Here is a 140140-nt window from a genome sequence, read left to right as displayed (position 1 = left end):
TATTGCTCTAAATAAAATACATCATGCCCAGTTTAATGCTCTCTGTACTCTTTATATTTGTGTTAGTTGAATAAAATTCAATGGCGTACTGGTACAATAATCACAAAGAAATTGGAGCCAAGCTTGCATTTATGTTTAACTCAGAAATTGTCTCACCTTGATGGTATCACCTGGCTAGATGTGAAGCATTAAGTTATGTGTGGATTTCAAATGTTATGGAGAATCAGTGTCCTTGAAAACTGCTTATTTTGTTACATTTGGAACAATAGTCAACTTCCACCCATCTTTCCCTGTGTTAATTCAGATTGATTTATTTTCTGCTGTTCGTTATTGTTTTGAAGAGGATTCTGTAAGATTGAGAAGTCTGTTGTTCAGTCTGCACCACTCACAGGTGGTGGTCAGTTGACAGCAGAACAAAGCTCACAAGAGCATCTGTTGGTGGAGGCTGCCAACTACTCTTAGGGATTGGGGTGGGTTTTGTGTATTTGTTTGGTTTTGTTTTCTGATGCTAGGTATGGAGCGGAAGACATTACTCATGAGCTCTACCACTGAGCTCCAGCTCCAGATCCTGTTAGGAATTACTGACCCATCCCAGGATGAAGCTTCTGAAAATGAATTCCTGTGCTGCCTGCTCAAGCCCCTGCTTGGTACCCGAAAGCCTCTTTTTCCCAGAGACAAACTAGGGCAGGGAGATGCTTGCTGGAGCCCTAAGCAAGGAGGGTTGATCTGCAGGTGGACTCAGGGAATTTGGGCCTTCACTTTCATCTACACAGATAATGTTTCCGATGTGTTGGGGTATTTAAGATGACAAATTTCTTGTGGAAGGAAAGCTTGACATTCATTTACTATCAATGTTTTTTAATTTTTAAAATTTAATTTTAATTTTATTTATTTATTTTTGGTTCGAGGGATTGAACCCAGAGCCTCACACATGCTATTGTACACGCTACAACTGAGTTTTACCCACAAGCCTATTTTTAAAGTTAAATTAAATTCTTAACTGACACATAAAAACATGAAAAAGCATACATATTAGTGGGCTAACAGAATGTTTCTGCACCCGTATACATGGATTGATATTGATATCAGGTTAAATATATCCATCTCTCAAATATTTGTCATTTCTATGTAGTGAATACTTTTCGAATCTTTAAAAAATCATTTCTTATAACTTTTTGAAGTATACAGGACATTATTGCTATTTATAGTGACCCCACTGAGCAAGAGCACACTGGAACTTCTTGCTTTTAACTGTGGCATAGTTTTCATTGTTCAGTCTTTTCCTGTCCCTCTCCTGCCTGCTCTCTCCTGCCTTTCACTGTCCTACTTTCAACTTCTGTGAGATCGCTTTTGCAGATTCCACTTGGGACATCAGGTGGGACTTATCTTTCTTGCCCATATTTCACTTAACATAATGATCTCCAGTTCCATCCATGTTGTAAATGACAGGATTTCATTCTTTTTATGGTTGCATAGTATTTCATTGTTCATGTGTGCCACCTGTTCTTTATTCATTCATATCCAGGCAGGAGAAATTTTCTCTTACTCAGGGGAGGGTCAACCATTTGTTCTAGTCAGGGCTTCAACTTATGTAGGGCAATTTGCTTCACTCAGTCTATCAGTTCAAATACACACACACACACACACACACACACACACACACACACACACACACTTTTTTTTTTTAATGGTGCTGGGATTGAACCCAGGGATGCTCACATGCTAGGCAAATACTCTACCACTGAACTATAGACCCAATCCCCCAATTTATTTATTTATTTATTTATTTATTTATTTTTTTTTGAGAGAGAGAGAGAAAGAGAATTTTAATATTTATTTATTTATTTTTTAGTTTTCAGCAGACACAACATCTTTGTTTGTATGTGGTGCAGAGGATTGAACCCGGGCCGCGCGCATGCTAGGCAAGCGCGCTACCGCTTGAGCCACATCCCCAGTCCCCAATCCCCCAATTTAAATACTAATCTCATCCTGAACATCCTCCAAGAAATACTTAGAATAATGTTTGCTCCAATCTGGGTACACTGTGGCCCAGTCAAATTAACACATGAAACTGACCATCCCAGTGATACATGCTATAATGAGTATAAAACTTCAAAATTTTATGCTAAGAGAAAGAAAACCACACATATCATAAAGGACCACCTGTATGTGAATCCATTTATATGGAATATTCAAAGTAAGCAAATATATAGGGCAGAAAGGTTAGTGGCTGCCTAGGGTTGAGGGGATGGTAGGATTTTGAAGTGATGATTGGCGGATGGCCAAGGTTTCTTTTTGGGGTGAAAACTGTTCTAAATTTTTTTTTAAAGAGAGAGTGAGAGGAGAGAGAGAGAGAGAGAGAGAGAGAGAGAGAGAGAGAGAGAGAGAGAATTTTTTAATATTTATTTTTTTTAGTTTTCGGCGGACACAACATCTTTGTTTGTATGTGGTGCTGAGGATTGAACCCAGGCTGCACGCATGCCAGGTGAGCGCGCTACCGCTTGAGCCACATCCCCAGCCCCCAAAAAACTGTTCTAAATTTGACATGGTTCTATGGTTTGTCTCCCAGAGGATATGCAGGTGTTCAATACCCAAAGTCATATGTCAAGAGAGTAGAAATTTAATTCAACGATGGCATTTAGAGGTGGGGCCTGTGAAATGTGATTAGGATTCAGTAAGATCATTACAGTGGAGTCCCTGTGAACACAGACTTGTCCTCTTTCACAAGATATAGTGTCTGATTGACTAATCACATCACACACTTTTTGGATGGGCATCTTCTTTCCACATCTTGAGTTTCTCTTTGATAGGGAGATATAAAACAAAAAAGAATTATTATAAGGGAAATTGCATCTTCTTAGTTGGTCTAACAAGGTAGACTTTGTTATGGATGGGTACATTTTTTTTCCCAGTACTGGCATTGAACCCAGGTATCTGTGCATTCTAGGCAAGCATTCATTCACAGAGCCATATTTCCAGCCAAAAACCTTTATTCTGATGATATTCTTCATACTTGAGAGAGAGAGAAAGAGAGAGAGAGAGAGAGAGAGAGAGAGAGAGAGAGAGAGAGAGAGAAAAGAACCACAGTTGTTGCACAGCTGAATAGCTTCAGGCACAAACAGAATCAATTGTGAAGATGTTTGACAGTCCAGAAACTGCAAGGCAAATGCAGTCAGCCAGGGATGGTCAGATATTATTGGACTACCTGCCAGACAAGCATGGATTTAGGCAGGAAGATTTAGATACAATCTGCTGGTATGCAGAATTCCAATATGAATGTGGAAATTACACAGGAGCAGCAGAATATCTTTACTTTATTAGAGCTTTGGTCCCAACAACAGATAGAAATGCTTTGAATTCTCTCTGGGGAAAAGTGGCTTCTGAATTCTTAATGCAGAATTGGAATGCAGCCATGAAAGACACTTACATATTTAAAAGAGAAATGACATAGGTATTTATTCTGTGAGTTCTCCACTCCAGTCTCTTCAGCAGTGACCATGGCTCATTTATGGTCTCTTGTTTTCTTCAACCACTCCAAAGATTGTGATAATATGATTGATTTCTTCCTTTACCAGCCACAGTATCTTAAGGCAGCTCAGGCAGTGTGTTCACATATTTTCTGCCACATGACTCCTGCAGTCATAATGAACAAAGATGTTTGACAATGATGGAAATGCTAAAGAATCTAGTAAAAGTTATGCAGTCAGAGTCTCACACATCCAAAGACCCAATTACAGAATTTGTTGAATGCCTGTATGTTAACTTTGACTTTAATAGGGCTCAGAAGATGCTGAGGGGATGTGCATCAGTGCTGTGGATGACTTGGTAGCTTGTCATGAGAATTTCATTGAAAATGCCCCATCTCTTCCATATTTGAGACTTTTGGTTATATCCACCAGTGTATCAGTATTAATATGTTGGTAGATTAAACTGAACATAACTCCAGAAGAGGTTGAGAAGTGGATTGTGAATTTGATTAGAAATGAAAGACTGGATCCCAGATTTATTCTAAATGAGGTTGTGTGATTATGAGTAACAGTGCAGTCTCACTTTATCGGCAAGTAATTGAAAAGACCCAAAGCCTTTCTTTTAGAAGCCATATGTTGGTCATGAATATTGAAAAGAAACTTATTCAGAATAGTAGGTAAGAGGCTCCTAATTGGACAACCCTAGATTCTGGGTCTACTAAAAAACAGTAAAAAATAGATGAAAAAAAAGAAAGATGAAATAATAAAGCCATTATGTAAAGGGTGACCTACATTTTAAAAGCAATTAACATATTCCATATAAATTCAGAGCATTTGAATAAAATTGGCCCTGATCCATTAAAAAAGAAGAAGAAGAAGAAGAAGAAGAAGAAGAGGTTCTTCTGAGGGACAGAAACCAAACTGGGTGCAATGGTGCATGCCTGTAATCCTAGTGGCTTGGGAGGCTGAGGCAGGAGGATCTCAAATTCAAAGCCAGCCTCAGCAAAGTTGAGGTGCTGAGCAACTCATTGAGACCCTGTCTCTAAATAAAATACAAAATAGGGCTGGGGATATGACTCAGTGGTCAAGTGTCTCTGAGTTCAGTGTACCTCCACCCACAAAAGAGAGTCATAAACCAGACACATGAACATGCTCCCACCATGATGCATTACAGCCAAGGGGAAGTCTCGGTAAGAATCTGTGAGCTGTGTATGCAGTGGTGCATACCTGTAATCCCAGAAATTTTGGAGTTTAAGGCAGGAGTATTACAAGTTTGAGGCCAGCCTTGGCAACTTAGTGAGATCCTGTGTCAAAAAAATGAAAAAGGACTGGGGTTGTAGCTCACTGGCCAAGCATCCCTGGGTTCAATCCCCAAATTTAAAACAGCAACAACCAAAAAAGAAGCTGTGTCATGCTGTCTGGTCAGCTTCCCATAAGGCAAAAACTCTTTTCTTTATAAAGTGGTCTTCTTCGGGTATTTTATTATAATATTGAAAAATAGACTAACAGGCGTCATGATGGTTATGCAACTCTGGATTTACTAAAAGTCACTGAATTGTGCTCTTTAAATGGAAGAATTGTGTGATACATGAATTATCTCTCAAGAAAGCTCTTAAAAATAGCAATTACTCATTTTAGCCAAGAGAGAGGTATATTTGGTATTTTACAGATAACATGGTAATTGATTTTGTCTACCCTTAGACAAAATTATGAAGTGGTCTTGTTTGTCTCATTTTATCATAGCCCCAGAGTAACCTTATCTGAGGTTGGTATTCTAGGAGACTATTTGCATCCAAAAGGAGAGCAAAATGACCTGACTGTGTCAGACCTGTTAGTGACAACATCGAGGTCTAGCTGGGAATGTCAAATCACTTGTCAGGGGCTGCTTTTTTTTTTCCTCCTTCTTTCTTTCTCAGCTGACACTTAGGAATGTCTCAGCTGACGTTCCCTTGGGGACACATAGGAATGTGAGTAAACACACTTGGAAAGTCCACAGCTCTGGTCCCAGCCTCCTGCTGGTGTGAGCCTGGCCCCTGTGGCTGGGACCTTGGGAGTTGTGGGGATCAAGGGTGTGCTGGGAGAGCACACATGCTATCTACATGGTAGGGATTTTCTGCGCTTCTTTTGTTGGTTGCTATTTCAAAATATTTAAAAGCAGAAGTTTCCCTGCCTGCTCTGCCAGGGAAGCTCCGTCATACCCCAGCGACCTGCAATCTTCTTCCCCCTCTGTTGATCCCCAAGGATTCCCCCAGTAGTCCGGGGAGGGTTTGTGGGATGGAGGTGAAAGGGAAAGGACAGGGGCTGCTGTCTTTTCAGGCCCTGGCAAAATAGAAATTTTGCCTGCCTTTCCTCTTTGTTGTAGAAATCAAGGCTGATAGACCCTTATGTCTGCATAGACACTGAGGGGCACCAGAGGATGCCAGGACCGCACATTGGGTAGGGCAAAGTGCTTCACTCAGCCCTGCTTTTGATCCAGCGGAGACAATATATATATATATATATATATATATATATATATATATATATATATATATATATAAATATATATATATATTTATATAAAATGCCAGTGGCGCCAACAGCAGGAAGCAGTATTTCTCCCATCAGACTCTGCAGCTGGACAGTGTCATAACCACCCCTTCTTTGAGTTACTAGTACTTTCTTACTGAGAAATGTGTTTTGTTTTTTTCCCCCTGAAATCATAAGGCATCAAAAGCTTTTCTGGTTCAAAATTACATCAGTAAGAAGGATGTATCCCACCCACTCTTGTCTGGAGGGTCCAAGTCACTTTGATACAGAGGCAACCTCAATTCCTAGCCCAGTGGGGAGTTTCAGATAAGGGTTTTCTGAACACAACATTCCATATTTATCTAGTTTCCAAGGAAAATAATTAGACATTTATCTAGTTTAAATTAAAATTAAACATTTATCTAGTTTCCAAGGAAAATAGAACATTGGGCCCGTTGCACACATCACTGTTGTGCGTAGTCTCTTTAAATTTTTATTTTTTTTAAATTTATTTATTTATTTCAGTTTTCGGCGGACACAACATCTTTGTTTGTATGTGGTGCTGAGGATTGAACCCGGGCCGCACGCATTCCAGGCGAGCGCGCTACCACTTGAGCCACATCCCCAGCCCTAAATTTTTTTTTTTTAATTTAAATGTCATCTAAACTTTACCCTTCCCCCTAAACCTATAGTGACTGTCTTCCTCTGGTGAAAGGCTCTGGTGGGTGTTCCTCCTGACTTGGTTGACTACAGGTCAAGTCAAGGTGATTAGGCCAGGACAGTCCATTTTTTGGGGTGGGTACTAGGGATTAAACTCAGGGGCACTCAACCACTGAGTCACATCCCCAGCCCTATTTTGTATTTTATTTAGACAGGGTCTCACTGAGTTGCTTAGCACCTTGCTTTTGCTGAGGCTGGCTTTGAACTTACAATCCTCCTGCCTCAGCCTCCCAAGCCGCTTGGATTATAGGCGGCGCCACCACTTCTGACCAAACCACAATCCTGGAGTAAGTGCTGTCTACTCCATTTTCAACCTGGGGACACTGAAGTTGAGGAACATGAAGTCTTGTCTCTGTGTTGTTCTTGACACTTGAGCTCAGAACAATGTTGCCCCCAAAGCTCACTCCAGCCTTCTGTCTCATACTCTTGTCCAATACCCCTGACCTCAATCCATACTGGGTTTCTGTTTGGGGTGACCGTTGGAGCTTTCCCTGGGCAGTCAGCATGGCGGTGCAGGCCTCTGCTCCCTGTGTTTCTGCTCCAACTCTGAAATGCGTCTAGCAGAACTGTATCCAAATCTTGCAAATACCCACCCTGTCACTAACATCCAACTCCCAGGTCTTGGGGGTGTGGAAATACCATGTCACACGCTCTGATTCCACAGACAACATAGGGGTTAGACTCATGTATCATGGGCCACAGAGACCCAACCATCCTCTCCTTGAATTAGGATAAGAGCCCTGTTATGGTTTGGATGTAATTTTTCCTCTGAAGGTTCATGTGTTGGAGGCTTGGTACCCAGTATGGTGATATGGGAAGCAATGGGCCCTTTGAGAGATGGAACCTAGTGAGAGGTTCTTAGGTCAATGGGGACTGTTCTAATGCTCTTGGAAAGGATTATGGGACTCAGAGTCTCCTGCATTGAGATGTAATCTCTTGCTATGGTATGTACTCCCATCATTGCCATCTGCCATGATATGAAAGCCAAGAAGCCCCTTATCTGAACTGAGCCAGTGCATGTGCCATGCCCTTGAACTTTCAAAATTTTGACCTAGATAAATATATATTTTTTAATGTTAATATTTATTTTTTAGTTTCTGCCGGACACAACATCTTTGTTGGTATGTGGTCCTGAGGATCGAACCTGAGCGGCACGCATGTCAGGCGAGCGCACTATCACTTGAGCCACATCCCCAGCCCCAATCTTTTTTTTCTTTATAGCTTGCCTCAGGTGTTTCATTATGACAAAAACAAACAAACAAACAAACAAAAACAGACTAATTCAGGCCTTTCTGGCAATACCAGGTTCCTGAGACCCAAATCAAGCTGGACACGGAAAGGGCCTAAATCTCAGCTCTTGGACTTCCCCCAACTTTCCCTATATACAGAGTACCTAGGAAGTGCCTATTGTTTTCACCTCTCAGGATTGTTCAGCAGACCAGGCCCTGACTTGGTCTGAGGTCACACAGCTACATATAGTGGCCCTCTGAGTAGTTTCTAGGGATTTGGGCTAGGCCTGATATTTTCTTTTGTTTTTTTTTTTTTTTTGATACTGGAGATTGAACCCAAAGACAGTTAACCACTGAGCTACATTCCAATTGTTTTTGTTTTTTATTTTGAAATAGGTTCTTGCTAAATTGTTGAGGCTAGCCTGGAACTTGTAATTCTCCTGCCTTAGTCTCTCTGAGATTATTCACTGAGTTTACAGGCATGAACCACCCTTCCTAATCCTGATGTTGTTTTAAATTTAATTTATTTCTGTCCAGTAGTAATGTCCAGGCAGCATTTGGGGTAAAAAGTGTTCAAAAGGATTGGATTTTTAAAATGTTTGTTTTTCCTGTACTTAATATTTTACTTATTTCTCACTTGCTTAGTTTATTTTATAGTTTATGTATTTTATATCATGTTAAAGAAATATTTCCCAAACATAACCATGTGTGATGGTATACACCAACATTCCCAGCCACTCAGGAGGCTGAGACAAGAGGATGCAAATTCAAGGCCAGCCTCAGCAACTTAGTGAGACTGTCTCAAAATAGAATTAAAAGGGCTGGGGCTGCATGGCGTGGTGGCATATACCTGTAATCCCAGCAGTTTAGGAGGCTGAGGCTGGAGGATCCTGAGTTCAAAGCTAGCCTCAGCAAAAGTGATAAAGGTGATAAACAACACAATGTCTCTAAATAAAATATAGAATAGGGCTGGGGATGTGGCTCAGTGGTAGAGTGCCCCTGAGTTCAATCCCTGGTACCAAAAAAAGGACTGTGGCCAGGCATGTTGGCACACACCTATAATCCTAATGATTCAGGAGGCTGAGGCAGGGGGATCATGAGTTCAAAGCCAGACTCAGCAATTTAGTGAGGCTTTAAGCAACATAGCGAGACCCTATCTCCAAATTAAAAAAAATAACAAAGTCTGCTGGGGCGTGGGGGCTGTGGTTATAGCTCGATGGTAAAGCACTTGCCTAGCATGTGTGAGACACTGGGTTTGAGCCTTAGTACCACTTAAAAATAAATAATAAAATACAGGTATTTTGTCCATCTATAGCTAAAAAAATAAAAAAGCTGTTCGGGATGTAGCTCCATGGTAGAGTGCTTGCTGAATTTTGCAGAAAACCCTGGTTTTAATCTCCAATATTGAAAAAACAAAAGAAAACTTTCCCAAGACTGGGGTTGTGGCTCAGCAGTAGAGCGCTCGCCTAGCATGTGCAAGGCTCTGGGTTCGATCCTCAGCACCACATAAAAATAAATAAAATAAAGGTATTGTGTCCAGCTGCAACTAAAATAAAAAATAAATAAATAAAACCTTCCTAAACTACCACTCCCATTTTCTTCTTCAGCTTTATAGTTTTACATTTTACTTTTAGGTCCAAGATCCATTTACAATTATTTTTTCCATATAGTATAGCCTTGTGATTGAGGATTTTTTTCATGTGGAAATTTTGTTGAAGGGGATTATTCTTTTTTATTTATTTATTTTTTAAAAAAATTTTAAAATAATTTTTTGAGAGAGAGAATTTTTAATATTTATTTTTCAGCTCTCAGCGGACACAACATCTTTGTTTGTATGTGGTGCTGAGGATCGAACCCGGGCCGCACGCATGCCAGGCAAGTGCGCTACCGCTTGAGCCACATCCCCAGCCCTGAAGGGGATTATTCTTTCACCATTGAATTGCCTTGATATATTTGTCAAAAATCAATCATATTAAATTTAAGTCTATTTCTAGATTCTCTATTCTGTTTTCATATATCTATTATTAATTAATTCCAAGTGTGACCACAAGAACTGGGAAACATCTCCAATAATATCAGCAAATGCAAATCCATCATGTCTAATATATCCTTTATTTTATTTTATTTTATTTTTTTTGAGTACTGGGGATTCAATCTAGGGGCACTCTTATGGCTAAACTACATCCTTGTTCCTTTTATTTTAAATTTTGTTTTGTGATAGAGGCTCACTAAATTGCTGATCCAAACTTGGAATCCCCCTGTCTCAGCCTCCTGAGACTGGGATTACAGGTGTGCATCACCTCACCCAGTTTGCTGACTTCATCCTCTGCTCAAACTTAAGTCACTGTAGTCACAGGGATCGTCTTGTTCTCTCAATGTGACAGGCACATTCTGGCCTTCTGGTCTTTCCTTGATACTCCCTCTACCCTAGATCTTCTTATGTCTTTCTCTTTCATTTCTTTCTTTCTTTCTTTTTTCTTTTTTTATACCCAGGAGTGTTTAACCACTGATCCACATCCTCAGCCCTTTTTATTTTTTATTTTGAGGCAGGTTCTCACTGAGTTGTTTAGGGCCTTGCTAAATTGCTGAGGCTGGCTTTGAACTTGGCAATCAACCCTCCTGCTTAAAGCTTCTGAGTCTCTGGGATTATAAGAGTGCACCACCATGCTGTTCACCATTGTGTTCTTGTAGCAGGCGATCTTGAAGTGCTTACCCATGCACTTCATGCATACCACCACCACGTTGGTCCAGGGGATCTGGTTGGTGAGGGTGAAGATGGACATGGTGGCTGCTCACAGACTTTGGTGGGAGAACGAGGGCTTCTTTGCCTTGGGGCCACTGGCTCCAGGCTCCACCAGCCCTGGGCATGCTCAACCATCTTGTTTTGATTTTTTTTGATGGGGGGAGGGACAGGGGTCTTATATGTTGCCCAAGCTGATCTTGAATTCCTAGTGATTCTCCCAAAGTAGCTGAGACTATAGGTGCATATCATTGTGCCAGGCTGTCTGTTGAGGTTATTGTCTTTCATTACAGGAGTTCATGAAAAAGTTAATGACCTTTGGCTATTTCTGTGCATGTTTAGGAGAAAGACATTAAAAGTCTACTCAGAAATTCCCACATAAGGGGCTGCGCCCCAAGGAAACAAGATCAGAAATTAGACTAGTAGGTCTTGGTGTCTGGGGCTACCCTCCTTCTTCAAGGGGCCTTTCTGCCTGTTCTGAGCTCACAAAAGGGGCAGAAGAAGAAATGGTATGTTAATTTTATGTCACTATAATAAATAATATAATCAACTTATAAGGAGAATTTTGGAGGTTTCAGCCCATGATTAATTGGCCTGTTTCCTGTGGGGAGGCAGTGCCTCATATTAGAGTATGTGGTAGAGCGAACCACTCACCTCACAGCAGGGAATTGAAAGAGAGAAGGAGGAAGAGACTGAGGTTCCATAATCTTGAGGGCATGGCTGTGGTGACATGAAGACCTCCCTCCAGGCCCAGCTCTCAAAGTTTCCACCACGTCCCAAGAGCACCATGCTGGGGATCAAGCCTTTAACACATCGGCCTGGGGGACATCCCAGATACAAACTGTAATAGATGAGGATCCCTGGACCCATACATGGAGATGCTATTTTCTCTACTGTCCAGTGTGATGTTCCCCAACGTAGCCCCAGGTTATCCTGATTATGAAATTCTTTTGGTGCACATGGACACCCAGTCATTGAATTTGTGAGGACCTTGCCACCCTGGGCTTCAGGAAAACCCTCTCTTGGTGGCTCCTGGTTTTCTCCCCTTCTTTCCAAATATGTCAAGCATGCTCTTTATCAGGCCTGCTTGACATATTTGGATTCACATTCTTCTCCAACAATAGCTTGTCCCAGCTGTGGATCAACAACTGCAATAAGAAGATGAAGCCACACTTTGTAGCTCACTGCCTGAGGACCCGGCAGGTGTGAGGGCAGCCACATCCTAATGTCTACATTTCTTCCAGGTCCCCTCTTCCCCAGAGTATTCCCAGCAGTCTCCTTTCCTCATCGAGTGCTTTTCACATCCTTGTCATGACTGACAAGCTAGCCAAAGGGTAACATGTCAGTTCTCAGTCCATACAATCTCCTTTTGATCCCCTATGGGATTCTGTTCTTAAGAGCTTGGAGTTTGTTAACTACCATGATGGCCAGAGAAGTTTGGATTCTCATTAATGTTGGATAAATTGGAGAACAGGGACAGGGAGAAGGGCATTGGAGTGAGATGAACATCAGAAGTTGATTATAGGGCTTTCTCTAGGACCTTGGTGAATATCCCATGTCCTTTCTGTCCCTTCTTGCCCCATCTGCCTAATTGGTTTGCTAATAACCACTTTGTCTACCTTAGAGAATCACTATGATGCTATTGTTTTCTGACTGTAATTTCAAATCCATTGTCACAGAGTTCATGGTGTGGGGCCCATGAGGAAGGCTAGGCCTCCCCCCCTGTGGTTGATTGTCCACTGTTGTCCCACAGAGGAGTATCCCCTGTTTGGGCCAAGCAGCACCACCTGCCTCAGACATTTATCCAGACTATACCAGCATACACTCTCGATAAAGATGGGGGCAGGCTTCAAGGGTCAAGCAACATGATTCAGCACAGTAAGGATCTTCATTCTGGGAAGGCTTCATCAATTCTTGGCCTACTACCTGCTCTTACCCCATTATGTAAACTGGGCCCAGCCATGGCACCATGGGACTCTGCACCCTAGGTCTAGCCAGAATGCTTTTTGCATTTTGATTTGCAGCTGCCTAGAGGTTGTAAGCACTGGACTGAGGTCCCTGAACACTTTTCTTCAGACCAGGACATGACATTTTTTTTGCATCTTCCAAATGAGTGCTGGCCACAGGCTCCCCTCCTCTGGATGTACTCTCAAAATCCTTTTGCCTATAATCAGGCTTTCTCCTGGCCTGCTCAGAGCCTTGGATGACCCTAAGGGTGAACCCGTGGTTGCCTGAGATGAGCCAGGGCATGACCCTGGGCACCAGCATGGTCATCTGACTTCCCCTTCTAGTGTCCTATGGGCCTCTTTTCCAATTTGCTGTATCCAGGAGCTGTATCTAGCATCTTTAATGCTCTCCAACATCTCTCCCATCACCATAATACTTACCACACTAGAAACTGTGTCATTTACTCTTTCTAGGGCAAGATTCCAGACCCAAAGTTGCAGCACCCTTCACTGGGGACATCTCATCTCTTTGCCTGCTTGGCTTTGGAGGAGAGGGAAGGGGTTTTAGTTATCTGTGGAAGGAAGCTGGTTGGGTACATCAAGAGAGGAGGGAGAGGCATCTTCACTGCTGCCATGTGTATGCGGGAATTCCAGGGAATGACTCTAGGCCCTGTCCACCCCACAGGTAGCAATGCTTGCCAGGTTTGGAGGCTGGAAGGAAGGCTTGAGTTCCTGGAAAGTACATGGACCTTCCTCTGGGCTTAGTCTCCCACAAAAGTCATAGGACAGGTCTAGAGCCGGCAGTGAGGTATCTATAGTGTGAAAACGCCTACAGGCTCCAGGATAGAGCACAGAAATGGAGTTCTGTTCTCTCTTCTAAAATCCTTGGCCTGGGGACAGGTCTTGGACTTCCCGGGCCCTTCTCCAGGGAAGCTTCCACCTCCCAGGCCATTTCTGTTTAAGCTTGCTGAGGCAATCGATAATCCTGTGTATTAGCAGCCTGTGTGGAGGCGACTTGGAGCCCTCCAGGTTGAGATTGCTGCCTCAGGCTGGGAAGTCAAACCAGCAGTGGGGGAGGGCGGCGGCTCTGTTCCCAAACCGATGGGCCCAGAATGCTTCAGCACTGCGGGCTGGACAGCGCCTTAGGGGCAGGCGCTCGGTGCCATCTTTGCACGATCGACTGTCTATACCTCAGCCAGAATTTCTTACTGAGAGGACGAGGCAGAGGTGGTAGGGCTGGCCCTGAGCCTGGGGGAGATGGCTGGTCGGGTACCTTGCCTGGGAGCTGGCGGGACCAAGAGGGGGAGACTTTGATGACAGCAGTGCCACTCAGGGAGGGCTAGCGCACGTGGCCCAGGAACGCTTAACAGGTTGGGGCTGCTTTCGGGATCGGGAAGGAGCCCAGGGCTCGGGCTAGAGGTCAGGTGCATCCTGCCTGCCCAGACTCATTCCGGGCGGGTCCACGCCCCAAGGCTCTCCTGGACTTGCTCTGCTTGACTGGGAGTTCCTCGATCTGCGCTACTGTCCTTTGGTGCAGAGGCCCTGCTCAGTGTTTCCACTCCCACTGCGCGGCCCCGGGGCCTGCTCAGGGCTGGGCACACAGTAAAAGGAGATCCATGGTTATCTGTCTGAGGACGAGTCTCAAATTTCTTTCCTCAATGATGACTTGAGTAGAAAGCAGGGCGGAAGGGCGGGTACTTGAGCAAAGCAAGGCCTGCTTCACAGCGAAGCCCAAATCCTTATCCGTGGTTTGTAAATGCAGCACGCGGGTAGTGCAGCTTGGTGTTAAGCAAATGACGTGGGCGGGGAGATCCCCACTCGGCCCAGAGGCCACACCCCGACTATAGACCCAGCCTTTCTTCCCTAGCAATACGGTAGAGGGGGCCGCAGACCCAGAGTGGCGCTGTGAGTTGCCCCACGCTGCCCAGCGAAATAGGGGAGGGTCCGCGCGAGATGGGGCCTGAAGCTTTGGGGAAAACCTCAAGGAAACATGGGCGAAACCGCACATCAGCTTCCCTGAGTGCATGGCCTCAGATTGTCCTCCCGCTACTGTCATATGGACCCTAAATCAGTGGTCTCTCTCCCCTTCCTGCCTTTGGTCACAAGAACCTCCAAACAAACAAACTCTCTCTCTCTCTCTCTCTCTCTCTCTCTCTCTCTCTCTCTCTCTCTCTCTCCCTCCCTCCCTCCCTCCCTCCCTCCCTCTCCCTCTCCCTCTCCCTCTCCCTCCCCCCCCTTCTCTCTATATTTTTTTGTTATTGGGGATTGAAGGCAGGGGCACTCCAGCCTTTTTGTTTATTTTATTGGTTGTTTATTTATTTATTTTATTTAGAGACAGGGTCTCCTTGAGTTGCTCAGGGCATCGCTAAATTGCTGAGGCTGGCTTTGAACTTGAGATCTTCTTGCCTCAGCCTCCAGAGCCACTGGGATTACAGGCTGTGCCACCTTGCCCACTCCAAACAAACTCTTAAGGTTGTAAAACAAAAACAAACCCAAATCACCACAAACTTAGAGATCTAATTGACTTTTATTAGCGATTCATAAAGTGGGTAGAACCTCATCTAAAGATTTAGAGAAGATGTTCAGATTAGTTGAACAGAGGAGATTGGCTTTATAGATAGGAAAGGGCAGAAGCAGAAATAAGGAACAAAAGGCAGATTTTCAAAGTTACTTGCCTTAAAGGATTATAACAGGATTTCCTTATCATGCCAAACTGAGTGGTTACTATGAATCTCTTTTTTTCCCCCCTGGGGGTTCAGGGAGGATGTCGAGGACAGGGTAGGAACTAGTCCTTTTCAAAGTTCATTTTGAATATATGGCAGTTAGCAAGAGTTTGGTCTCATTTCCTCTGGAATGATGAAACCTACTTCAGGGGCTCAGACCAAAACAGTGGCTTCCCAAAATTTGCTTTTTCTTTTTTTCTGAGGGGAGAGGGGTACCAGGGATTGAACTCAGTCAGCACTCAGCCACTGAGCCACATCCCCACGCCTATTTTGTATTTTATTTAGAGACAGGGTATCATGAGTTGTTTAGTGCCTCACTTTTTGCTGAGTTTGGCTTTGAACTTGGGATCCTTCTGTCTCAGCCTCCCGAGCTGCTGGGATTACAGGTGTCTGCCACTGTGGCCGGCTTCCCCAAATTTTCTATCTGTGGTTGTTTGGATCCATGGATGTAGAATCCATAGATATGTAGGAATAACTTTATTTCTCTAAGCTCTGAATTGTTGGAGGATTGTTCTTAAACATAATTTCTCTCTTTTATGCTGACTGTAGAATTTGTTTAACATTGAGAAAGCATAGACTATTTCAAGCCTTTTCAAGTTATTGATTCCTTTAGTAACACTTTTATTTTCCTCCTTTTTCTGTTTGAGACTGAAATGATTAGAACTAATTCCCAGTTAACTTGGAAACATACCTAGGGGTTTTCAGGAGACCACCACCTTGACAGAGGAGAGTATGGGACTGTTGGGCTAGAGGAGGCGGAGAGGGCAGCGAGAGACTGGTACCAGCAGACCTGGGTCAAAGTGCTAGCTCCACCACTGCTAGCTGGGTCACTTTAGGTAACTCATTCAACTTCTCTGAGTCAGACACTACCAATAGTGTAGTGTCTTCTTTTCAGTTCTCCTCTATTAGTTAACTTCAGGTCCTGAGGCTTCTAGGACTCGGACTTAGTGTGGTGTGTTAGCCATTAACATAGACCAAACACATTTGTGCCTTTCCACAATATCAGAATTTACTGAATAACAATCAATTCACAAGCTACACCACTGTCAGTAGGAGCTGTTCACTGAATACTTGTAGGTCACCTGATACTAATAAGCCGGGCAATCATTATTCCATTCCAATTTTAATTTCTAATGTCTGTGACATAGCATACATCCCACAATGATTGTGTGTGTGTGTGTGTGTGTGTGCGTGCGCGCATATATATAGTTCACAGAAAGATTAAAAAAGGGTTAAGGTGGCAGTAGTATTATAGGATGCTATGCCAAGAGCACAAGCAGAGAGAAATGAATGCAAAGAGTCAAGAGTCACTGTAGGTGGTCATATAAGGTCATATAGGGATTTTTTAATATATATTTTTTAATTTTTTAGTTGGACATAATACCTTTATTTTGTTTATTTATTTATTTATTTTTTAATATTTATTTTTTAGTTTTCGGTAGACACAACATCTTTGTATGTGGTGCTGAGGATCGAACCCAGGCCGCACACATGCCAGGTGAGCGCGCTACCGCTTGAGCCACATCCCCAGCCCTGTTTATTTATTTTTTATGTGGTGTTGCGGATTGAACCCAGGGCCTCACACGTGCTAGGCAAGCGCTCTACCACTGAGCCACAACCCAGCCCATATAGGGATTTTAATGAGCCAGCTTCATAAAGTTGTTAAGGCAGAGGGTCTGGACAGACTGCAGTTTCTGTTTTAGAGAAGTGTCAGCTTGGAATGGACTTTGTGTTCTCATTACAGGCTAGAGGAATTATGCTGTGCTGAATCCCCAAGGGATAGGAATGGAGTTTTGCCACTGTGGAGATTTTTCTGGGCAAGCCTCATGAGGAATGACCAGGTGATGGGGTCAGGGTGCTGCTGTGTCCAATCTTGGGGTGCTCTGCCGCAGTCTGGCTGGGCACAAAATCACAAGCCACCACAGCCTTGTAGATTCAAACAGCAATTCTTTATTCCCGAACTCACACCAGCACTCTACACGCACGTTCTGGGAGAATCCACACTTCCACTGGGCTCTGCATCCCAAAATACTCTCTGAATCCCGTGAGAACTCAACGGGAACTCAAGGAGCGGGTGCCTGGAGGCAGCAGGATATGCCCTATTCCCAGCAGGATACACCTTAAACCTGGAACGGCCCTAAACCCAAGGAGCGCCCTAAACCCAAGGAGCGCCCTAAACCCAAGGAGTGCCCTAAACCCTGATCCGCCCTGGTCCTTGAGCAAGGTCACCTTTCATGCAATGTCACTGCAAATGACCTGGGTCATGCCATGCGTCATTCTTACTTAGCTATGGCTCTCAGCAGTGCTCTTCCTTTTATGGGCCTCTGGTGAGCGGGTAGCTTCATTTGATGGTCTGGTGTGTTGGATAAGCTCATGGGCCTGGTTTTTCCAATATCAGTTTGATACGCCCAAGCATCCATGTGCTTCTGATTAATTTGTTAAGTTTACAGGTTGTCATTTTTACTAGCATAATTAATCTATTTATCAGTTTGTTCCTTATGGTTGGACTAGGCTGATGGTGGTTGTTTACTTGTACAAAGTTTAGAGTCACTCTGCCTCAGCACTTAGACTCAAAATGGAGTAACTCATGGCAAACTACTGCTTCGTAAAATGGAGTAACTCAGGGTTCGGACAACCTGAAAACTACTATTCTCTACCTCGTGGAGCAGGGCACAGTGTGCTTACCACACTTAGGCTGCATCCTTTTCTTCCTGGGCCTCTGTCTACAGAGCTCTGATTGAATCATCCCAAAATCTGAGGCCTAAAGTGTGAATAGACTTAATCCAGAGTAAGAAACACAGGCCCATTCAATGGCGATGGTGCTTCCTAGTCAAAGACTTTTTATGGGAACTTTTTCCTCCCCGGCAGTGATGGCAATCTAACATAGCCTTGTGAACTCTAGGCATGCCCTGCCACTGAGCTACACATGGGGACATTTTAAAGTTTCAGACAAATTGGAGGATAGTTAACATTTTATAGTATGCATGACTCTTGTTCCATAACTCTTTAAAGTTTTTCAATTATTATATAATTTCCTTGACAAAATTTTGGAATAGTATTTCTAGATTCCCCCTCAGGAGTACTTTGGAAGGGAAGTGTGTAGCCTCTTGGACAAAGCCAGAATGAATGGGAGAGGAAGTAGAGATTAGGCATATTGTTACCTTTTTTTTTAAAGAGGTACCAGGGATTGGACCCAGGACCTGGCTCATACTAGATAAATGTTCTACCACTGAGCCATATCCCCAGAGCTCCCCAACTTTGCTTTATAAAAAATTTTATTTTGAAGCCAGGTGCAGTGGTGCACACCTGTAATCCCAGTGGCTTGGGAAGCTGAGGCAGGAGGATCACGAGTTTAGTGACAGCAACACTGAGGCCCTAACAATGAGACCCTGTCTTTGAATAAAACACAAAATAGGGCTGGGATGTGGCTCAGTGTTTGAGTGCCCTGAGTCCAATCCCTGGTACCCCCCAAAAAATTTATTTTGAGACAAGGTTTCACTAAATTGTCCAGGCTGGCCTCAAACTTGCGATCCTCCTGCATCAGCCTCCCTAGTAGCTGGGATTGCAGGTGGGCACCTCCATTTCCATGTAGTTACTTTGGAAGCAGAACCAAACCTTAGTATTTTATAAATAAAAGTTTGCCAAGTGATATAATCTTTTATGATATTTATCTTAATCCTATCTAAAAATCAAACATTTTTAAATGGTCACTTGACAATAAATGCATGTCAAGTTTTTCTTCCACGAGGTATTTGTCACTGTGAGTACCCAATGCATCGGAGACCTTATCTATGCAGAGAGAGTGAATGCCTGAATTCCCTGAGCCAGCCTGTCTACACCTCTGCAAAGCAGTCCACCTTGCTTAGGGCTCTAATAAGCCTCTCCTGGCATACCTGGGCCCTGGGAAAAAGAGGCATTCAGGTGGCAGGAGTCAAGCAGAGGCTGAGCAGGCCTCAGGAATTCATTTTCAGAAGCCTCATCCTGGGGTGAGTCAACACTCATCAATGCAGCCTGCAGGTGCAGGGTCCGGGCTCCTGATGGTGTGCTCTCATGAACTTTGTTCTGTTCTCACCTGACCAAGGCTGATCATCTCCTGTCACCATGCAGATTGAGCAGTAAACTTCTCAATCTTGTAGATTCCTCTTAAAAACAATTAACAGCAGACAATAAACTGATCTGAATCAACACAGGAACAGGGAGAGCTAGGTGATAGGTCACTATTTTATCACCTGTAAACAGTTTTCAAGAATGTTATGGCCCCTGAACATTTTTAATGCACCCTTCACCTACTGCTTCAGTCAACAACAGGCAGTGGCTGCCTGAGGCAATTTTCATGTTAAATGCAGTTCCAGGCCCGGATTCTGTTCTTCTCTTTTCTTTCTTTCTCTCTTTCTTTCTTCTTCTTTTTTTTTTCCAGCACTGGGGTTTGAGCTTAGGAGTGTGCTACCACTGAGCTACATCTTTGGTCTTTTTTTATTTTGTTTTGAGATAGGATTTGGCTAAGTTGCCAGGACTGGTCTTGAACTTGTGATCCTCCTGCTTCAACCTCCCAAATAACTGGGATTACCAGCGTGCAGATCCTATTCTTCATGTTATTCTAATTATTGTGCCATTGAAGCTGAGGATAACTATTTAATGTATTCATCCCTTATAATTATCCTGAGAATAGCCAGCTATGGTAGATGGTAGTACATGCAAGTGGGGAGGCTGAGGCAGGAGTATTACAAATTCGAGAATTCAAGGCCAGCCTCAGCATCTTAGTGAGATCCTGTCTCAAAAATAAAAGGGGGGGCTGGAGATTTGGCTAAAGCGGTAGCGCGCTCGCCTGGCATGCGTGCGGCCCGGGTTCGATCCTCAGCACCACATACAAACAAAGATGTTGTGTCTGCCAAAAACTAAAAAATAAATATTAAAAAAATTCTCTCTCTCTCTCTCTCTCTCTCTCTCTCTCTCTCTCTCTCTCTCTTTTAAAAAAAAATAAAAGGGGTGGTAGTGCTGGAGAGGTAGCTAGTGTAGAGTGATCATGTGTTCAATCCCCAATACTGTGAAAATAGATAGATAAATAAACTCAGAATGAAAAGCATTTGATTTTTTGCATGCTGTATTTCCTTTCTTTATATAATAAATTAAAGTCCTCTGTGCTGAGGACAATAGTATCCTAAGTGGTATAAACAGTAATCTGGCTGGGCAGATATATGTGGTATATGCCTATAATATAGTGGTAAATGCCTATAATCCCAGCAAATGGGGAGGCTGAGGCAAGAGTATTGCAAGTTTGAAGCCAGCCTCAGCGACTTAGCAAAGCCTTAAGTAACTTATCAAGACCCTACTTCAAAATAAAAAAACAAATAAATAAAAAGGGCTGGAGATGTGGCTCAGGTAGAGTGCCTCTGGGTTCAATCCCTAGTATAAAAAATAGTAATCAAGCTTCAGGCAGAACTAGTAGCAATGAACTAATAGTAATATTTGTAACTGCTTCATAGTTTATAAAAATGTTCACACTATTTCCTATGTGTCTCAAACTAAAAATATCTTCTGCTCATCTCCATCCTCAGTCTTTTAATAGCCACTAACAGGACCTGGGGCAAAGCTCCATGGTTCAGCCTGTCTCAAAGCAAATACTGTGTTTACCAATCTCAGCTGATAGCCAATTGAGATGAGCACTGGGGATGTGGGAATAGATGAAGGTCTCTTCCCTATAGCTACTGGGGGAGATAGATACAAGTTACTATGAATTGTAGGGAGTTGTGAAATAGTAATAAGCATGCAGAATCCAGAAAATGTGCCTAATTTTGCCCGAGAGGAAAAATTATAGGATGTTTCCCTGAAGACATGAAGCTTGTACTAAGACTTAAGGAGGAGCAGGAATTTTTCAACCCAACAAGGAAATAAGAGAATTCCAGGAAGAGGGAATAGAGTATAGGGAGGTAAAAGGATTGTAGAAGATTGGCATGTAAAAAAAAGGGTTTGACTGGAGAGAAGGGCAGCCCAGGATGGCCGCTGTGTGACATGCCAAGGTATTTGAGACCTTTAAAAACTCATAGTCTAGGGCTGGCAATGTGGCTCAGTGACAGAGTGCTTGCCTGGCATGTGTGAGGCCCTGGTTTTGATCCCTAGTACTGAGGGGGCGGGAAGAAAAGCTTAGCTTAGGATAAAAAATTGTAATGCATCTAGACAATGATATATTGTTCAGCACTAAAAAGAAATGAGCCATTAAGCCATAAAGAAGACAGGCTTGGTGGCAGGTACTTGTAATCTCACTTATTTGAGAGGCTAAGGCTGGAGGATTACAAGTTTAAAGCCAGTGTGGGCAACATAGTGAGACCCTGCCTCAAAATAAAAACTAGAAGGGGCTGGGGATGTGGCTCAGTGTACAGCACCCCTAGGTTCAATCCCTGGTACTGCCAAAATTTTTTTTTCCTCATGAAGAACTGTGGAGGAAACTTCAACACCCCCGGACCACAGCCATGACCTTTCTCCCCTCTGCCTCCTGCCCCCATGTTTTCTCCCCTGCAGGAAGTGTCAGGCTGAACCCTCAACACCACCCTTGGTGATTCATGCCTTACTCCTCAGGGTTGAGGGGGCTGCTGCTCCCTAACAAGCCTTCTCCACTCCCTACCCAGCCAGCCTGTGTCCTTTCTTCTTTCCATTCCTTTTATTCTTTTTGAACCACTCCTCTTCAGGTTTGTGACTTTTGTCTTCAAAGTCTTTGTCTCTTCTTTCTTTCTCCCCCCTCCCCAATGTACTGGGTTTGAACCCATGGGCTTGTGCATGCTAGGCAAGTGCTCTACCACTGAGCTACATCCCCAGCCCTTCTTATTTTATTTTGAAGCAGAATCTTGCCACGTTGCCCAGCTGACCTCAAATTGCAGTCCTTCTGCCTTAGTCTCCTGAGTTTCTGGGATTACAGGCATGTACACTTCTTTTTTTTAATATATATATTTTTAGTTGTAGATGGACACGATACCTTTGTTTCATTTGTATGTGGTGCTGAGGATCGAACCTAGCACTTTCCACATGCGAAGCCAGCGCTCTACCACTGAGCCACAACCCCAGCCCAACATGTGCACTTCTTTGTCTTCATTTATAAAAGAAGTGGAAAGGAAGCTTAGGCTGTCGGTTCCACTTTCTTAGCAAAATTTCTGTGGATCTCCACCATGTGGAGGTAGAGCTGTGTTAAATTTTCAGGAAAGCCTGGGGCTCCACTCCCAATCCACCTGGGACTTTTTGGAGATGTGTTGGGACATTCCTGATTCCTTTGACCCCTATGTGGCCTAGGGAATGTAGGTGAGAGATCTATATAAATTTGTAAGACAGATAAAGTGTGAAAATTTCAGGAACCAATGGTGACCTCTATTGTCTCTGGAGTGGTAGAGAATGCAATTATTCTCCATTTCTTTCATCTTTTGGAAATTCCCTCTCAAGTCTAACTGTAGGTTATGCTGTCATTGTCTAGAGCTGGAGGATGGCTATAACTTCATGATTATGAAAAAACACACAAGGAGTTGGAAATCAATTACTTGAGTCCACCTTACCAGAAGTTCAGGTCCCTCAACAACATCCTTACTCACTTTAATCTCTCTTATTTACCAGATGAGAACATGTCAGCAGTCACTAAGAACCCATCACAGACACTTCTAGTGCTGATCCTGGGCTCCCCCATATCCTGGGAGAGATTGAGGTGTTGTAACTGCAGAAAGGAACTGAAATTTAATAGGGCTCAACCTTATCAATCCCTGGCCTCCAATCAGGGCAACACTTGTGACATATGTAGGGAGATTAGAACCATCTGCTCTCCCCGTCAGGGCGACAGTGAAGGTACCAGTCACTGAGTGACTGTGCCCTAGTTATTAACCCAAAGGCTCCTGAAGTACATTCAACTGTTATTAGGCTAATGTGGGGGGCCAGTTTCCAGTTGAACCTCTGCCCTCCTGGGACTGTACGGTAACTCAAGGTGATAGGGTGGGGCACCATGGGAACCTGCTCCTGGACAGCCATTTGCTTTGGGAGCCTTAGGCTGGGGCACTGCCTGCTTTCTCTCAGGAGGCATCCCTGCCCATCAGGTCACCAGCATTGCCCTCATACTCTCAGTGCTCTTTCTCACCACCTCGTGATGTTCGAGGTGCCAGCCAGCACCCACAGTTGCGGATCAGACAACCTAGTCACCTGCACAAGGGGGTGTGTCACCCGGGCTACATTCCAGCAGTCTCTCTACCAGAGCCAGTTGACCTGCAGTGCCCTCTGGTGGTGCTGGGAATGGGTCTGGGACCCATGGCCATTTCCAGGAATTAGTATTGGCTCTGGGTTTGGCTCCCTAGAATCCTCTGTTGGCTAGGCCAGGGAGCTCTGAAAAACCTCATCTCTCTTCAGATGCCATATTACATCTCAGGTTGATGCCAAGGACTACCTAGGCAGCCGGTAATTGCTGGGCCTAGAGTCATACTTGTCTTTCTTTTCTGAACTGGTTGTCACCCAGGGGAGTTGTACTGGGCTTCTTGGCATCCCCCAACCTCAAAGCCATCACAGCTGAGCCTACCTCCTCTTCTGGACATTGGAGGAATAGGAGGTATACAGAGGTCAATGCAAACTGGGGACACCCAGAGTAGAGGGAGGGATATCTTCACAGTAGGGGATAAGTATGGGAGGAATTCCAGGAATTTTCTCTTTTTGTGCACCATCTGTAGACTGACACATAGAGGAGTCATGATTTGTATGTGGGTTGGGGGTGTGGTCAAGCCTTTGAAAATCATGGAGATTCTCCCTGGCCTCAGTCTTTGCACATAAATCATAGGAAAAATCTGAAGGCATCAATAAGAAGAAGCAATATCTTCTTAGCAGGCAAATTTCAACAAGTGCCTACAGGACACAGGATTCAAGTGTGGCCCTGGATAAGAAACTGGGCTTCTCTAACCCAGATAAACTTGGATCTTCTGGGATGCTGCAGGTTCAAACCAGCAGTTGTTCAACTGTTGAGGGACATGAGGAACTGTGAGTTATTGGGTCAGCGTGGAAGCATCTTGGATTCCCAATGGTTCTTGGGTGGGGGTTGGAGTCAGGGAACCCTGGGCTGCCAGAGGGGTCATGCTACTTCAGCACTGAAGATTGGACAGCGTCCACAGCAAGTCCATGATACTGAAGATCATCACTCCCCACTCGAAAGGACTACAGAGGTAGAAGGCAGATTGGAGCTTCAGGACCTGGGCTGTGAGTGACTTGGGCCCTGTCACCTGTGCTCATAGGGTTTGGTCTGGAGATCCAGGGGAGTTAGACTCTTTCCAGGTATCACATAAATAACATTTTAGAGTTCTTCAAATTACTTTTTACACACGATCTCTTTACCTTACATAGTTCAAGAAAGTAAGCCTGAACATCCTCTTTAATAGAAGAGGGAGCACAGAGGGAATAACCAATCCATCTAAGTCACACAGCCAAGGACAAGTTTGAACCAAGAAAACTTCAGCACCTGCTGAAGTTGTACCAGATCCATCCCCAAACATGGAAACTATGGTGAGAATTCCTTATTAAGGGGGGCACCAGAAGCTAAACAGCCAACATAGAAGAGAAGTCCCTTGGTGGGGATGAGTGTGACTTAAAGCCCTAGGAGGGCCAATCTGAAATTAAGGTGAGAGCCATGGTTAGGCTGGGGCTCACACTGGCTTTGAGGAAGAGGACCCAGGCTCTTAAAACAAAAGAACCCCATGACTGTCTCTACCTGAAGTCTGTGATGGCATTCAAGACCCATCATAGTCCATCCATCCAGACTATACTTCCCAGCATCCACTCCTTTGGGCCAGAGGTCATCTGCTTTCTGGTCAATCTACACTGGGACTGGGGTGAGGCAAGAGAGGAGTCTAGGGGCAAATTTCAGAAACACTAATTCTCAGGTTCGTGCAAATGCAGATCAGAAGAGGCATGAACCCAAGAATGAGTGTCTTCTCTCCTTCCCCCAGTTTTGCCTTCATTATAGGCCTTAAGCTCCTAGGGAACAGAGACCGTCTTCTAACCTCTGAAGGTCCCCAGTGCCTCCGCAGAGAAGGTCTCACAGTTAGAGCCCTAATAAGCATTTTTCCGGGCCAAGCCTCAAGAAATGTCTTTTATTCCTTTAGGAAGAGTGGCCTAGGATGGGAAGGGCAGTTTCCTGTGTGCTACATGAACCAGTCGATTCCGGTTTGATTGCCAGAGATGAGATGGACAGGAGAACCCAATGTTTGTGGAGGAGGTTTAGTTCTATTTCTTTTTATACGCGTGCAACAGTCCTATAGAGTGGTGGTGACTTGATCCAAGCCACACAGCCTCGTAAAGATAGGGATAGGGCTAGATAACAAGTTCTTTGACGACGAGACCTAATCAAGACAAGACCTGGTGATAGCTACTTGATGCACATCGAGTATATCGACGCTCTACTAATGAGGACTGGACGAGGGAGCAAGATCCATCCATTGCTGTTGACTGCCAATAAGTGCCGAACGCTGATTGGCTCTGGTTTAGAAAACGAGCGGAAGGGCGTGCGCTAGGAGCTGCTGCTTGAGAAGGGCGTGAGCCAGTTGGTCTGGCGCCATGGCGTCGTTCAAATGCAGCACCGTTTTGTGCGTGATCTGCTCCGAGAAGCCCAAGTACCGCTGCCCCGCCTGCTGCGTGCCCTAGTGAGTGGGGAATTCGTGGGGGTCGGGGAGCGCGAGTGTCCGGCCGGGTCTGGGCTGGGCTCTGCGGGAGAGGCCGTCGCCTTCTGGGCTGACTTGGGCTGTGGTCTCTGTCGTTGCAGCTGCTCGGTGACCTGCTTCCAGAAGCACAAAGGTAAGGCCCAGGTGTCCCCGCTTTAGCACCTGGCCTCCTCGTGTGTGGCACCCCCCCCCCAGTGCCTTCAGGGGACGTGGGCCTCAGGCTGCGCCTCCTCCAGGCCTTGCAGCAGCGCCGGATCCGCCCGGAGCTCCTCAGACCTCCCAAGCAATTCTGTCTCACTCGGGTCACCATTTGTTCTGTGAGAGCCTTGCGTCCTCAGTCTGTCTCTAGTGTCCTGTACCTCTCCTTGTGTGGGGGGACCCCTGTAAATGCTTTCTCGGTTTTTAACAGTCAACCTACTTCTATCCTGGCTTTATTCCTACGTGCCTCTGTCGTTTTCTTTTTAAAAAAGAGTTGACTGCTTTAAATCTCCAAAATTGTGATCTAAATAAACCTTTTCTAAGTAAAAATCAAACAAAACCCCTAGACTGCTTTCGTAGCAAAATCCTCCATAGCTGTTCTTAGCATGCTAGCGTGGCCTCTCACCTTTTGGCAGAAGCTTCTCTGCTGAGGTTAACTAGAATGTTTCACTCTCGCTCTTTTTTTGTGGTTCCGGGGAGGCATGCATGCAAGGCAAGCACTCTTCCAACTGAGCTTTATTCCCAGTCCCAGTTTCTCTCTTTTAAATAGTATCTTATTAGAAACAATGATGTAGACCTATTTACAATAAAAGGAGCAAAGTCCTTGATAGTGTTTGCACTTAACAATCTGTACTGTATCATTAAGATCTGTAAGGTATCTTGAAACTGACATGCGTGTAGAAAATTTAATTGCCACTCTAGTTTGTTTAAATTTGTGGAATTTTCCACGTTTTATATTAGTTACACCTGGGGAGGAAACTCAGCAGTGGAGTGCTTGCCTAGCATGCTCTAGGCCTGGGTTCTATCTATCTCCACACATACATATACACACACACACACACACACATATATATATATACAAGCATATTTATATGTGTGTATATATATGCACGTGCACACACATATACATGTTTTATGAAGATAAAATACCTTTCTGCTTTTTTTTTTTTTTTTTCCCGTACTGGGGATTGAACTCAGGGGCAATTAACCACTGAGCCACATCCTCAGCCCCTTTTTTATTTTTGAGACAGGGTCTCACTAAGTTGCTGGCCTCGGACTTGTGATCCTCCTGCCCCCACCTTCTCAGTTGCTGGGATTACAAGAATGTGCCACTGCGCCTGGCTGCATTTTTTTTTTTTTTTTTTAAGACAAGGGATTTTAGCCAGGCATGGTGGTAAATGCCTGTAATCCCAGCAGCTCCGGATACTGAGGCAGGAGGATCTCGAGTTCAAAGCCTGTCTTAGAAGTGGCCAGGTACTAAGCAACTCAGTGAGACCCTGTCTCTAAATAAAATACAAATTAGGACTGGCTTTATACTGCCAAGTGGCTCAGTGGTTGAGTGCCCCTGAGTTCAATCCCTGGTACCAAAAAAATAAAAGACCAGGTATTTTAGAAAGTAAACTCATTAGTTCTACTACCCAATAAAATTGTGGCTAAAAGCTTAATATAGATTCTTTCAGATTATTTCCATTCTTGTGCCATTACATAAGGCTTTTTTCTTTAACTTATTATTTTTCTTTATATATATGTATTTACTTGTTCTAATTAGTTATACACAACAGTGAATGCATTTCGACACATCACACATAAATGGAGTGTAAGTTCTTTGTGTGGTTGTACATGAGTTACACAGGTCACGTAATTATTTATACACATAGGGTAATAATGTCCAATTCATTCTATTATCATTCCTACCCACTCTCTCTTCTCCCTTCACTCCCCTCTGTCTAGTCCAAATCACCTCTATTCTCCCACCGCCTTATTGTGAACTAACATCCATGAATCAGAGAAAACATTAGGCCTTTGGTTCTTTGAGATTGGTTTATTTTTACTTAGCATAATATTCTCCAGTTCCTTCCATTTACTGGCAAATGCCATAATTTTATTCTTTTTAAGCTGAGTAATATTCCATTGTATATATATATACCACAATTTCTTTATCCATTTATTTGTTGAAGGGCACCTAGGTTGGTTCAGTAGTTTAGCTATTATGAATTGAGCTGGTATAAAACATTGATGGGGCTGCATCACTGTAGTATGCTGATTGTAAAGGACTTTTTTTTTAATCCCTCAGAATTTCAGCTATAAGCTGGGAGTGGTAATCCCAGCAGCTCAGGAGGCTGAGACAGGAGGATCATGAGTTCAAAGCCAGCCTCAGCAACTTAGTGAGGTACCTAGCAACTCAGTGAGATGCTGTCTCTAAATAAATGTGGCTTAGTGGTTAAACACTCCTGGGTTCAATCTCCAGTACCAACCCCCCCAAAAAAAAAAACCAAAAAAGAATTTCAGCAATGAGATTAGACTACCTAAACACATCCTTATTTGATTTTATAGCATATTTTGGGCACTTTAAAAGAATCAGGATATAGAGTTTTAGTTCATTGATTTAAAGGACGTATTAGATGGCTGATATAACCACTGTTTAACCAGACCCCTACTGGTGGATATTTGAGTTGTTTTGCTATTCCTGATACAGGCATTGTTAAAGTATGATATCTAAAATATTTAATAAAGGAATCATTTCTGGGCTGGCAGTGTAACTCAGTGGTAGAGCACTTGCCTTGCATTTGAAAGGCCCTGGGTTTGATCCTTAGTATACACACAAAGTTTTCTAACAGGAATTTCTTTTTATTTCTCACTACTAGGGATTGAACCTAGGGGCACTCTACCTACATCCCACTCATTTTTATATTTTATTTTGAGATGGGGGTCTTACTGCATTGCTGAAGCTGGCCTGAAACTTGTGATCCTCCTGCCTCAACCTCCTGAATCACTGGGATTACAGGCACGTGCCACCATATCCAGCTCTTCTTAGAGTTTCTACACATTTGTTGGACACTGTTCATTTGTTGTCTTGGTTTCTGTGAATATCTCTTGTGCTTGACTTCTCCCTTCCTGAGAGTAGTGTACCTCACTACTCTCTGGGGCTCTTGCCTCCCTTTCTTTTTATTGTATTTTTGTGTTACTGTGGATTGAACCTAGTGGTGCTCAACCACTAAGATATATCCCCTGACTTTTTTTGTGGGGGTGGGTACTGGGGATTGAACCCAGGGATGCTTAACCACTGGAGCCACATCCCCAGACCTTTTTATTTAATTAATTTATTTATTTTGAGGCAGGGTCTAAGTTGCTTAGGGCTTTACTAAGTTGCCAAGACTGGCCTCAAACTTGTTTTTTTTTTTTTTTTTTTTTTTTAAGAGAGAGAGAGTTTAGAATTTTAATATTTTATTTTTTAGTTATCGGCAGACACAACATCTTTATATGTGGTGCTGAGGATCGAACCTGGGCCGCACGCATGCCAAGAGAGCGCGCTACCGCTTGAGCCACATCCCCAGCCCCATATTAATTCTTTTTTTTTTTTTGGATGGTGCTGGGGATTGAACCCAGGGACTTGTGCATGCGCAGCAGACACTCTACCAACTGAGCTATATCCCCAGAACTTCAAACTTGTGATCCTCCTGAGTTGCTGGGATTACAGGCATGCACCACTGTACTCAGCTTAAACATTTTTTTTCTGGATAAGACCTCACTAAGTTTCCCAGGCTGCCCTTGAACTTGTGACTCTTCTGCTCAGCTTCCCTTGTAACTTGAGATGGTATGGTAGGCATGTTCCACTCAACCCAGCCCTCTCTTCCCTTTTTGAATGTTGTTTCTCAGTTACTTCCCTTTGCTTTCCCATGAAACTTGGGATTCTGTCTTTGACCTTCTCTTTTTTTTGGGGGGGTGGGTACTGGGGATTGAATTTAGGGGCACTCAATCACTGATCCACATCCCTAGCCCTATTTTGTATTTTATTTGGAGACGGGATCTCACTGTGTTGCTTAGTGCCTTGCTTTTGCTGAGGCTGGCTTTGAACTTGAGATCCTCCTGCCTCAGCCTTCTGAACCCTTGGGATTGTAGGTATACACCACCATGCCCAGCTTATATCTTTCTTTTCTCCTTTTCTTTCCTTCCCCCTTTCCTTTTTCCTTTCCTTCTTAACACCCAAATATATAGCTCCATTTACTTTTTGGGGCCCTAGAAACCAACGGCTAACTCCAAAATCTACCCCTCCTTTCATTCCCTCCTGAGGTGTAGCACAGCCTTAAAGTTAGACCTAGATTCAAATTCTGCCTCTGCCACTTAACTCTGGACCTTGGGATAAGTTTCTTTATTATAGGAAAACCTAATTGTGTCTTGAATGCTCTGAAAGGGTCCATTGAGACACTTTATCTGACAGGGCACTTGCTGATTAGTCACTGACACTGGCAGCTATTGTAACAACCCCCTTTCTGATTAGATGCTTGCTCCTTTTCACAGCATATTGTTTACTAATCTTGTTTCTTTAATCTGCCCCCATAACCCTTTCCTATTACCATGTGCTCTGTTGACTCTTAAAGTTCTTCATTGGTTGTTTTGCCTTTAGTTTTATCCCCTGAGTCTCTGGTTTACCAGCAGTACCACCTCCCCCATTTCCTAATATCTCTGGAACATTTTCAAAGAAACCAGGCAGCTCAAGATAGGAAAGAAGTGAAACTATAGCACTGGAAGCAGGGTTGGGAGTCTGAGGTCCTCAATGCTTGTCCTGCATCCATGTGGCAATCAGAAGCTTATCACCCTGTGACCTTGTTGGTGCTGGGGCGATATTTCTGGAAATGCAAATTTTACTCTCCTATGCTAAGAACTCTGGCTTTCTAGTATGGAAGGCAGTGTTCTCTAAGGAGACACATTGTCATGGTGTCACTGTTATCAACTTGGTTGAGCAGAGATTGGTGATACTATGGAGAATTGGTTCTGGGGCTCAAATGTAGATAGTGCAATGTAAGAGACCATTCTGCACCACTAGAGAACTTTTCACCCTAAAGGCCAGTGGTGCTTTTGCTGAGACATTGGTGGGGAAAGACATACTTCCTGTGGGGGCCATTCTTTTGCTCTGGCTTCCTCTTGTGCTCCAAGTACCTGCCAGGCTGCCCTATCAGCTGGCAATTGCTTATCACTATCTCCTAATTCCTGACTCTACTCCTTTTCTGCCTAGGCATAGACCTTTTCCTCTGCCAATAATGCTCTTCTTTCTACCTAACGCTCCTCTAAGAGTCATCTTGGTGATGTCTCCTGGTTTTCTCAGGTGGACTTAGACCAGATCCTTCTTCTGTGTGTCTAGCTATCTCCCATGAGTAAAGCCTTCAAAGGTGGGAGTGGTGACTTTCATCTGTGTATTCTCAGTGGCACTGGTACATATAAATTTAACATCTGAAATTGCAGAGAAAATCATGATGCTTATTGAAGACACTGTGTGTACTTATCATGGTGGAAATCCTGTAGATTAGGGAAGGAGAATGAGAACAGGTTCTTGAAATGTGTGAACATAGCGTCCTTAAGCCCTTCTGTTAGGCTTAGGGTTTTTCTCATCCTGTCCCTCTGATGTCTCCCTTCTTCCACATCCATCTCCACCCAGTACACATGCTTCTCCCTTGGCTTGGTGAGGAGGTGCAGCCTTATCACTGAAATGGAAGGTGTGTATGTCTGAGATTTGTCTTTTTCAGAGCAGTGCAACCCTGAAACTCGTCCCATTAAGAATAAAAGATCAGCTGCTCCTGTGAAAACTACACAGCCTGAGGAAAACAAAGGTGTGTTGTTTGGATGATTGATTTCAAACAAACCTAGGGGAGTTTTCAAAGACAACTAATGGAAAGAAATGAATCTAAGACATGGGCTGCAGAATGGCTTTGTTAGGGAGCAGCAGTCTTCTCATCCCTGACCCCAAGAGTGGGTCATGAGTTGTCATGGGTGGTGAGAGAGCAGCCTGACACTTCCTTCATGGGAGGAAACCCAGGAGCAGGAAGCAGTGGGGAGAAAGGCCATGACTGTGGTATAGGAATGTGAGGTGGGTTCTGCTGGTAGAGGCCTTTTCTGGTCACAGCTGTGGGTTTCCCTGCCTGAGGCTGACTAGCTATCAGTTAACCTGAGCTAGGCTGAGGCAGGAGGTTTCCTTTGTTTTGGGTCACTTCACTGCTGCTGGGGACTCCTTCTGCTGGGGTAATGGGCTGTCATTCCATCTATCCTATCCATCCATGTAGAATTTCTTTCGTATGTCCTGGGTTATGTGTTATTCCAGGCCTCTGGTTCCACTAAAGAGGTATTGAAGATCATAGCATAGGGATGGGCCATCTCTGCCCTTTGGGAAACTTCTAGTTGGGTTTAGGAAGGGCCAGTAATTTCTGCCTACGTGGAAGCTCAGGGACTTATGTTTGGCATGTTTTTACACATCAGCTAGTTCACTGGCCCATGGAGGTGGGGTGTTAAGAATTAAAATACCATGTTCCAAGCTCAAAGACCAGAGGGAAACATACTTTAAGTGCTAGGATGCATTTAAGTAAAACCACCATTTTTTCTTTCACCTGCTTTTCCTTTTTTATATAAGAGTAGTATAATTGTGAATTCCAGAGATATTTTTATTTTTAACTACTTGTATACCCCATCACTGTTGGGTGTGCACTTTTTTTTTTTTTTTCCTTCGGGAGTACGTGTTAACATCTGATGCACTGGCTTTGACTGTTAAACAGATTATGCTGTGTGTTTCTTAGATGATGACTCCTCTATAGCCGATTTTCTTGATAGTGATGAGGAAGAAGACAGAGTTTCTTTACAGAATTTGAAGAATTTAGGTAAGTCTGTTCTGTATTTATTTCCTTGTTAACCATTGAGATAATTTTATTGTTTAGAATTTGTTTTTGGTGGTGCTGGGGATCAAGTCCAGGGCTTGTACATGCAAGGCAAGCACCCTCCCAACTGAGCTGTATCCCTAACCATCTACCCACCTTTTTAAAAACACATTGGAGATCAAACTCAGGGACTCACTCATGCAGATAGGCACTCTATCACTGTGCTATACCTCCTGCCCTAATTTCCTTATTATTTTTTGAAATATGACTTAAGCTATTAAAAATGGTGTGGCATACAGGGCCTTTCCTTTCCAGCTGTACAGTTTTGTAAACCTGAATGATTTCACATCTCCTGGCCTGGCCACAATGCCCATTGTTTCTTTTGTCTAGAATCTGGATATTGCAGGTTGGCAAAATTCTGTCCTTCCTTCAAAGTACAGTTTAAGTTTTCTTGGCTCAACTAAGCTTTTCTTGACCCATGTCTCTCAGAATTAGGCACTTGTCTTTGCATATTGCCTTGAACTTATCAGTTAATGTACCACTCATATTTTATGGTATTTTGTCTTATACATCAATTTGTAGGGTAGGGACCAGTATTTCCCTTATCTCCTGTGCTGGATTTATAGTCCATTCCTTAGTGCAGGCTAGTATCACAAGATTAAAATTTTCAGGGGGGAAACAGATGTTAATAATGTACATTTTTGGGGGCTGGAGATACAGCTCAGCAGTAGAACACTTGTCTAGCATGTGTGAGGCCCTGTGTTGATCAGGACTATACACACGCAAGAAGTGTGTAAAAATAGCACATTTTTTTTGTAGTACTTCTTAGTCTACTATTTGTATGAGTTCTATGTATAATTAATTTCATTCTTTCCAGTCAGTCAGGCTAATGGGTTGGTCTTAGCACTTGATACCACTGTAGTGATGAGACAGTTGTAGGGCAGGGTTTGGTTCCAGCAGAAATCATCTCTAGGATACTAATACAATGTAAATGCTGGGTAAACAGTTGTTATGCCGAATTATGTATAGGCAAAATTTTGTAACTGAAAAATTTTAACATTTTCAACCTGATTAATTATATCCATGGTTGAGAGACCCATGGAGCTGGGGGTATGACATAATGGTTTACAGGGATGCAAGAGTTTATTACATTTAAAACATTTAGCTTTTAGCCATCTGTACATGTTCCTACTTGAACTTAGGCTTTTTTTGTTGTTCTTTTTTAAAGGGGAATCTGCAACATTAAAAAACTTATTGCTCAATCCACACCTTAGACAGTTGATGATCAACCTCGATCAGGGTGACAACAAAGCAAAGCTCATGAGAGCCTATATGCAGGAGCCCTTGTTTGTGGAGTTTGCGGACTGCTGTTTAAGGATCGTGGAACCACCACAGAATGAGGATTCTTAAAATGCATTATTGTGCTCTTTGGTCAAGCACATGCCTGACTCCCAGAACTATCTAGTCTTTGCAGTGGGGTGGGTCAGGAAGCAGCTAACGTTGTTGGCCTCCAAACATGGAAGGTGGCTTCCCAGATGCAAGCTGACTGCTGAGGTTGTGCAGGTATCTGTTTCTTGACAGGTGTGTATGTTTCAGGCCATGGGGAGTACTCAGTGTAGCAAATCCTTTATGAAGAGAGCTTGACATTCATAGGGTTGTTTTCAAATGTTTTATTTTTGGTACATAACTTATTTGTCATGTTTCATACTTATTTCAGTTGAAAACTGATCAGTGTTACTAAGTAAAATCAAGATATAGTGGTTCTCTTGTACATTGCATTGTTCATTGTCCTTGGTCCCCGATTTGATTGTTTGAAATTAAATAAGTCAACAACTTATTAAATAAGGTTTTTGTTCCTTTGAGGAACTAAATGCAGTTTTTCCCAGCCAAAGTTCTAAAGCCCATGTTTGCCTGTTTTCTAAAGTGCTTGTGGGTGAATGGGTGCCCCACTGTAGTGACAGATCAAACTCTAAAAAACAGCCTCATCTGCTACCGAGTTTGATCCATGAAGTAGTGAGTGAAATGGTAAGTTCTCTGTGGCCTGAATCCTGGCTTAATCACTAGCAACCCTCACACCTCTCAGTGCTTGGGCTACAGGCCTGGGCCTTGCAGCCTGGAGTTGTTTCACGTGCATACATTTATAGTTGCTGTGGGATAGTTTGGCAGTTGTGTGATTAAATGTCTTTGGCAAGGCATCTGGCAGGAAAAGGCCTCATGGAAACAAAGGCACTACAGATCACTCAGCCAGGTAACACCAGAGGGTAAGAAGAGGTCACACATGGATTGGCCTGTGTTTTTCTAGCAGAATCTGATTAAAGCCAGTAACACTAGAGGGTGAAGGTTCAGGGCAGGTGTCGGCGTAGCGCAGTGGAGACTTTCTGCAGTGAAACCTTATCGAGCCCTGGGGAGAAAGAGATTTAGCTTAGCCCCAGCTCCCAGGAGTGCCAGGTCTTAAAGGTACCTCACAGAGCCAATGTTAGAAATGTGAGGTGTGGACAATTACTGGTCTGAGGGCCATACCAGTGGCAGGACTTTGTTAATGTATTTTTTTAGAATTCTGAAATAGAATCCAATATCATATTTCACATCCATTCAGTATGAGACAGATGAGGAAACCCTAGGAAGGGGTAGAAGTTACCACTTGTCACATTCCTATGACTGCTTCCAGCTGGAAGATCAAAACATTTACACTTCTGTTTACATTTATGCTTGCCTGTGAGTTTTCATGGGAGTGAGACTCAGGCACTCAACCAGTGAGCCAGCCCTTTGTTGTATTTTATTTAGAGATGGAGTCTCACTGATTTATTTAGTGCCTCTCTTGCTGAGGCTGGCCTCCCGAGCCACTGGGATTATAGGCATGTGCCACTATGCCCAACTTGAAGGGAGATTTTATTCAGATTATGGCCTATAGTAATTCCTCTGGTTTGGAAATTGACAAAGCAGAAGGAAGGAAACAATTTTGTTTGCTCCTTGTTGTGGTCCATGCAACACACCGAGTGTTAGCCATTTATAGATGAAGAAATGGAGGCTCTCAGCTTCACCCAGGTCATCTAGTGAAAGGGACACAGCCAAGACCCAGATCCTGAGGTTCTGCTTCTGAGCGCTAACACACCTATCAACTTTCCTCAGCTGATTTATGAGGATAGGCTTTCTAGGGTGAACTAAAAAGCTGTGTGTGACATGGGCTTCCTGAATGCTGGCTCACTCTCTTCTCTAGCTGCTCATATTATAAAAGCAGAGGACTTGGACCATTGATACCTGTTTCTCATGTTTGTCCTCAGCTGGAAAAGGAGAGATGAACCAAGTAATGAGGAAAACATGCTGCCAAATCCAGTGTTTTGTGAAGTGACAAGTCAGTCCCACTTGGGATTAAGTAAAAGGACATTCAAGCTCTGTATGGTGGCACATGCCTATAGTCCCAATGACTTGGGAAGTTGAGGCAGGAGAATCAAAATTTCAAGGCTAACCTGGGCAACTTAGTAAGACCCTGTCTCAAAAACTAAAAAAGGCTGGGGGTATGTAGCTTAGTGGTAGAGGACTTGGCCTAGCAGTAGCAAGGTCCTGAATTCAATTTCTAGTACCATAAGGGGTGGGGACTAGAAGATTCTGGAAGATAGAGTCCCAGTTTCAATAATGGAAATAATCAGAACTTGCAGCTGGTTGGGAAGCTCAGGCTTCGGGTTTACCCAGTAGGGTTAGGGAAGGGTCTCCTCCCAGCCTTAGTCTCCCTGCATTCCCTAGACAGGTGTGAGGAGCTGGACCTGTGGTAGGTTAGGACTGCTATCCCATCACACATCTTACCTGAGGTAGTGCTCGGATGGACCTGACACCAGCCTGGTCTTGTTGTGCTGTCTGGACACTGGAGCTCCTGGAGCTGCTTGAGGGAAGCTGGAGGCAGGCATGGACTACCAGTTTTCTCTGAAAGCCGCGTATACCCACAGCTGCATTGGCCAGGACTAGTCCTAGAGGCCAAAGCCGGATTATTGCCCCTAGGAGCCTGGTCTGCATTGGGGGCAGTGGAGAGTTCGGGGAACCATGAGCTTGGGAAAAGTGTTTTTCTTCCAAACCATCCAGTTCTTTAGAAGCAAGGAAGGCCATTCTGATCTTAAAAAGAAAAAAAAAAATTTTTTAAACTTTAGATTTCTCTAGTCCTTTTTTTTTTTTTTTTTTGGAGGGGGGGGGGTTCCAAGGATTAAACCCAGGGGTGCTTAACCACTGACCCTAGCCCTCTTTATACTTTATTTTGAGACAGGGTCTTGCTAAGTTGCTGAGGCTGGCTTTGAACTTGGGATCCTCCTGCCTCAGCCTACTGAGCCACCGGGATTATAGGCGTGCACCACTATGGCTGGCTTTCTAGTTCTTTTAATGGAAAATACAAACCAAACTATTTTTAATAAATCAGTTTAACAAGATGAATTGAAGGTACCTGATGTGAACAGCTGGATGCCAAGAAATAGAAGAGTCCATGTGGCAGAAAATAAGGCAGTTGCATAAGCAACAGCCTTTCTGATAGGCCATAGAAGTTATGCATTTAAAGTATACAAATCCATGGTTTAGTATGTTCCAGGAGTTAAACTCATGCCACTGTTTATTATCACTCACTACCACCATGGGAGGAGCTGCCTCTGCCTGTCTTGCACAGGAGGAACACAAGGCTGAGAAGCTGAACATCCTGCCTGACACTGCCCCCCACCCCCATTCCCACCCACTTGGGTCTGTCTGGTGCCAGAATCTCTGTGAGCTGCCCACCCTGACTTCTCAAGTCGTACTCACTCTCCACTTCTGCCATGCGTGCTTGATGACTGTGGCTGCTATGTGCAGCCTCTGGATGTGTTTCCGAGTTAACCAGGAACGAACGGCTAAGAGGTTTGCCCAGAAAGAGCAAAGAGATAACAATGGTCATTAGAGCACTTGGCAACCTGGCTGTGCCAAAACATCAGAAATGTGTTTTATCTAAAGTATTGGTTACCATGTACTATTATATAAAGTTCTAAAGTCAACACATGAAGCAAAATGGGGCTTGTTTTTCCCTGCTAGTACTGGGAATTAAACTCAGGGGTACTTTACTACTGAGCTGTATCCCCAGCCCCATTTTATTTTTATTAAAAAAATTTTTTTGTAGTTGTTGATGGACAGAATGCCTTTTTTACTTTTATGCGGTGGTGAGGATCAAACCCAGTGCCTCACATTTGCTAGGCAAGTGCTCTGCCACTGAGCTATAGCCCCAGCCCTCAGCCCTCAGCTCCCAGCCCAATTTTAAATGTTGAGACATGATCTTGCTAAATTGCCCAGCTGGTTTAGAGTTTCAATCCTCATGTGTGGCTAGGATTATAGGCACATGCCATTGCACCTGGCTCAGGATGGGTTTTTAAAAACATTTCACACAATGGTGGAATGAGATGGACAAATATCATTACTTAGACTGCACATATGGTGTGATACTACATCATGTACAACCAGTGAAATGAAAAGCTGTGCTGCAGTCGTGTACAATGAATCAAAATACATTCTGCTGTCATATATACCTAATTAAAATAAATTAATTTGAATTAAAAAAAAAAAAAACACTTTACACTCAGAGCCTACACACTGAGTGATACCTGGGAGGCTTTGACTGGCCAGGCCCAGAAGGATCACCTCCATCTCATACTCAATCCCTGGCAATGTCAGGAATGAGAGGGTTTTGGATCATTTGTACTTCCCTGGGTTCCATCCCTGGTGCTGCAAACAGGAAAAAAAAGTCTCAAAAAAAAAAAAAAAAGAATGGTACTACATGCCTGTAATCCCAGTGATTTGGGAGGTTGAGGCAGAAATGTGTGAGGCCAGCCTTGGCAATTTAGACTGTCTCAAAACAAAAAAATAAAAATGGATGGGGATGTAGCTCAGTAATAAACTGCCCCAGGTTCAATCAATATTTACTTATTTATACTAAATAAATGGATAAATAAAATAAAGTCCTCAAATTTTCTTGCTTGCTTTGAGTGTATGATACAACATCATCATATGCCCAAATGCTGATAAAATTAATTACTGGCTGGTGGGAATTTCTATTTCCTCCTCTTAAGGTTTCAGCATATTCTAATTTCTTTTGGTATGATTATATAGAGAACAAAGGATACTCAATTAAATAGCATTAAAAAACTTTAAAGACAAATACAAAAACCACCTGTTATCTCCCCAATCCAGAGAGTTGTACAGTATTTATTTACCTTTACAGTTCTTTTTATGCCTCTACACATAAACACACCTTACAAGGGTGGGATCATCCTTAATCTATAGTTTAATATCCAGGAAGTGGTGTTCCAGTAAGTGTATAATAGTCCTCAAAAATATTTAACTGTGTCATAGGGATGATCCATAATTTAGCCATGATTACACCCCTGTTAGCCATTTGGGCTATTTCTACCATTTTTTCAAAATAAGACTGGTATGAATCTTTTCCTTTGATGAATCAAATGCTGTCACTTTTACCTTCTTCCAAGCCCTGCAGCCTAGCAGGTATTGATTTATGAAAAAGGAATGAAAAAGACAGTGGCATAAACAGCTATGTTGGTCTGAGAAAAGGGAACTGAAGGCAAACATTTAGCCTAGGTAGGAACGATTTGGTTTCCATTAACCTGCGGACTCTGGGCGAGGTGCACAGGGGGTTCAAATCCTAGGGCACCCAGGGTTTGCCATCCACCTACCTGCCTGAATGAGGGTGGCAGCTCGCCTCTGCCTCTTCTGCTTTCTACGCTGGTGTTGTCTCCAGCCACACTGGATGCAGCGGGCACACTGCTCCAGCACCTGCGTACGTCTGTTTTCCAGAAGCTCTAGCTGGAAGGAGTTACGTCCACTGAGGTCCTCAGCCTCTCCTCCCACTGTCCCCAGGAGGGCCCAGACTGTCCTGCTGTGGACAGCCCGAAGCGAAGCTGGCAGGCATAATCTCATCCCTCAGCCAGCTTACCATGAAGTCAGTCATGAACACCTTGGTCCTGCCACACTGCAGTGGAGCTGGTGTGCACTCAGCTGAATCAACAGGTGTGGCTGCTGTCCCAGTTAGTGCTGGCAGAATGTGGAGAATGTCCTGGAGGAGAGTCTGCAGTGTGGCCGCCTCACCCTGTGGTGGCTGTTCTGGGGGATGGAATAGAGACTCCATCAGTGCATGGTCCTCTCCGCATGCTTTGGTAGTCCTAAAAAACTGGCTTTGGTCTCTTCAGCATCTTCCAAGCCTCTTTCCTGCTCTTCTTACCTCCAGCCTTTCCTCCCTCCTCCCATTTTTTGGGGGAGACCAGAAGCAGTGGCTCTGTTGTCTCAGGGACCTGCTATTCTGAGGAGTCTTGGAGTCCCCACTGTGGCTATGCCCTAGAGTATCCTGCAGCCTCCATGGCCTCAGGTCTCTTTGGACAGGCTAGCAAAGGGGGTGATGCCACTAGAGCAACTCCTTCCAACCTGGCACCCCAGGCCACTCAGCCTGCATTTATTTACATGGTCCCAACATCCTGAGAGGCAGAAAGGGCAGCTGGGCCACTACTGCAGCTCCTGACCCCTTACTGCTTGCCATTTATGGAAAAAGAACAAATTCCAGTTCCACGAAGGCCCAACAGGTCCCACTGTTGCCCTCCCATGTCTTATGGGGCTAACTCCTGTGCAGGAGGATTTACCTGAGGGCTCTGAACACCTTTAGCTGCTCAGGGCCTCCCTGGAGACACAGGCTACCAAAGCAGATGCCAGCGATCAGAGACAGCCGCAAAATCAAACGGCCCACAGGGGCTTGGGCAAGAAACATGAAACAGGAAAGCTAACCAGACAGAGGAGTAAGAAATGAGTGAAAAGAAAGTGATGAAACTGCCCAAGAGGGGAGAAAAACAAAGCAGAAATGTCTTATGAAGTCCCATGGGCACTAGGGTAGTGCTTGGGTGGGTGGGGGAGTAGCCGTGGCTGGGGATCTTGTGTCCCATTCCTGGCCTCCTTATTCCTGCAGCCTTGGTTCTGTCTACATGCCAGCTACCTACAATCAGCCATGGGCCAGACTTCCCCTGAGGTTAAAGCTTGCCCAAGTGCCTTCTGACAACTCCTGGGACCTGGAGCTCGTCAGTCTTGGAGGGCTTTTGAGCTTCCCCAGACCTCTCTGGCTTTTCCTGTCTGTGTACTGGTCAACCCCTACCAAGGCTGACCAGTTTCTTCCACACATCTCTCACCTCTCTGGCTTCTCTCCCCTTGGCAGCTTTGCAGCCTCACTCCCGAAACCTCCACAAGGCCCCCCGGCTGATGGAGCTGCTGGCTTTCTTCCCTGCAGTGCCACCTCTTCTGTCCAGAGAATAAAGTCTAGGTTCCCTGAGTAGATCACCTGTCACCACTGTCCTGATGAGCCAGCAAAACTGCAATGGCCTGGAGTTCCTCACAACCACACTGCTGTCTCACGCCTCTGTTCAGATTAGCCGATTCACCTGGCTACCCAACTTACCCTCACCTACCACCTGCTTTAGGAAGCTTTCCCCAGTCCACACCTGCCCAGCACTTCCCCCAGCATCCTGCTCACAGCTCTGCCTTCCAGCATTCCATAGCTGTCTTTGAGTTTGTTCCCTGTATTGAATGAGGAGCCATAAGGGCAGGGCTATGTTGTATTCAGTGACCTGTGTTTGAACAAAGGGCCCCCACTCACCAGAGTGCTCTTTGGCAGAATATGGGTTATGGAAACTTGAGGATGCTTGAGGACAGAGCCTTCTCAGTAACTCATATCGTTCCATAAAGTTCTGGTGAGAGACCCTGCAAGCCAGAGCAGGTGAAAGAGAATGAGTTCATCCGTGAGCCAGGAACATCACTCAGGGCTCAGTTCCTTCAGCATCTCTCAATTCCTGACCCTTCACTTCTCATAGGCCTGAGCTGCATAGAAGGGCCCTTTCCCATTGGGTTATCTAATTAGCATTTTTCTGTTTCTTTCCTAGCACCAGTTGCACTTATTTTTCCTGACTCTATAGAAATGTATACCCCAAGAGGGAGAGACTCACCTTCCTTATTCACTGATACATTACCAAAAACAATGCTGGTAATTTTTATTGTTCAAAACTGTGTACAGTAAATGAATGGATAAATTAACAAGTGCTGCCCCTTGAGTTCCAGGTGGACTTCTATAGACCTGCCTCTTTTTCTTCATCTCTACCTCCAGCTCTGTCTTGGGCAGGCTCCTGTCTGGGCCAAGTCCTGTAATTCACCCCAGCAATGCCCTGTTCCCTGTGGTGGTATGACTCACTCACCGAATGGGGAAGCCAGCAGCACTGATATGAATGGTCTCTACAAGGCCACAGGCCTCCAGTTGGCTCAGGACCTATAGGGTGGGAAGATAGGGTAGGCACTTGTGGGACCCGAAATGCCATTCCTTCTGGCTTTTTCTTGGGCCCTAGCCTGTGTGGTGCTGGAGGCTCTCCTGAGCCTTGGCTGACGAGGGGTATCTCCTTGGGGTGGCAAATCAAGGAACCCTGAAAAAATTTCCTCTGTAGAAAGAGGGCCCTGGTAGTTCCAAGTCTCCCCAGATGCCCGAGTTTTGATACAGTTGAGGGCTTTGATGGTCCTGGCTGTATCTCATCCCTTCTTTTGGGGAAGACTCACTATCTTAGAATGCAGCCCAATCAGATTTCTAGTTCTGATTGTTTTTGCAGGTAGCAGAGTGGTTCACAGCTGAGGGGCTGGGAGGTCATACTGTAAAGATTCTCCCACAGTCTGAATTCCAGTCTTTACCACACAGCCAAGTAGTCCTGGCTACCAACTCCAAGGCCACATCTACCAGATGACCCTGTGCTCCTTTTTAACACTGTCCAGCACTCACACCTCATCCATAGCCCTCAGAGCCTGGTACCCTGAACAAAAAGGGTAGCTGCTGGCCAAAGTATTTTGCGTAGATTAGATAAAAAAAAGTGACACTCCAGTCAGAAATGGCTACATTGTACATGGACTAAAATGACACAGAGTTTCAACTAGTCACAAAAGACACCTATCAGTCCTTCAATCCCTCCTCAAGGCACCTAACTTGATGAGCAGAGAGCAAGAGACACTGGAGTCCCTACTTGCCTCCTCGCCTAAGCTACTGCACAGTACATGCCACACAGCCACAATTGCACATGACTGCCCTGCCCCAGCAGAGAAGAGCAGCCCTCCCTAATGTCAGGACCAGTCTGAGACTCCCAGAGACTCTGTTTGGAGACGTCTTGCCCTGCATCCTCCCAGGGCTTGCCAGATGGGGATCAGTGCAAAGCAGCTTTGGTCCAGTGTTTTTACCTCCTCTTGGAGGAAGCTCTGTGGCTGGCCCTGGCTGTTGGGCTTAATACAGCGAATGTAGTGGGGTGTGGTGTTCTGCAGGATCCGCAGGAGCTGCTCCAGGGAAGCCTGAAGATGGGAGAGTACATGGGTTAAACAGGGACTGGGGCTGCTCAGGGCCATAAGCCAAGCCCTGGTTAGTAACTGTAGCCAATGGCTCCAGCAGCCTTCTCAGCCTTGAGACCAAGATCCTCATGTGCCCTGGTGACAACTACCGGAGGATTTTACCGAAGGGGGAAGACAGCAGCACTGATATGAATGGTCTCTACAAGGCCATTCCCAAAGCACACCCCCTTCGTACCTACTATTGCTCCTCACCCTTGTCTCTAAGTAACTTTTGGAACTATGACCTTCATCTGATCAGTTTGCCTGCATCTGATCTCAGCTTCCTCTCTTGCCCCATCTCCCCAGAGCAATCATCTGGAAGAGAACAGTTTCAACCCCTCCCCCACCCCCACCCCCTCCACTGCCATTCTTTCAGGCAACAGTTGCCATTATTAAGCTTGCCCTGTGTGATGGAGGCTTGCAGGGACCAGGACCTAGGCAGTCTGCTGCTGTCTCAGAGCTTAGTCTCAGGGGCCACACACATATAGGACACCCTCTGTGGTGTCTGAAGCTGGGGTAGAAAAATGCTAATCTAACTGGGTACTACAGGGTGCCTCCTCAAGGAGGAGCTCTCTCCTCAATGACAGAGCAGAGGTTTGATGGATGAGTAGAAAGAAACTAAGAAAATTTGTGTGGGAGCTGAAGGGCAGTGGTCAAGAGATCCCAGGTGTCAGGTGTGGTGGCGTATGCCTATAATCCCAGCAACTTGGGAAGTTGAGGCAGGCGGATTGTAAGCTCAAAGCCAGTCTCAGCAATTTAATGAGGCCCTAAACAACTTAGCAAGATCCCATCTCAAAATAGAAAGTAAAAAGGCTGGGATGTGGGTCAGCACCTTTGGGTTCAATCCCCGATACAAAAAAAAAAAAAAAAAAAAAAAAAAAAATCCCAGGAAGGTACATGCAAGGGCAATAGTAGAAAACTGACAATACTGAGAAAAATGACAAGCCTGTGCCTGCTGAGGACAGGTTTGAGCAGGACCCACTCAGAGAGGTCCATTACTGTTCTCCTGTGAGCATCCTATCATCAGTGAGCAAGAGTCCTTCCACTCCCCCAAGATGTCACATCATTACATCTGATGGCCTGTGTGTCCCGTCTTTGTTTCTACCCTGAAGTTAAAGCCCATGGGAACAGAGACCACATCTGCTTGACATATAACAAATCACTGCACCACTGCTCCAAGCAGATAGCTCCAGTCTTGGGACGGGCTCAATAAACATTTGAGATTGTCATGTCAGAACCACCAGACCCACCTTGAACTTGGACACCACAGTCAATGCAGGGGTCCTGTTCTGGCCAGAGGGTTTTTCCTGGGTCTTCTCTTTGGGGTCAGTAGGAAACAGCACAGTGAGTAAGGAGTGCTGGGATTGCTGCAAGAGCCCAGTCAGTTCAGGAGGGACGGGGTCCTATAGAAAAAGGGCAAGGGTTGCAGGTGAGAACAGGTGGACTGCTTCCTAGAGCTGTCCATATGCCCCCCTGGATGCCCAAGCCAAGGCAGGGCTTCCGGGAGGGCAGGGCCTGAGTCCAGGCCAACCAAAGACCCAGACCCAGGCCAACAGGTCATTTCCAGGCAGGTCAGGCTGGATTTGCAGAGACCCAGATAGTGATCCTGGATTCTGGGTGGACATTTGAGAGAAAAAGGATGCCTAATGGGAAACCACATGCATGAAGCACAGTGTCCTGCTTCATGCACCATCTCTTCCAGACTCTGGTCCAGGCTGAGCTCACCTTGTTCTTCTCCACCAGGCCTGCTGTGTGGTACCGCACAGGCCCTGCAAAATGCACCACCACAAAACTGGGCTCCCGGCTGAGCTTATTGTGGCCTAAGCAGGGGCTACCTGCCAAGGCACTCTCAATGCGTGTCTGGAGCTGGGCTGCACTGCTTGGCCGATTTAGGCGGCACTCCTGTGGGGTTGGGAGTGGGCAGTCAGTCACAAAAACAAGAGGGTTTCATAACCCTCATAGTCCCCACTGTCCGGCTTCCATGGCAGCAGGGTCGTCACACAGGAATTATAGTGACCCCAAGAGGGAGAATAGAGGAATCAGCAAACCCATTTGGCAGATGGAGAGAGAGAGGCAGAAAGAGAGCGCAGAACAGTTAAAACCACAGAAAAGCCCAAAGACCAATTCTGGTGCTCAGTTCTAGTGGACCCTCTCCACCTCGTTTATGAGGGAGCAGATGCTGATAGGGCTTCCCTCGATGAGATCCAAGCAGGTCTGGTTGTCCTGGTAATTGACAAATGACCACTCCAGGCCTTCCACTGCGTATTCCTCCTAGGGGACAGACGGGGAGTAGGATAGAAGAAGGCCTCCCACAGCTGGCCTTGGTACCTCAGCATGTTTCAAAATAGCACCAAAGAAGGAACATGAGTCTATCAAAACATTACATTGGTCTGGGAGTGTAGTTCAGTGCTATAGCACTTGCCTAACACGCATAAGCTCCTGGGTTCCAAAAACAAAACCCACCACATCGTACATCATATATATAACTATTACTTGTCAAAAACAAAATGAGGAATAAAAGGCTCCCAGTCAGAGCTGGGCTGGGTTGAAGGACCAGGTGAAGTGAAGGACCCAGAAGAAGTACCGCCCACCCTGCCCTGCCGCACCTGCTGAGCCCTGAGGTAGTGAGCCACAAAGTGTTGCTGTAGCTTCTCATTGGCATAGTTGATGCACAACTGTTCCAGACTGTTGTCAGGAAATGACTCAAATCCATACACATCCAGCAGACCTGGGAGGAGGGAACTCATGCGGTCACTGCAGGAGTAGTGGGATTCCAAGACCCCAAGGTGATTGGGTCCTTGATAAGGTCTCATACTTGGTAGCCTGGGGATGAGGTAAGTGAGCCTGACACCTTCTTGGTGAGTTGAGAACACCACTTTTATTCTCTGCACCCCTCCCAGGGTGGTCCCAGCTCTACTCCATGTGCTCTCAGAGCAGGCAGAAGAGCCAAGTGAAATATGAGGGGCAGTAGAGGGCATCAGGCCCATTTTTGAGTCTGAATCCTCTGGTTCTGAAAGGCACCTTCTGTGAGGAAACCAGGTACCAGGGAACATTTTCAGTGTCGAATCTAATTCAGAAGGCCTCAGTCTCACCAACCTAGTTGGTGCCTAGAACACCACTATTCCACGAGCAAACTGCACTGGCACCTCTAGGCATTACTTCCTCCATTCCCTGACTATCCATCCAGTGTTAGAATGATGTTGACCTGTCAGGTCCCCTGGTCTAGCTTTCATCCATCCCCCACTTCTCTTCTGGGATTAGAGCTGGGTGTCTGGAAGAAAAGGGGCCTGTACAGCCAAGACACCAACCAAGTCTGTCTGGAAAGACACAAATGGTTAGATGTGAGCATCAGTAAGTACAGATCTCACCCAAACGCTGGATGAATGGAAGAAGAGATGGGGGTACGGAGAAGGGATGGGCTGCTCAGAGCCTCACAGGGGACCCAAGCCTCTCTGTTCACGGCTCTACTGCTTTTTTCTGGAGGGTTCCTGACAGGGTAAGCTGCTGCTACCTATGAAAGTGGTCCATGAGTCGGGGTCTGCATAGATGCTACTGTTGATCACCAACACCAGCCAGTCAAACAGCCTGTAGGGGAGAAGAGTTGGACTGTGATGAGGGGCTGAGGCTGAGCCTGGGGATGACAAAATTGCTCTTCCAGCCAGGGAGGCAACCCTCAGGGAAGGGCCTTGTATTCTGAGCCCAGTAGACCAAAGGCTAAAAATCATCTTCCTGCATATCCTGTCTTGACCTACTATAGAGACTCTGGACATGCATGTTCCCAGGTGCACACAGACCTGGCCTGTCTTTCCAGTAGACAGAGCACAGGACAAGCTAGGTTCCAGGACAGATAGGGCACAAGTCTGCATCAGTCACATGTCTTGACACCAGTTGGTGTCATGACTAGAAGGGGCCATTGGGCAGGCTAAGGTGGGCTTCCTTAAGAACTGAGTTCATAGAATTCCAAGTCTACCTGCAGAGCTAAGAGCTCAACACCCTGCCACATCCTTCAGCTCAGTCCTGCACAAGCAGACCCTGAGCCACTTAAGGCCAACAATGGCATCCTCCTTCTGGAACCATCACCAACCTAGAGAAGGTGAGGTTACTGTAGGAGGTGGTGGCATGTACAACACTGTTCAGGGTTTCTTCTTTACAGTTTTTCTTAAAAGTTGCTCTGCAACTTTTTTCCCCAATTCAGTAAACAGCTCCTCTTTTTACAACAGGGCTTTAAACACCCATTTGAGCTGCTAAAAATGAATGACCTAGTGTTGCAATGACTGATGGTTTCTATGTGTAAAATGTTCTATGGTTAGGAGCTCACTTTGTGACCTTCACATTTTAACTGCTCATTTTGCAGTAAAGCAAAGGCTTTCAAAATCACTGACCTGAAATTCTCTTAGAGGCAGTGGTATCTGAGTCTCTTGTTGAAATGATTTTAGTCTAGGCCCAGCTACTGGGGACCATTTTCAATTCAGAGGATCTTTTCCCTCAGTAGTGCTTCTCAGGCTCTTGACTCTTTGAGAAGTTCATGGAAAGCACAGGGACCCTCTCTCCAGAAGGCTGCCTGAGGTCCCAAATGCATGTGTGCACATATAAATATATATGTTCATTCCATAATCTCGGAGGATTCTGGGTCCCTGGAAGAACTTATAAGGCACCCTGAAGCTTCTCAGAGCCTAAGGTGAGACCATCCTTGACCACATGGCCAGAGACTGGAGATGCTCATGTAACACACTGGGAAAGGCCAGGAGCCCACCTTCCCCACTGTGCTGCCCACACCTGTGGGCTGAGCCTCTGGCTCTACCACCATCTATCAAGCTCCCCAGATAAGTAACACAAGGTCTTAAGTGTCAGGGTCCAAGAAGAGAGTGGAACCTATCAACCCAACATTCTAAACCTAGAACTGTGAAGATGCCAGTTCACCTCTGGGGCCCGCTTTGCCAGCAGACAGCTAAGCAGGCTTTCCTTGCCTGTTGCCCATGACAAAGCAGGCTCCTGTAGCTGAATTGAGGTCAGGAATATGGCAAACTCTCCTTCCACACTCAGAAACAGAAGTCAAAGGCATAGTTCAAGAAAAAACATGGGAGGCATTCCCTGCTAAGAAACCAGTCTGCTTTATCTGACACCCCCAACCCTGTGCCTGCATCTACTGCCTGATCACCAGTGTCTGGTCCAACATTTGTAACTGCTCACCGTGCATAGACCAGTTTGGCCAGACAGTCTCTGCGGGTGTCACACTCAGCTCGGGAGCAGGCCTTCCGGAACACCTGCTGCTGCCTGCCCGCCCTGATGGTTCTAATCCGCAATGTCTCCAGCAGCATGTTCTCTGGGAGCTGCAGTAACGAGGCTGATGTCCTGACAGAGCCTGGGAGAGGCAAATCCTCCTTAGGCAAACCACTCTTCAAACTACGAAGCACTGTGAAGTCCTCACAGTGGAACCATGACTCACCCAACTGGACAGAGGAGACCTAGGCTTTGACAGGCAAAGAGACTTGCCAAAGGCCTCCATAAGTGGCAGAGACAGGACATGAACCCAGGACTTCTATATCCCCACCCACAATGCCATCTGTGGAACAATGACTTTATTAGACCCTTTTACTCTCATTTTCTCATCTGTAAGATGGATATGATAATGTCCACCTCCCCAGAGATCGGGTGAGGAGTAGATTATAGCAGACAGTTTCCATCCTCTAGTTTCCCTCCTAACCCCCAATGTTGTAGTTTCTAGCCAGGGCCCACCCTACTCTCCTGTTCCCTCGCCCCTCACACTTGGCCTCTTCCGTCAGTTGGCAGGGCTGGGCTTCATCCTCTGAGTCTGCAAATTGGACATTGCCAAGGTGTAGCAGTCCAGCTAGGACCTGAGGGGGCAAAAAGGTATGGTCAGAAACAGGAGAGGACTGAAGTGAGCCCTCCTTCTGAATATAATCAGGACAAGACTGAAGAATAGTTCTCGACTACATCCAACCATGAGCTGTACAAGGTATATGCATCACCTCCATTTTTCCAGTCCCCTAGAAGGCACATGCTATGATGATGCATGTGCTGGAGATGGGAGAGGTAGACTGGGAGAGGCTGACTCCTAAGCCCGGGGATACTCTCTGAGGGAGAAAGGCAAGATTAGAACCCCCGGGGGGGGGGGGGGTCTGTCTTCAGATGCCTCACAGAGCAGCCAGTGGGCCCCCATGTGTACCAACCACCTGTCCCTCTGTCCTCCACTCTCTAGACCACACTGTGTGGGAAAACTGATCTTGTCAGTTATAGGCCAGGGTTACTTCTGTGTCTGCTGGGGGCTTGGCTCTGGCTTCCTGGGGCCCTTTCTCAGCCCTGTTGGGTTTAGGATTCCCATCCAGGAAAGCAGCTGAGATCTCGGTCTCCATACAGTGTGTGCCACTCTTCTGCCTTTGAACACAAATGCATGGACAAACCCACAGGAGCTATGGAAAGGAAAAACCCCTCCAGGCCCAGCAACTTTAAAACCCTTGGACTAGAAGAAAAGGGCCCTTTCTGCCGTTCCCAGGCAAGTTACCTCCTTTCACTACTGGCCTTCTGGCCACAACTACCCAGGTGAGAACTGTTATGCCCAGTGGGCAATATGGCTGTGGTAGAGGGTGATATGATACACCCCCAAACCAGCAGCACTCCTGCCTGGACTCCTAGTGTTGTCCACTCCTGGTCTTGTCCCCATATGATATCCTTCTCTCCAGCCTCTTACCTGGCAGTGTCCATACTGGGTATAATACCTTCCCTGTCTGAGCAGCCCCCATCTGAAGGTAGTCAATTTCCATTGCACTGTCATCTCCCTGAAGTATCTTTTCTGTTCCTGCTGTCCCCCTATCCTATTTAGCCTGTCCTCTTGCTTTGGGGGCTGAGGATGTGAGGGGGAAGGAGGCAGTCAGTCTTGTCAGCAAAGGTGAAGGTAGGAGGAAGCCACTGTGGGGATACACACATGACCAAGAGGGAGGGGCAGCAGATGGGAGTGGAGAGAGGAGAGGAAAAGAAAGGCTGGACTTTGGAATTACTATGTCTGATAAATTTATGACAGGTAGGGCATGCCTATAATCCCAGTAGCTCAGAAGGCTGAGGCAGGAAGATCGCAAGTTCATAACCAGCCTCAGCAAAAGCGCAGTGCTAAGCAACTAGGTGAGACCCTGTCTCTAAATAAAATACAAAATAGGACTGGGGATGTGGCTCAGTGGTCGAGTGCCCCCCGAGTTCAATCCCCAGTACAAAAAACAACAAAAAAACAAATTTACTCTATTACAGAGTGATATTAACTTTAGGTACGTCATTTTACCTCTCTGGTTTTCTTAAGAGTAAAATGAAAATAATCTCCACACACAAGGCACTGTTGAAAAAAAACAAGTGAGCTAAGAGGTATGATTATGATTTTTAAGTTTTAAATTGTTAAGACAAATATGTGGTAGGATTATTTCTCTATTCTCATAACTGCAGTAATAACTGACCCAAGCCATCTTAGGTCACATAGGTCACTGTACTATGTTCTGTACTCTAGCACTATGTACTATATCCTGTCCTCTATGGCCATCTAGCCCCACTACTCATCTCCACGGAGAGGTGACCAACTGGCTCCTTGGAGACTGTGTGGTAGGGCCCAAGGCCCTAGATGTTCAGGGAAAGGCAAGAGTTTCAAGTCCAGGGAAGGATGTTACAGAAGGGGCTGCCTGGCACCTTTGCCAATATGAGCAGGATGGCTCTCTTCTGACCTTAAAGATGTTGTTCTGGGTGGGGGTATCGATGCCCAAATGGAGCATGGCCTCTCTGGTCACCTCAAAACAATCCTCTGAAAAAAAAAACCCAGTGGTGAGCAGGAGCAGCAGGAGGGCAAGGGAAGCAGACCCTGTGCAGAGTGGGCATGTGCTGTTGGGCTAATCCAGGATGTGGAGTGAAGCTCCACTTACCTTCCAAAGTTCTCTCTGGGTTGGGCAGCCAGGAGAAGGTGGATCCCTTGGGGAGGTGCCACTGGACCCTCTCCTCCTCACTGGCTCCTTTGCATATCTGTGGAAGGGTGGGTAGGTGAACTGGGAGTGCAAGGGTAGCCCAGGCTCCACAGGCCTGGGGTTGGGATGATAGGAGAAATGGATATAATGTCACAAAACTGAGAGAGCCCAGGGTAGGAATGGGAACAAAAGAAGAAGCAAATGCCATCCTGGGTATCTCCCATCTGATGCACACACAAAAAAAAATCCTGCTCTGGGAAAGTCTTTAGTCCAGTGAAGAACTACAGCTCCTGTCTGGTGAACCCCTATCTTGATTGGAGTGGTACTTCTCTACCTAAGGATGCTCCCTTTCTTAAAACAAAGAGACTTCCAATCCATACCTTGGGGATGCCCAGTCTAGTAAAGGGGCACAAGTCTAGGGAAGCCTCATTCTAGTAAAGGACACAGTTCCCTAAAAACAGAATACCAGCCTCGAAGTCTTCTAGTCTGGCAAAGAGGCAGAACATACTCTTCAGCCAAAACTGTGCTGGAAGCCCAGGTCTCGTATGAAGCAGAAGTGTTCCATATTAGTTTATGGGAATAAGCTGGGCACAGTAGCACTTGCTTATAATCTTAGCTACTCAGGAGGATTGTAAGTTTGAGGCCAGCTTCAGCAACTAAGCAACACTGTCTCAAAAAAAAAAAAAAAAGGGGGTGGGCATGTAGTTCAGTATTAGGGTACCCCTGAGTTTAATCCCTAGTACATTAAAAAAAAAAAAAAAAAAAAAAAAAAGGAAAGAAAAAGAAAAAGTTGAGGAATAAGCAGCACTACTAAAATCAGATGAAGGAGCCAGGCATGGAAGACCTGGAGACAGACCCAGCCCTGCCCTGTAGGTGGGCACTGTAGGTCCCTCTTGGCACAGACCTGATAGAAAATGTGGAAGTTCCTCTCACTGGAAGCCTGGCAGGCCACACGAGTTTTCTCTAGGAGGTAGGTCTGGACTGCAGCTCCTGTCATCTGCTGGGCCCTGGCACAAAAAGGTAGGAGCCCATTAGTTGTGTATTTATTCAATAGCCATCTATTTAGCACTTACCGTGTACCAGACTGCCACCTAGCAACTCCCTGCCAACCTATTCTTCTTAGTAGGCTGTGAACCACTCAGAATGTCCTTAGGTATTCTGGGAACTTCCCCTGCATCTAGCTTAGGTGGGCAGGGCCATGGCCTCTGTATATGGCTTTTGTCCCATCCCAAGGCATGAGCAGAAGCTGTAGCTTAAAGCTCAGAGTTATGGCCCAAAGAGGTAGCAATTTATTTAGAAGTCCCTGAGCGGGGCTGGGGATGTGGCTCAAGTGGTAGCGCGCTCGCCTGGCATGCGTGCGGCCTGGGTTCGATCCTCAGCACCACATACCAACAAAGATGTTGTGTCTGCCGAGAACTAAGAAATAAATATTAAAAATTCTCTCTCTCTCTCTCTCTCTCTCCCCTTTAAAAAAAAAAAAAAAAAAAGAAGTCCCTGAGCAAGGGTACAAGCTGAGGAATACAAAGGCCATGTCAAGAACACTACTCCAGTTCCTAAGGTGAGAGCAGCTATGATTCTCAAGGTTCAAAGATCACTATAGAGTTCATTGATCCTAAATATTCTCATACACATACATGACAAATTCTGCCCAGAGAGGTGGCCAAGGCTGGTGACAGCCCCAGCAGTTTCCAAACCCTGGCCAGTCCTCTCACCCCCCACCACCAGGGCCAAGGAGACAGCAGTAATTACCTGTTCAGCTGGAGCTGGATGAACTTCCCAAAGCGACTGCTGTTGTCATTCCTCAGCGTACATGCATTCCCTATAAATAACACCTATGTTTGCATAACTTCCCTAGGTTTTAGAGTTCCCAAAGGGACAAAAGGATGGGCACAGCTGCCCATCCTCAAGTCACCTAAAAGCCCTTTAGTTGGTTTCTATATCATGGGGGACAGGACTAGGGAATGGGCACTCAGGCCTTGGCAAGCAAAATGCAGAAGAGTTAGAACTTCCTGGCAAGGAGGTGGAATGAGCAAGCCTACGCCATCAGGAACTTTTTTTGTTTGAAGGGAGGTCAAAAACAACACACTGTCATTATTGGCTTCAGACAGCAAGATATATCATCTGGGCTTCAGTCTCATCAAGGACACCAATAGCTATGCTTCCTTAGACAAATCTCCTTTAAACCATCTGGAAACTGAATGGAAAGATAGGATTTGGACTAGATGAGTCACCAGGTCCTCTTCAACACTGTTACATGTGTCTAGGATGAAGGCAAGATGACCAAATGATATCCCCTTTATTGGAAGGAGGTTGGGGGGAACTGGGAGAAGGCTGGGGGTCCAAGGCAGTGTTCCTCTTCATGCCAGGTGGCAAACCCTGGAGAGGAAATGGGACTGAAGCATAATACAGAGGTTGCTGAACTCACCAAAAGCTTCCATGACAGGGTTGGAATTCAGGATCCGCTGTTCGATCCTCTCGGCAATCTTATGGTTCTCCCAGGAAGTGGGTGAGGTAGCTACGACAGCATAGAATTTCATCAGGCAGCGGGACGTCCATGTCTGCAGGAAAAAACAGCCTCATGGGAGCTGTGTCCATGTTCTTTCCTATTACCAAGCCTGCCTGAGGAAGTGGTGTCCACCAGAATGCTCTTCTAAGAACCACCATGTGTGTTGCTGACCAAATGAATGACTACTGAATTTAGCTCTGGCCTTGGCAATGCACTATTATAATTTGAAATGGGAGGATGCATCTCAGTTCCAGAGAATGCACTAAAAATGAGGGGACCTGGGCAGTGTCTCTGAGGCTTCACAGCTAATACTGATAACTCCATGGAGGCCCTGAACTACAGAGGTTTTCTTCGCATTTTCTTACAAACCCTAAAGAGGCAGATATAATTATGCACATATTTTCAAAATGATAAAACTGCGGAATTAAAAAAAATTAATTTATTAAAGATCAGTAAACGACAGAGCTCTGATTAAATGCAAGCAGCCCAAGTATAAAAATTCTTTAGTTTCAATCAGTTGAATGAGGTAAATTTTCACTTTAAATTTCCAATTATTTGTTGCTAGGACATAGAAATATAATTGATTTTTATATATTGACCTCATGTCCTATCATTTCACTAAACTCTCTATAATTTTTTAGCTGTAGTAGTGATTTTTGTTTTTTTGTAAATTCTTTATATCTTTCTATGAGGCTGGAGATGTTCCCTCTTTTCTATTTTCTGAAAGACTTTGGGTAGATTTAGTAACATTTCTTCCTTAGATGTTTGGTGAACACAAGTAAAGTTGCCTGGGCCTGAAGCTTTCTTTGTAGAAAGGTTTTTTTTTTTTTTTAACTGTGACTAAATTTCTTTTAAAGATATGTGCTATTCAGGTTACATTATTTCTTCTATGTGAGCTTTAGTAGTCAGGTGGGGGGTCTTCAAGTAAATTTCTCCATTTTATCTTAAGTTGCATAATTTATTGGCATAAAACCAGTCATATTTTCTCTTATCAATCTAGGATCTATAGTGACAGAAAGAAAGAGAAGCTTTCTTTTTGGTACTGGGGATTAAACCCAGGGACACTGAGTCACATCCCCAGCCCTTTTTAGTGAGACAGGGTCTCATTAAATTGCTTAGGGCCTTGCTAAATGGCTGAGGCTGGCCTCAAACTTGTGATCCTCTTGCCTCAGTCTCCCAAATAGCTAGAATTATAGGCATGTACCACCATGCCTGGCTTAAAGCCCCCCCTACCTTTTTGTTTGATATTGGAGACTTAATGTAGGGTACTTTATCACTAAGCTACACCCTTGCCCTTTTTATATTTTGAGGCAGGATCTCACTAAGTTGCTCAGGGCCTTGCTAAATTGCTGAGAAGACTGGCTTTGAACTTGCTATCCTCCTGCCTCAGCCTCCCAAATTGCTAGGATTACAGGCAAGCGCCGGCATGCCAGTTTGGCTTAAGTACCTTTCTGATGTTCCCTTAACCATTATACTGGAATTCCCATCAGCTTACTTTATTTTCAGTGCTGGCACAGAACTTCAAGAAGGAGGGGAAAGTATTTTACCCCAGGTGACAGCAGAGCTAGTTGGAGAGCCTGCATTGGAGAACCTGTCTCTGGAATTCTGGCCCAATACTTACCCACTATGGTATACTGACTCTCTGTGTTGGCCAGCCTATCTGTGTAGACAAGGCAGCAAATGACTCCACAAGGAAAGACCACTGCCTCTCTACAGTTATGAGTTGACAAGGTAGAAAAGTGGTCCTCCTACCTTTCCAGCACCACTCTCTCCACTGACCACAATAGACTGGTTAACTGGCTCAATCAGGCTCTTGACATTCCTGTAGGTCTGTTCACCCACAGTGAAGATGTGGGGTTTCAGTTTCTGAAACATCAAAAAGGGAATGGTCATGTGAGAAAATTTCTGTTTTCAAGAAGTAGTTGAGCCAATGATGGCTGAGATGGGGAGGCTGCCAACAGAAATGCCAGGATACTTTCTCCAGAAAAACTTCCTGGATTTAACAGTGTCAAGTCCAACTGTGGAACTTCAGTCAGTAACATTGATACTTTATGTTCCCATCTTATTATTATTTTTTTTTGGGGGGTGGGTGGGTATTAGAGATTGAATTCAGGGACACTTGATCACTGAGCTACATCCCAGTCCTATTTTGTATTTTATTTAGAGACAGGGTCTCACCAAGTTGTTTAGCAACTCACTGTTGCTGAGGCTGGCTTTGAACTTATGATCTTCCTGCCTCAGCCGCCCAAAGCTCCTGGGATTACAAGTGTGCACCACTTCACCCGGCCTTTATGTTGTTTTATTTGTCTTATTCTGTTGCTTATTATGTTATTGTACTTTGTAATCTGTAAAAAAACACTTTCTTACAAGTTACTAAGAAATCTGTGCATAAGTAAGGTTGAATAGCTAACATTTTATAGATGTGGCATCTGAGGTTCAGAGGAATTAAATAACCTTCCAAGGCCATTCAGTAAGTAAGTATTTCCATGTGATTTGAATTCCAAAACCATTGTTCTCCTTTCCTTCAACAACTATTAATTTTCCTCAATGTGCTGGGTACTGGGGAAACAGAACAGACCATGACCTGACTTTTCCCTTTGAGACAACGATGACAGTATTTAATATCAGGACAGACTTCCCTGGATTCTACCTGGATGACTCCCCATGCATGAACTTCTGGAGAGCCTGGCCATCTACATGATGCCTGGCCAGTCCAGCCAGCAATGGTCACTTACAGCCTCCTGAAGGAACACTGAGGATGCTTTCAGAATTATCATCAGCCACCAGCCTTTGTCCCAGCCACCTCTCACCTGGACTATTACAAAGCCTCGAACTGTTTTCTCTGCCTCCTGTCACTTTCCTGAACTCAATTCCCAGAGTAATTGCTTCCCCAGTGGGCTCTGTTTGCAGTCTTACCTCCACCCAGATGAAGCAGCCATGTGGACTCTGCCTGCTGTGGGCTTCAGACTCTTTACAAATAGTCCCCACTTTCTCCTAGTCCTACTCTCATCTACTGCCTCTCTCCCCACAGCCTCCCTCCTGCAAGTTTGCTCTTGCTTCTCCTTGAACATATCAAATACATTAACAACAAAGAGCCCATTCCCTGCTTACACCACCACTCCCATCCCTCAATAATTTATTATTATAAACATGTGCTGAATTTTCTAGGGCACTCCTTTTGTGTATGATTTTATTCTTTTCTAAAAAGATGGTTAGTTAAATATATGTCTTTGAAAATCCTTTCCTATGAATAAACCCAAAATTAAGGGAAAAAACATCCTTCAATCTATATGCCTATTTTAGGTTCCAAATTTAGCTAAATATTTATTCCCCAACTCATACCTTCTTTCAATAGTAATTTCTTTTGTGTCCAAATTTCTGAGAGTGCCTGTTGGGCAGAGCCATGGCACCCAGTTTTGAATGACAATATGGCTGGTAAATAGATAGATAAGGATGGGGAATCTGCAGATAGGTCTAGGTGGAGCCCTGAGGCCATAGGAGCCTTACCTGGGGTTGAGATGCAGCATGGTATTCTCTCATCATTTCTGGAGAGTAGAGCCCAGGGACAGGCTTGAAGGGGTTCAAAGCTACCAAGGTGCAGCCAGCATTGGTGTAGAATGTGTCCACCATGTACCGGGCCTGCAGGCACCTTAGAACTGAGGTGGAGATACTTTTAGCAAAGTCTGCCTCAAATACAGATAATACCACACACATAGACAGACCCACATCTGCCTACCAGCCCTCCCTCTGTGATTAATCAAGTTCTATTAGATCCTAGTAATTCCCTGATGAATAGGTACAAGATCTAATTAAGACGAGCCCCAAATCTGGACCAAGCCTGCCCTGGGGAGCCCAGGTGTAGCTGCCAGGCTCCCCTGGGCAGAAGTCTGGAGTGGCCTGCCTGGCTCCAGGTCAGAAGCCTTGCTTGCCTTGGTCTGACTGGGGAAGCTGTGCTGGATACTCTCATTGCACCTCTGCCCCTTGGAGACTGCACTCTACAGGAGAGGAAGGCCCATACCTGTCTCCAGTGTCACAGGATTCACCTTGGTGAGGTCATCTAACTGGTGCAATGGGGCCTCCCCACTCAGGAACTCTTGTATGTCTTCTCTGAGGGACACTTTGCTTTGGTCATGAGAGCTGGAACTGTGGCCATTCAACTGGAAAAGAACAAAGTAAGGACCATGAGAGCTGGGACTCAGACCAGCTAGCAGCTAATATGTTGAGAGCTTCCCGAGTAGAAAAATAACTGGACTCTACAATCAGAGTCTAGCAGGGTTCAGCTTTCAATTATGCCACTTACTGGTCCTATGAAACTAGGTAATTTACTTAACTTTACCAAACCTTCTTTATTTGTAGATAATGTAAAACAAACTCAGGGTTCTGGGGAAGAAGAGCTATACATTTAGTCAGGGCCTTGCACACAGTAAATGTTCAATAAATACTATGCTATCTCCTCTGCTAAGAGCTTTAGCCAAGTCAGCTTCTATGGTATCAGACTTACTGAGTCTGTTTGGAGAAGCCAGAGAGGGGCTGCTATAGGAGTATGGAAAGAGAAATGAACATGGATGGACCTTGTTTTAAAGAGACCATTCAAAAAAGTAGCCTCATGCCTTCGTCACCTGCCTCTTGAGACTAAATCTGGCCTAGTCAATGAATTGGTTCCCACCAACCTGAGTCTGCTTGAGCAGATGCCTGGCTCAGAAGGCTGCAACAGGTCAAGAACCTGCACCAAGGGGAACAGGCTCTATCTTTGATGCCAACACTTTCCATATGTTTCATCTCCCTAGTTTCCTCCCCTTTCATTCCTGTCTGTCACCTAGCAGAGGGTGAGAACGGAATAGAAAGGATAGAGTGGCAGGAGAAGATAGGCACCTGGCTAAAATCTGCTTTTGAAGGACAAGGTCTGTGACATGACATGTGTGGGTTTCCAATGAGACTGGTGAGCCCCAGAAGTCCAAATCCCTCAGGGAGTTAAGCCATGGTGGCAGGTTTCATCTGAGAAGCCCAGCAATGAGTTTCTTCCAAAGATGCTGCCAGTTCTCTGAACTTTGGGCCCACCATAATCTGCAAGGCAGTTTCATTCCCTCTAGGGTAACATAGTCAGCACAGCTGAATCTATGCAAACCCCTCTAGTGAAAAACAAAAAACCTCACTCACAAACATAGCTATAAGTTATGAGAAACTCTGATCCAACCAGAGGCAGTAGAGTAAAATGATCAAGAGCCTGCATTTGAAAGCTAGATCACCTGGGTCTGAATCCTGATTCTACTTAGTAGTTATACAATCTTATGTTTCTTAAACTTTTTCCATTTTGATTTTCCGTATCTGTAAAATGGAATGGTGACTGAACCTACCTCATAGATACTGATAAACATAGAAAAGTGTTTAGAAAGGCATCTGAAATATGACACATTTGTTATTGTTATAAAGGTTGGTCTTCTAATTAGGCAATAGAGCAAGGGCCATAAAACTATACATGTCTTTTTTTTTTTTTTGTACTGAGGATTGAATACATGGGCACTTTACCACTGAGCTGAATCCCTAGTCCTTTAATTTTGAGACAGGATCTTTCTGAGTTGCTGAGGTTAGGTTAGCCTCAAACTTGCAATTCTTTTGCCGTAGTGAAGGAAAGGGAGTTGCTGAGTTAACAGGCGTGTACCACCATGCCTGGTTAGAATTTATGATTGTAAAAAATGGACAGTAATCACAACATCAAGAGGGTAGACTGCTTAAATTTTGGAACACCATACAATGAAATAAAGCAGGTTACAAGAAAACACAATACCTTACAAGTTTTAAAATATATATACTTGAGGGGGAAATCTAGAACAGTCTCTAAATGTTAATTATCTCTGAGTAGTAAGCTTATGGACAATTTTAATGTTCTTTTTCCTTATCTTTATTTTCCAAATTTCTGATAAAGACATTTAACTTCTTGGAGGTCTTAGTACCAGAATTGGGATACAATACCACTGTATAGTTATAATACTATATCTTTCTCATGGAGATGTTATTAAGAATTAAACAAAATTGCATGTAGCACAGTGCCTACAAGTGTTGAGCACACAACAACAGCTCAACACAGGGCAGATGCTAGAATGGTTACAGTGAACATTACTCCTTTTTTTTGGCGGGGGGTACTGGGTATTGAATCCAGATGCACTTAACGACTGAACCACAACCCTGGCCCTTTTTATTTTGAGACAGAGTCTCCCTAAGTTGCTTAGTGCCTTGCAGTTGCTCAGGGTGGCTTTGATCTGCCTCAGCCTCTTGAGCTGCTGGGATTATAGGTATGCACCACTGTGCCTGGCCCATTACTACTTTTTAATAATAAAAAAGAAAATTAAAAAAAATTAAAAACCCAGAGCAGACAACAGTCCTGCCTGCTTCTTTCAAACTTCAAGCCCGTTTCATGAGCCAAACAGCAGAAAGGTCAAATGGCAGTATCTATTATAGCTTCTTTGGCTGGCCTGCCCCACACTTGGTTATATTGCTGAGTCTCAGGCATTTATCTACCTAGAACACCACTAGACCATAAATTCCTGCAGAACAGGTACTATTTTAAACATCTGCCTCAGTCTAGTGCTGTGCAACACTTAATAAAACAAAATTTCAGCAAATATATTCTGTCATTCTCTCTAATTAGGAACTATATATGAAGAATGATAGTAGTATGAGAAGATGCTTCACAGTGAAGGGTGATTTGGAATTGTACAGGCCAGAGGTGACGGTAGCTTTTTCAGAGAAGCAGAGGCCTGGAGTAAGAGCAGGTTTCATGCACCCCATGATCCATTAATCAGAACCCTTCTGTATATCCACAGTCATTGCCCACATTTTTTTACACATGCTAATCCCTTTGCCTGGACTGCTTCTTTTCCTTTTCCACTTACCTAATTCCTTCTTATTAAGACTCAGTCTCAAAGAACACTCCGAGAAAGCCTAAGGCTTCCACTGTTCTTCAACAATACATGCTGGTAGAGGCATCTCTCAGGATTCCCTCTCTGTTCACCAAAATGCCTAAGGAGTCCCTAAAGAAAAGAACTAAAAACTATAACAGAACTGATTCAAATGAGTTATCAGGAAAAGCATTAGAATACTATCTGAAGACAGAAAAGAAAAAAGGCCTTCAAGGGTTCTTTCCTGTCTTTCCAGGTTAGGCCAGTGGAAGCTTCATTTGGGCAAACAAAAGATGGGAAGGTGTCTTAAGTGCGAAAAGGCCTGGGTTACAAAAGATTGAGGTTTTACCTGCTGAAGCATCCTGCTTCACTGTGGTGAGCCAGGGTCCTGGGTCGCAGGCACAAGGAGTGCTAATCACCTGGTCACTGGGCCACCAGCATGGCTCTAGCAAAGGGCTCAGGTCTGGAGGGATCTCAGAGAAGTCATCCCAGAGTCTGTGGCATGAGAGAGAAGACAAGGGCCACGCACAGATGAGAGCTTCTCCAGGGTGACTCATTCCTTCTCTTCCCTCTGAGGAGGAGGAATCAAATGAGAACCAGGGCAGGTCTGGGCAGAGAGTGAGAGTCTGTCCTTTCCTTTTGCCAATTAGGGAACAGGAGAAACTTTGATGAGAGCCTCCAGAGATTCCCCGGGCTAACTGTTGATGCTGCCTTTCAAGTAAAATGTCAGGGCCAGTTTTATTACAGCTTTAGGGTTAGAGTTCTGGTGGGGATGTAAATCTTCTGGGTAAGTATGCCACAGAGGATGAAGATACCTGGGTGTCAGAAAGCCTCATGCCCTATTTTCTTCACCCTACATGGAAACATCCAATTTCAGCTGGTAAGGGGGAGAGAGACTGGAGTCAACACCTGAAGCTCCAGAAAAGCTGCTATGTGAAAGGATATCACAGTTCAGCCATTCATTGGGTGTGTGACCTTGGGTAAACTATAACACCTACCTGGAACCCCCAACTTGAAAATGGGGATACATCACAAGTGGTTGTGAAGGTCAATAAAGTCATGGTTTGAAAGCACCATTCAAAGTGCAAATCTGAATACACACAGAGGATAAATATTGTTAACACTGCAAATGAGGGTTGATAATGTTAATTGGGTAGAATTCAGGTGGAATCAGTGTCAACTTCAAGGTGAGAGGAGTGTTATAAGGCTAGACCTAGGTCAGTCTCTGAAGAAAGGTAAATTATCTTCAGATTTGGAATTTCCCAGGCCTCAATACCTCCAGGAAGAATAGATGAGGATAAGGGGCACCTGGAAAGGATTAATCCTGGTAGAGACTTCTGAAGGCTCTGGATACACCTAATTTTCAAAGAACCTAGAGATAGAGACTTCCTTGGAAACTGGAAAAAGGGTTAGAAAGGGGCAGTATGATTATGTTGGACACCTTTACTCTGAACACTGACAATACCCCTCCAAGAGACAGCCAGGTCTCTAGAGACTCAAGGAGAACAAAGCTCCCTGAACTGAAAGCTCATCTTGAGAGAGCTCCATTGAGGGAGCATACCAGGGTGTGGGGTTGGAATCCAAAGCTCACAACCCCACTACTGCAGATCACAAGAGCTACCTTATTATTTTCATTTGCAAAATGAAATAATAATAATATCCAGACCTCACAGTGCTAAATTAAGGCTCAAATAAGCTACTACCTATGAGAGCACTTAGCAAATGTTGGTTATTACCATGTAGCGTCAGCTTTTAGCTGAAGTCGTCAGATTAGAGCGGTTTTCTCCAGTTCTCCGGGCTGCTTCAGCTCCTTCAGTTCGTGGTTACCACGAATTTCTGAAAAGGGCGTGACCACAGTGGGCAGAAGGGAGTAATGAATAGGTGAAACACCAAGTCAAGGCAAGTGGCAACTTGATCACCAGCTCCTCCTCCTATCCGGCCTCAGTTTCTTTCTTGGCTCCCAGAGCAGTGGGAGGGCAGCCGCGGGGAAGAGCTGAGTAAGGGTCTTGAGAGATCAGTTGGCCCCGCCCCAGGTTCGTGGCGGGAACTGGGCGATATGCCCATGGTGCCATGGCTAAGATGCCGCGCCGAAAGCACCTGGCACCGGCAGAGTGTGTCCTTCCCACGAAGGTGGACGCAACCTCGGCCAGGGCGTGGCTCCCTTGACCCCTCCCGGGACCAAACGCCCCTCCCCAGTGCTTGGATAGGGCTGGGAGAGGAGCAGGCGCCGGGACCCAAGCTGGGACTCCTCCCCCGCCCCGCGCAGGCAAGGTGGAAAGTGACCGTGAAAGGTCCTTGTTTTGGACAAGGACCACGAGAACTGGGAGAACTGGGCTGCCTCCTCCTGGGACACGAGAATGTCAAAAAGAAAAGGGAAGATGGAAAGAAAACGGCAATTTAGAGAGGAGAGGGGAAGATGCCCCCTCTACCATGGCCCAGTAGGAAAACTGGCCTCCCTTAACCTTCAGGGCCGCTACAGATTTCGGATCTGGGCTGGGGGTGGCACTCACCGATCCCACGGCCCGACCGGCGAGATGCAGACCCCGCCCGGGGCGACTGGAAGGGCGGGCGGGCCGGCGGGAAGATCCCAGGGAGGGGAGGGGAGGGAGGGAAGGAAGGAGGGGAGGGAGGAAAGCCGGGAGCAAAAGCCTGGGAGAGAAAGTCCGCACTGCCCGATCGCAGCCGGCCCGCGGCTCTTCTGGCTAAGTGGCCGGGAGCCGGCCGGCTCCTCCCCTGGGGCGGGGCGCGCACACGCGGCGCGGGGCGCACGTGGCCTGAGGGGTCCCGCCTGCGGGCTCCACCAGGGACTACTCGAGAAGCGGGTGTTACGGCAGCCTCCGTTCCGGGGGTCTGGGCGTGGGGAACACGTGTGCCACGGCCCGTTTGGTGGAGGTCGCCATAGCCAAGCGTCACGCGGTTTCCTCGAACCCGATTTCCCTGACAGGGCTTCGCTGTGGGGTCTGAGGGGCCGAGATGAGGCGCATCACGCGCCTTTTCCGCTCCTCTCACTGACCCGCCCAAGGCCACGACTCGAGTGTCTGGGCTACAGAGCCCTACAGAGGACAGGCGTAGGGAGCCGGCGGGGCGGGGAAACATGCGACATCCGGCGGGGCCGCGCGGAATCTGCCGCTCCGAAGAGTAGGCAGCGCCCCAGCGGCCGGAAGCGCCGCTCGGAAGGCGGAAGCAGCGGGCTCCACGGGAGCCTGCTTCTCAGGTGGTGCGGACGACCCTCCTGCAGGGATGCCTGCAGCATCTGGAGCAGGTGAGGTAAAAGGGCAGGGCGTGGCCGTGGCGGGCGTCTCAGGAAAAGACTTGTGCAGGCTGACCGATTCCGACTGGTTAAGGTGATAACTGTTGCAGGCCTTAATGCGCGCATATACTCATTTATTTCATTAGTGTGGTTCGTGTTTGGCGAACAAAAGTGTTCTTCCAGTGTGCCGCCTTTCAGACGTTGATAAGTGGCAGAGAAGTGTTTTTTATCCCTTTAAAAAGAAGCCGCTAGGGCTGGGGTTGTGGCTCAGTGGTAGAGCGCTCGCCTAGCATGTGTGGGGCCCTGGGTTCGATCATCAGCACCACAGAAAAATATATAAAATAAAGGTATTGTGTCCACCTGCAATTAAAAAATAATTTTTTTTAAAGAAGCAGCTAGCCCTTGTATATGCAGCGTGATGTATCTTAACCTAAAAATATGGCTGCCCGTTAAATGAGGGAAGGAGCAACCTGGGGCTCAGGAAGGCTCGCCCTTTGTACCAGAGGCTGTAGGTACAGAGGTTCTCAACAGAAACTAGTGACCTCAACTACAAAGTGTACTTACAGCTTCTCTCCCTCTTCCTGTGGTTTAAAGTGATTAGTCATGTGTATACAATGTTCATTAAACAGTGTAGAGTACTATGCGCTGTCCTAGAAATTTCTGCCTTTGATGCCAGTCTTACAGTTTGGTCCCCCATTCACCTTTGTGAGTGTATACTGAGAAGAGCTTTCCACCAATAATTTCTAACTCTCTTGTATGACATGCCAATCCTACTACATCCATGTTGGCGTTTGACCACAGTCCTTGGAAGGAGAATCACAAGTCTTAGGTTCTGCACCTGATTTGAAATCACTAGGGCCTAAAGTTTGGCTCTGAAATCTAGAAATGAGTAAAATTAAATTGGGTATATATGTATGCCGATTTCACAAGAATGTTGCTTTCCACAAATCTATATCTTTGCTCTTGTTTTCACAGGAAGGGAAAAATGTCTCAAAAACAGATGAAAGAAGCTTTTGTCAGTAACCTCAATGGAACCAGCGTGTTGGAAATCAACCAGGGCTTGTGCTTTCCTGCATTCTGTATCCTGTGCAGAGGGCTCCTGCTCATTTTCTCACAGCACTTGTGTTCCTTTTCTCATACCTGGAGAACTCGATTCTTCATTGACTTTGTTGTCTTAATAGTTCCCCTGATGTACATTTTGACCATTTTGCCTGCAATTATCCTTCCTGAGCATATCACTATAATGATCTGTTGCGGAGGGCTGCTGCTCTATCAAATTTACCAAAGGAGAACTTGCTATGCCAGAATGCCTGTCCAGAAAATCCTTGAAAAATTCATGAAAATCAGTCTAGAATCAGAATACAATCCAGCCATTACCTATTACCGTGTAATTAACAGTATATTTACAGCTATTGCCATTTTGGCTGTGGACTTCCCACTTTTTCCCAGAAGATTTGCCAAAACTGAGCTCTATGGAACAGGGGCAATGGATTTGGGAGTAGGCAGCTTTGTTTTTGGGACTGCAATGGTTTGTCCAGAGGTCAGGAGGAAATATACCAAAGGGTCCAGATTTTATTATCTTACAAAATCATTGTACTCTTCTTGGCCATTATTCTTCCTGGGACTAGGACGGTTAATTGTTATAAAATCCATTGGCTATCAGGAACATTTAACTGAGTATGGAGTTCACTGGAACTTTTTCTTTACCATAATAGTTGTTAAACTGATAACATCACTGCTTTTAATGATTATTCCCCTAAATAAATCCTGGATGGTGGCAGTCAGCATTGCCATGTTATACCAGCTAGCCCTTGACTTTACCCCCCTGAGGAGGTTAATTTTATATGGCACTGATGGCAGTGGCTCGAGGGTTGGTTTCTTAAATGCCAACCGAGAAGGAATAATCTCTAATTTGGGGTATGTGGCGATATACATGGCTGGCGTACAAACAGGGTTACATATTCTTAAGAATAGAACACATATCAAAGACTGGTTCAAAGTAGCATGTTGTCTTCTACTAGCAGCTATTAGCCTCTTCATCTCTCTCTACATACTTCAAGTAAATGTAGAAGCAGTGTCCCGAAGAATGGCCAATTTAGCCTTTTGTGTGTGGATAGTTGCTTCTAGCCTGATCCTTCTTAGTTCTTTAGTAATAAGTGATATAATTTTGAGTTTTGCCAAATTTCTAATTAAAGGGGCTCTAGTACCATGTTCTTGGAAACTTACCCAAGCATCTTCTACAAATAAAAAGCATTCAGAATCTCTAGTCCCAGAAGCTGAAAGAAAAGAATCCAGTCTTTGTTTAATCACAGCTCTGAACAGAAACCAGCTGATTTTTTTCTTGCTGTCAAATATAACAACTGGTCTGATCAACCTAACAGTAGATACATTACACAGCAGTACCTCATGGGCCTTATTTTTACTCAAACTCCATATGTTTACTAACTGTTTAATTATATATTTACTTAATTTGCAAGGTAAAACTATAAAATTTTGGTAATTAGTAGCGACAGGATGATATTTGAGCAACATGATTTTAATAGGGAAGAATAAGTGTGGAGAAAAATCTGCTGTTAGCAACCCAGTCTTAATCATACTTTGTTATAAAGAATTCCAATCCTCTATGAAAGTAATGATTTTTTTTTGGGGGGGGGGATTGAACCCAGGACATTTTTACCACCGAGCTACATCCTTAATGCTTTTTAAAAATTTGAGATAGGGTCTTGCTAGGTTGCTAAGGCTGAACTTGAACTTGTGATCCTCCTGCTTCATCTTCCCAAATTGGGATCATAGGCATTGCCACCATGCCTGGCTTATATTTTTTTTATTTGTACTTTTTAGAGATGGGGTCTCTATGTTGCTTAGGCTGGGCTCCAACTTGAGATCCTTCTGCCTCAGCCTCCTGAGTAGCTGGGTTTATAAGCATGTCCCATTGCACCTGGCTGCTTCATTAATGCATCTCAAAATTACATAAAACACACCAATGAGGAAGAAATAAAGACTTCTGATTTGTTAGAGTTTATTTATTAAATGCCAGTATTTTAAAGAAACTTCACAGTTTTGACGCTTGGAAGATTGGACCGTGAGAACTTTTATTTTCCAAAAACTTTGAATTTGCCAGTCTATTTTTGATTGTACTACTTTTTATAGTGTTTGTTAATTGGAATGTTTACATTAAAATATTTCAGTATGAGCTGTGAACTGTCAATACTCCTTTACTGCTTAACTTTAGTCTTTTAATAAAGCCTAGGAATAAGAAGTTTAAAATCAAATACTTACGAAGTCAGAAAACAAATGCTCCAAAGAATAGACTATATTTGTATGATGTAGCTTGCACCATAAGTATGAAACAATTTTTGCTTTTAAATATTTTAGCCTAGTTTGTGCTTGGGAGACAATGATAAAATGGATTTCCTGGTGTCTTGGGGCTTGCAATGTAGTTGGGGAAAACACATTAAACAACTGAACTGTTAAGTGATTTAAAAAAAAAAGTATAGGTGGCCTTGAGTATCAAACCAAGAACCCATTTAGTAAGGAATCAAAGTTGATGTGTGGGATAAATTTATCTGTGTCTGAGGGATGGGGTGGGTGTGGGGGACAGTAAAACAGCAGAGAGTATTCCAGATAGGATGAATCTTTCAGCAAAAGTCCATGAGGAGGAGGGAATCCAGCATATCAATAGAAAGAAGGCTGGAACTCAAGAAAAGGGAAGATGTGGGCAGTGAGCTGGAGAAGGTAGCAGGGAAGATCATTGACTATATTAAGGGGAAAAGTGAAAGTCATCAACTGCCTGGTTTACTTTAGTAAAACTACGGTTATACTGTTCTAATGTCTGAGATTTGGAGTCATGTTCATAAGTCTACTCCAAGTAGACCTATGCTCAAAATCTAAAATTTTAAGAATCCTAAAAATCCTTAGTTTCCAGTTCTAATGTTCTATGTATATCATTTAGAGGGGGCAAAAAATCAATTACAATTTGCCTATAATTCCATTTTCAAGTAGAAATCTGATTACTACAAAAATAGCTAAGGGATGGTCAGAAAGTAAGTTTATATTTGGTAAGCAATTTGGATTACTTGTATAGTGTAGAACAGCTGGAACTTCCCCTAATATTAGATTTTAGATCACTGTTTTAATTTTTTTCCTTCTGGAATTAGTTAAAAAATGTTTTACAGTGCTTGGGATTGGACTCAGGTCCTCTTGAATGCTAGGAAAGTTCTCTGACTGAGCTATAGCCCAGTCCCCAAATTTATTTTAATATATGTTTTAAATGTAACTATCATACTATTAGTTCACTTCAATTTATTAAATGTATGGCTAATGTAACATTAAGGTGGTACTTTATATTTGCTAATTACAACCGATTACATTTGGAGTTAATGTATTATTGAGATGAATTTCCCCCCAAAGAAATCAGTATGTGGAATAGTTATAGAGCTATTAAAATAAAAACCAGATTTTATTTTCAATTAAAAAGTAAGACTTTTGAAGTTCAACCAACAATACTACAGTATGTAAATTAAGCAGGACTAGGAAAGGGGACTGGTTTTCCTGCTAACTATGTCACAGTGCCAATACTCCACAATTTATCTGTTCAAGCAATCAGAGGAGGGGAGAAATGCTCAACCATATTATTTGCTCATTTAGAAAAAGTAATTTAAAGTAAGTTATAACTTTATGAATGTTTTATAATTGGTCTGTTTCCTTTTCTCACTAATTGCTCCTTCATACTTTTCTAGCTCTTACATGTCTCTAGGTTTAGGTCCCCCCCCCCTTTGGTACTGGGGATTGAACTCAGGGTCCCTTAACTATTGAGCCACACCCCCAGTCCTTTTTTTTATATTTTATTTAGAGACAGGGTCTCACTGAGTTGCTTAGGCTGGCTTTGAACTTGCATTCCTCCTGTCTCAGTCTCTGGCTTCAGTTTACATCTTGGTTGTTACATATACTGAATCATACAAGAACAAAGTGTACTGTTTTTTCCACCACACTTTCAGTTCTGAAAGTCAAGTAAGAAAAAGCTTAGCATTTATAAAAATGAGAATTGGTATGCAAAGCCACATACCTGATTCTACTTTACAGAAGAAAAAAATCAGCAATGATTTACTGGGTTCTAATGTATCAGGATAGATGCTTATGATACAAACAGAAAATAAGACAAAGTCCCTGCCTTCAAGGAGCTTACATTCTAACTTGTGAATATTATTTTCCTTAAAAATTATTTAAGGGAAATTATGTTTCTTTCTTTCTTTCCTTTTTGCAGTACCAGGGATTCAAACAGGGGTGCTCTACCACTAGCATATGAGCTATATCCCCAACCCTTTTGTAAAATTTGAAAAAGGGTCTCACTAATTTGCTGAGGCTGGCCTCAAATTTGTGATCCTCCTGCCTTTGCCTCCTGTGTAGCTGGGATTACACACATTTGCCACTGCACCTTGCATGTGTTTCTATTTTTGACAGGACTTCCTCCTAATGTCAGCTCATGAAAAAGAAAATTTATAAATCCTCAGATTTGGACAACTAGTAATTTAAATGTATTTGACATTTACTACCACATCAAATAATGTAGATATCAGTGAAAACAATACAAAGTATTCTAATCAACTATCATTTTCTTTGCTAGTATCTGGTGTGTGTTTAGTAATGAACATAATTAAAATTGGCTACTACAACTTCAGCTTTTCATTCTCAAACACAATCCAAATGAAGTTTAACTGGCTTAAAGTAGATTAATTGGTAGTGTAAAGGAGCACTTCTAGAAAAGCCACAATATTTTTCTTGAATGTTTTTACATAAAACACGATTCTCTAAAATTAATGTCCAAATTTTGACTATGTACTCTAGACTGTCTGAAGCCACACTCCCATCCTATATGCTTAATGGATTTAAGCTAATGATCACACTGTTCTTTCCTAACATGGTGAAGGTATAAATACCTTTTGGACTTAACAATGGTTCTTCCAGTTTATTATGTCACCTACCTTAACAGTGATCACACAATGTCATTAAGTCAACATGGCTAAGGATGCATTATGGGGTATTTTTATTGTTGTGAATTTCTTAGACTTCGTGTGATGACCAAAATACTTTTTAAAGGTCAGTATCAGCTCTAGCTCATTCTACCAGGACGTATAGATCTGTCCTAAAGATTAATCAGTTGTAATTGTAGCAAATGGCTCTATCCTTAAAAATCATCAAAACTTTCATAGGCAAGATACTTCCCAACAACTATTCTGGCTTTACAACAAGCATTAATGACTGCAAGGTAGGAACTGAGTGCATGGCAGTGGGCTGCTTCTGGGAAATGGTAAGGGAAGGGCCTTTGGCCATCACCGGTACTTTGCCCAAGGGAATCCCTAAGTTAACATTAACTCAGCTTAATTAGTTCCTTTGGCCAGGCCACCTACAAAAGCCACTGTCCAGTCTTATATGCTTCTGGTGCAGCAACAACAACAAACCTGTCAGCACCTGAGTATTTTTCGTTACCCCTCACTCCCTGGCAGGATTTCGATGAGTCCGTGAAATAGTAATGCGGCTGGCCCGGGGTGAATCAGGGTTGGCAGGGCCCTTTCCTCCTCCAATCTTCCTGTCGTGGAAGGCGACCTAGTGGTCAAGAGCCTGGAAACCAAGGCCAGAGTTTGTCTCTGAGCGCCCATTTGCTTTCCCTCACTGTCGCTGTCCGCTTTTGCTGGCCAAGGAAGCCTCAGTTTACCACTTACCCAAGTCCTCACTGGGTCTCGACCCGTGGGTCGGCCTGGAGTCTGCTACATTTGGCTCCCTTTACTCCAGGCCCAGGGGAGAGCTGTTCCCAGTACCGCGAAGAAGGGGACTGAGGTTTAGATCTACATAATCCTCGTACCAGCACTATTTTTGGTTTATTCAAGTATCTAAACTCTGGGAGCACCCACCGTCTCTCATATCGTCTCCTCTGCGAGGATTTCGAAGGCAGCGACCAGAGAACAGCGGCCTGTAGTCTCGCGATAAGAGGCGGGGCCCCGCCCGGAGTTCTGGGCCCCTCCCTGCCCCACCCTCCCCACGTCCCCCTCCTTCCTCCCCCACTCCCCGTGGCGCGAGCGGCTGACTGAGCCTGGAGAGGAAACGGCATTCGGAGCCGCGCTCCCTCCCAGGCCGGCCCTGACGCGGGCCTCGTCAGCCGGTAACGGGGAGCAGTGGGGGTCAGGGAAGCGACCGCAAAAACGGTGAAGGTCAGAACCGGGAACCCTCCTCCGTGAAGGGTGAGGAAAGGGTCTGGGCCTGCCCCCACCCCGTCTCCGCAGAGCTGAGGCGGGGTCGACCCCTCCCAGGGGCGGGGTCGCGCTGGGCAACTGCAGCCTGGGGACTGACTGGGCGGGGCGCAGCGAGAGGGGAGAAAGGGTCAGCTGTGGGCTGAGGGCATCCCTGCGGCGGGAAGCGGGGAGTGGGCTGTAGAGCCGAAGCCGGGCGTTAAGAGTCCTGGAGCCTGGACTCCTGTGACGGGCAGGGAAGCCCCCGGGCCAGCGGGTCCTTTCCGCCTCTCCTTTGGACCCTGACTGGAGGCCGGCGGGCGGGGGGAGGGAGGCAGAGCGGCGCGAGGGGGCGGGTCCCGGTGCTACTTGGCGCTGATTGGCTGAGCACGTGTGGAATCGGGTGATGGGAAACGCAGCGCGGCTCTCTGGTCCCCTCCAGCTCCGCGCCCTCCCCCCCGTGGCGAATGTGCTGCGCGGCGGCGGGTGCTTACGCTCGCGGGGTTTGGCTGTTGCAGGCAGGAGCTGGGAGGAGGCGGAGGCGGCAGCGGCAGCGGCAGGAGCAGCAGCGGCGGCAGCTGGGAGGAGGTGGTGACGGTGGCAACGGCAGCGTCGGGGACGATGGCGCGACTGGTGGCAGTGTGCAGGGACGGGGAGGAGGAGTTCCCCTTCGAGAGGAGGCAGATTCCCCTCTACATAGACGACACACTCACGGTGAGCGGGCCGGGCCGGGCTGGGCCCGCTGCTCCCCTGGCAGCTGTTTCCCCTCCTTCCCCTCCCCCAGGCCGAGCGCTGCGCACTGGAGAAAGAGTGTGTTGCAACTCCTAGGCGAGGCCTTCTCTCCGGCAGGCCCCGTAAACTCGCCTTTGCAGTGGGTCTCTTGGCACCCTTTGCCTGCCCCAGGCCCAGTGTTCCGAACGCATTTGGAGCCCCTCTTCCCAGGTTTTCCTTCGTTTTTGAACCTTCTCGCGTCACCCTTTCCTTTCAGGAGACGCTGCTTTTGGGAAAGCACGCTCCTTACACAGGGTTTGAAGGATCTTAGGTGTTTAGGGCCTATCCCTTACAGAAACCACCTACCCTCAGGGAGACTTAATTATCTGGAAATGTCGCAGCTGCATTGCTACCTGTATTTTTAAAATTTTAATACCATAGCTCTCACTACATGAGCATAATTACCGAGGGCAGACTGACATGCTCTTACTCAGTGAAGATTCCACTAGAATGATTCGATGTCGTTGTAAGTAGTCTCAATGCCTGATACATGAAAACTCCTGAAATGATTGTGTTGCTAGGCCATGACTCTTCAAAATGGGTTTTCTTGGCATTAGTTCTTTAGTTTACAGGTAGATTTAAAAAAAATATTTAAATCATAAGACTAATATAAAAAAGCTGATTGCTTATCTGGAGTATAAAGACTTGGTCCTGGGTAGGTGGGTTTTTTTTTTTTTTCCTGTTTTTCTTTTTTTAATAGGAGTTGTTGGTGGTATAGCTTTGCCCACCCTCTGCCCTCTATTTCTATACTATTTCCTTTAAAAGGAAATGCAGAAATTTGAATTGAATCTGAACAGGAAATGAGTGCAGTTGCTTGTCACTATTAAGAAATGAAATGAACCTTTTCTGAATAGCTCTTGAAATCTGCACTTTGATGATGCTGAAGCCTTGAATTAAACATTTGCCTATTTTGATAAGACTCCTTATTTTAGCACCTTTGACTTTTTTGCCATTCAAGGGCAATTGATCAGTTTTCTTCCTGGAAAAATATTTTTTTCTTTTGCACTTATCTACAGAAGGTTTTCACATTTTATATAAAATGCAAGTCATTGTAGAGATGCCAGTCTATGCCTTTCTTTTTGCCAATATCAATTAAGACTTGATAGAGCTGCAGTACTTTTAAAAGAGCGATTGAATGACTTAATTTGTTAGAACTTTTCAAGCAAAAGCATCTATAATTATCCAAGTCCTTTTTTTTCCTCCCTTCATGGAGAAAGCATGATTTGGCCTGACATAAAGTAAATAAAATTTGTGTTGATGCTTTAGAAATTACTTGTATGTCCTGGTTATGATGGTTTCTGCATTTTTTGCATTAGAAGTATAATGAACTTTTATTTTATTCTTTTTTTTTAATTTTTATTTTTTTGAGCTGGATGTCTCATTGTGTTGCCTAGAATGGTCTCAAACTCATAGGCTAAAGAAATCCTCCTGAGTAGCTGGGACTACAGGCACATTCACCCCTGCCAGCTCTGGACTTGTATTTTAAATAGTTAAAAAAGAAAAATAGCACTTTTGATCAAATTAAATGATGCCTTTCTCAGTGTGGAAACTCTTGACATCAAGAGTTTATTTGTTGATAATTATTTTTTCCTAATCGCCCTCTTCAACATAAACACTTCAGAGGCACAGTTTCAACCTTGTAGGTTTATTTCCCAGAATGGCTTTAAAAAAATTTTTTTTTAAATCCTATGGACTTTTAATATAAGATACTCTTTTGGTATCTTGAGTATATAATGTTAAAACATGGGGAAAAAATATTGTAAATTTTGAGTATTTATAAAATTCTAAGATACTGTTCTCTCCTTATGATCACTTTTAATGTGAGTGCAGCACATTAATACACCTGTCATCTAGCACTTTAAAGTAACCAATATATATGATGCATTTTCCATAATGATATGAATTTCAAAATTTTCCGTAGAAAAAAGATGTAACCTTGCATTGTGGTTTAGTATGGTGATTACTTCACATTGCACTGGATGGTTGAGTTTTGCTTTTATTGTTCTGTGGACTTGTGGCCAAGACAAATAAATTTAAGCTTTTTATCAAAATGATATTTTATTTTGGGCAATTATTTTTTGAATAGGTTTTTATCCCTAGGGAATGAGTTAAATTTTATTTGTCTTGGACACTTCTACAGTCTTTGAGTGCTGTTGGTAAATGAATTTTAGGGAACATTTTTGTCAAGGACGTGGTATTTAGGAAAACAAGTTCCTTTCAGGACCATTCTACCAAATATCACATAAAGAGTGAATGCAGGGCAAAACACCTGTTGGTGGAGAACTGGGAAGAGGAAGTGAAGATGTCTGAGGTTTATGCTCTGCATTGGCCCATTGATAGTTTGAAGGCAGTGTGTGCCTGAATTTAATGTTTGGTTTGATCTTTGTTCCTAGGGTCTAGAGGTAATGCACTGAGGAAACATTGTGTTTATTTCAAGCACATTAATCTTAGACTCTTGTTAACAACTAGATGTTATTCTAGTTACAATGTTTACAGATTACAGGCAGTTACAAATTTTATCATTTTAGTAACCAGCATGCTGAAAATTCTAGCCTTAATAAACTGGTGATTTTAACTTGTATTTATAAAATGAAATTAAGAAACTTGTGTATGAAGAAGTCTCCTCTTTTATGTTATATCCACATTAAAAAGATTCCTGTGGTAGTTTAGTGGTTTTGAACACTTGAGTATAGTACTGATCTAAATGTATTGGAGAAAAATCCCAAGTAAGTAAACTGGTGGAATGCTTAGGAAAGTGTTGACGTAGGTCGCCAAATGCTGTTCAGTGTTACTAGCTGATTAGAGATACCTTTGAAGAATTATAGTTTCGGGCTGGGGATGTGGCTCAAGCGGTGATGCGCTCGCCTGGCATGCGTGCGGCCCGGGTTCGATCCTCAGCACCACATACCAACAGGGATGTTGTGTCCGCCGAGAACTAAAAAATAAATATTAAAGGTTCTCTCTCTCTCTCTTAAAAAAAAAAAAAAAAAAAAAACCTATGGTGAAGCTCCAGAACATAAAATTCATATTTAAAAAAAAAAAAGAATTATAGTTTCTTAAGCAAATAGTTTTAAAAGAACTAATGTAGTCAAAAAGCACACTCCTTATAAAATCTTGAAAAATAACCACAAATTACCCTTAATCCTACTCCCCAGAGATTAGCAGCATTTGATATAATTTCACTTTTATGAAATATAGATACAGAGTTATCTTTTGTAACATTCTGTAACTTTCTTTCACTAAATGTAATAATGAGAGCACTGTAGTTTCTTATTCTTTTTTTGTTTGTTTTGAGATGGAGGTCTTGCTGTGTTACCCAGGCTGATCTCAGACTCCTGGATTCAAGTGATACTTCTACCTCCCAAATACTGGGACTATAGGCTGAGCCATCACACTAGGCTTTTTGTCATTTTTAAACTTTTTTCTTGAGACAGATTCTCACTAAATTGCTTAGAGCCTCACTAAGTTGCTAAGGCTGCCAGGAACTTGTGATCCTTTTGCCTCAGCCTTCTAAGTTGCTGGGATTACAGGTGTTTGCCACATACCCAACTTTCTTTAACATTTTTAATGATTGTGTAATATTATGTTGTATGATATTCCATAATTTATTTAATCATCATTCCATTATGGAACATAGAAGAGGTTCTAGTTTTTGCTATGAATAATACTGTAAGGATAGAAATAATGAGTTAAATCTTTGCATTAAAGTCTCCCCACCCCCTTAGGCTTTTGGAATCGGAATTACTAGATTGGAGGATAAGAACACAAGTTCTGGGTGCATATTGTCCTGGTGCTATAATATTTTTGGAAAACAGTTTACCATTCCAATTCAAATCAGTCTAAATATGCTAAAAACCATGATAAGAATTTTTTAACTGTCTGAGACTTTAAAAGAAAGGTAGCATATGGAGAGTCATGGGGATAAGGTGTTTGGTAATTGTTAAAAGTTTAGTAGTTAATTTTTTTCAACACTTGATTTAATATTTAATTTTACCAGAGGTATTGGATATTACAAATGTTTGTGAATGCAGAAGTAACAGTGAAATCAAAGTTTTGATAAATACAAACTTAAATACTATTGGTTAGAGCTTGTGAGAATGAGCTAAAAGCGGATTTTTTTTTTATGGTCAGGAAAAACCAGGACAGATACTTAAGAGTGAAAGTGGGTAATGGATTCAATAAACTTTATAAAGCGGTAATTGCAGCCCAATGACTTGTTCTATTTTTGGCTAGCTAGGATAGGCAACCTCATCATGAAGCTGAAGATTAGTGATTTCTCTGTGAAACCACACCTGAAATACTTTACAAGACACTTTTCCTTTAGGTAACCAAGAATCTTAGATTGAGTCAAGGAAGTAGTTTTAAATAATGAAGAAAAATAGTGCTACTAGTCTCTTTGCCTTCCCTGTTTTCTTATTGTCATCTCTTAAGCCATTGAACAGCATATAGTGATTGACTACAAAATAGTAAGGTAAAAAGCCATTGTCCTAAACATTTGAAAGGCAAGGACAGATCAATTATTTAGGTCAGAGTCTCTAGCCAGTGTGGTATAGAGTAAGTTCAAGAACAAGAGAATATTTGGTATTATCCAAGCCAATGAAACCCAAGTGAGACACATAGTATTAGATAAGATTTGGATATTCGTACTAGTTAGGTGAAAATAAAGTGATCTGAAATGAGGTTGTTTTTTTTTTTTTAACTCTCTTACCTCTTAACAAAGGTAAGAGATATTATCCATATAATTGTAATTCTTTAAAGGTCAACTGATAAGTCTCAATATGTTAGATGTGTTCTTTGACCTATAATTTTTAAAATAATAATAAAAAAAGTTGATCAGAATAGAAATAGTTCATTTATACTAAATCTAAAGTTAGAATTTCACTTAAAACAGGTTGGAGAGACTTTTGTGAGGTGAGTGCTAGAGATCAAATACTCATGCATGGTAGGCAAACAAACACTCTAGTGAGATATATCTACAACCCGGCCAGAGAAGTTTCAGTTTGGTTAAAAAAAGTAATATTCTTTGTTTCTTAAATTGATGGGACTTTCATGTTAAAATAGTGTAGGTAATTGTCTTAAATTTTTTGTTATAGTTGCAATTGGTTTGTGTTGAAATGGTGTATATTTGGATTTAGTGAGTGAAAATGCAAAACAAGTGTTAGTTGCTTAAATGGTAGGTTTGGAGTGACTTGGTATGTTCTGTTGAGTTATATGGTTCTGTGAATTTAATCTCTTGCCCTTTTTTTTCTTTTAAGAACGTCTTGCTTGGGCTGAGATTGTGGCTCAGCGGTAGAGCGCTTGCCTAGCACGGTTGAACCCGGGTTCGATCCTCAGCACCACATAAAAATAAAGGCATTGTGTTGTGTCCATCTACACCTAAAAATAAATACTAAAAAAAATCTTAAAAAAAATTAAAGTTGCAGAGGCTGGTCTCAAACTTATGATCCTTCTGTCTCAGCCTCTCAAGTAGTTGGACCATACCTGGCTTATCCTACACCTTTTTATGACTTTATAGTTAGATTTCTTTTTTCTTTTCATGGTGCTGGAGATCAAACTAGGGGCTCACACATGCCAGGCAGGTGCTTTGCCACTAGCCTGACAGTGCATTTCTAAGTACAGTATTTGTTTTGTTTTGTTTTGCTTTTCCTGTACTGGGGATGGAACCCAGGACCTTGCACGTGCTAGGCAAGCGATCTACTACTAAGCTATATCCCTAGTCCTTGGACCAGGATTTCTAATACCACTATTATTAATTTTTTAAAAAATTTGAGTAGGTTGTTACCTATAATAAATACATTGAACAATGTATTGTTAGATATTTCGACCATTTATTTATTCAGTCTTCCTCTCCTGAATATTTAGAGCTAAAGGATTACACTAGTGACTTCAATTTTATTTGATAGTGTTGGTTTTGCTAAAGCTAATATATGAAAGTGCTTGAACATACCTAGTGTGTATGAAGCTGTATTAAGTATTATTATTACTTTCATCCTTTGGAGGTATTAATGAAGATTGAGAAAGAAATCTAGAAACAACATATTGGGATTGAAAAGCCTGAAAATTGGATATTTGGTTCTTCAGATAGTGAGATTTGGACAGTTCGTCTATATGTATTGAAGAAGAAACTTCCAGAACAGTAAAATCTGTTGAGATGGATGCATGTCTCTGAACATGGGATAACAATTACAGAATTGGAAACCTGGAACACTGATTTTCCCCTAATAATAAATAGTACATGTGCATTGAAGTGAATTTAGAACACATAAAGAAAAAAGTCATGTATTGGCCTACTATCTAATCACATATATTTATTTTCTTTCTCTGTAAGATAAAATATACACATATAAAAATGACTCATTATACGTGCAGGTTTTGATCCTATGAATTATAGTATAATCTTTTGGATTGTTAAATTGATGTTTGTATTATTGTCCATTCTTTCAGGTGTGGTGTGCACCTTTAATCCCAGCAACTCAGGAGGAAGACCCTGTTAAAACAAAGAATAAAATGGTCGCTTACCTAGCACGTGCAAGGTGTCCTGGGTTCCATCCCCTGTACGGGAAAAGCAAAACAAAACAAAAAATACTGTACTTAGAAATGCACTGTCAGGCTAGTGCTTAATGGTGGAGTATCTGTTGCAAGCTTTGGGTTCAATTCTCAGGACTGGAGGGGTAAAAAAAGAATCCACTTATTTCAGTCTTCTTCATTCCTTAACAATTCAAGAAAAGATTTTGTATTTATTGCTTACATTTTCCTTTATTGTTGATGAGGTCCTATTTATTGTTAGAACAGGTATATTTTAAATCTTTTATTTCTAATGTGGAAGGAAGAGAATGGTCTCGTCCACTGAAGAAGCAGGTTTTCATGGTGTTGGATGGAGAAGGGAGAGAAGACCACATGCAGCCAAGTGGGATTTTTGTTTTTGTTGTTTTTATTTTTGGTTTTGCCTTAAACAGGTCTCTCTGTCCTGATTTCACTCTTTGGGTATGTAGCAGTTTGAGGTCCTTGTCATCTGGAAATAGTTTGTTCTAGCACAGTATGTTCGATATCTTTAAAGTTGTTTTAGTTAAGATATACATGTGTTATTTCATTTCATTGTTATGAAGGTAGAAGTTTTATCCAGATTGTGTCTCTGGATTTGGGATGCTTCTGTAACTGATGACATCTTAACAGTTAAATGACTCTTGGTAGTACATTAACCGTGTTTCTTCTTGAAATGTGTAGCATTACAGCACAGTGGAATTTACTAATTATTAATTCCCTTTATGTGACATACTGAAACATATCCTTAAACTTTAAGCTTTATATCCTCCTTCCCCTGTTACTGTTTTGATTTTTTTTCCCCCTGAGCACATCCCCAACACTTTTTATTTTTTATTTTGAGATAGATCTCACCAAGTTGCTTGAATCTTGCAGTTGTCCCGCCTCAGACTCCCATATCGCTGGGATTACAGGCCTGCACTGCCATGCCTTGCCAAATTTTGATATCTGAGTAACTATTTCAGTGTACACTTTTAGTTCATGTTTAGAGCAGGCATTTACTATGCATCAGATACTGTTCTAAAATATGTATGGTATTTTTTAATATATATAATATTTTTAGTTGTAGATGGACACAATATGTTTATTTTATTTTTATGTACTGCTGAGGATTGAACCCAGGGCCTCATGCATGCTAGTCTGGTGCTCTACCAATGAGCCATAACCCTAGCTCCACAATACCCTTATTTATTTATTTTAATAAATATATATTTTTTAGTTGGATGTAATTCCTTTATCTTATTTATTTTTATGTGATGCTAAGGATCAAACCCAGCACCTTGCACTACTATGCGAAGCATTCTTTCCCTGAGCCACAACCCCAGCCCCTATTTACTTATTTTTATGTGGCACTGATAATCAAACACAGGGCCTCACATATGCTAGGCAGGCGCTGTACCCACTGAGGTACAACCCCAGCCCTATATAAGATATTTTGTGGACAGGAGGCGGGCAGTTTTTCACTACTGGAAACTGAACCCAGAGCCTCTCATATGCTAGGCAAGCGCTGTACCCACTGAGGTACAACCCCAGCCCTATATAAGATATTTTGTGGACAGGAGGCGGGCAGTTTTTCACTACTGGAAACTGAACCCAGAGCCTCTCATATGTGAGGCAAGCACTATACCACCGAGCTATATCTGAATCCTGATATATATATTTTTAAAGTATTTAAAAAGATTTATTTCATAATCATGAGGAGTTAACTAAAAACATCAGGTAATTTGTTTTAAGTGCTGTTATTGGCTACTGCAAAAACAACAATTTTTTGCAATACTGGGGATTGAACCCAGGGATGCTCTTCCACTGAGCTACACCTTCAGTCCATTTTATTATTTTATTTTTTAAAATATTTTTAGTTGTAGATGGACACAATATGCCTTTGTTTAATTTATTTATTTTTATTTGGTGCTGGGCATTGAATCACATGCGAGACAAGTGCTCTACAATTGAACTACAACCCCAGCCCCCGTTTTATTTTTTAATTTTGAGACAGGGTCTTGGCTAAGTTTCTAAGGCTGACCTTGAACTGAGTTGTTGGGTTTTACTGGCATGAACTATCTTATATGGCTACAAACACTTTAAAATATAACTTAACCTCACAACTATTCTGTGAGAGATATTGGAAATTATAACTTAATTTTCTTTTGCAGATGAGGAAATTAAGAATCAGGTTAACTCATGAGTTATAAAATAAATGTTAAGTGACATAGCTTGAATTTGAACTCATGTCTGTCTGACTTCATTGTCCCTGCTTTTAATGGTATATACCATTCTGGGTTTAGAAGTTTGTATACTGCCTGGTGCTGTGGTACACGCCTGTAATCCCAGCAACTCTGTCTCAAAATAAAAAGTACTAGGCATATAGTTCGGTGGTTAAAAGTCCCTGGATTCAATCTCTGAAACTGAGGGGTCGGGGAGGAGATTTATTTACTTATTTATTTTTGTGCATGGAATTGAACCATGGAATGCTCTATTTTTTTTTTTTTTTAGAGAGAGAGTGAGGGGGGGTGGAGAGAGAGAGAGAGAGAGAGAGAGAGAGAGAGAGAGAGAGAGAGAGGGAGGAGAGAGAATTTTTAATATTTATTTTTTAGTTCTCGGCGGACACAACATCTTTGTTGGTATGTGGTGCTGAGGATCGAACCCGGGCCGCACGCATGCCAGGCGAGCATGCTACCGCTTGAGCCACATCCCCAGCCCTCTACTTTTTAAATTTTGTTTTGAGAGAGGGTCTTGCTAAGTTGCTGAGGCCGACCTTGAATTTGTGATCCTCCTGCCTTATTCTCCCAGTTGCTAGAATTACAGGCATGTGCCACCAAGCTGGTAGTATATTTAGATTTTTTAAAAAAACCTTTTTGTGTGGGATGGGATTTTGAGGTCTTATTTCTGTCTAGGAGTTTATAAAATAGGCTGTATAATGTGTTTGAAGAGAATAAAATATTTGATTCCTGTTCTTTTTGCATTTTAAGATGGTGATGGAGTTTCCTGACAATGTGTTAAATCTCGATGGGCATCAGAATAATGGTGCACAACTAAAGCAGTTCATTCAGGTAATAATTTTTAAAATCGGTGTTTTCAGTAGTGTGTGTATTTAAAGAATCATTTAGAATTTAGCTGTAATAAATAAAATTAAACTAAGTTTAAGTTTTGTTTTACTTATAGTTAAACTGAAATGTTTTAGTTTTTACTATTGCTGTGGTGAATATGTTAACATAACTGATATATGGGCCTGTCATGTGAAAGAGACACTGTGGTGCTAACATTTTACATGTCCGTAAGGTTCTGCTTCACCTGGCCTTCTTACCTGTTTTTTTTTTTTTTTTTTTTTAACTCAGGGGCACTAGACCACTGAGCCACATCCCCAGCCCTATTTAGAGATAAGGTCTCACTTAGTTGCTTAGTGCCTCCCTCTTGCTGAGGCTGGGGCTGGTGATCCTCCTGCCTCAGCCTCCCCAGCTGCTGGGATTACAAGTGTGTGGCACTGTGCCCAGCTTTTCCTGGTTTTTAAAGATAGGGTACACAGCTTTTCATCAAGAACTTGTTAGGGAATAGGGATATAGGTCAGTGTTGGAGAGCTTGCCTGGGATGTATGAGGGCCTGGGTTCAATCTCCAGCACTGTACACACACAAAAAAAGAATTTGTAGGGTTTCTTCTGTATGATTATTTTGTTCAAGTTTAAAAAATAATCCTATTATAATGAGCTTTCTGATTTTTATTTAATTCTTAGGAAATATGATATTTTATAAATGCATTTAAATATATAACATATAATTAAGATAATGGAAGATTACTTCAGAACTCGATTTCTACCTTTAGAGAAAATTTTAAATGAAAAGTTAAAGGTAAATGTGAGAAAGTGCTTCTTGTTAGTGGTCTTACCCCTCCATCTATTTTTGGTAAATCTGAAAGTGTTATTGTACAGTAGCTCTTCACTCCATTTGGTAGAAGTTATTTACTAGCGTTTTGCCCATTTCTGAACAGCTGTGGTTTTTAATCGTTTTTCTACCTTGTCATAATCATCAGATAATATTCATGTGCACCAGCATATTACTGCAGGCTCCCTCATAAGTAAGATGGTCCTTGTTCTCTCCCACTAATTCATAATACATGTGTCTGTACCTCCAGGTTGTGAATTTCTGCTCTTCACGATCACCATGCTAATTTGACTCCTATAGCTAAACATAGTGTGTTGTTTAAAGTTGAAGAGAAGATATGGTAAAGCTGCATTGTCACCTTCTTCTTATTATTATTTTTAATATTCACTGAATAAGTCCTCAATTTCCAGATGCAGCAGATGCAGGCTTCTTTTTGCTATGTCAGGGTGCATACTCCTTAACCTTGGCATGCTTGCTCAATGGTATTTTAGAAGTTTGTATACTACCGTTTTTATACTGTAGATTGAGTTTAGTTCTTTTCACTCTGGATTCTAGAGCAGAGTGGTTTATGGAGCAAATTCTGTACAGCATAGACAAGGCTGATCACTCTGCCTTTCTAACTCAGTTGTAGATAAAAGTGGTAAGCCCATGGCAGGTTGTACTTACTGTACAAGGATAGGAACTCTAGTAGTGGTGAAAGAGTACATTTTATGTCTTAAGGATTTTTCACTTTACTTTTTTTCTTTTTCTTAGCGACACAGTATGCTTAAGCAACAAGATCTAAGTATTGCCATGGTTGTAACATCACGTGAAGTCTTGAGTGCACTTTCTCAGCTTGTCCCATGTGTTGGTTGTCGTCGCAGTGTGGAACGCCTCTTTTCCCAGCTTGTAGAGTCTGGAAATCCTGCCCTTGAACCCCTGACAGTAGGACCCAAGGGAGTCCTATCTGTAACTCGAAGCTGCATGACTGATGCAAAGAAGCTTTATACATTATTTTATGTACATGGGTAAGTATAATAAATTAAGAGAAATGATTTTGTTAACTTCTAAACAATTTGTTAACAGTGATGGTAGCTTTTTTCCTAAATTTGGTTGGGGCAGTAATTAAAAGAGGGATACAATAAACATATAATTTGCAATTTATAAGTTACATAGTAGAACCAGTAGAGAGGGATAGAGAATGAGTATGTAGAATTATTAAGAAAGGTGGTTAGAGAAGGCCCTTCTGCTAAAATGCATTGAGTATGGACTTGAATGAAGGGAGTGAGGGAACCATATAGATATCTAGGGGAAGGAAGTGAAGGAACAGCAAATAAAAAGGTTAGAGGTTGGAGTTTTCTTGTCATGTCTGAGGAACAGCAAAGAAGCCACTGTGGCAGCAATCAGATGAATGAAAGGAACAGTAAAATAAAAGATGAGATCAGAAGAATAATAAAAGGTCCTATCATGTAGTACCTTGTAGATCATCCTATGGTCTTTTTACTTTTAGTGAGGTGGAAAGCCTTGGAAGGTTTTGAACAGATGAACAACGTAGTCTGACTTAAAGTTTGGCCTGCTGTGACCTCCTTATTGAGAATACAGTGTATATGTCGGGGTATGGTACAAAGGTAGGAGTAGAAGTAGAGAAATGGTGGCTATTTAATAATTCATGAGAAAGATGATGGGTGACTTGGGCTACAGTAGTAATAATGGAGATTGTGAGAAATGATAGGATCCTGGCAGTATTTTGAGGAAATAGTCAGCAGGATTTAAGATAGATTAATTGGAAGAGAGCTTTGGGCATGTAAGGATTGACTGATTGTGTCCCTTACTGAGATGGGCAAGTCTGCAAGGAACAGTTTGATGAGAGCTCACTTTTGAATTTGTTAAGCGTGAAATACAATTGGATATCCACATACAGAGAGATGGTATAGAGCTATAATAGTGGGTCATTTAGTGAGAAAAGAGATCTGAAGGCCAAACCCTAAGGCTTTCCTGTTTGAAGATGGTGGTAGGTACTTCTTCTCCAAAGAAGCTTTGGAGAGTTTTTGAACAGATGAACAACATAATCTGATTTTATGTTTGAAAAGGATCACTGGGTGCTAAGTGAAACCTAGAATGTAAAAGGCAAAAGGTTGTAGACCATTTAGGAAGCCAGCTATTTGCAGTTGATAAACTAGAGTTGGGTGGGTTAGACAAGGATAGTGGGAGTATTAGAATTCTAGATAGGTTTAAAAGTTAGTTGACAAGTTGGAGGTAGGGTGTACACAATAGTGTTACCTGGCATTCTGTAAATTACATTAAAGATACATTCTGTATTTGCATAAAATTTTTGTTGATGGATCCTCATTTAGGTTATGTATTTAGACAACATTTGGACAGAGGAAGATAGCTGAGAGTCATGTTGTAGCAGTAATAAAATATTGGAGTGCCAAGCACATTGCTAGATAAGTGAAACAGGTATAGTCTGGGGGAAGCATTGAATAGAGCAGGTTTATTTCAACATTTTGACTGGCTGGGAATGGAAAGGGGAAAATGAGTGTATAGACTCTTTTTGGACTAGCATATGTTTGATGAGAAATTTTCAGAGTAAGTGAAAGTGTCTCTCACATTGCCCTTATTATGAAACGGCAGTAAGTAGAGATTTCTAAAATTTAAAAGAAAAATGACTATTAACCTTTAAACATTTATTTTTCATTAGGTCCAAACTAAATGACATGATAGATGCTATTCCAAAAAGTAAGAAGAACAAGAGATGTCAGTTGCACTCCTTAGATACGCACAAACCAAAACCTTTGGGGTAAGTGGAATTGAATACCAAAGTGCTTCATTATTGTTAATATTATAAATGTAGATTATATTTAGTAGAAAGAGTAAATAACCTTGCTAGTTTCAATTCATTAATTGGTTACACTCTAATATTTGTCAAAATAAGTATGCACTCTGGTTCTGTAGGTCTTTCTGCATTGAAACCATATAGTGTCTCTATAGTTTTGATTTTTAAAATTTTTTTTCCTTACATTAAATATGTTTTAGGAGAACGAGATTGAGATTTTATATCTCCCTAATAAATGGGTCAAGAATTAAAAAATGTGCCTTGTTATGGCACATATGACAGTATGGCAGTATATATCTATGTAACTGATGTGCACTTTTTTTCATAGTGTTGGATGCTACCTCATCCAATGTTGCTTTCACCCCTATCTCCAAGCACATTAGCACAGTTGTCTCACTAAATTCTTTGGGGTGGGATTATTAAGGAGAAGACACAAATTTGAAGGGAGTTTCTAAGAAGTAACTTTTTGTTTTGGAGAGAATGGGATGATATAAAATTCTAATTCTGAGTTAGTTTTTGAAGTTAAGTTTTTAATATCTCATTATTATTGGTACTACTGTATAGACATTTTCCTCCCTAATATAAAGACCTGGATGGTCAGGTGATGGTAATGTTAATAATATATTACGAGTTTTTTTTTAATTGGTGCATTATAGTGGGATTTGTAATGCCACATTTGTACATGCATATGACATAATTTGATTAATTTTACTCCTCAGTAACTTTTCTCCCCTCCTCCCTCTTCCTGATCTGTATTAGGTTTTTTTTTTTTCTCTCTCTATACTTGGAAATGAAAAGTTTTTAAAATTTTATCATGAAATCCATCATAAATTCAGAAGAGAAGACTATACAAGTAGTACCATATATTTTTTTTCTTTTTTGAAACATGGGCTCTCTGTAGTGTAGGTTCTTCTTACACTCATATGTTCAAGTGGTCCTCCCACCTCAGTTTCCCCAGTATAAGTAGAGACTGTACAAAGACTCCCCAACCCTTGTACCTTCACCCAGATTTAATAGTTACCAAACTCTACATTTGTTTCATTTATAAACCTTTTCCTTTGCTGATGTATTTTAAAGGAAGTTCAAGGCATCATGGTACTCGGCTCTTACGTACTTCTTTGTCATTTCCAAATACATGGACATTTTCTTTTATAATCTCAATGCCATTGTAATACCCATAGAATTAACATTATGCAGTCAGTACTCAAGAGTTCCCTTAGTATTGTTAAGTGTCTTTTTGCTTTGGTTTGTTTGAATCAGTATCCATATAAGGACTCACATTGCATGCTATCTAAACATGGGAATATGCTGAAAGCAGCAAAGCTTTATATAGCCTAAAATAGTTCCTAAGGATACTTGTTCTTTTACATATTTATCAATATCTTTAGAGAATTTCTGATTTTCTAAATGCAGAATTTTGTCAATGTTTTCTCATGTAGAGAGTGATCTTTTGACTGAAGGAACAGAGTAGTATAGGATAGTAAAAAGCCTGCCTTCTGCTTCTTTTTTTTTAAAATGCATATTATATTGGTTTTTCAACCTTAGGCTTTACACATGCTAGGCAAGTGCTGTACTGTTGAGCTACACTTTAGCCCCTTTATGCATATTCTTCATTGAGGAACTAAAAAGCAACAGGTACCCCATATGTTATACATCTGTACTCATTGCCGCCTTCCTTTAAAGACCAGTCTTTCCAGTTTTGCTTTGGATTTCATCTATTCTTTTGTTCTCCAGTGACTTTGCTTTGTCAGTTAATTTTTTATTTAATTGACATATAGCTGTTTTCCTATATTTTAGCTTATAAACAAAAACCTCCACAGAATTCATATCCCCCTCTAGCTATATCCTCAATATATGGGAAGTCCGATGTTTTTGAAAGTTGTTTGCTAAGTATGGAATCAGTTGAATAGAATTAATTGATCTTAAGCAAAATCTGTCCACTCAGGTAGTTTTTTAGTTATTCTAACATGCTATGTGGATAGCAGGCCATTGAGTGAGTATAGTCTCTTTAGTCAAGTCACCCTCTCTACTTTGGTTGGTCACCATCATTTTATATATTTTCATTGTTATACCTCCCTGATTTTTTTTAATGCTTTCTCCAGGGAAAGTATAATATGACTCATTAGGTTTTAGCCTAATAAATGGCAACAATCTATGTCATCTTTTCTGGGAGTAAGTTTGAGATCTTAAAGAAAGGTTTAGTCCAGAGTTCTTGTATGTCTGTAGCTGAGGATTATCTTAGAGAATGATATGTAAAATCACCTGGAGAAAGAGTAGGTTAAGAGAAAAGAATATCAGGGAATTTGGTTTAATGGTAGAAAAGAAGAAGCTAGTAAAGAAACTAGAGAAAGAGTGGCCAGAGCCAGGTGGGTTGGTGCATATCTGTGTACATCCTGGCCACTTGGGAGGCTGAGGCACTAGGGGAGACTGAGGCAGGAGGATGTCAAGTTCAAGGCCAGTCTCAGAAATTTAGCAAGGCCCTGTCTCAAAATTAAATAAATAAATTAAAAGTGAAGGTATTGAGGATGTAACTAAATGGTAGAGCATTCCAAGGTGGTCTGGTCAGCTGTGCTGAAATGATTCATTGAGGGCCCCAAAGTAGACACTGGATTTGAGAACTGATGAGCAATGGTTGAGTGAAAGCAGAGTCTATATTGGTGTAGGTGGAAAAGTGAATACACTGTGAGCTTGTGATGGATTAAACTGTGAATGGAAAAGATAAGAACAGAACAAAGTAGAAAGAAGACTACTTTTTCTAAAAGTTTTATTTTATTTATTTTTTTTTTTTACAGGGGATTGAATCCAGGGTTGCTTAACCAATAAGCCATATCCTCACCCTTTTTATTTTGAGATAGGGTCTCACTAAGTTGCTTAGGGCCTCACCAACTTGATGAGGCTGGCTTTGAACTCATGATTCTCCTGCCCTCAGTCTTTTGAGTTGCTGGGATTCCTGGCATGTGCCACTATGCCTGGCTTGAAAGTTTGATCTTGAAGAAATGAATTTATAGGACACAATAGAGAGATTATGGCTAATTTCCTGATTTGAGCTGTGGGTCATGAAAACATAATTAGAAAAAGAGGAAATATGAGGGCTGTGAGTAGAAGGATTTAACATAGAAAGTAGAGCAGGAGTTGAGGTTTTTGTTGAACCTTGGCCTGAGCCCTTGTGAGGGAGTAGGGAGCTGAATTATTTGTGTGAACTTAGTTGGGCTGAGGGTTGAGAAATACCTATTTAGCTATATAAAGAAGTTTAAGTAAATACATATTCAGAGGTTTTTCTATCATAAGTATCTAGGCAATGAATTTCTAGAGCATTCCAAGGTGGTCGGATCAGATGTGCTGAATGTGCTTCTGATTTAGGCTGGGGGTTGAGAAATAGGACTGTAACAAGTCCTGCAGAAGAGTTGCTAGTTGTTCAAGAAAAATGGACTCTCCTTGAGTGGAATAAAAGACGCCCATTTCTCTTGGAATGCACACATGTGACAAAGCAAAGTTCATGACCAAATACTACATTGAAACCAGTGGGGGAGTTTTAAGTCGATTTTAAAATAATTATCATATAGTACTAATTTAGACTATGTAAAGTATTCATCTTAGTATACCATCTTTATTTTAGTAAGTGTAAAGCTTATTTACTATAATAAAATTAATCTATGACTTTCCCTCTAATTGTAAATATGAAAGTAGATACAAGTTTTGTTGCCATGGACTAGCTTTTTAAAAAAAATTCAATCACATTAAGTAGATTAAAACTTATTAGAATTTTCAATTTATGGAAGGTTGATCCATGTTTATAGGTAAAAATATAATTTTTTCAGCCCTTTCATCTTTAGAACATACCAAGTATATTTGCTCATAAAATGCTTAAGTTTATAAACCAATTGCTATCTTGATGACTGTAAATATTGTTGTTAACTTATATTAGGTAAACTATAGTCAAGCTCAAGTTTTTATATAAAGATGTGAGCACATATTTAAATAACATTTTAATATGATTAAGTATGTAATCATTATACAAATTTGTAAATGTACCCTACTAATACTTAAATATATTAATGAGTTCATGCTTTTAAGACTGTAGAAATTATTCCTTCAGATTATCTCAGTGTCACTAAGCTTTGTACTATACTGTACTACAGTGAAGGGAGCAGTAGCAGTGTCAGTTCAGAGAAGTTAAGTACAGATAAGAGAAGTAGTGAAGACCACAGGAAGGACAGCAAGTGTAGGATCATTTTCCATTATGGACCTTTCCAGGGAACAGCCAGGTAAAATCAAGCAATCCTTTATTCTGCCTTTTTTTAACGTTTTACCCTTATGTATTCCTCCTTTTCACTAATATGTTTGTTCTTTCTGCAGAGGTTGTTGGATGGATGTATGGGAACTAATGTCCCAAGAATGCAGGGATGAAGTAGTTTTAATTGACTCTAGTTGTCTTTTAGAAACACTAGAAACATATCTGCGAAAACACAGGTAAGTCTAAAGATCCTCGTGATATAGTGTGGAAGGTGCCTTAGCTGTCAGTCATCAAGAGTGGCCTGTCACTGCCCTCCTTTGTATGATAGCCCTCCAGCCTTCCCTTTAATACCTGGCAGTAGGCGGAGCTTATTGTTAGGGTAGGCAGTCCTTTTATGAGATGACTTTAGAGTTAGCCTTGTTTGACCCAGTGTCTCCTTTTTTATACTTTTTATCTATTTGTTCTGGACCAGCCTTTCAAGAAACACAGATTGACTGAATCAAAGTATACTTAATCACTTGTTTTTATGATAAAATCATTTTATGATGGCATTTTCAAAATTAAAGTTAAGTTAGTACTTTTTACTTTGTAATATTTTGAAGTATTTCTTCTATAATTGTTTGCCAAGACCTTTAAGTAGAGTTGGAATTCATGTGCTTCATGTACTATAAAAGTAACTTCAGATTTTTCTTTTTAGAATACTACTTTTACAAAGGAATTTTCTAAGTGTCATTAACATTTGGAAATTCGTAGGGAGGGAGAGTGCAATAGGAAAGGAAACTGGTAAGGGAGCCATCTAGAGGTGGCATTCTTGGGGGGAGTTCTACTGTTATGAATTTGTCACATGTTGGGTTTGTGGTTATGTGTTCTTTGACTTTGGGACAGATACACACAATTACTTTGGGGCTACTTCTAAAAAACATAGGTAAATGCTTTTTACAACTGGTGTTATCAAGATTGGTGTTTGATATGGCAATGAGCTAATGACTTAACCTACATACTAAAGTTCATTTCTTTTTTCAGTTACAAACTTCCTTGTAAGGAAGTTTGGTTATATTCCAAAGAGTAAAGCATATGTCAATTATTTGGAGCTGGGGGAAACTATATAGAGACATAAAACATACATCCTTCCTCTTTATATATGATTTGGTTTACCCAAAAGATAGCTTTTTGGTGGGTTGTGATAAGTTACTATTCAGAACTAATGTTTTAGAATTTCCTGTATTTTGGGGCAGTGTTTTATATTAATAAGAAAGTAGAGTCTATTTTATAAATATCTTCAGGGTGGAGAGAAAGTATGGTAAGAGAGTAAGGGACATTGATTTGATTCTAAGTTCTATCCGTTTTAACTTTCTACAAGTTATTTTTCTTTGCCTGTTTTTTGTCTTCCTTAAGATAAAAATGATGGTATTAATCTTGTAGGATTTATTGTAGGATTAAGTTGAATTTGTCAGCATAGATGATACATAGTAAGGTTTACTTGGAATGGTATCTGACAATGTAGGAAGAATTATCAGTGAACGCTTGCATGCTGGATTTGCAGATCTTTATTATTCCTATTTCTAATTCTTGTTTCAGGTACAGTTTGAGTTTTTGAGGTATAATCAGATATAATCATTACCATCATCATTTAGACATTTCAGAATGTCTAATATACTTTGTTGGCAGTATGTACTTTTTTTTTTAGAGCTTTATAATAAAGATTTAACAACACCATTTAGCTAGTTAAGTATTATGATAGTACATCATTAGAAATGAGGTGTTAGGAAATGAACCCTCTGCTTTAAAAGTTTTAAAATTCATGGGCAATATTTCTTTTGCATATGGGAAAAATCACTTTCATTTCTGCTTCCATAATTTTTTTCTTTCTTTTTTTTTTGGGGTGTGTGTGTGTGTGTGTGAGGGATTAAACCCAGGGCCTCATGCATGCTAAGCACTCACTCTACCACTGAACTATGCCCCAAGTCCCATATAAACCCAGGGCCTTTTGCATGTTGGACAAGCACTTGCTGCATACTTAATTATAGTTGTATAATCAAACATATTAAACTAAGGCAATAAGATAGGGGAGAAATATTTCAAGTTTTATTCTATTTGTTTACTTGACTAAAGTTACCATTTCTAACCTGAAAAATGTAGAAGTATTATTTTTTCTGTGTTCATTTTTCCTCACCAAAAGGAAAAAATTTCCTTTTCTTTCTTTATAAAAGAACAAAAAGCATAAATTTACCCTCCTAACAATTTTTTTTGTTGTTGTTGTGTTTTGTTGTTGGTACCTGGGATTGAACCCAGGGATGCTTAACCACTGAGCCATATCCCCAGCCCTTTTTTTAAAACTTTGAGATAGGATCTTGCCAAGTTGTTGAGGCTGGTTTTAAACTTGCAGTCCTCCTGCCTCAGTGTCCCATGGCACTGGGTGGGGTTATAGGTATGTACCACCATGCCTGGCTTCTCCTAACAATTTTTAAACATATGTTACAACATTGTTAACCATAGTTATATAAAAGATCTTCAGAATTTTTTCATCTTACGTAACTAAAATTATACCCATTAAACACACTCCCTGATTCTCCTTCCCCCATCCCTTGGCAACTTCCATTCTACTTTCTGTTTTTGTGATGATCTGAGATAACTTCACAAAAGTGAAATGAGTATTTTGAATTTTTGTGATTGGCCTATTTTGCTAGACTTAATGCCCTCAAGATTCATACATGTTGTAGCATAGGACAGAATTTCTTTTTTAAAATTTTTTAATTTTATTTTTTGGTACTTAGGGGTGCTTAATCACTGAGTCATTCCTTCAATTCTTTTTATTTTATATTTTGAGACAGGATTTCACAAAGTTGTTTGCTAAATTGTTGGGGCTGACCTCTAGTTTATGATTCTCTTGCCTCAGCCTCCTGAGTTACTGGGATTACACCCAGTGTGTGCCACCACACCTGGCTTTTCTTTGTTTGTTTGTTTGTTTGTTTAAGTAGATGAGAGTTTCGATATAGCTGGTGTCAGACTCTGGGCTTAAGTGAGCCTCCTGTCTTAAGTATCTGGGACTACAGACATGAGCCTAACCCTAACCCTAACCCTAATCCTCTTTAAAGCTGGCTAATGTGGGGCTGGGGATGTGGCTCAAGTGGTAGCGCGCTCGCCTGGCATGCGTGCGGACCCGGTTCGATCCTCAGCACCACATACAAACAAAGATGTTGTGTCTGCCGAAAACTAAGAAAAATAAAATATTAAAATTCTCTCTCTCTCTGTCTCTCCCTCTCTAAAAAAAAAAAAAGCTGGCTAATGTTCCGATATATTTCTATAACATTTTCTTTATCCATCCATTGATGGATATTTAGGTGGCTTCCAAATCTCTATTGTGAATACTGCTGCAAATATTTCTTATGCCCAGGAGTGGGATTGCTGGATCATATGGTAGTTTTATTTTTGAGGAACCTCCATAGTGGTTTCCATGGTGCTCTACCATTTTGTATTCCCACCAATATTGTGCAGAGATTCTAATTTCTCAACATCCTTGCCAACACTTGTTATTTTTTGTTTTTTAATAGAACCCATTCTAATAGGTATGAGGTCTTTTCTAATTGTGGTTGACTATTTGTATATCATCTTTGGAGAAATGTCTGTTCAGTTCATTTATCTTTTTTTTCCCCCCTCATTGCTGAGGATTAAACCCCAAAACTAGGACTTCTAGTACTATAGGGTTGCTAGAGCAGTGCTCTGCCATTATGATTTATCAGGTTATTTGATTTTTGCTGTTTTTACAGAATTGTGAGAGTTGTATTAACCCCTTATCCAATATATGGTTTACAAATATTTCTCCCATTCCGTGGTTGTCTTTTCACACTGTTGATTGGTTCCTTTCTTATACAAAGTCTTTTTTTGTTGTTGATGTGGTTTTGGGGATTAAACCCAGGAATTCCTGCATGTTAGGCAAGTACTCTGCCAATAAGCTATATTCCTAACCTTTATTTATTTAATATTTGTGGCACTGGGGATTGAATCCAGGGCCTTGTGCATGCTGTGCAAAAACACTACCACTGAGCTATATTCCCAGCCCCTTTTTATTTTTGAGACAGTTTCTTTAAGTTGCCCAGGCTCACCTGAAACTTGCAATACTCTTTCTTTAGCGTTTAGGAGTAGCTTGGATTACTGACCATATGCCTGCCACCACTCCCAGCTGTGCAAAAGTTTTAAAGTTTGAGGAAATCCCTATTGTCTTGTATCAGTTACCTCTGCTTTTGGTGTCATACACAAGAAATCATTGCCCTATGTAATATGCTAAGACTGGCCTTGAACTTGCAATCCTCCTGCCTCTATCTCCTAAGTCACTGGTATTACAGGTGTGTGCCACTGCACCTATATTCATTTTTAAAGTGTTAGGTAAATAAAATGATTTAATGTTGCTTGTCAGCATTATTGCCTCTGTTTATCCAGGGGGGCCTCTAATTTAACCTGTATACATTTAAAGAAGCACAGTTATCCACTATCAGGTCAGAAAGACATATGCACCAAAGTAATGTGTGGCAATTATAAGAATAAATACTGTAGTAAGAAGCATAAGTAAGAAGCAGACTGGCAAGGAGGTAGTGTGTACCTGTACTCTTAGCTATTCCTCGCTACTCAGGAGGCTGAGACAGAAGGATCACTTTGAGTTCAGGTGTTTGGGGACAGCCTGGGCAATGTAACAAAACCCTGTTTCCTTCTTAAAAAAACCTGGGCAGGTGGCACATGCCTCTAATCCCATCAATTCAGTAGGGTGAGGCAAGAGGATCACAAGTTCCCAGCCTCAGCAACTTAGTAAAGACCCTGTCTCAAAATAAAAAGTGAAAAGGACTGGGGATATAGCTCACTGGTAAATACCTCTGGGTTCAACCCCCATTACCTACACCCTCCCTCCAAAAGAAAAGAACAAAACAGAAATAATAGGAATTCAGAGCATTATTTTCAAACGGAGAAACAACACTTTAATAAACAACAAAATAATATTTAGAAATATTATTTTGGTGTGAGAAATGCATTAGCACCAGGAAGAGTGGAATCAAGGAAGCCAGTTAAGCTTTTTATTTTTATTTTATTACTTTCTTCTTGTTCAACTTTTAAAACCAGCGCTGAGGGAATCGAAAAGAAGGGACTTACAAGAGATGTAGAAAAGACAGAATAAATGTTAATTGACTCCACCCTTAATTGGTGGACTTGGGGGAGAATTTAGAATTAACTGAGGTTTTTCTAGACTGGTTGACTTTTAAGAGGGATCAAGAGAGAACACAGAACAGTATTTCCTATCTCTGCTGTCTCACTATTTTCAATATGGGTTTGGCCTTCAGGCAAGAACAGAGACTTGAACACAGCTATAGTGTCATGAGTCATTATAGACATGTTGGCTAAAGTCATGGGAGTTGTTGAGTTCACTTGGAAGATGAATTTAAGTCAGAGATCAAAATTTCCTAGTTCTATCACAGCTGTTCTTAGAGAGCCAGTTAGTAAAATTGTGAGCCTGATTTCTTTTTTTTTTTTTTAAGCCAAGTTCTTACTTGTTTCAGGAATTCAAAGATGAAGAAACCAGGCTCTATTGTTTTATTTCTGATTGATAAATGTGAAAACATTCTTTCTCCTCTAAATTGACATAATTCTTCTGTACTTTTATCACATTATATACACTTAAGTTTGAACACGTTTCTGTGTATTTGTTCTCTATATTATGTCTGTGTATGGAGATATATACATTTTTGGAAGAAATAATTTGACATTTTGGAAATTATAAGTAAAATTTGAAATGCCTGTAACACTTTGTCATTCTTCTCTCCATCCCTAGCCTCACCTCCAAATGCTTAACTAGTGATGTGCTAAAATGTTGTAATAAAAATTTATATCAAAGTTTATTGGCAGAAGATAACTAATTATTTTAAGAGATGGGAAGAAGAGAGAACTTGGCTAAGAGTCATTGGTTTGTTGCCTCTGTTGTTTTATTTCTGATCTGTACAAATAGCCCTTGAAAGAGAGATATGCTAGCCCTTGGTAACTAATACATTTTGGGCATGTATTTTATGAAATAATAAGTAAATATCTGCCTCATTCTTTTAGGCAATGTGCTTCTCTACTTTTAAAAAAATCACTTCTAAATGACAATCTAGCTATATTCATGTAATCCCAAATTTGTGTTTATCTTACATGTATATGTTTTTGTTTTGTTTTGTTTGTTTGGTTTTTGGGATGGGATCTTGCTGTGTTGCCCAGGCTGGCCTAGAATTCCTGGACTCAAACCATCTTCCTGCTTAGCCTCCTGAGTAGTTGGGACTACAGGCATGTGCCAGTGTGCTCAGCCGTGTGTATGTTTTTAATGTGTGTATGGAGGCTTTTTAAAAAAAATGCTCTATCTGGGAGGGGAGTGCCATCATCTAGTATACTGTTATATGCTGCATGAAATAATTACATAGCCAATTCTTGATTTCGAGGTTTTTATTTTCAACAGGTTTTGCACTGATTGCAAAAATAAAGTCCTTCGAGCATACAATATCCTTATTGGTGAGCTTGATTGCAGCAAAGAAAAGGGCTACTGTGCTGCACTTTATGAAGGCTTGCGGTGCTGTCCACATGAGCGACACATACATGTTTGCTGTGAAACAGACTTCATTGCTCATCTTTTGGGTCGTGCCGAGCCAGAGTTCGCAGGAGGGTATGAGTATGTAGTTTGCTAGAATGGGCTATCTAGCGCTTTGCTTCATTTTATTACTAAGTTTATTTCCCTCATCTTCTGCCTCAGTACATATATGTATGAAGTATGCCTATATTGATTGTGCTTTCTTAATTGATTGAGTGAAAATATGGAAAAACTGTGGTGTGTGGTTTAGTCCTCTGCTCCTTGCTTGAAGGGAAGGGAGGCAGCCGTCCGCCCCCCCCCCCCCCCCCGCTTCTTTTGGCTATCATTATTATAAATTATCATTTTCACTTGAAAATGATTAGAAGGATTTTTTTCTTCATGCATTATCATGTTTAGATTTTATTCACAATGGTGGTGTTTGCATAGAAGTAAGATCTTTTCAGCAGGGGGTTAAGAAATGCTTTATTGAATGTAATTCATGAACTGTGTACTTTATATTATTGTTAAATTATATAAGGTTCTTATATGTTAGGTTCTAACATGTCATATCTGACTTTGTTGTGAAAATAAAATCAGAAGAACTTGTTCATAGCATAAATCAAATCCTTTGTGTGGTTTATATCTGTGGTCTAGGAAACCTCATTTGAGTGCCTACTTTCAACCAGGCATTTTAGAATTCAGAGACCTCTTTTATCACTGTAGTACTATGAACACTCTATTGAGACTAGCTTACAGGGTCCCCCCCCCCCCTTGATTAAATCACCTTGGCATTGCCTTTCTCTGTTCTCCTTCAAAACCAACCAACTAACCAACCAACCAAACAACAAATAGGCATTTTTGCTGCAATTGGAACGTGAAAGGAACTGTCATGTCTACTGTGAAGTAGACACTTACATGACTTCTTTGTGCCCTAAAACTCATCTCTTTAGAGCCAGTTCCTGAATTACTATTTTTAGCAATATTAGGATTATGTTCTTCTTGTATATATAATTTCTTGTTGGTTACATACTTGTGTGCTTGTGTATTTATGTTTATATTGAATTTAAACATGTAACTGTCTTGTTATTTGGTAGTTTTTGTTTAAATCTTAACTTGAAGATATGTTTTTCATCTCTTATTATTTTAGTTAAGAGTGTTAGGAATTAATGTGTGATTTATTCTCCTTTATAGGCGAAGAGAAAGGCATGCTAAGACAATAGATATAGCTCAAGAAGAAGTTCTAACTTGCTTGGGAATTCATCTTTATGAAAGATTGCATCGAATCTGGCAAAAATTACGGGCAGAAGAACAGACATGGCAGATGCTTTTCTATCTTGGTGTTGATGCTTTACGCAAAAGCTTTGAGGTAAGAACAGTAGACTGCCAGGTGTGCCTTCCTATAATCCCAGCAACTCGTGAGGCTGAGACAGGAAAACTGCAAATTTAAAATCAGCCTCAGGGGCTGAGGTTGTGGCTCAGCGGTAGAGTGCTCACCTCGCATGTGGGAGGCCCTGGGTTCGATCCTCAGTACCACATAAAAATAAATAAGTATATTGTGTCCAACTACAACTAAAAAATAAATATTAAAAAAAAAAAAGCCCAGCCTCAGCAATCTAATGCAGCCCTAAGCAACTTAGTGAGACCCTGTTGCTAAATAAAATATTAAAAAGGCCTGGGATGTGGCTCAGTGGTTAAGAGCTCTGGGTTCAATCCCTTGTACCAAAAAATAAAATAAAGGAATAGTAGGCTGCTTCCATGTCCAAGAGTGCTCAGTCAAGTTACTGGATTGAATCTTAATTAATTAATTGAATCTTAATTAATCTTAATCTTAAGCCACTTGTGCCTCAGAGCTTTGATCCACTTCTGAAGTTTCTTGGCTTTGAATAGAGAGGGGCCCTAGGGAACTGCAATTTAGAAATTTGTAGATTTTTCTTTATTTTTTTAATCCAGTTATATCACCAGCCTTGGTTTTTGGACTTTCTTAGAGTTAGAAACTAAAGTGGCTGATTAAAAAGATGCTACTATGAAAAATAACTAATGAAAAGTTAAGAACAACAAATAGTAAGCAACAAAATTAGAAACCTTTAATGAGTTCCAGTTTGTCTGATGTCCAGTTGTTTAAAATAAATGGGATATGCATGCCATGATGCAACTTTTAGGGACTGAAGGTATAGTTCATATAGTTCACTGGTGGACTGTTTGCCTGGCATGCACAAGGCCCTGGGTTTGATCTCCAGTACCACACACAAAATAAATATTTTTGGAAGCATACTGAAGGCTTTTTATAATGCTACTCTTGAATTTAGTACTTGTGTTTGGTAATGTTTTTTTTCATACACCATACGTATTTGGCTAGCAAATATTTTGTATATGCCAAAGCATAGTTGTAGCGTTTTAACTGGCTCACTAGTTCCTTTTGAGAATGGATGGAAACATTTCCACAAGCCCATGAACTTTGAAGCACCCTGTTCTGGAGAGTTTGAGATTCATACTAATTTTCGTGGAACAGATTTTTAGTTCTTTTTCTCTCTGTATGTTTTGTGTCTTAAGAGATTAGATCATCTAATTAGGTTAAATACTCTTTTCTTTGTGTAAAGAAATGAACTATTATTCATTCTACATCATTGAAATTCTGAAATTTAAAAGTAAGAGATTGCTGGTTTGGAATAGGAGTTTATGTTAAGTATAACTTCCCAAGAGGAATTAGTCGTACATTGACTTTCTGAATGGTTTTTTAAGACTGTCATTATTTAAAATATTAAAACAAGGCCAAGGCCCTGGGTTTGATCCCTACCACTACAAAAGGGAAAAACAGTGGTACTAAAGTTTAAAATTCTTTATGGAAACTGGTAAAATTGCAGCATATTATTTGTATGTGTGTGATATTGAAATTTAACAAATGGGAATTCCCATGGAAAAATGAAGTTATGATCAATATTTACTCTCAAATTATTTTTATAATAGATGACTGTGGAAAAAGTACAGGGTATTAGCCGCTTGGAACAACTCTGTGAGGAATTTTCAGAAGAGGAACGAGTAAGAGAACTCAAGCAAGAAAAGAAACGCCAAAAACGGAAGAATAGACGAAAAAATAAGTGTGTATGTGATATTCCTACTCCTTTACAAACAGCAGATGAAAAGGAAGTAAGCCCAGAGAAGGTAGTATTCTTTAGTACCAACTCAAATGTTTATAGATATTGCTTTGGATAGAAGTATTATTTTTTGCTAGATTTGGGCAATTTTTAAATTTTTTAATACTGGGCATTGAATCCAGGAGCATTTTACCATTGACTATGTCCCCAGTCCTTTGTATTTTTTATTTTGAGACAGGGTGTTGATAAATTGCTGAGGCTGGCTTCGAACTTCTGATCCTCCTGCCTCAGCCTCCCAACTCACAGGGATTACAGATATACGCCACCACCCCTGGCTAGATTTGGACATTTTTTACTGTGCTTTTCCAGATGTGAGCTCCTGCAGATGGTGTGTTGGCTTTTTCTGTGTAAGCCAAATTATTAATGTGTTGCATTTGTTTTATACAATGTTGAATAGTTATCTCTTTACCTGACTTTACTGTGCTGTTAGATCAAAGTCAAAATGTGGAATGTTAGCTCTGTGTATGATCTATAGCAGTTCTCAATTTTTTGGTGACAGGATCCTTTTATAGTCTTAAAAATTAAGGTACTCAAAGAGCTTTTTAAAAAATACTTACTTTTAAGTTATTTATTAATTTAAAAACCATAATCCTTGCTAGGGTAGTAGCACTTGCCTCTAATCCCAGTGACTAGGGAGACTGAGGCAGGAGGGCCACAAGTTTGAGGCCAGCCTGGGCAACTTATTAAGTCATTGTCTATAATTAAATTAAAAATTTGAAAAAGGTGCTGGGAATGTAGCCCGGTGGTAGAGAACCCCTGGGTTCAATCCCTAGTACAACAAAAAACCATAAGCCCATTATATGTTAATCAATTGACTTTTTTTTATAGCTATTTGGGGGAAAAAAAGAATATTCTTATATTTTTGCAAATATCTTCAAATATCTTTAATCCAGATATCTTTTAAAGGATCAGTTAAGTTGTTTTATCTGCCTCTGCATTCACTTGGGTTGTGTTGTTAGCCTGGTTGGAAGCATGTGAATCAAGTCTGGTCTCACACAGACATATGTATATGATAGGAAATAGGAGGATTATTTTACTATAGTTTTTTCATATAGTTGAATATATTCTTTGATACTTCAACTCAAGAAGTATTCGTTTCTGAAAGATTAGTTGTAATGTGGATTGGACATATAAATGCCCTTTAAAACATTCTTTTATTTTTTTGTGTGGTTCTAGGAATTGAAACTTGTGCATGCTCAGCAAGTCCTTTACTACTGAGTTACATCCCCAGCCTTCATAATCTGTTAAATTAAAATCTTTTGGACTATGTTACACTTTGGTTTTTTTTGTTGTTTTTTTTTGTTTGTTTGTTTGTTTTTGTTTTTGTTTTAAAGAGGGAGAGAGAGAAAGAGAGAGAGAGAATTTTAATATTTATTTTTTAGTTTACAGCGCAGACACAACATCTTTGTTTGTATGTGGTTCTGAGGATCGAACCTGGGCCGCACGCATGCCAGGCGAGCACGCTACCGCTTGAGCCACATCCCCAGCCCTATGTTACACTTTGAATAGGTCTTTTACTTATGCATGTAATGTGCATTGGAATTCATTTGAAAGATACTGGTTCACTGAGTTATACAGATCATCTAGATACTGACATTTTATTACATAATGTTGGATAATCACATATATTAAAAATCATTACTTACCTCATTAGATAAGTGTTTAAGTAGTAGAGCTGTGTGGGGTACACATCTGTAGCCTTAGCTGCTTGGAGGCTGAATTGAGATCATGGGAGCCCACAAATTTGAGACCATCCTAGGAAACATGCTAAGACCCCATCTCAAAAGAGAAAAATAGACCTGTAATCCCAGTGGCTCAGGAGGCTGAGACAGGAGGATTTCGAGTTCAAAGCCAGCCTCGGCAAAAGCAAGGTGCTAAGCAACTCAGATTCTAAATAAAATACAAAGTAGGGCTGAGTCTCAGTGGTCGAGTGCTCCTGAGTTCAATCCCCGGTACTACTCCCCACACCCCGCCCCCCTCACACACACACAAAGAGAAATCTTTGTATGAGGAAGCTTCAAGTTTACAACACTATATGCAGATTTTAAAATTTCTGACAATTATTTCAAAGGCTAAAATTTATCATTGACAATAATAGACCCTCCATTGTTTTCCTTGAAGTAACAGACTTCATTCATTTTCAAGGAAATACCTGCTAAATATCCAAGTCTGAATAACCATAGTTCTCTCGGTCATTCTTTCAAGTGAAACTGAGATTCCAGGAAAGAAGCAACTAGTTTAGCTTGCAGCTCAGTTGCACAAATATCTTTCCTTGAGATAGCCATTGTACTTTGATATGCAACATAAGTGCTTTAAGCATACTTTCCATCTGTCATGTAGAGTGTATAAAAGACCTCTGTTCATAGTTGATAACTAATAAAATGAATATTTTTACTGCTTCATCAAAGACATTCATAAGGTGGTATAGTGGCACATGCCTGTAACCCCAGCTACTCAGAAGGTTGATGCATGAGGATTAAAAATTCAAGGCCTGTCTTAGCAACTTAGTGTGATCCTGTCTCAGAATTTAAAAAATGACTTTGGGATTTAGCTTAGTGGTTGGGTCCTTGCCTAGCATGTGGTAGGTCCTGGGCTCAGTCCCCAGTGTTGGGGGGGGGGGAACAACCATAAATGAAACATCTTTTATTTATTTTTGCTGCAAGTGCATGACAAGTGAAGAATATGATGACTTTTAGTGTACTTTTTAGTACACCACTGCTTTGGTGTACTGACACCAAAAGTATAAGTGTTATTATATCAGTATAAGTGTTAATACAGTGAAAATGCAAATATTATCTAAGTATTAATAATAAAAATAGTTTTGACCTAGGGAACCGCCCTCAGGTCAGTAGACCACATTTTGAGATAGTTGCTATCCTAAATTTGCTTGGTACTATTAACTCTAAACTTATTCTCTGATAGTTTACTGTCTTGAAGTGGCTTGATTATTTTTCATGAGAATATTTTCAATTGGTAACTTTGTAACTCCTAATTAGTAAAAGAAATTGAAATGTAGCCATTATGGAGATTAATCTTTTTACCATCTCTTAATGTTCATACTTAAAGGAAGCAGACTTCATAGAAAATAGCTGCAAAGCCTGTGGCAGCACTGAAGATGGTAATAGTTGTGTAGAAGTAATTGTTACCAACGAAAATACATCATGTACCTGTCCTAGCAGTGGCAATCTTTTGGGGTCCCCTAAAATAAAAAAAGGTAAGTAAATAATTTATTTTTAAAATTTAACTCTTGCTGGGCATAGTGGCACATGTCTGTAATCCTGGTGACTCATGAGGCTGAAGCAGGAGGATCGAAAATTCAAGGCCAGCCTAGGCAATTTACTGAGGCCCTAAACAACTCAGTGAGATCCTGTCTCAAAATAAAATACAAAAAAAAGGGGGGGGGCTAGGGGTGTGGCTCAATGGCTGAGTGCCCCTTGATTCAATCCTGGTAGTGCCCCCTTCTCCCCCCACCAGCCCCCCCCCATGAAAAAAATCTACTGAGTTTGTTCTTTCTTTTAAATATAAGAGTTTGCTGGATGTGGTGGTGCACATGCTTGTACTCCCAGCTACTTGGGAGGCTGAGGCAGGAGGATCACAAGTTTAAGAACAGCCTGGGCAACTTAGCAAGACCTATTTCAAAATAAAAATAAAAAGGACTAGGGATGTAGCTCAGTGTAGAGCACTCCTGGGTTCAACCCCTAATATCACCAAAAAATATTTTTAAATGTAAGAATTTTTTAAAAGAAATCTTTTTAAATTATAGGTGGACACAGTACCTTTATTTTTTTGTGTGTGGTGCTGAGGATGGAACCCAGTGCCTTACATGTGCTAGGCTAGCTTCCTACCACTGAGCTACAACCCCGACCCTAAATATAAGAACTTTTTAGAGATTTTGGAATCCAGAATTTAAAAATTGTTTTATAGCCATGTATAGCGGTGCATGCCTATAATCCCAGGTGCTCAGGAGGCTGAGGTAGGAGGATTGCAAGTTCGAGGCTAGCCTCAGCAGCTTAGAGAGGCCCTAAGCAACTTAATAAGACCTGTCTCAAAATTTAAAACAACAAGAAAAAAATTGCTTTATATTCTTGCTGAAAGCATATACTTTAGTCAGATGCTTAATATTTCTTTTCTCTTTGTTCTTTAATTTGTTCTTGTTTGACAGAAGCACAAAGCTGTAAATCCCTCATCACATTTTCATTTATTCACTCATTTTCAATAAACCACCAATTTTGAAGATCTTCTGTGTCTCCCAGTTGGTTCTTTCCTTGTCCTAATATAAATCCTGGTACATTAATTTTAACTCTCATTTTTTTCTCAGGCATATCTCCACACTGTAATGGTAGTGATTGTGGATATTCATCTAGCATGGAGGGGAGTGAAACAGGTTCCCGAGAGGGTTCAGATGTTGCCTGCACTGAAGGCATTTGTAATCATGATGAACACGGTAGGTTCAGATTAATCTTCCCAGTTATTTCTACATGGCTGACTTAAGAACATAAATAAGAATGATTATTGATTTTTGCAGGTGATGACTCCTGTGTTCATCACTGTGAAGACAAAGAAGATGATGGTGATAGTTGCGTTGAATGTTGGGCAAATTCCGAAGAGAACAACACAAAAGGAAAAAATAAAAAGAAGAAAAAGAAAAGCAAGTTGTTGAAATGTGATGAACATGTAAGTGTCATAAATTGCAATTTAAACCTTTGCTGTTGAACGATCTATTTTCCTTGAAATGAATGTACACCTTAGCTGCTAGGATTTGTTTTGTTTTTGTTGCTTTTAAAAATTTTTAATTTTTTTTTAGTTATATATGACAGTAGAATGTATTTTGACATGTTATACATATATGGAGTATAACTTCCCATTCTTGTGGTTGTACATGATATGGAGTTTCACTGGTGGTGTTTTCGTATATGTCTGATTCATTTTACTTTTTCCTATTTCCCTTCCCTTTATTCCTTTTTGTCTAATCCAAAGAACTTCTGTTCTTCTCTACTTCCCTCCTTATTGTATGTTAGCATCCATATTATCAGAGAGAACATTCAGCCTTTGGTTTTGGGGATTGGCTTATTTCACTTAGCATGATAATCTTCAATTCCTTCCATTTACTGGCAAATGCCATAATTTCATTTTTCTTTATGGCTGAGTATAGAGTTGTATGTTTTTTTTAAAGAATGAGTATTTCATGCACTTCCATTGGTTGCTCATCTTGTGGTTGTCTGTGTGTGTATAAAAGGGTATGGGCCAAGCGGGGGATGAGGGTATTTGTCCACAAGTCTACAAATTATAAATCTAGTTCATTCTCTTCATAATACTTTTTTTTATTAGCTATGTAGTCTTGAGAAATTTGTTTAGTTTTTTCCAATTTGTAAAATTGGGTAATAGTTTCTATCTATTTTCTATCATTCTAGGGTCTATGAAGAGGAAATGAGATTATATGGCAGATTAGCATAGCATCTAAGATATGTTATATTTAGTAATTGGCAGCTGTTGCTGTTACTGAGTTTTCCTTCTAAAGATTTAACACCAGGACTGGGGTTGTAGCTCAGCAGTAGAGTGCTTGTCTAGCACATGCAAGGCCCTGGGTTCGATTTTTTGAGTTGTAGGTGGACATAATATCTTTCTTTCTTTTTTTTTTTTTTTGTTAATGTGGTTCTGAGGATCGAACCCAGTGCCTCACGTGTGCTAGGCAAGTACTCTACCACTGAGCCACAACCCTAGCCTCTATTCTCTGCCTTTTTACTTGGGAAATCTTTTGTTGTGGTTTCAGATCCAAAAGCTCGGAAGCTGTATTACAGATCCAGGTAATCGAGAGACCTCAGGAAATACCGTGCACACAGTGTTTCACCGCGACAAGACCAAAGATGCACATCCTGAAAGCTGTTGCAGTGCTGAAAAGGGTGGGCAGCCACTGCCTTGGTTTGAGCATAGGAAAAATGTACCACAGTTTGCAGAACCCACAGAAATGTTGTTTGGTCCTGATTCCGGAAAAGGTGCCAAGAGCTTAGTTGAACTCCTTGTAAGTAGTACATTATGCCTTATTGTGGATAAATATTTATATAATAGTATTTCAGAGTTTCAGGTGGGGCATAGAGACACACTTTTTAAAAAATGTAGGGTAATATTCCATTATTTTGTGACTATTTCTCCCATTGGTGTTTTACATAACTGCTGTAGAGCACACTTTCTTCTTCATCTCAAAGTTAGAAGAGACTACTTGGGAGAACGGGATAAAGGTAGCATTTAATCCAGGAACTGCCTCCGTAAAGAGCTCTATAAGCAAATTCCACCTGAGTGGTAATTTTTAGTAGCTACCCTTCTAGATCAGAAAAGAAAATATAGAATCTGAACTAGAGCTTGCATTCTAGTTTACTTCCTTTAGGTGTCATGTGATATAAAAGCAGAACTGAGCTTGGAAAACTCTTTATAATTGACATCAACTCCTGAGACTTTAATTATACCAGATCCATAAGTGATGGGGGTGGAGGCAGTGAAAGGGTCCCACATGCATGGCAATTTTGGTTCAGATTTGCTTAACTAGTTGTTGCAACCATCTGTAATTAATCATTTTTTTTTCAAAGGTAGACCCTATGGTGATACTCTGGACTCAGAGGCATCTAGGATAAATTGTAGATTTGGGGTTTCAAACCAAATAGAATTTAGATTTTATTCTAAATAGATAGATTTTATTCTCACTTATTACTTTCTAAGACAGAAGGATATGATGCTTATTCCGTAAACACTCCGACTAAAGACTTAGTGTGACTGAACTGAAACTAAAAAGCTTTAATTTTTAGCTGTCCTTCTAGTCTGTCAGCATTTTGCATTCTTAAAGTCATCATCTTAACTACTGCTTTAATTTGCAGGATGAGTCTGAATGTACTTCAGATGAGGAAATCTTTATCTCACAAGACGAAATACAGTCATTTATGGCTAATAATCAGTCTTTCTACAGCAATAGAGAACAATACCGACAGCATCTGAAGGAGAAATTTAACAAATACTGCCGCTTAAATGACCACAAGAGGCCCATTTGTAGTGGCTGGTTGACAACGGCTGGAGCAAATTAAATAAATAAAATAGCTCTGTCTTTCAATGAAACACTCAAGATGACTACTGCGCCTTCTCTTTCAAAAAAACTTAATTTAGTGACTTATGGCAAAATTTTATCTTAAATCAATGTGATTCTTTCTTGTTTTGGGAGACGGTGGAGGTAACTTCATTAGTTTGTTCTTTCTTCAGGCTTGTGTCCTTAGTTTTGTGGCTGCGCAGGCCTGCCATATGATTTAAGCCATCTCTTTTCATTAAATGTTTCTCTTCCTGTGAGACTTACTAAAGCAACTTAGTGGCAAAAAGTAATGTTGTACTTATACTTCTGTACAGAAATGACAATGAGCTGAATATATGGTTTTACAAAGTAGACATCCACTTGCAAAATGTTTGGATGTAATGTTAAAGCGCGATGTGCAAAATTTAAAATAAAGAATATTTATTAATACGCATAGTAGAATTTGGTGTACATGTTTCTACTTAATGTGTGGCAGTACTTTAGTATTTGCTGCCTGTACTTGGTACTTGGCCAGTGTTTATGTAAGGATGAAATGCATATGAGGATAGAGATATATGGATTGTTGAAGACAAAATTTTCCCTTGATCAGAGTTGGCAATTGAGAAAAGCAGTTTCTAGTCTTTTGCTCTGAAAGAATAAATTTGCTGCAATACCTTTAAATACTGGCTAGCATCTTACTTTTTCATAAAACTTTGTTATTATTTAAAATCCCCTAAGTGGTAACAGAAAACACCTCTTAGATTCAGAGGTTCTTACTGACCCAAAAGTAAGAAAACAACACTTGACAGAATTTCAGTTAAGGCTTATATAATAATTACTCAACATGTGTGACTGGGATCAGAAGGCTGCACTTGGCTCTGAGGCCTATCCCCTCTCCACCACCATTATAATCAGGTGTCCTTTTGAGATCTCTAAAAGCAATGGCTGGTTTTGCTTTGATATTTGTCCTTGGAGCAAAACACAGGATAGGCAAATGAATGTTCCTTGAATTAAAATTCAAAGATCTTTTTTCTTTATCTCTTTCTGTTGCAGTGCTGGGGATCATCTTGGGGCCTTGTGCATGCTTGGCAATCCACTGAGCAACATCCTGGGCCCCAGAGACCCTTTTTCTTTGGAAGGATATAAAGAATGCAGAAATGAGGCAGTTTTCAGAACTTTGGTGGAATACCCTGAGTGAGCAGATAGCAAAGTGAGCTCTACTCTATTCATATACTTATCTTTAAAATAATGGATAAACGCATGGGCACAGTGGTGCATGCCTGTAATCCCAGTGACTCAGGAGGCTGAGGCAGGGGTATCCAGGTTTGAGGCCACCCTCAGCAATTTAGTGAGACCTTCTCTGAAGAAAAAAAAGGAAAAAAAAAAAAAAAGGACTGGAGATGTGGCTCAGCAATAATGCACTTGAATTCAATCCCCAGTACCACCAACCCTGCCACCCCCCAAAAAAGGAGACATGGGAAACTGGTGTGTGCACCTGTAACCCCAGCCACTTTGGAAGGCTGAGCAACATAGGGACACCCTGGTTAAAAACTGCATTTACTGGGGCTGGGGTTGTGGCTCAGTGGAAGAGCGCTTGCCTGGCACATGTGAGGCACTGGGTTCTTTCAATACTCAGCACCACATAAACATAAATAACGTGTCCATATACAAACTAAAAAAAAAAAATTTTAAAGCATTTACTAACTGGTGATGTAGCTCTGGTGGAATGCTTCCATAGCATGCATGAAGTCCTAGGTTTGATAATCTTCAGCACTGCGGCCCCCCCCCCCCAAAAAAAAAAAAGATTTTTAAATGAGGATATTGGATGCAAATGTATGTAGCCCAGTGGTCCAGGGCATGCATGAGGCCCTGGCTTTGAGTAGTGTGTGTACTATCTCAGAGTGGTTGTGCAGATTAGTTAATACATTTAAAGTGCTTTAAAAATTTGCCACAGTAAGCATTCAGTACAGTTGTTATCTCTTGCTGTAATCTGTGGTATGCATCTTGATATCTGCTACAATGTGGGGAAGGCAGTTCCAGGACAGTTGGAGACATAGGGCCACTTGGGAGCAAAATCCCCCAAGTGGCCCTTGCCGTTATTTCAATTTTTAATCATTTAATCATTTAGTTCTCCCTGGCTATAAAGCCAAGGTATCGGGTAGGAGGGGACACTTGACCTTTCCGGGACTCTATCGTCTCCATCAGTCATAGACTGTTGGGAAGGGTGCTGGAGTCACCTCAAGCGCTCTTATAACCTCATTTTGGCTTTCCCAGGGTCAGGAACAGGGAAAGAAGACTGAACAAGAGGCCATGTATGTATGTGTCCTCTGGTCTAGAGAAATTCCCCGTTGGGCTTAAGTTTTCCAGACGCAAGGGGGTAAAGCTCACCCTGGAAGCAGGACCCTCCCGCACCCACCCGAACCCACCCGCACCGCGGAACGTACAGTTTCCGGGAGCCGCGGAGGGGGCGGGACAGGAAGGGCGGGGCGACCAGGCCTCGGCCGACCTCCGGCAGGATGTGGCCGGGAGCTGAGGACTGGAGGGCGGAGTCCTGGCCCGAGGCCGGCCCGCTTGGGGGTGGGTCGAAGTGCGGCACCGACGCCCGCAGCTTGGCCGCGGCTACCGCCGCAATAACGGAAGAGCGGCAGAGCCTTGGCGACGCGGGACTAAGCTCAGAGATTCTAGTGCCCTGTTCGCCGAGCGAGGTGGGCGGGAAGCTAGGGATTATGGCCAGAGCCGGCATGGAGCGGTGGCGCGGCCGGCTGGCCCTGGTGACCGGAGCCTCTGGGGGCATCGGCGCAGCGGTAGCCCGGGCCTTGGTCCAGCAGGGATTGAAGGTGGTGGGTTGTGCCCGCACCGTGGGCAACATTGAGGTAAGGCCCGCCGGAGAGCGAAGACTCTGGAGGACATCGTTTCCGCGGGGTAGGACTCCGGGTTGGTGAGGAGGAGTAGCCGGAGCCTGGTATGACCCTATCCTCACTTGCCTGAAATCCCGGGACCTTTTGCAACAGGCTTGGGAGCAGGAGTTGCCTGGTAGAAGAGGTCTCTCAGATCCCTAATGGGAGGCTTCTACCTTCTAAGTCCGGTCTTTAAAGGAGCCAGTTACTCCTAACAACCCCCTGCTCCATTGTACCGAGTCTGAGCCACCCGTGGCATTCTCTTCTTCTATCCCCTCCTGGGCACCCTCCGGCCCAGAATATTGGCCTGAGGGAAGGGGAAGCCTGAGGTCCGGGGCTAGGTAGGCAGGCCTAAGAATAGCAAGCTTTCTAACCTTAGTGGCTGGTTGGCTTCTGGTCTCCAGACCTCACCCTTCACACCAGGCAAAGTGCTGGCCAGAAGAAGAACAGGAGCTGGAGATTTTGAAAGTTTGATCTAGGACTGAGGAGAATTAGGGTGGGGTCTCTTCTGAAGAACGCCCTACCTCCCCCAAGTCTGAAGGTTAACCCATGCCCCACAGGCAAGAGGGATGAATGCAATATTTACTGGTACACTTTTCTCCAGTTAAGTTCCCCAGGTGGGACTGAGTAGATGAAACAGGGTGTCAAACATGTAAACTCTGAGGGGATAAAACAATGTGGATCCAGCAGAACTTCTGGTTTTTCTCTTAACATGGGATTGGAAGCCCCCAGAGTTATGAGTGACAAGGGCTCAGAAAGGAAATGAACTTGACTATTTTGGGGCAGGGAGGAAGGAGAGGAGAAATTTCCATTATAGGTTATCTGGATTTGCCCTGGCAAGACCACTCTCAAGGCGTGGACTAGTGCTTAGTTGTAGGACACTATCTCCACCATCGCTCAAAGTCTCCAGGTAGAGAAAAGATCAGGAGGCCTTGGGTGGGGACAGAGGGAGAAGGTATACAGGAAGGAAGGTTCCCTCCCCTGCTGCTGATCAAAGGTACTTTTTATAACCTCCCAGATAATCCTAAGGTCACCTGGCTCCATCATGGCCCCACTCTGCCTCTCCCTTTTTTTTCTTAGAATAAGCTCAGGGCCCAGCCCTACCTTTGGAACCTAGAGGATCAGATCAGGGATTGAACAGAATCCCCTAATTCTGAAGCCACTCTTGCTTTCTTATATACCCCAAGCTAGCCAGGAAAGGGGAACCCTGAATCCCAAGAGGATCCCCAGGTTGGTCATGTACCTCCAAGAATGACTATCATGACTGGAGAATGCTCCTGCTGTGAGGGGTTTCAGTTTGGTTTTGAGAGTAGGTGAAGGAGGCGCAGTGAGAAGACAGCAATAGAGAAATCAGTTCTTAGCCCCTGAAAAAAGGGGGATGTTGTGTGCTGGGGCAGGTTGGCTTCCTTTGGTCCTCTACTGATCAGGAGCTAGAGGTTTTGAATGTTTGACCCAGGACTGAGGTTTGGGGTTGGTGTGGAAACTTTTCTAAAGAGGATCCCCAAATTCCAGGCTTTCTTACCCATAGTCTGCTTTTATTGATTGGTTAATTCATGGATATCAGAGCAGACTTTGGGTTCTGGCTTTCTTCAAAGAGAAACTCTATTTCCTGAGGTGGTTCTGAGCAGTAAAATCAGGCAGAGAGGGTGTTTGAGTCCCAGAAGACTCACAGAAAGAGCAGAAATGAATTTCTCCAGTCATCTGATTCAACCCTTTATTCCTAGTTTGGTTTGGGAGGAGGAAGGGGCTCCAGGCTAAGACAGCTGGCCAAGCTGGCCTTCCTCTAGGTACCCACTACCCCCACCACATGTCACCTTCACAAATCTCAAATGCCTTCTAGGCCATGTAGCCCGTTTTCTTCTTTCTTCTGAATACCAGCTTCCTCACAGCTGTCTTTCACTGGCTTTGCTTTCTCAGGTATTTCCTCTGGAGTTGCGTAGAGGGTGCCCTGTGTCACCTGCCAACTACCACCTGCCACCTACTTGCCTCATAATCTCCAGGGAAACTTGGGGGTAGAGGGAGGTGTACTAGGGGTTAGAGGAATAAATAATCTGTCTTGACATCCTGACCCCTTCTGGAGGTAGAGGGAAAGAGGAGCTGGGCAGCTGGGCTTCAATGGAAGGTGTAGGTGTGAGAACACACCTTTGAATTTTGCCAAACTGACTGCAAGGGAGGGTAATGGTTCGGAGATGAGACTTTCTGGGAGGGATCGATTGATATCAGTGGGGAGGAGAGAACTGACACCTTGGAGTAGCCAGCTCAGTGACTTGTGGAAGAAGCATGAAGTAGGGCAAAAGGTGCATCCTACTTTCAGGCAGAGGAGGTATTCTTGTGAAGAGGCTGAAAAGAGGACTCCCCACCCCATTCCTAGGATCCCTGCCATGCTTCTTCCTCCTTAGAATTGAAAACTTGAGTTTATACATGAGGTTCCTTCTTCTGATGATCCACTCAACTTTCCCCCTCCCTCACTCAGGGAGTGCCCTCATCCCCTGGACTTTGACCAAGGAGGACAAGCTTTGGGGGATGGGCAGCCCATCTATGTGGCCAAAAGGTGGCTGCCAAAGGACAGAGTCCTATGAGTGGTGACAAGGAGGGAGGTACAACTCCAGGTGGGGAGGTATGGGAATGTGCAGCTCACCCCAGTGAGACCCCTGTTGGGTTTCATAGGAGCTGGCTGCTGAATGTAAGAGTGCAGGCTACCCCGGGACTTTGATCCCCTACAGATGTGACCTGTCAAATGAGGAGGACATCCTCTCCATGTTCTCAGCTGTGCGCTCTCAGCATGGTGGTGTGGACATCTGCATCAACAATGCTGGCCTGGCCCGGCCTGACACCCTGCTCTCAGGCAGCACCAGCGGTTGGAAGAACATGTTCAACGTAAGGGGTCCAGGCCTGGGGTCTGGGTAGGGAGGAGAGCCAGAGCCAGGGGCCTATGAGCTGGAGGGCTTTTGGGGATAGGATATCTATTTAGTAAGAGTGATGTTATGGGATGACATTAGAATATGACAGTGTTTGGAGAAGTTGAAAGCAATGTCTAAACAGGATGCTTCTTTCCCCCACAATCCTTTCCACGTCTGGTATCAATAGGTTTAGTATCTAGTAGATGCTTGGATCTGGAAATGAAGGAATGAACAATAAAAATGAAGCCCTGTTCTCAGAGTCTTCCGGGAGATCATGGTCATGGCTCTTACCTACAGCAAGTGGGTCTCTAAACCTTGACCTCAACTTGCCCATCTGTTAAAGAAGGGACTTATTAAGTCCCAAAGGTCCCTTTCAACTTGAAGATTGCCTAAGTTTACTAGGATCATCCTAGAAAGCATCTTCTCTCTCCCACCCCAAAACCCAAAGACCTGGGAGATTTCCTCACATGGTCCCAGGGAATCCATTTTTCCTTTTCCATCTAAACCACAATCCCACACTTATAAGAAGGGCAGAAACAAGGCTGCTTTTCCTGCTTCCAGCTCCTGCTGCTGCCCTAAGCACCGAGGTGGGTCCACACTAAAGGTGGTCTGTCCTGATTTTTGACTCAGACACCTGATAAAGAAATCTGTCAGCTGTTCCCTTTCTGTGCAAGAGGGGAGGTGTGAGGAATTGCTGAAAACTCTGCTTGTCCTGGGGGTGAAGCTAAAGGGTGGAGTCAGGCAGGCGCTCTACAGCAGACACTGCTTTAGACCTCTGCTCCATGAAAGTCGGGACTTGGGGTCACCTCTGCCATAGAGAGCAGGAGTGGCAGTGACCCCACCCTCTGAAGAGTCTCTGCACCTGGGCTCTGGGATGGGACCCAGGTTAAAGACAGGTATAAAAGGCGAGCCTCTCCTTGACACTCGTGGTCTCAAGGGAGGAAGATGGCTGTGGATGGCAGGAAAGGCTGGGGTGCCTTCTTGGAGAAAGAGATTTTAAAGACATTTTAGGAAGGTTTTCAGTTGGTTGGGGAAGGAGCAGGGACAGGGACACTGTCCCTGAGAAGGTTGGCTATTTGGGGAAAGAAAAGGAAATGATTATTAAGGCAGGGTCTTTCTCGTACAGCAGGGATAACCAAAATGGTCTCCCAGGTCTGGATGGGTTTGAGGGATTTACATTTGCGAGTGGTGAGGCCAACCAAGAGGAGCTACCTCTGCCATCGTCTGGTGGGGGGCAGCTTTTAGTGGAGGGGAACCTATGGAGAAGACAGGGTGCCCTTGGCCTGCTACTGGCCTCTGGTTCAGTCACCTGCTTTGTCAGGCCCAAGCTGGAGATACCCCACTGCCCTCCCTGGCTTACAGGTAAACGTGCTGGCTCTCAGCATCTGCACACGGGAAGCCTACCAGTCCATGAAGGAGCGGAATGTGGATGACGGGCACATCATTAACATCAACAGGTGAGGGCTGGTGGCCTACACGGAAAACTCAAGTCATCACTTGCCCTCCAGGGTGGGTGATCTGCTGCTGCTCACTTGACCTCTTTGGACTTCAGTTTCCTTGGTGGGAAAATATCCAGAAGGTACAATTCCAATGAGAGAAACTGCTAGTCCCTGCTTGGCCAGAATGGGCAATCTAGCTCCTTCCCTCTGCAGCCAAACCCCGGAACTCTCCTGGGACTGCACACATCCTGTCTTTAGGTCCTAGGATGAATATCCTATACAGGTGGCACAGAGAAAAACTACATAGGCTCAACCTTTGGGGAAACCCCATGATGACATGGCCTATTCCTGCTTCTGGAGATATTCCAGGATTCATCCAAGCATGGTGGCACACACCTGTAATCCCAGAGGCTCCGGAGGCTGAGGCAGGAGGATTGCAAGTTCAAAGCCAGCCTCAGCAACGGCAAGATGCTAAGCAACTCAGTGAGACCTTGTCTCTAAATAAAATACAAAGAAGGGCTGGGGATATGGCTCAGTGGCCAAGTGCCCCTGGGTTCAATCCCTAGTACCCCCTGCCAAAAAAAAAGTTAGATTCAGTGGGCTGTAGGGGTGACCACAGAATTCCACTTTAGATGTTTTCCCATTGGCCTCTGGGTATGGGGTTGACCAGGATGGCAGAGGGCATTCACTGCCTGTTTCTGTGGAGTTTCACTCCTCTTTCTCCTTCCCTCTTTCCACCCAGCATGTCTGGTCACCGAGTCCCACCCAACTCTGCGACCCATTTCTATAGTGCAACCAAATACACCGTCACTGCGCTGACTGAGGGATTGAGGCAAGAGCTTCGGGAGGCCCAGACCCACATTCGAGCCACGGTGAGGCTGTGGCCTAGGCTTGGTGGGGATGAGGTGGGCAGAGGCCCTCCTGTCACATGCTGCCCAGAAGCTCATGGTCAGGGTGGGTGTTTTGAGTCTGTGGGAGTGGACTGGGTACAGAACCCCTGGGCTCTGTTGCTCCTTGCATGGCCTTGCTCAGCTCTTGAGATTCCTCATTTCACCAGTGACCAGATTTAGACTGAAGACGTAGAGGGCTGATTTGAGGAGAACATGGTTGAGTGAAACTAGGGGAAAGCCAGGGATTGTGGGAAACCAGGTACACAATGGCTGGATGCCACAACTCTAGGCTTTTTCCTTGAAGGCTACATTATCTTGGGCAAGTCACTGGATCTCTCCAAGCTTCAGTCTTATTTGTAAAATGTGGAGTTTCACTCCTCTTTCTCCTTCCCTCTTTCCACCTAATGTTTAGGAGCCTTTAAGAAATGCCATTTTGTCAGTCATTTAGCTGAGATATAGGAAGGGCTCTGTTCATGGTAGGGAACATGTGATCTTTGACGGTGGCACCTTTGGAGGGAGGGTGTGTTTGCTGGACACTGGGCTGCCATCACCATGGAAGTTGGGGCCCTGTGACCTCCATCCTTTCCTCCCAACCTCCCCAAGGCTTTGAAAAGCTCACCCCCTGATTAGGCCCTTCTGTTGGCCCAGTGCATTTCTCCAGGTGTGGTGGAGACCCAGTTTGCCTTCAGACTCCATGACAAGGACCCTGAAAAAGCAGCTGCTACCTATGAAGTCATGAAGGTGGGCTTCCCTCTGGGTCTGGTAAAGGCACCCAATCCCCAAGTTAAGACAGGGAACCCTGGCCTCAGTCTCCACCCTTCAGTCCAGTTTGTCACCCCTCCTGGAGGGTTGGGGTGGGAACGTGGACACTGGAGAGGACCTCAGTGGTGGGAAAGAACTTGGGTCCGTTCTCTCCTTGTCTCAACCTTTCCCCTGGTACTCTCAGTGTCTCAAACCTGAGGATGTGGCTGAGGCTGTCATCTATGTCCTCAGCAGCCCCCCACATGTCCAGGTGAGTTTGGCTTTGACTGTCCACCCCCTGGAAGAGCCCAACCATCCCCACAGGAGGGGAGCAGGGAGGCTTTAAGGGGTGGGGAGTGTCCTGGCTGCCTCAAGCCTTGTGCCTTCCACAGATTGGAGACATCCAGATGAGGCCCACAGAGCAGGTGGTCTAGTGTCCTGTGGGAGCTCTTCCTTCCCTCCCTACTCCTGATGGCTTGGCTCCTGCCTCTGGATTTTAGGTGTTGATTTCTGAACCCCTGGATCCTACTTTCTGTCTCTACCCCAAGGGCTAGAAATTTTGTTTGAAGTTTTAATATCTTGTCAAATCATTTCCACTGCAAATGTGAAAAATGGGCTGAGGAGAGAAGGTGGGGGCCCTCATTGCTTTTCCTGTTAACACGCTGTGAGTTTCCTCCTTGGTCTCCTTCACCTTTGCTCTCCTCAGGCTTCCCTTTGAACTGGCAAAGGGGATATGGCCAAAAGGGGAGCTCCCCATCTTCTTGCATCCCAACCTCTGTCCTTCAAGGTTGGAGTGGCAGAGAGAGGCCCTCACCTTACATTTGAATGGTTACCCAGGGCTCCAGCTTTCCTTCTCTCCCTGCCCCACTGCTTCCCCTTCCCTTCCCGTTCCCTTCCCCTTTCCAGCTCTCCAGCCCAATCTAGGTTTCTGTGCTTCGAGTGGGACCATCCCTCCACTCTGACTATAGGAGCAGAATCCCAGGGCCTGGCTCCCAGTAGATTTCACTGTGATAATTAAAGAAGAAAAATCACAACCAACCTGAGCTTCAGGAATGTCTTTCAATTCTTCCTTCTCTGTGATCCAAATGGTTTGTGTCTCAGAATTTCTTTCACATGGGTGGATGTGGGGCATCACTTCTGGACTGTAGATTACCTTAGGGAGCAGGAGAAGTTTGGGTTGGGTTTTAAAAATGGAGAGGAGTTTGCTAAAGACAAAAAGAAGACAAACAGGGTGTGCAGTGCTGTGTGAATAGCACGCTAAAAACTAAGAACAGGACGGATGTAGTGGGATCTCAGCAAGTCCAGAGACTGAGGCAGAAGATGGCAAATTGGTGGCCAGCCTCAGCAATTTTGCAAGGCCCAGAGCAACTCAATGAGACCCCTGTCTCAAAAAATAAAAGGGGCTGAGGATGTGGCTCAGTGGTAAAGCTCCCCTGGGTTCAATCCCTGGTATCAAAAAACAGTGTAGGAGCAAGATGGGACTGAATGAATATATGGAAGGTTGAGGCAGGAGGAGATGAGTTCGAGGCTAGCCGGGGCAACACGGCAAGACTAAAATAAATGAGAAGGGAAAAAAAAGACCCTGTGTGTGTGCGCGTGCGTGCGTGCGTGCTTGTGTGTGTGTGTGAGAGAGAGAAGAGGTGTGTCCTGGATCACTAGGTATCTGAGCTTTGAGCAAAGGAGTCCAGCCATTACCTGTAGGTCAAGGGCATCAGTTGGGCTAGTCATCAGGGACATGAGAGGCCGAGATATGACTTGGGAAGAGAATGAGCGGCCAAGGTTTGAGAAGTATGGTTGGGGTCCTATTAATTGGTGATGAGGTCTGACAAGGAGAAGCCTCTGGGAAAAGTCCCCAAATGGGAAGCGCCTGGATGTGGGGAGAGAGGCATCAAGACTGACTTGGTTGAACAGGAGGAAGGCCAACCCGTTCCGTGAATTCTCATTTGCTGGTGTGTGGCCTAACGCGCCGACCCCCCGCGCCGGCTCAGCCTCACTGCGGGTCCGCCAGCCCTCCGCTGTGGGTAGCGCTCTCGGCTCATCCAGCCCTGCAGAGAGCGCTGTGGGCACGTCCTGGCGATCCGGTATGCGCAGTGCGTCGCGGGGCAGGGGGTGGGGCTACCGGAACCCGGAAGCGCAGGACCCACGTGGAAACGGGGGGGGGGGAGAGTCCTCGAGCTGGTAGTGGGGTCTGTTCGTCCCTGAGAGCAGCCATTGGGTCCTCTTCACCTGCACGTGGCGGTGACTCCTCGCCAGGACGCAGCTGGGGGCTTCCGGGCACGGCCCGCACAATGGGGCTGCTCTCGACCCTCACGGTCGCTACCGGTTACTGCTCTGGTCGTCTGGTGGCCCGTCATTTCTCCCGTGGGGTGAGGCCTGGCGGGGAGGAGCTAAGCCGCCTGAGGCTGGATGACTTGGCGCCGACCCCGCGGCTAGAGCTGCTGTTTGGCTTGTCCCCGTGTCTCTTGGCTCTGCGAGCCGCCCGCCGCCGAGTGGCCCGGCTCCTGCTCCAAGCCGGCAGGGCTGGACTACAGGGAGAGCGGGCCGAGCTGCTCCGGGAAGCGGAGGCGCGGGACATCCCAGTTCTGCGGCCCAGGCGGCAGAAACTGGACGCCCTGTGCCGCCACCAGGTGCACCAGGGCGTCTGCATGGAGGTGAGCCCGCTGCGGCCCGGGGCTTGCAGGGAAGCCGAGGAAGTAAGCCCAGGCGACGACCACCAGCAACTGTGCCTCGTCCTTGAGGGGCTCCAGGATCCCCGGAATCTTGGTGCTGTCCTGCGCTCCGCTCACTTCCTCGGAGTGGACAAAGTCATTATTAGCCAGAGAAACAGGCACGGGCACTCCTTATTCCCCATGTACCCAACTTGGAGGTGCAGTCGAGTTCCTAAGCACCTTGGCCTTTGGGTGGTTCCTCCCCTTTGCCAGAACTTGCACCCCTAGCCCTTGGGAGCCCGGGGATGGGTGGGGCACCAGGTTTGAAATTGACCAACCTAATGCTGGGGCCGGGAATCTTTACAGCTGCCCGCTCACTCCAGTAGTCAGCAAGGCCAGTGCGGGGGCTATGGAGGTGATGGATGTGTTCTCTACTGACGACCTGGCAGGTTTTTTACAGGTAAATGGAGAGGGGGAAGGAAGGGGAAAGAAACAAATGAGCTTAGCTCAGCCAGCGTTTTTAAGCAGTGAATGGTGGAAGGAGAGAGAAGGGTGCGTGTGCGCATTGATTCCTATGGCCTTCCTAAATCCCATTGGGAAGGGAAGGGTCCTGGAGTTTTCAAAACCACAAAAGAAAAGTTCTGAAGTTAGGGGCTCTCTGGCATCATTCCCTTTGCTGCACTCCTGGGTTAGGGATGTGGCCCAGTGGTCGAGCACTTGCTTAGCAAGCACAAGGCCCCGGGTTCGATCTCCAGCACGCTTCCCCAGAAGTCCTCTTTCCTGCTTTAAGGGTACTTCAGTGTCTCATTGCTATGTAGGTCTTAAGCGATGCTTGTTGTTTAGCCCGGGGGAGCTGGGGAACAGGAGATTTGTGGTCCTTGAGTAGGGGCACAGCTTGAAAGGATCATTGAACAAGGGGACCTGTATGCCTTTGATTTCTAGGAAGGGGTAAACTTGAGGGAGGAACTTCTGTGGTCCCTCTATCCGTCCGTTTTCAGTAGTTCCCCCCTGCTGGCCACAAGAGGGCAGTATTGCACTGCATTTGGCAGCCCCTCTGACGGTCGTCCTGTGAGAAATTCCCTCTTGAAACAAAGTTGCACAATAAAAACACAATGCCAGCCACGTAGTAACTTCAGATTTTCTACTAGCCACGTTGAAAAGTGAAACAGGTGAAATTAATTTTAGTAACTTGCCCTATTATATCCAAAATATTATCATTTTAAATATTAATATTTTACATCTCATTTAACACTTTTCACATACAGCACAAATCTACCTGGAGTAGTCATATTTCCATTGCCTAGTAGTCACATGTGGCTCGTGGCTACTACATTGAACAGCACATCCCCAGAAGTGTTTTCTGACTATTCCTTCTTATAGGGAGCCCCCTTCAGAGGAACTCTGGCTAAGCCTAGTAGGAGATGAAGTTTCCCTTCCTCACTCCCAGCCTCTTAACAAGTAGCTCTTGAAAAAACACAAACACTCTGATTCCCTAAGCTCCATTCAGGACATCTGCCTCCTCCCACCAGCAGCTTGGCCCATAGGGCTGTCTTGCCTTCTGTCACCATGGAAGAACTGGAGGTGCCTCAAGCAAAGGCCATGCTGGGCCCCGGGCCTTCCTTCCCACTTAAAAGACACTGCTCCAGCAAGTTCTTTTTTCTCCATTTTCTCACTTTCATTCTCGTCACATTCACAGATGTTCTCATTCTCTCCTGACCTCAATCCCATGCTGAATTGAAGCCTTTGACAAGGTCACCGGTATCCTCCATGTTGCTATAGTCAAGGGTCTGTTTCAGTCCTTATCTGACATGAGCCATCTGCAACATCTGGCACAGATGACCACTCTTTCCTCCCTGTGATGTTCCTCCCCTTATTCACCTAGGCTTTTAAAATGTTCAGTGGTGCTGAGGACTGAACCTAGCGCTTCACCATGTGAGGCAGGTGCTGTACCATTGAGCCGTACCACCAAACCCACTCTCTATTTCATTTTCCTCCTACTCTCTGTTCTTTGTTTCTTTTTAATTTGTTATTAGTTGTCAATGGATCTTTATAATTTATTTACTTATGTATTTATACGTGGTACTGAGAATCAAACCCAGTGCCTCACACATGCCAGGTAAGTGCTTTACCATTGAGCTACAACCCCAGCCCCATCACTGTGTTCTTTCTTCCTTTTTTTTTTTTTTTTTTTGGTACTGGGGGTTGAACCCAGGGGTGATTACCCACTGAGCCACATCCCCAGCCCTTTTTTATATTTTATTAAAGACAGGGTCTCACTGGGTTGCTTAGGGCCTCTCTAAGTTGCTGAGGCTGGCTTTGACCTTTCTGTCCTTCTTCCTCAGCCTCCCCAGCTGCTGAGATTACAGGTGTGCACCACTGCATTTGGCTGCTGTGCTCTTTCTCGAAGTTGACTTTGGTGATTCCTTCTCAACTCCCTCGTGCCCAAACATTAAATTTTCCCAGATCTCAGTCCTTGGATCTCTTTTCTGAATATTCACTTTGTTGATCTCATCTTGTCTCATGGCTTTAAATACCATCTATATTCACATGCCTCCTAGATGTGTACCCTAGCCCAGCTCTCACCACTGAATTCCAGATTCACTCATCTACCTGTCTCTGAAGCTCTTTTTTTATTCCTGGCGGGCATTTCAAACAACATGTTCAAAGCTGAGCATCTTTCCTTCTGAAGCTTACCCAGTCCAACTGTGGCAACTCCATCCCTTTGGCTAGAGACCATGGTGCCATCCTTGACTTCCTGCTTTCATACCATGCCCCCATTCCACCTATGGCCAAATCCTTTTGGCTTTATCTTGGAGTTATTGCCAGTGAGAGTTTCACTGCTCAAACTCTCCATTGCTACCATAGTCCAGACCACGATTGTCTCTCTCTCTCTTTTTTGTACCAGGGATTGTACTCGGGCACTCAGCCATTGAGCCACATCCCCAATTCCATTTTGTATGTTATTTAGAGACAGGGTCTCACTGAGTTGCTTAGTGCCTCACTATAGCTGAGTCTGGCTTTGAACTCGTGATCCTCCTGCCTCAGCCTCCCAAGCCTCCACCACTGCCGGCTGCACCATTGTCTCTTGACTCGTTGCAGAAGCCTCACTGGTCTTCCGTCTGTTCTGACTCTCAGCATGGCAGGCAGAGTGATTCTGTTGAAATGTAAGTCAGACCATATTACTTTTCTATCCAAACCTTTCAAAGTCTTTGCATCTCAGAGTAAAAGCCCAAGTCCTTTCAGTGGCTTTCAAGGTCTTTCCTTACGTGACCCTTGTTCTGTGGCCTCCTTACTGTTCCTCACATGTGCAGGTAAGCAAGGCCTCTGGGCCTTTGCATTTGTAGAATGCTCGGAGCATTCTTCCCCCAGATGTCCACGTGGCGCCCCTCATCCTCTCCAGGTCTACACTCACGTGTCATTTCAACAAGGCCTTCCACAGGCCGGGATTCTGTTGTTTCTTTTGTTCACAGCCTCATTCTCGGTGCCTACAATAGCCTGAACAGATCGAGGTGTTTAATAACTTGACAGAAATGAATGTATCTTTAAGCATGTGGTGAAGACTGGGCTCCATTTCCCCAGGGCTCTGATGAAGATTTGTGAGCTAAAACATAGTGTTTTCTCTTTCAGGCCAAAGCCCGGCAAGGCTGGCTTGTGGCAGGCACCGTGGGCTGCCCGGGGCCTGAGGTTTCCCAGTCTTCCCAAACCCCCATCATGAGTTGCTTAGAGTTCCTCTGGGACCAGCCTACTCTCCTTGTGCTGGGTAGGTAGATGTCCCTGCTCTTCTTGCTCCGATGCATGTTTCCTGAGCACTTGGTGTCTAGCTGGGTTGCCTAACCCTCTGCCCTGTGCCCCGCAGGGAACGAGGGTTCCGGTCTGTCCCAGGAGGTGCAGGCCTCCTGTCGGCTCCTCCTTACCATTCTGCCAGGACGCCAGCTGCCTCCCGGACTCGAGTCCTTGAATGTGTCCGTGGCTGCAGGTGAGTCAGCTTCTTCCCTTTCCTGATGGCCTCTACCCACACAAGTGCTGCTTTTCTCCCATCCCATTTTCTGACTGGATTCTAAACAAGCTACCTGGTCCTTCCGTGTCAGTTGCTTCATGTGCAAAATGGGGAGAATACTTCCTTTAGGGATGAAGTGAGGGAGAGCCTGGCATGGGTCAAGGCTCCCTGTACATATTCCTTCTTCTCCTCAGTCTCTTTCCCTCGTCTGTCGGTGCAGGAATTCTTCTTCACTCCATTTGCAGCCAGAGGAAAGGTTTCCGTGCAGTGGAGAAGACAGAGAAGCCCCTCCAAGACCCACAAGAACCACCAGCTATGTCCAAAGGACTCTGAGTCACTCAGCACCCAGAATCGTCTTCAGAATCAGAAAAAGAGAGGCAAATGGGGACTTAGGGGGCTGTCCACGAAGTGCACGTGATGGTGCCGGGACAGTTGCACACACATCCCCAGGTCTGGCCTGCTGGCCCCTGTTCCTTGATGTCAGTCATTAACTGTATGGCTGGGGACTCTGCAGTAAAGACCGGAGGAGTTCAGTCTCCTATTTTGCTGTGGACCTTCAGTGAAGATGTAGTTTGGTGATTTCCAGGATGGGCTACGGCAGAAGTCGAGTGGAAGTTGAGGCTTCAGAGGGAATCAGGCAGCCCAGTCCAGGGGTCCGACTGCTCCTGACCAGGTGTTGCCTGTGGCAAATGCTGAGTGTGAGGATGTGGAGGGGGGCCGAGGTCTTCCTGTGGGATAGACAAAGTACAAATCAAGGACTGTCCCCGTGTGGGCCTTAAGTACATGTCTTCATCTTGTGGTGCCCAGGACCTTGGTCTGCACCTACCTACCTCACAGGGTTGTTGTGAGGAGCAAATAAAACATCATCTGCTATCATCCATTAGGCACTCCATGAATGGGCTGATCTGTCCCAATTCGTCCATTAGGTGGCAGCCTTGCTCTTTGCTCCACAGTTCTGGAAAGCTTTTGCAGCCACCTGGAGAGACTCAGTCCCATTAGAATCAAAAAATTAGCAGTGACACCCCCTCCCCCATACACATACACACCACTCATAGAAGCAACGCCCCTGCCCTGAGTGTGGGGTGGTGGGGACGGATTGCTATTTATTGTGCAAGCCGGACGGATTTGGTGTGCCTTCACCAAGGCCCCACAAGTGGTGCAGAAGTCACAGCCTAAGTAATGCAGAACACGCTTCTCAGCACCACATAAAAACAAACAACAGATAAATAATGGTTAGATTCTTTAAAAAGAAAGAAAGAAACAAGCCCAACACTGCTGCCAGAGTGCCCGTGCAGGGGTCTAGGCACATCCTGATCATCAGGCTTTCTAAACTGTCCTCCCCCCCCCCCCAGATGGGTCTAACCTGCAGCCATGGCTAAGGGCCACCAGAGCAGTGCCTCTCAACCTTGGCACTACTGCCACTTGGGACCAGATAATTACTTCTTTGCTGTGAGAACTGTCCCGAGCATTATAGGACGTTTAGCAACATTCCTGGCTTCTAGGCACTAGACACCAGTAGCACTGCCCTCCAGTAGCACTGCCCTCCTGTCCCCTGTTATGAAAACGGACCTGTTTCAACATCTCCAAGTCATCCCTGGTTGAGAACCACTGCACTGGAGCACGGGCTGGCAGAGCAGCAATCCCTAAGTTGTAATCCTGGTCACTGTGACTTGAGGCAAGTTCCCTACACACCTGAGCAATAGTCAACTCCTCCATGATGGGAATAATACTACTTGCTGGATTCCTGAGGGGATATGGAGAGCAACAGGAATTCAGTATCTCATACGTAGTAGATGCTCGATAAATAGTTCCATCTTTTTCTTCTGGACTCCCATCTGCTGTGGATTTAGCTTGCAATTGTGAGGGCATTGCCAATTTAGAACAAGATTTGAATTTCCTTAAAAAGTTCCCAAGATCATTTTAAAGTCATAGTTTTTATTTTTTTATTTTTTTTAAGAGGGGCTGGGGTTGTGGCTCAGCGGTAGAGCACTCACCTAGCACGTGTGAGGTCCTGGGTTCGATCCTCAGCACCACATAAACATAAATAAATAAATAAATAAAGGTGTTGTGTCCAACTATAACTAAAAAATAAAATATTTTAAAAAAAAATAGGGCTGGGGATGTGGCTCAAGCGGTAGCGCGCTCACCTGGCATGCGTGCGGCCCGGGTTTGATCCTCAGCACCACATGCAAACAAAGATGTTGTGTCCGCCGAAAACTAAAAAATAAATATTAAAAAATTCTCTCTCTCTCTCTCCTCTCTCACTCTTTAAAATTTTTTTTGAGAGAGAGAATTTTTTTTTAATATTTTTTTTCAGTGGACACAACATCTTTATGGGGTGCTGAGGATTGAACCCAGTGCCCTGTGTATGCCAGGCTAGCATGTCACTGCTTGAGCCACATCCCCAGCCCATAGTTTTTTATCTCAAGAAAGAGGACAAAGCCCCTTCATAAGCTCGACTCTTCCCTACTAGCATCTGTCCCCTCTGGAACTTTCTGATCCTAACTGCCATACAGGTTCTGAACTCTGCTGAGCTTGAGCGCAGCAGATACTAGGATGCCTCTGCCACCCCTGCGCCCTTGACCAAGAGCCAGGTGTAGTGATTTTTAACTTTTTAAGTTACTATTTTTACTTATTTAATTTAAAAATTTTTAACTTTGGTGGAACCTTGCAGCCATGGGGCCAGAGAGAGAGAGAACTCTTAGTATTCTAAATACCCAGAAGGACCAGCCCCTAAGAAACGATCTCTGGGAAGGAACCAGGTTTCAGTATTTCTTAAAGCTCCCCAGTTGATAGTGTACCACTGGGGTCTGAGACTCCCTTGCGCTTTGCTCCATGCTTCATGACCAAGCAATGCTCCATGTTCACGCCTGTGTCTTTGAGCTCATGCTTGAAAGTTTGGGCCAGGATGATGTCTCATCTGTCCCTTAGGGTCTTTGGAAGATGTGCTTTCCGGTCTCGGCTCCATGACATACTACTTAGCTTCCCAGACTCCTCATCTGTAGATTAGGGATGGTGCCATTCCGACCAGCTCTGTCTACCCCTTTCCTGGTAGGGAAGTTAGAAATAAAAGTTATCAGTAAAAATGTCCTGTTGTTCTGGGGTGTAGAGCGCTTGACTAGAGTGTGCTAGGCCCTGGGTTTGATCCCAGCACCAGGGGGGACAAAGATGATCTGTAAGCTAAAGGACTGGGCACCCCAGGACTAACCCAGGACTAACACATTAGTACAAACTCTAATGTGATGGTTGATTTTGTGTCAATTTGACTGGAGCATGGGTTACCCAGGTTTGGGTCAAACATTATTCTGGGTGTTTCTCTGAGGGTGTTTGTGGAAGAAATTAAGATTTGAATCAGCAGTGTAAAGCAGACTACCCTCCCTAATGTGGTGGACCACATCTAGTCAGTTGAGAGCCTGAATAAAACAAAAGGCTGACCATTCCCCAGGCAAAAGAATTCCTGTCTTCAGACTCAGGGGGAAAAACTCCTCCTGATTTTTCAGCCTACTGACCTTTGGATGGGAGCTATGCCATCGACCTCTTGGGTTTCCAGCTGGCTGACTCACCCTGCAGATCTTGGGACCTGCCCTCCTCCATAATTGCATGAGCCAGTTCCATATAATCTCTTTAAACACAGGTACACATGCACCCTCTTGGTTTCTCTGCAGAACCCTGCCATACATGTGACAAAAAAGAACACAGGTATCCCAGTGCTCCCTCCCTGTGGGGTACAAAGTCCGCTCTGCTCTCTTGACCAAGCCCCACACAGAACCTAGAAGTTGGCTGAGATAAAATCAGAGAGAACAGCACTGGTTCAGAGCAGGGCCATGGCTGTTAAACAGGGCTTTGTTGGAGTTCCAGCTCTGACTCGCAGTCATGGAAATGTGGACAGTCCCCTCAGTTGCCAGCCTTTGTTTTCATCATCTACAAAAATGGAGATCACAACAGCATCCACTTCAAATTGGTCTGGATTCAAAGGGGTCATTACAGAAAGCCCTCCACCCCAAGCCTGGAGGAGGTTGGCAGCTTTTCCTTGGGACACCTAAATGCAGACTCTGAGGTCAGGGCGCAGCTGTGCTTTTCTTCCAGGCGGTGGGGCCCATTTCAGCCAAAATACACCATAGCTTCCCCACCCCCAGGAGAAGAGCCTCTGGTATCCTCAGAGCAGCTGAAGAGGGGCCAGCACCTTGAGCCCCCTGCAGAGCTGGGATCTTTTGGTAGAAGGCTAAACTAGACCCTCCCACACACACATCATTCCCGCAGGGTCAGGCGCCAGGGAGCCCCACAGTTTGTAAATGTAATCAACCTTGAGGTCTCTCACTTGCACAGGTGCAATTAGCACGCCCATCTGCTAATCCCTGATTAATGATGTTTACAAACATGGCGCGCTCCACTCACAGAGAGGCCCAGCTCCTTCCTGCAGCTGGGAGGCACGCATCTGCCCAGCAGCCCCTGCCCTCTTCCTCAGCCCTCCCCAGTCAAAACCTTTCTCTCTTTGCTTTCCCGGAAGTGGGCAGAACTGGAGTCCCCCGCCCCGGGGAGATGACAGGCTTGGTGGCAGGGCTGGGACCCTGCCCATCCTTCTTTCTAGCTCTGGAACTTGGAGGACACACAGTGGACATGCTGCCTTTCCCCACCACCCCAGCTCCAGCTGTGGAACCACACAGATGTGTCTTCTGTGTGGGGTCCGTGTGGGCGTGTGTCAGGGGCTTTACCCAAACCACAAAGAACACAGACTTCTGAGTCAGTCCCGGGTCCCAGTGTCTGTTCTACTTTAGTCAAGTCACTTAACCTGATGGAGCCTCAGTTTCTTCATCCATAAAATGGAGATAAGAATACTATTTACCATAGAGGTTTAAGGTTTATAGGTAAGGATTAATAATAGGATTATAAAAAAAAAGATCAATAGTGCCTGGGACACAATTAGTAGGTGCTCAATAAATGTGAGCTATTTACTGCAGTGCAAATAGTAAGAATGATGATGATGGTGATGGGTGGGGGAGGGGTCAGGGCTTCTGAATCTACAGAGATGGACTTCTTCCCTCACCCCTCTCTGGGGAGAAGGGCAGGTCCCAGCTCATTACTGATGGGGGCTGGGGTGGAGGTGTCAGATTGGAATCACTCCTGGGTCTGTTCACAGCTTCCCTGTTTCATTAACACCTCCCTGGTGGTCTTGGCTCATCCTGCTAGGAGAGGCGTCCAGAAAGTTCTAACTGCCTCCTGCCCAGCCCTGAGCTCAGTGTCCCTCACTTTCTGGGGTCTATGCTCCAGATGTGCACGGAGGGGTTTTTATGCCAGGAGAGGCAGCTACTGACCTGGAAGCCATCATTGACCCTTCTTCTGAGGGTCCTAGGGGCCTGGTCAGGGGCCGAGGCTCTGCAGGTGGCCCATCCTTTACCTGTCCTCATCGAGTTCTGTCCATAGGTCCCATCATCCCAACAGGGCCACGGGCCACGTCTCCTGCCTTTGGAAGGCTGCATGACATAGTGTGAATGTGCCTGTCTTGGGTTTCAATCCCCTCTCACCTCTTGCTACCTAGATGGCAAGTTGCTTATCCTCTAGGACATTAATTTGCCTTTTCTGTAAAATGCTGATGCTGTACCTCAGGGGTTAGCTGAGTGCCCTACAAATTGTAAATCCTCAATAACTGATAACAATTATTTTACTATGGAAAACTGCACTCCGAGAAACATCTTTTAAAATGCAGAAACTTGTTTAGACGCTTGGGGTGGTAGAGGGGAGGCAGGGTTAGAGCAGAGGACCATTAGCAAGTCCCCGAGAAGCAGGGAAGGCATGAGCTCTGACCCCAGTGATTGGCCCAACTTCTTTCCCATATTGAGAAGAGGGGCCAGGAGCTGAATTGAGACCAGGAGATTTATACCTGGGCCTCTGCCGGGGCTGCTTCTAAACAAGGGTTCTCTGAACTACCCTCCAAGAAGGATTTTTATGAAAAGGCCTGTCCTCCACCCCCGCCCTTGCCCTGCTGTCACGATATTCCATTTCAGAGGACACCCTTCCCCAGCTGCTGGGGAGGGAGGACAGGTGACGCCTGGGCCTTCTGTACCTCTGACCCCTCAGGCTTCTAGCTTTTCTGCTATGGTTTGTGGTGTCAGAAGGGAGTCTCCAGGAAAAAAGAGTACCTTTTGTGGTTTATCTGCAACCTCAAATAAAGTCCATGAACGGTTTCCCTTAGAAAGCAAAAATGGAAGCCTGGTGCGGTGGTGCGTGCCTGTCATCTCAGTGGCTCAGGAGGTTGAGGCAGGAGGATCAAGTGTTCAAAGCCAGCCTCAGCAAAAGTGAGGCCCTAAGCAACTTAGTGAGACTCTGTCCATAAATAAAATATAAAATAGGGCTGGGGATGAGGCTCAGTGGTCAAGTGTGCCTGAATTCAATACCCAGTACCCAATAAAAGAAATTAAAAAATAAAAAGCATTGGGGATGTAGCTTAGTGGTGAAGTGCCCTTCATTCAATCCCAGTATTAAAAAAAGCAAACTTATGGGCTGGAGTTGTGACTCAGTGATCAAGTGCCCCTGAGTTTAATCCCCAGTAGCTGCCCCCACCGAAAAAAAAAAAAAAAAAAAAAGAGAGAGAGAGAGAGAAAGAAAAGGAAAAAAAGCAAAAATGGAAAGACAGTGAACTTGGTCCCTCCATATAACTAGTCTAAAAGGCCCCCTAACGCCTCCAGCCCTGCAGACACAGAAGCCACCCCCCCACACACACCAGCCCCATTATCAAGGTGGGAATCAGTTTCCCAGGTCCCAGCACATGGCTGGGCACACATCGAGTGTTTAAGAATGACACTTGGACATAGGAGTGAATCCTGAAGTTGGGACTAATGGAGTCACCCTCCTCCTCTCTATTTCGGGTTGGAGGGGGAAGTCTCTCAGCCCATTTCCAGCCGGCCTTGACCTTCCACTTCCAGACAGCATCAGAGGAGGCATGTCACAAATTACCCAGCAGCCGCAGCTGCTCTTGATTCTCCTGAACAAGGGAGCTAATTGGGGGCTGAGAGGATGCTCTGTAGACCCCCCTCAGCCCCTGGGCTCTGCTGAGACCATCTGCACCCAGACCTTGCGGGGCTCCTCCCACAGATGGGGCTACCCACACGTGGCTGGATTGTCTAAACCTGACCCCCAGGCTGACACACATGCTTAAGACAATGTCACCTTGTTGGGTATGAGTCCGGGAAGCCATTTGGTGATGGCCATGATGATGGCGATGATGGGACATGTATTTATTATGTACTGGCCTCATGCCCACGGCATCCCATTTAATCCTTACTGTGCTTGGAGTAGGCGCTCTCACCAACTTACCTCAGCAGGGATGTGTGACTTGCCCAAGGTCATGCTGTGGTGCTCAGGGGAGCAGGGAGTGAAGTGGGGGGAGAGAACCGCCCCAGCTAGTAGGCTGCTGCTGAGACCAGGCAGCTCTGCACCCCCCACCCATTCTACTCCTTCCTATGCAGGCCCTCCACATCCCCCACCCGGCCCACCTCTTCAGAGCCATCTTGACTAGCTCTAAGTGGGGCATGGGGGCACGCTGGGCTTCCCGCTAGGCCGCAGGGGGTGAGGGGTGCCAGGCTGGGAGAATAGCCGTGACCGCTCAGGGCTCCTGTGGGATGCTGCCAGGAGCCTCGACTCCTGACACCAGACCTGGGTTCAAATCCTGGCTCTGCTGCTAACCCTCCAGGTCCAGGCCTTGCATGCGTTTCTTAACCTCTGAGCTTAGTGTCCCCCCTGCAAGGAGGAGCCAGGAACTGCTTTCTCCCAGGGTGGCCCTGGAGCTTACCCAAAGTGTCCCTGGCCCACGGTAGCCCTTCACCAACCCTCCCTTGGTCCCTCCTTCCTCCTTCTCGGGAGCCCTCCTCTGAGGCTGCTGCTCTGCCCTTCTCGTCTCCTGCCTGGGGTCTCCTCATTCATTCATCTCTGCCTCTGAGTTTTGCTGCCTGGCTGGGTCGCGGGGGCTCCCTGTGGCTACCCCTTCTCTGGGCCCTGTCTGCACTTCCTGCCTGTCCCTCTCCTTGCCTCTTCCCCAGCTCCCATTGCCCTGGGGGCTGATCGATGGCAGCCGCTGGTTATTGATTGGGGTGGGCGTCCAAGTGTGGCTGCCAGAGGCTGGTATTGATGGACAGAATTGGTGCTGAGGCTGGGGTGGAGTGACAGCTGGGGACCTTGGGGCTTCGGGGAAAGTGGGGCTCCCCCTCCCCTACCAGGACCTGGGAGTGGGGATCCTTAAAGTGGCAGACCCCATCAGGATAGGAGTGGGGTTGAGGATAGAGGGCCTCTGAGGACAGAAGGGCAAGGCTTAGCTCTTATTGTCAATTAACAAGTATTTACTGAGCAACTATTATGTGTTGCAGATACAGCAGGAAGTCAGCAAAAAAAAGGGGGGAGGGTAGAACAGTGGGAGGAAATGGGGCAGAGAGGTAGTGGGAATACAGAGTGGCAGGGGCTGGTCAGTCAGCCCAGGGTGGGCAGCTGCCCCAACACCGGGCTCCGACCTGGGTAGCCTCTACACATGTTGTTTTAATTTTTTTTTCCAGAACATGATAGAATTTCATAAAACTGCTGTCTTTGTCCCAGGCAGGTCACCTGCTTTGTTAAGCGACATTATGATCACAACAACCCTATGAGTTGGGGAGACTTGGAGATGTGTGTCAACTAGTCCCAGGTCACATAGCTAGGAAACCACAGAGCTACAGTACAAACCAAAGTCTGTCTGACCCCCAAGTCTTTGCTGTTGTTACCACTCAGTATAACCATTTTTTAAGTGTCTAGTCGACTAGAGTTAAGATCTGTAATCTTTTTCACCTTAAAAAACTGACATAGGATAACTTTATTATATCTTATTTTTGAGACAGGGACTTGCTAAGTTGCTGAGGCTGACCTCCAACTTGCCATCCTCCTGCCTCAGCCTCCTGAGTCAGAGATTACAGGCGTGTGCAACGATCCCGGGCTTCACCTTTAAATAGCAGTTCCCCTCCACCCCAGCATCTAACAAACATCACTCTATTTCCTGTTTGTATGAGTTCGACAACTTTATTATCATTATTATTGTTACTGATGCTGAGGGTTAAATGTGGTAGGCACACATTTACCCCTGAACTATGCCCCCAGCCCTGAGTGTGGCAACTTTAAATACCTCCTGTCGGTGGAGTCGTCAGTATTTATCTTTTTATGATTTTTTTTCATTTAGTATAATGTCCTTAAAGTCCATCCATGTTGTCATATGTGTCGGAATTTCCTTCTTTTTTAAGATTGAGTAACACCCTGTTGGATGCCCACATCACATTTTCTTTATCTATTCAACCATTGCTGGGCACTTGGGTTGCTTCCTCTGCTTGGCTATTGTGAATAATGCTGCTGTGAACAGGCTGTGCAAATCTCTTCAAGATCTTGCTTTAAAACCAAGTGCTGTGGCACATGCCTGTAATCCTAGAGGCTCAGGAGGCTGAGGCAAGAGGATTGTGAGTTCAAAACCAGCCTCAGCAATAGTAGCAGTGAGGTGCCAAGCAACTCGGTGAGACCCTGTCTCTAAATATAATACAGAATAGTGCTGGGGATGTGGCTCAGTGGTCAAGTGCCTCTGAGTTCAATCCCCAGTACAAAAAAAAAAAAAAAAAAAAAAAAAAAGACACTGCTTCCAATTATTTTGGCTATATACCCAGAAGTGGGAGAGTCTGATCATATGGGAATTTGAGTTTTAATTTTTTGAGGAATTTCCATAGCAGTGACACTATTTGACATTCCCACCAACTGTTTACAAGAGTTCCAATTTCTCCACATCCTTACTATAATACTTGTTATTTTCTATTTTTTTTAAATAGTAGCTATCCTAATGGGTGTGAGATGATCTCTCAGTAAATGTTCTTTGGGATTTTTTTTTTTTTTTTTGATTTTGGTGCTAGAGATTGAACCCCGGGGCCTCTCTAGCACTAAGCTGCACCCCTAGACCTTCATTCTGGTTTCAAATCGAAGAATTTTTAAATTTTTCCCCTGATTTCTTCTATCATCCATTCAGTATTCAAAAGTGTATTGTTCAATCTCCATGTATTTGTATAGTTTCTGTAGGGTTTTGTCATGTTGATTTCCAATTTCATTCCATTATGATCTGATAAGATGCAAGGAATTATATCAATTTGGTTTTTTTGTATTTGCTAAGAATTGCTTTGTGGCCTAGAACACGATCTGTTTTGGAGAAGGTTTCCATGAGCAGCCGAGAAGAATCATCCTGGTTCCGATTTGCATTTCCCTGATGATCAGTGGCAATGAGCATCTGATGGCCATTTGTATATCGTCTGTGGAAGAAGGTCCATTCAGCACCTTTGCCCACACTTGAGTTTGGTTATTATGTTTTGCCATTAACCCCTTACCAGAGGCATGCTGTGCAAATATTTTCCCCCACTCTGTAGACTGCCTTTTCGCCCTGTTGATGGTATCCCTTGATGCACAGAGGTGCTGAATTTTGGTGGAATCCCATTTGTCTATTATTGTCGTTACCTACATGTTTGGTGTCATAGCCAAGAAATCATTTCCAAATCATACAAACCCATTGCCATTACCTACTCCTCTATGCTGATAATAATTCTGCCGACACCTTTAGGGGAGTGAGAGGCAATTGGGGGGTATTGCAAAGGTTGAGGGAATAAAGGTGTTTGGCCAGGAGACTGGAGACTCCCAGTGGTGGTGGTGGCGTTGGGGGGACAGAGATCACGGTACTCAAATTACAGAATGGCTTTCATGGGATGGAGCAGTGACCCAGCGGGAGGATGTCCCTCTGTCTCCGCCTATCCTGGAGTTTGCTACCTATGCGCCTCACTCATTTTCTTGAACGTTGCACCCCGAGATCTCCCACATAGCTACCAGCCCAACCCATCATGGAGAAAAATCAAATCTCATTAAACTCCATTGATTTTCTTCCAAATTTGCAGCAAGTATACTTTGAGGCTCCTCAGTGTACTGCTGCCCACTGCCAGCTCCCCCGCCCCTGCCAACTGTCACAGCAGTGTCGCTGGGGATACTGTGCACTGCCGGGGCCTGGGGAGTGGTGTGGAGGGCCTGGGGCTGGGGGTTTGCTGGAGCTCCCAGCTCTCCTTGTCCCCTGGTGACAAGACCCTGGATGTGCCTTGGATTTCTGGGGACTGAGTCCCTGTCTGGCTTTCCCCTCCCTGCAGGACTTGGGTGGAGGTGTGGGCATTCCTGTGCGTATCTGTCTGTGTGTCCATGTGTGTGTGTGGTCTCTGTCTGTCTCTGGGTGTCTCTGGACACCTGTCTGTGTGTGAGTGCAGGGGCTTGGCTAGCCGTGAACTCTGGCACTCTGGTGCCCCGAGAGAGGGAGCCTGGCGCTCGGCTTGGGATGGATGAACCCAGGCTCCGTTTCTCTCCCAGGGGCCAAAGACTGGGTAGTGCTCTTAAAGGGGCTCAGGCTTCTCTGTCCCCTCCCACTCATCCCTGTCCCTGTGTCGTATTGGAAATGAGACAACAAGCATTATATTTGGCATTCTGAGGTCTGATGGAAAAGGTTCCAATCCCAAGGGGGAGAGGGCAGGAATCCCTTCCCTGTGTCTCACCGGACCGGAAGAGGCTCAGGAGAAGGAAGGCTGTGGGGGGTGTGGTGACTGCTGGGTCATATTCCTGGGGTCGTGTCAAACATCAAGGTCAGCCTTCATAGAGAGAAAATCACAGCCAGGCCTTTGTGGGGGTGGGGAGGCTTGCTAACCTGGCTACAGGCTGAACCACTTGTCTCTAGACCCCTGTGAGGGCAGGAGGTCAGCTGTGGTGCTGGACTGGTCTCAGCTCTGGACACTGCTGAGAGGCTCCACACCCACCTGGGTATCTTGATGGAACCTTCTATAAGTCTGGGGGATGGGATGTGTCTCCAGGTCTGTGCTGTCCATGGAGCCAAGCCCGCCTCCTGCCCAGCCTGCACATGTGCGTCATGCAACTTCACGGATGTGCATGTGTGTTCTCCCGGCAGCCTCTACTCGGGAGCTGGAAGCAGCTCTCTGGGTTCCAGGGACAGGCCAGATTTATGGTGCTGGGAGAAATATTTAGGCCTGAGACAGTTTGGTTGTGTTAATTATGGAAATCTAAAGATAATCTATATTTAATGCTGAATTTTGTCAAATTTGCTAAAGAATTAGGGGAGCGTGTGCAAACAGTGACACTTCAATGAAGAACAAGGTGCAATTAAACTCTGAAATTTACAGTGGAATAATTGGAGAGCATGACAAATATAGTTATCAGCAGCAACTAATTAGGGGTCTGCTCGAGGTTTCTGGGCTTGATTAATCTTGCCTGGGTGCTAATAAGTTATATGGGGCTGAGGATACCCGGTTCGCCTCCTGCCTTCTTCCCACCCTTTCTCCAGAGCACTTGGGGGGTGAGGATGTGACCCATTCAGTTCTTCCCTCGGGACAGCTGGGCCTCAAGGGAAGAATGGGGCCTCTCCTGTTCCTGAGCTGAGACCTCTCTCCGGCTAAGGGTGGTGTGAACACCTTGAGCTGCCATTGCTCAGGCCTCTTGCTGGTTGGTAAGTTCTTCTTGGTGTCTCACCTTGAGACTTGTTGGGATTGAGGCAGAGAGGGTTGGGAAGGGGTGCTGAATCTCGCCCTACCTGCCATCCATGCATCCCATGCACACCCTCTGTGCCCCGGGGCCTCCCTCCCAAGCCCCTTCCAGGCTCTGCTAATCTTCGTTGCTGTTGAGTGTGGTCATGCCTGAAATTCGGGGATCAAGTTTAGACCAGAACTGGGCTCTTTGCCTGGCTGGAGTGTGGCCGGCACCTGGGAACCAGTGCCAAGCCCCGCTGTGAACATTCCCCTTCCGCACTGTCCTTCATTCTGTCCTGGAAACCTCTCTCAGACCTCCTGTCCTTGTCACCCTTCAAGAGGGGTCTCTGTTGGACCTGCTGCGGGGACGGAGGGACCCCAAGAACTCTCCCCTTCACCACCCATCCTTGCCTCTGAGGTTCTCCTGACTCTGGGGTCCCCACAGGGTCCCTAAGGCCAATCCTAAGATGCCTTTATGCCACCTCCTGTTTTGCTTAATGTCATCTGCCACAGGTCAGGGACTCTGACTGGCAGCATCAGATGAAGTTGATGAATCCAAAATGGGAAGTCAGAGGTACCCAGAGCTCTCACCTCGGAGCCAGTGTGAGTGAGCGGGCGGGTGTGCCAGTGTGTGTGTGTCACTGTGTGTCACTGGAGGCTAGGACCCTGCTGTGGCCAGTCAAGAGAGCTGCAGGGAGGGGGTGCAGGAGGAGGACAGGGCCTCCAGAATGTCTCCCGGGGCGTCTGGGCCAGAGTGGCCCTCCCTCTGACACGAGGCGGAGGCTTCTTTGAGGCCTCAGTTTCTTCCTGCTTTCAGTATGAAGCACCTTGGGATCTTGGGCTCTTCTTCTCCTTCTCCTTCTCCTTCTTCTCCTTCTCCTTCTCCTTCTCCTTCTCCTTCTCCTTCTCCTTCTCCTTCTTCTTGTTCTTCGGATTGAATCCAGAGGCATTTAACCACTGAGCCACATCCCCAGCCCTATTTTGTATTTTATTTAGAGACAGGGTCTCACTGAGTTGCTTAGCACCTTGCTTTTGCTGAGGCTGGCTTTGAGCTCCTGATCCTCCTGTCTCAGCCTCCCAAGCTGCTGGGATTACAGGTGTGTGCCACCATGCCGGATCTGCATAACTTTTTAATCAAAGCTTGGGCCCTGGCAGGAAGGATGCCATGGTTGGACTCAGAGTTGGGAGCTTTACCCACTGCCCTCCTTCCTTCTGCACTCAGGCAGGGAACCCATCTGCTGGAGGCCTGGTATGCAGAGGGAAGAAGGGGTCTAGTAAAGGTCATCTCTGAGGCCAGAGGGCTGCTACCGTTAATGAATAACAACACGCAGGGAGGAGGTGGCTCCCAGGCACCTCTACTGTGCTGTCTTTCCCCACAGGTCCAAATGTAAATCGGATCCTCTCTTGTCCCTGCTCAGAAACCTTCAGCGGGTCCCCAGTGCCTCTGGGAGAAAGTACAGACTTCTTAGCCTCATGGTCAAAGCTGTCTACATACAGTCGGCCCCAGTCGGCTTCCCATTTCCTCTTGGACCTCTTGAAGTCCCTTTGCTTTATTCCTCAAATGATGTTCCAACTCTTGTAGCATCCAAGAGCTTTTATTAGAACTTTTCCATGACCTGAAGTGCCTTCCTGTGCAATCTAATACCCTCCCCAAACCTCCCTGATGCTCCTAGTTGTGTCACCCCCACCCCCATTTTGCTTCCCCTGGTTGCACAGCAGTCCCTTGCACTGTCCGACTCTTCCACCAGAGGGCGATAGACACCGCAGGCACAAGCAAAATGGACCCAGGATTGGCTGCAACCCTTCTTGGTCTTCCTGTCTGCTTGTCTGTCCTGTTTTTCTTTTCTTTTTTTTAACCATTGATTGATTGAATCCAGGTGGGGCTAACCACTGAGCAACACCCCCAGCCCTTTTTAATTTTTATTTTGAGACAGGGTGTCACTAAGTTGCTTAGGCTCTCACTAAATTGCTGAGGCTATCCTTGAACTGGTGATCCTCTGGCTTCAACCTCCCAAGTGGTGGGAATTACAGGCATATGCCACTGTGCCCATCCTGTCCCCTGGGGTCCTCACTGCTGGACTTTGAGGTGAGAGGATGTGGGGACAGGGGATGCTGTGTCCCATTAACAGGGAGGACACACGTTGAGATTTGAATGACAGCGGTGGAACTAGCTTCTGATGTTGGCGTGCTACAGTGAACTTGCCAGTCATCCCTGAGGTCCTTGATCCCAGGGCAGGGCTGAGCTGGCCCAGGTTATGGATGGAAGACTCACCTTGGTTCATGGCTGTATCTCACAGAGACGGGCAAGTCATGGGTACTGAATGCAGTGGGTATACTGAGGCTCAGAGCAATTGCTATAGGTACCGTGGCCTGATAGGGAGAGGACTTTAACCCAGGCCTCTCTGATTTCCAGGTTGGTGTATTTTCTTCCATGCCAGTTTTTCTGATCATTGGAGATTCTGGTCTAATCCTTCCTTGTCATTGTCACATCCCTGGCTTCAAGGCAACTGCTAGTGGTACCTTAGACTTCAGACCTCAGCTCCCAAATCCTCATGTGCTGTGCATCTATGGACAGGTCCCGGGGCCCTCTGAGCGGCAGCTTTCTGTAAAATGGTCTGGTAATGCTTAGTCTCTTCTTGACAGAGTCATTGTGGGATGAGTTAGATGATGGCTGCAGAGACCCCTGTATCCTGGGATGGATGGACCCCCCTGTGAAACTGGGCACGAACATTCCCTCAGGTGCTCTTGGTCTGCCTCTTTGGAGGCTGGGAGCGAGAATACAAATGCCCCCCGGCTTTTACTCAGCCCTCTCTGGGGGAGGAAAGGCAATCTGGGGGTCTCCTTCTTCAGGAGCCTCCAGCCCTAGAAGCTGCTGGAAGTGATTGGGCTCCGTTGCCATGGCTACGTGGGCCAGCTGCCTGCAGGGCCGATCCCGTGCCAGCCGCGTTGACCTCACTTAGGATGATTACCTTTCGGCAAATAAAATAATTGTGTTAATAAAGAGGCTGTTCGCCCCTCATCCCCCACCCCGCTTGGCCTGCTTCCCTTCCCCACCCGGGGCAAGAGCAGCTTCTCCCAGCCTCTTACCCTGGCCGGTGGCATGCTGCACTCTTCAATAAGTTGTGGGCTGAGATCTTTCCTGGGTTTTATGCTTTGCCAGTTTTGACCATGCCTCCCCTCGCCCTCTCGTCTTCTGCCTCCTTACCTAAGCAATGTCTTTGTTGAGGTTGCGCAGTTGAGAGGCTCTACTCATTTTGTCTTCCTTATGCATATTTTTGAGCCCCAATTTAGGCCTCCAAGCTATCATCAGGCTAAATCTATTTATTGAGGATCTACTGTGCTTTCCAACCTTATAAAGGCCTTTGCAAACGTCCTCTATCTATTCCCTGGACCAATTGTGCAAGTCAGAAGCTTCAATATCATTTTACAGGTTAGAAAACAGAGGATCCACCCCCAAAATGTATTTTCTTTTAATAGGATTAGAGGTGTGAGCCTGTCCTACCACTGGACTGCAGAATGGGCTGTCCTAGCGGACACACACCTGCCATGGCCTCAGCCCTAGGCAGGGCTTCCAGAGGAGAAGACAAGGACAGGACCTCTGGGAGGCTCCAAGTCAGGGGTGGAGTGGGACAGGAGCCTAGGGACATACCTACAGGAAATGGAGCTGCAAGAGGTAGGGTGATGGGTGCTGAGACCAAGAGAGCAAAGGTGATCCTGGGGAGGAGGACGAGGCTGGCAGTTATTGAACCTCTGGCCAGTGGCTGAGACTTTCCAGCTGAGAGGGTCACATTTATCTCATGTGATACTGCTCCATTTTACAGATGGGGAAGGGAAGGCTGAGAAACTTGAAGTGGTTTTCTCAAGGTCACACAATGGATGTGGCGTCAGGATACAAACCTAGATCTGTCTGATTTCCCTGTCTGTGCTCAGGGCGCATCTGACTTCCTCAGCTGGTGGGACCATCAAGGAGAGAGAGAGAGAGAGAGAGAGAGAGAGAGGGAGAGAGCGGGAGGGGGTGGGAAGAGCAGGGTGGTGTCTCTTTGAGGTCGGAGCCTTCCCTATTTGAGGCTCTAGTTAAGAGGAAGACTTGCCAAAAGGGGTTACCCAAATTGTGGCCAATTTGGAAAGTTTACTTTTTCACCAATGAACACCAATGCAATGTGATGGGGCTATTTGAAAGGTCATTTTTAAGCCTTACTGTTACGTCAGGCCCCTGCTTGTGACAGAGCAAACCTTTCAAATTGTGAGGGAACTGTCCTCACTGGAGTCTGGAGTCTGTTTGTGATTGGAGGGCTGGTGTCACCCTGACATTATGCCAGAAGTCTAGACTTGAATGTCTTCCCAGACTAGGCACCCCTCAATGCTACCCCATTCTGCAGTTAAGGGGTTCCATCCCTGGATGGAATGAACAGACATTATTGGGCCAGACCGGCAGTGTGTGGGGGTCTCCTCTAGGCCCACTAGGTGGCGCTCGGGTATTGGTCAATCTTCATGTCCCCGGGGCTGCACTGTGGCCAGAGGGCAGGGTGAACGTGGCTTTGAAGGGAGGCTGTTCTCACTGGACCTGATACTCAGGGGTAGGGCTGGATGAAGGGCATCAGGATGTCACATGCCAGGCTGAGGATCAGAGGCTGTGCACCTCCCACCCAGGGCTGCTGGTCACTTCTGGGGTTCCCTACTGGCTGGGGCTGAAACAGCAGTGGGAGCGACAGGGAGATGAGAGCGGTAGGTGGGAGGGAGGGCCATGTCTGCAGGACTGGCTGAGCAGCCTGATCTGAGCGAGGGCATGGGAACTGTCCTTTTACTGGCCACCAAGACCCAGGCTTGTGAACCCAGGGTCCACTGGAGGGATACCTGCCCTTGAAGCCTGAGCAAAGAGGCTTGGGGGGGGGGGGTGGTCCTTTGTAACTTCTCAGCTATTATTAAAGGAAGTCTTGTGGGGAGCCTGCTTTGCCTAGGACCCAGAGGCCTAGGCTTTTCTGTCCCTATTTAGCTGCAGCCTTGCCACATGATCTTGGCCAAGTCCCTTAGCCCTCTGCTTCATTCTTAGTGAAGTGAGGATGATGACATCAGGTTTCAGTAGTTGGGAAGCTTGAATAAGATCACGCCCTGCAGGGTACTCAGTATGCCAAACAGGAGGCGTTCCCTCCTGCTCCGGGAGTTTGTGACAGCAGCAACTCGGGTCTCTTCCTGCCTGCAGGCCCCATCAGTACTCAAACACTCTCTGTTGTTGACTGATGAACGCCCAGGGCTGGAGGCAGCTGGGGCTGGCAGCATTCCAAAAGGGCCTCCTGACACCTCACCCTGCGGGGCCCCTGCTGGAGAGAACCCTGCCTTAGATTTTAGCATTTTTCCTATTTAGAAGTGCACATCTGGAAGCAGGGCCTGGCTGCTGCAGCATCTCATCCCCTGCAGGCCCCTCTCTGTGTGTCTGGGATCAGGAGAGAAAGGAATTCTCAGCACCCCCTCGGGTCAGAGGGAAGGACTGGGTAGACTTGCCCCAGAGCCTCTTTTTCAGAAGTCTGTGGGCCTACTTCCCTCATATCTAGTGCAGGTGGGGACATTGGGGCTCGGGGAAGCATGGGACTGCTGTCATTTGGACCTTGAATGTGCCCTGTAAGTCCATGTGTTAAAGGTTGATCCCCAGGGGGCTGCTGGGAAGCGGTAGAAACTGAGAGGCGGGGCCTAGTGTAAGGTCTTTAGGTCACTGGTGATCTCGCAACAGGGTAGTGGAACCCTGGCCCTGTCCTCTTCCTCTCTGTCTGTCTCTTGTCTCTTTTTTCCCCTGGCCTTGAGGTAAAGAGTTTGCTTCATCACTAACTCCCTGCCATTGCTATCTGGAACCCCACCAGAGGTGTAAAAGCAATTGATTCACCTGATCATGAACTAGAACCTCTAAAACTGGGAGCCAAAATAAACCAGCCTGCCCACCTCCCTCCCTTTTTTCCTTCCTTCTGCTCTCCGTCTCTTTTCTTTTTTCTTTCCTTCCTTTCTTCCTTCTTT

At 44.2% G+C, this 140140-nt stretch overlaps 6 protein-coding genes and 1 pseudogene across 23 annotated transcripts; 6 read left to right on the top strand and 1 right to left on the bottom strand.

Moving 5' to 3' along the window:
• Positions 1-4199, top strand: part of LOC113189303 (eukaryotic translation initiation factor 3 subunit E-like) — an 8213-nt pseudogene extending 4014 nt beyond the window's left edge.
• A 21598-nt stretch (positions 4200-25797) lies between these two features.
• Positions 25798-35071, top strand: Znhit3 (zinc finger HIT-type containing 3). 2 transcript variants are annotated; one of them, XM_026397985.2, is made up of 5 exons: positions 25798-25976; positions 26096-26127; positions 31715-31798; positions 32735-32836; positions 34062-35071. In XM_026397985.2, the coding sequence occupies exons 1-5, from the start codon at positions 25891-25893 to the stop codon at positions 34241-34243; spliced, it is 486 nt and encodes a 161-aa protein (XP_026253770.1). In that variant the 5' UTR covers positions 25798-25890; the 3' UTR covers positions 34244-35071. The 2 variants fall into 2 exon arrangements, with proteins under 2 accessions (XP_026253770.1, XP_026253771.1); XM_026397986.2 differs by having other exon boundaries at positions 25806-25976; positions 32756-32836; positions 34062-35063.
• Positions 35072-35093: 22 nt separating this feature from the next.
• On the bottom strand, positions 35094-63179 carry Myo19 (myosin XIX). 8 transcript variants are annotated; one of them, XM_026397994.2, is made up of 26 exons: positions 63099-63179; positions 62325-62424; positions 60938-61083; positions 57711-57849; positions 57200-57348; positions 55445-55558; positions 53612-53744; positions 52936-53005; positions 52091-52193; positions 51148-51244; positions 50953-51029; positions 48996-49086; positions 48422-48593; positions 46743-46816; positions 45838-45959; positions 45389-45502; positions 44957-45133; positions 44482-44634; positions 43088-43195; positions 42070-42140; positions 41478-41581; positions 39780-39946; positions 39520-39649; positions 37607-37692; positions 36635-36937; positions 35094-35234 (listed from the first exon to the last, which is right to left on the bottom strand). In XM_026397994.2, exons 3-26 carry the CDS (start codon positions 60947-60949, stop codon positions 35106-35108), a joined length of 2895 nt encoding a protein of 964 aa, XP_026253779.1. In that variant the 5' UTR covers positions 60950-61083; positions 62325-62424; positions 63099-63179; the 3' UTR covers positions 35094-35105. The 8 variants fall into 8 exon arrangements, 7 of the variants coding, with proteins under 7 accessions (XP_026253779.1, XP_026253774.1, XP_077657498.1 ...); XM_026397988.2 differs by lacking the exons at positions 35094-35234; positions 36635-36937; positions 37607-37692; positions 39520-39649 and adding an exon at positions 40477-40527 and having other exon boundaries at positions 39862-39946; XR_003301640.1 differs by lacking the exons at positions 35094-35234; positions 36635-36937; positions 37607-37692; positions 39520-39649 and adding an exon at positions 40477-40613 and having other exon boundaries at positions 39899-39946.
• On the top strand, positions 52690-67026 carry Pigw (phosphatidylinositol glycan anchor biosynthesis class W). Of its 3 annotated transcripts, none has more exons than XM_077801371.1 (2): positions 52690-52744; positions 64814-67026. In XM_077801371.1, exons 1-2 carry the CDS (start codon positions 52716-52718, stop codon positions 66336-66338), a joined length of 1554 nt encoding a protein of 517 aa, XP_077657497.1. In that variant the 5' UTR covers positions 52690-52715; the 3' UTR covers positions 66339-67026. The 3 variants fall into 3 exon arrangements, with proteins under 3 accessions (XP_077657497.1, XP_026253769.1, XP_026253766.2); XM_026397984.2 differs by lacking the exon at positions 52690-52744 and adding an exon at positions 63004-63026; XM_026397981.2 differs by lacking the exon at positions 52690-52744 and adding an exon at positions 63118-63850.
• A 3852-nt stretch (positions 67027-70878) lies between these two features.
• Ggnbp2 (gametogenetin binding protein 2) lies at positions 70879-106731 on the top strand. Of its 7 annotated transcripts, none has more exons than XM_026398019.2 (15): positions 70879-71073; positions 71580-71775; positions 81342-81422; positions 83002-83255; positions 84929-85027; positions 89203-89328; positions 89420-89533; positions 95770-95979; positions 97069-97243; positions 98842-98976; positions 102096-102243; positions 103348-103473; positions 103555-103703; positions 104800-105048; positions 105896-106731. In XM_026398019.2, exons 2-15 carry the CDS (start codon positions 71683-71685, stop codon positions 106097-106099), a joined length of 2163 nt encoding a protein of 720 aa, XP_026253804.1. In that variant the 5' UTR covers positions 70879-71073; positions 71580-71682; the 3' UTR covers positions 106100-106731. The 7 variants fall into 7 exon arrangements, with proteins under 7 accessions (XP_026253804.1, XP_026253801.1, XP_026253800.1 ...); XM_026398016.2 differs by having other exon boundaries at positions 70879-71043; positions 98842-99036; positions 105896-106730; XM_026398015.2 differs by having other exon boundaries at positions 98842-99036; positions 105896-106730.
• Positions 106732-108606: 1875 nt separating this feature from the next.
• Positions 108607-115982, top strand: Dhrs11 (dehydrogenase/reductase 11). Of its 2 annotated transcripts, XM_026398054.2 has the most exons (7): positions 108608-108950; positions 111642-111851; positions 113237-113331; positions 114056-114185; positions 114852-114944; positions 115150-115215; positions 115337-115982. In XM_026398054.2, the coding sequence occupies exons 1-7, from the start codon at positions 108804-108806 to the stop codon at positions 115376-115378; spliced, it is 783 nt and encodes a 260-aa protein (XP_026253839.1). In that variant the 5' UTR covers positions 108608-108803; the 3' UTR covers positions 115379-115982. The 2 variants fall into 2 exon arrangements, with proteins under 2 accessions (XP_026253840.1, XP_026253839.1); XM_026398055.2 differs by lacking the exon at positions 115150-115215 and having other exon boundaries at positions 108607-108950.
• A 1109-nt stretch (positions 115983-117091) lies between these two features.
• Positions 117092-122467, top strand: Mrm1 (mitochondrial rRNA methyltransferase 1). The gene is made up of 5 exons (XM_026398012.2): positions 117092-117771; positions 117959-118052; positions 121220-121352; positions 121449-121568; positions 121810-122467. Exons 1-5 carry the CDS (start codon positions 117233-117235, stop codon positions 121920-121922), a joined length of 999 nt encoding a protein of 332 aa, XP_026253797.1. The 5' UTR covers positions 117092-117232; the 3' UTR covers positions 121923-122467.
• The last annotated feature ends 17673 nt before the right edge of the window (positions 122468-140140 follow it).

The sequence above is a fragment of the Urocitellus parryii genome, chromosome 7 (assembly GCF_045843805.1).
Source record: "Urocitellus parryii isolate mUroPar1 chromosome 7, mUroPar1.hap1, whole genome shotgun sequence".
Taxonomy (NCBI): Eukaryota; Metazoa; Chordata; class Mammalia; order Rodentia; family Sciuridae; genus Urocitellus; species Urocitellus parryii.
Note: the sequence above shows the minus strand (reverse complement) of the source record. Positions and strands in the feature narration are given on the sequence as shown.

Coding starts and splice junctions, on each gene's coding strand:
- Znhit3 (XM_026397985.2), top strand. CDS start 25,891: ATGGCGTCGTTCAAATGCAGCACCGTTTTGTGCGTGATCTGCTCCGAG. Junction 26,128..31,714: donor CTGCTTCCAGAAGCACAAAG/GTAAGGCCCAGG, acceptor TGTCTTTTTCAG/AGCAGTGCAACCCTGAAACT. Junction 31,799..32,734: donor ACAGCCTGAGGAAAACAAAG/GTGTGTTGTTTG, acceptor ACTGTTAAACAG/ATTATGCTGTGTGTTTCTTA.
- Dhrs11 (XM_026398054.2), top strand. CDS start 108,804: ATGGCCAGAGCCGGCATGGAGCGGTGGCGCGGCCGGCTGGCCCTGGTG. Junction 114,186..114,851: donor AGACCCACATTCGAGCCACG/GTGAGGCTGTGG, acceptor CTGTTGGCCCAG/TGCATTTCTCCAGGTGTGGT. Junction 114,945..115,149: donor CTACCTATGAAGTCATGAAG/GTGGGCTTCCCT, acceptor TGGTACTCTCAG/TGTCTCAAACCTGAGGATGT.
- Pigw (XM_026397981.2), top strand. CDS start 63,123: ATGCAGACCCCGCCCGGGGCGACTGGAAGGGCGGGCGGGCCGGCGGGA. Junction 63,851..64,813: donor GCCTGCAGCATCTGGAGCAG/GTGAGGTAAAAG, acceptor TTGTTTTCACAG/GAAGGGAAAAATGTCTCAAA.
- Myo19 (XM_026397994.2), bottom strand. Junction 42,141..43,087: donor AGAGCTTCCTCCAAGAGGAG/GTAAAAACACTG, acceptor CCCACCCTATAG/GTCCTGAGCCAACTGGAGGC. Junction 35,235..36,634: donor CCATCCGAGCACTACCTCAG/GTAAGATGTGTG, acceptor CTTTCTCCCCAG/GGCTCGATAAGGTTTCACTG.
- Mrm1 (XM_026398012.2), top strand. CDS start 117,233: ATGGGGCTGCTCTCGACCCTCACGGTCGCTACCGGTTACTGCTCTGGT. Junction 118,053..121,219: donor ACCTGGCAGGTTTTTTACAG/GTAAATGGAGAG, acceptor TTTCTCTTTCAG/GCCAAAGCCCGGCAAGGCTG. Junction 121,569..121,809: donor GAATGTGTCCGTGGCTGCAG/GTGAGTCAGCTT, acceptor CTGTCGGTGCAG/GAATTCTTCTTCACTCCATT.
- Ggnbp2 (XM_026398016.2), top strand. CDS start 71,683: ATGGCGCGACTGGTGGCAGTGTGCAGGGACGGGGAGGAGGAGTTCCCC. Junction 71,776..81,341: donor ACATAGACGACACACTCACG/GTGAGCGGGCCG, acceptor TTGCATTTTAAG/ATGGTGATGGAGTTTCCTGA. Junction 83,256..84,928: donor ACATTATTTTATGTACATGG/GTAAGTATAATA, acceptor ATTTTTCATTAG/GTCCAAACTAAATGACATGA.